Source organism: Myxocyprinus asiaticus, chromosome 23 (genome assembly GCF_019703515.2).
Source record: "Myxocyprinus asiaticus isolate MX2 ecotype Aquarium Trade chromosome 23, UBuf_Myxa_2, whole genome shotgun sequence".
Lineage (NCBI taxonomy): Eukaryota > Metazoa > Chordata > Actinopteri > Cypriniformes > Catostomidae > Myxocyprinus > Myxocyprinus asiaticus.
The window spans coordinates 38,749,586-38,893,764 of record NC_059366.1 but is presented as its reverse complement, the minus strand read 5'-3'; the positions used below and the strand labels follow the sequence as shown (position 1 = coordinate 38,893,764).

Genomic DNA, 144,179 nt, shown 5'->3' with positions numbered 1-144,179 from the left:
CAAATTAAGAATATTAGTGGTGGTCAGTAGGGGTGTAGGATATATACAGTATAAAAATTGCGGTATATTGCAACTGAACTTGCGGAATGATTTTAATGCATCCATTCATACAGTTGATAAAGATGCATAGAGCAGATAATACTGGGCACACTTCTGGTTTGTGTGTATTCTTTTTAGATTGCCGCCCAGCTTGTTAGCAATTTTTCATATTGCGTGACCATCAAATCAGTACTCTTGCAACAGTTTTTCATAGCTAAAATGGTCTAAACTGAATTCTCCCTGTCGCGAAAAATTCACCTTGGCACACTATACTCTTCAATTGTTTGTATAAACGTAGCCATTTCTTAATTTTTAGAAACCTTGTAACTCTTAACCTATACTTCAGGTGAAGTTTTCCTAACCTTAAGTAATACTTAGGAAAATGGCAGTTAAGGGGCTTTATGCAACATTAACTGTTTTTAAGGGCGAAATTACCTATAAAAACCCTTAAGTAAACACTTTAGGGTTATTTCCTGCAACACCCTTAGAATTAAGGGAAACTTTAGGGTGATCTTAAAGAAAAATTACACTTAAGGTGCTTTATGCAACCGGGCACAGATGTTTCTTGTCGGTGACATAAAAACACTGCCAATTCACCTGGAGACCTCAGGTTCACTGCTTTCTGTATCATCATCATCATCATCAATTTTATTTATAAAGCACAATTTAAAAACAACAACAGCTGACCAATGTGCTGTACAATGTGTTCGCAAGAACTTTTTAAATACAATAAAACCCACAATAAAACATAATAATATAGACCCAAAGACATAAAATAAAAACAACAGAGAACATCACAAGTTGGAGAGAAAAGATGCATTTTTAACTTAGATTTAAAAATATGTAGAGTTGGAGCAGTTCTAATGTAAGTCGGTAAGCTGTTCCAAAGTTTAGGTGCGGCTATGGCGAACGCTCGATCATCCCTAGATTTTAGCTTTGACTTAGGAACAGTTAATAAACTCTGGTTGGCAGACCTAAGAGCTCTTCCTGGACAGTGTTCACAAAAGATCGGAGAGGTAGGCTCTGCCATTTAAGGATTTAAATACAAGCAAAAGCACTTTAAAATCAATTCTAGAATGGACAGGAAGCCAATGTAAAGACACTAAAACAGAGTACATAAACAGGAGTAATATGTTCACGTTTACTGACACCCGTTAAAAGTCTCACAGCTGCATTTTGAACCATCTGTAATCTAGAAATGGAAGAAATGTTTATTCCCAAATATAGGGAATTACAATAGTCCAGTCTAGAGGTGATAAAAGTATCGCTGTTTCGAAGTGCTTGATGGACAGAAAGGACTTCACTTTAGCCAGTACTCAGTACTGATAAAAACTGGATTTTACAACTGAGTTAATTTGCTTGTCAGATTTAAGGGCACTATCAAAAAAGGCCCCCAAATGTTTCACACAAGTTTTAACTGAAGAGGATAAAACACCAAAATTTAAATTAGAAGTTTTAGGGGCTTCTGAAGAGCCAAACACGATGATCTCAGTTTTACTCTCATTTAAATTTAAGAAACTTAAAGACATCCAGGCCTTAACATCAGAAAGACAGGCAACGAGAGAGTCTAAGCCATTTTTATGCTCCAGGAGCAGATACATTTGTGTATCATCCACATAGCAGTGATAATACAAGCCATGTTTAAAATAAATGGAGCCTAAGGGAAGCATATAAAGAGAAAACAATATGGGGGCCAAAATAGAGCCTTGTGGGACCCCACAAGTCAGGGGAGCAACACTTGAATGGAATTTTCCTATGTTTACAGAGAAACTTCTATTTTTAAGATATGATTGGAACCAACTTAGGGCAGTTCCTCTAATGCCCACAAAATGCTCTAACCAAGAAAGAAGGATATCATGGTCAACTGTATTTAATGTAGCACTTAAATCTAAAAGAACCAGGACAACCGAGTCACCAGAATCAATGGCTATTAAGACATCATTTAAAACTTTTACAAGTGCCGTCTCTGTCGAATGAAGTTTTCTAAAACCTGATTGAAATATATCAAAGACCTTGTTATCAACCAAAAAGCTCTGCAATTGGTGAAGAACCACTTTCTCCATAACTTTGGATAAAAATGAAATATTAGAGATGGGGCTAAAATTAGATAATATTGTAGGATCCAGATTCAGATTTTTGAACAGTCAGGTACAATTCCTGGTTCCAGGCACCTATTGATAAAAACTAGAACATCAAAAACTTGTTTGAGAAAATGTGGGGGGATGACATCACATGGAGACCCTGTAGGCTTTAGTTGGTTAACAATCTCCCGTAAAAACAGAAAGGGAACCGAATTGAAATGGCTAAAAATACCAATACAGTTTGAACACACATGTAGGGCTTTACTGGTTGTTTAGATCAGTGTTACTATCAGAAATAATTAATAATTATTTCTTTAGTTATTAATTAATATTTAAATTAATCAATTGAATCTAACTCATTAAAACCTCATATGGGGCTCCAGTAAATGTAGTGTGCTACGTTTAGGAGCAAGTTTGGTTATTAGCAATAATTAATAATTATCAAAGATAATTATTAATTATTAAAATCAATAGAACATTGATGAGAATCAATGTTAGCTTTTTTTAATCCTTTAAATCAACAATTATCAAAGATAATCGTTAATTGTTAACATCGATGAAACATTAATTAAAATTAACACTAGCTTATTGATCATTCAAATTCAACAATCATCAAAGATAATTATCAATTATCAAAAATCAATAGAATATTAATAAGGATTAACATTGACGGGGCACCACCCTGAAATCAGGGACTAATAACCAGATAGTAAAACAGTCTCAATATTAGATTGTTTTCTTAGGAAAATCGGCATCCGAAGAATATTGCTTTTCGGGAAAAAAACAATGAATGAAGGTTTGAATCCGAGCACTGACATCCCGTCAGCATGACACAGGCATATGCAAAACAAACCAAAACACTTCTCTTTGTAATATAAACAAAGTATATTTATGCCGTAATATCAATTAATAATTAATACAATGCAGTCAATAAACTTCCGACTTACAACTACAAACTAAACAGTGATATGATTAGATATGGAAATAAAAATAATCCTATAACACATAAGGTGTGTGTGTGTGTGTGTGTGTGAGTGTGTGGTTAGTACGAGAGAGAGAGAGAGAGAGAGAATTAAATGACAGCCCTAAAGCCGATTTTGCAATAGTGGGAGAGAAAGCAGCTGTTAGTTTATCACTCAGAGACGCGGTGGACGGCTCGTAAAAGTCCCGTGTTCTTTGACTCTTTAATGGATGAACTCAGTTGCTGTCTCACCCGCGATGGCGAAATTGCACAACAATCCAATTTGGTTGGACCACAATACAGCAAAACAAATTTGTGATAATTAATACCCTGAGTATTAATAATGAGTGGACATGGCGGTCCGTAAACTGTACAAGCAAAAAAAAACCTTGAAACACAAGAATAACACACTATAATATTCTATCTCTGCCCAGACGTAAACCTCTTACTTGAATCGCATGAGGACACAGGTAGAATGTGTTTTACTCCGTCCTTTAACTCTGACCCGGTTCCTTGAGGCTCGGGTGATGATGGGAGGCCTTTCCTCGCTCTGTTGGCAGGCAGTATGGCTGTTGATTCTCGGCGGGCTGGCGGAGAACTCAGAAATGTCGACTTGATTGAAGATGGAAGAGAAATCTTTAATCTCTTCACTTCTGTAGGCAAACGGATGAAGATGCGAATTGCTCGGCGGTCTCCTTCGGATCCGTTAGAGTGTTCGGTTGAACACAGAGTAATCTCAACTCGTCCAGCGAGATGGAGATTGTATGGCTACAGTTTCAAGTCGGACGTTACTTCCTTGTGCCACGAGGTTGCACATGAGAGCAGCGATGAACTGCGTCCACACACTGCAAGCAAAGTTGCTGGAAGCAAATCCCGAAAGCATTTCAGGGTATTTCAACTCCTGATGATGTCATGGTTTGAGGTGCGTTCTGTTGTGTGCCTCATCCAATAGGAGTTGAGAGTTCGATCCTTTAGTGAGCAAGGCTTCATGGGATTTGTAGTCTGTTTTGGACTCCCTTTGTTTGATTTTGGTGCGATTTTTATCAGTATAATTTACGACTTGGAATGTGGGGGCCTGAGTTAGGTTTTTACGACTGTGTTAGGCCTGCCTTTGTCTTCTATCTGAATACATGAGGCCCAACACACAGCAGGATCATAGGAAGTTGGACTAATATTTTGTCTAATTTTCCTTATCTTATAAACAAAGAACTGACAGAAGCTTTCACACATATCTGTTGACTCAGAGGGATAATTACAAATAGGCGGATTCACAGAAGCATTTATAGTATTGAAAAGAGTTCTAGGTCTGTGACAATTTTTATCAATAAGATCAGATAAGTACACAGACTTAGCCGATCTGACTGCTTTCTGATACTAAGATAGGGAGTCCTTTAACATTTCATACGAGATCTGGAGCTTGTCTTTCTTCCATCTTCTTTCAGCCCTTCTACAAGCCTGTCTATGAGCGTGAGTGGTATCATTTAACCAAGGCATAAACTTAGGTTTATGGAGTTTAGGCTTTAGAGGAGCTACCAAGTCCAAGATGTTAGTGCAGACATCATTAATACAACCCAGGAGCTCTTCTGCACTTTGATCAGCTGGGAAGGAGAGCAAAGATTGAGAAGACTCCTTGAACATTGAAGAGAAAGTAGCACTGGTGGAAGAGAACAGTCTCCAAGTCAAACAGGCGGGTTTGTAGGATTTGACAGCAGGAGATGACACAGGAGCAGTAAATAATATAGGTTTATGATCTGAGAAGCTGTTATCACCCAACTCAATGTCCAGCACAGAAAAACCATGAGCCAACACAAGATCAAGTGTATGACCCTGTGTATGAGTAGGGTCTTTCACCAATTGGACTAAATCAAAAGAGTCAATAAGCCTAATGAAATCTTTCGCCAGAGGGTTGGATGGGCAACACACATGCACATTAAAATCCCCAAGAATTAAAAACCTATCAAACTTAGGCAAAATGCCACTTAATAAGACAGAGAATTCAGTGAGAAAGTCTTTGTGAGGTTTCGAGGGTCGATATACCAGCACAATCACCAAGGGATTGACAGAGCCCAGAACCAGGAGTTGTAATTCAAAACTGTTATATGCATCTGTCATTAAAAGCCAACAGGAAAAACTGTCTTTGAACATAGAGGCCAGCCCTCCACCCGTCTCGCAGCTCACGGGGAATTAAAAAATTTGCAGTAAGCAGGTAGTACTTCTGAAAAAGGGTTCAAATCCCCAGTAGTAAGCCACGTTTCAGTGGCAAACAGGAAGTCTAAGGCACATGAAGTGAAGTCATTGAGAATAAAACTTTTATTTACCATTGATCTCGCATTGATCAAAGCCATCCTTACCCGCACCGGGACATCAGTCGACTGTGAGGTCCGGTACAGCGAATGGAGAAGGCACGCACACACACCGCCATGGCGAAGATGAGGTGAGTGGTGCCAGGGTCGCTGATCAAAGGTAGGCAGAACAATGCGTATATTCCAAGAGCGTACAGGATCTGAGAAACGCCAGGTGATAAAACGTTTATAATCCACATCACGAGTAGGGAAGACCAAACAAGGATGGACCTCCTTGTTTGATAACACCAGGAGCTTGAGCTTAACAGCAGCACCTCCCTGTGTTCCCCATCTTTTGCGGCATCTTTTCCCAGGTAGAGAGCAAGGAGGGCGGCGCAAACATGCAGGTAGAGATGCCAGGAAGGGAGGAGGAAAGTATTGTTGGCCTCTCTGAACATGTTTAGGTGTCTCATCCGTACAAAATTGGAAATTTAATAGCGTTTGACAGTCATATACTATAAGCGGCGAGACATCTTGGAATAAAAAGAACCAAAGACACATTAAAATAGACAAAGAGACACATCAGGGAGCAGACGGAAGGCCACACACACCGCTGCCATCTTTTCATCAGAATTTTCCTATAATCCTGTATTGTCTGTTAGCGAGCCCAAGTAGGTAAAGGACTCAATGATCTCCAACTAGTTTCCGGCAATAGGCACAGATGAAGGGCAGGTATTTGATGGACCATGGTTTTATTCCAGTTGACTTCCAATCCCAGCTGGCATACCTCCTCGTCCAGAATCTCCAAGAACAGGTCAAAGACTTCTAGCATCTCTAAAAGGAGGGCAACATCGCCTGCAAATTCAGGTCAGAAAATGTTTCATTGTCAAGTGTTACTCCTGCACAACCATGGTGGACAGTTCTTTCCATGATATGATCCATTGGGAGGATCCTGCAGCCTTGCCTAACTCTGCCGTTGATGGGAAACCAGTCAGACTGTGGGCCCTTGTTCCGTACCGCACTCAACATGCCCATGTACAGTTCCCTCACCAAATCCACGATCTTTGAAGGGAGGCAGATGGACAACATCAGTTTCCACAGAGCAGCCCGGTCCACTAAGTCAAAAGCCCTTTTCAGATCCACATATGCAATCCATAATGGCTGTTGAAATTCTATCCTGGTCAGCAGATTCAGGGTAAAGATTCTGTCCAGTGTGGAGCGGCCTGGTGTAAAGCCACTTTGCTCTGTTCATTGTCTGCTCAGTAGATGGTTCTTGACACTTGACAAGAGTAAAAAGGTGAAGATTTTCCCTTGGACCAGGCGATTACTTTGCCTTTGTAGAATGGGAGTATAATGCCTCTTTTACAATCCTCAGGAATCTCCCCTCTAGTCCAAACCTTGCAGTGGATCTGAATCAGCCAGTCTATGCAGGAAGAACCGCCTGACTTCAGCATCTCCGCGGTGATGCAACATATGCCCGGAGTTTTCCCATTCTTTGTTAGCCGTATGGCAGCCATTACCTCCTCATGAGTAGGTACAGTACTGTGCAAAAGTTTTAGGCACTTATGAAAACTTTGAAAGTGAGGATTTCTTAAAAAAATAATGACATAAATAGTTTTCATTAATCAATCAATGTCATACAAAGTCCAGTAAATAGAAAAAGAGCTAAATCAATATTTGGTGTAAACACTTCTGCCTTCAAAACAGCACCAATTCTCCTACTTACACCTGGACACAGTTTTTCTTGGTTGTTGTCAGATAGGATGTTCCAAGCTTCTTGGAGAATTTGCCACAGTTCTTTTATTTATTTAGGCTCTCTCAACTACTTCTGTCTCTTCGTGTAATCCCAGACTGACCCCATGTTCAGTGGGGGGCTCTGTGAGAGCCATGCCATCTGTTGCAGGGCTCCCTGTTCTTATATTCTATTTGCAAAATAAATGTTTGGGAGTATAACATTTATATTTCCTATTGACACACTAAAGTAGTAGATATAAATAACCATCTTAAGACAAATGTTTTTGTGAAACATCTTATGTGCCTAAGACTTTTGCACAGTACTATAGGTCACAACTGATGGTGTTGCCAGCTCTAAATCAGAGTCGTTCTGCATGATGTTAAAATTTATAGTCGATTCATCAAGCACTGGAGTGCCCACAATCCAACATGGTTATCTTTTCTAACACTAACCATTAGGACCAGAGGACGCGATACTAGAATGTGATCTTTGGTGGCATTTTTGCCTTTAGGGTGGGCAATAGGTTCTCTCTTTATCTGACCAGAAGGGTCCCCCTTGGTCGTTTCGCTGTCCGACTGGGAGGGAACAAGGAAAATTTAGGGGGCCAATCTAGACTTTCTAATGTGTGGTGGATGTTCTGGTGCACTATGTCTGCTGTCGCATCATCCAGGTGAATGCTGCACACTGGTGGTGTTTGAGGAGATTCCTCCTACAGGCCTACTATGTAATGTACTTTGAGTGCCAAGAAAACACTCTTAAATGTAAGGAATAATTATATACAGTGAAGAAGGAGTTACATTTTGGTCTGTTCTCACCCAAAATCAGTTTGTTTGTGTTCAGCAGAAGAAAGAAAAGACACATCTGGGATAGCATGAGGGTGAGTAAATGATGAGAGAATTTACATTTTTGGGTGAACTATTTAAAAAAAGCCATAAAATAGCTTTGTGTGTATGTGTAACAGACCCAAATGTGAGTCATTACTCACTTGACAATTTTCCAAATCTTCCCCTGTACTGCTTGCTCTACAATATTCGCACTTGTGCCTTGTGTCCATGCAGTTCATTCACATATGGTGCCGTTGATGCCTTTTTTATTATTATTATTTTCTTTTTTTTATTACTAATGAGAATTTTTTTTACAACAACTTCAGGATCAATAATACAAGAAATATAAAACAGTTATTAAACCAGATTAGGATACAGGAGAATATTCAACAAAGGACAGTCTTTGCAAGGACATAAGAATTGTAAAAAAAAAAAAACAACAGCAACAACAACAACAGATTTCAGGAATTAAGGACAACAAGACAGAGAAAAATATACAGTATATTAAAGGAAAGCATCTAGTTACTTAGCGTTCCTTTAAAATATTATTTATAATATTTCAAAAACTTTTGTTTGTTTGTTTTTTTGTTTGTTTGTTTTCTTAACAAAACTGAGGGACGTTAAGAGAGATCTTAATTCAGTAATAATATGGGGAAAAGAAAGAGGGCAGCTTGCAAACTTTTGTTTATGTATAAAATATTTGGCTTGCAGGATAATGAAATTGACAATATATTCAAAGGGTTTGTTTGTGGAATTATTATAGTAAAAAATAATGTCTTTCATGCAAAAAGAATATGTAGTACTGGCAGGATCAAATAAGTGTGAGCCCAGATCCGACCAACATTTTTTAGTTATAGGGCACTCAAAAAACAGATGGGGAGATGTCTCATCAACATTTCTACAAAAAGAACACAAACTAACAATATTCACGAATTTGGAGATGTCGTAGTTGACAGGATATATTTTGTGTAGAATTTTGAAATGTATTTCTTTGACCTTGTTGGAGATACAATATTTCCCAGGTAAAAGCCAGGCCCTGTGCCAATCTATGTCCTCTACAAGAGAAGCCCAAAATAATTTTCCCCTTGGTATCATTTTCTTTCTTTGCTGAATTATCTGTCGGACATGTTTATTAGTACACTTCTTATCTAAAAGATCAATACCTTCCAAAAGCAAGGCAGACCGCATTATGTCAGTATTCCCAGGACAAAAATTAAAGTGATTTTTAATTAAGAGGGTTAATCCTGATGGAACTGCTCTAATTAAAGTATTAAATTATTTGAAGGGAACTGGGAAGTTATGGTAAGTCATAAATTGTTCGTAAGTTAACAAATTGCATCAAATATGGAAAAGATATTGTTAATATTATTCTGGAACCACCTAGAGAAAAAGAGAGATCTGTTTCTGACAGTAATGTCTGAGTTGTTCCTTAGAAATGTTTTGTGTGGCGAGAAACCATGGACAAAACAGAACTTCCAAGCTAGGATACACTGCTGATGAAATCTGGACAGAGCAAAAGGAAATTAAGGCCACCAACTTTATCAAATAAGGAATTAGGGATGAAGGATCAAATACACTTTGGGTTAGCTAGACATCTCTTGAGCCAATTAATTTTAAAAACCATTATTATATCAGAAAAATATATAACATCAAGACCCCTAACTGCTCTGCTGTTAGAAAGAACCTCCTTTTTTAACTTGTGAGATTTATTTTTCCAGATGAAATCTAAGAAGGTCCTATTAATTTCTTTAATAACCTTGTCATCAATGAATAAAGACAGGACTGGGTACACAAAATGAGATAGCCCTTCTGCCTTGGATAAAAGAACTCTACTATATAAGGAAAGGTCCCCCTGTAACCACACATTAAGGATGTTTTTAGATGTAATAATTTTGTCAGAAAAATTCAATTGCTGTCTCATTACAGGGTTTTTAGTTATGTAAATACCCAAGTATTTGACGGAAGATCTAACTGGGATATTTCCTAAGAGTCATGATCCAAGTCATGAAGTGACATTATCTCACATTTTGAAACATTCAATCTTGGACCTGAAGCAGAAGAAAATTGATTGACTAAATCTAAAGCCTTGGGCAATTGGTTTCTGTCCTGTAAGAACAATGTGGTGTCATCTGCTAATTGTGAAATTTTTATTTCCCTGCCAAACATAGAGATACCTTTCAAACTATAATCTTGTATAATACTTAGGGATAGTAACTCTGTTACAAATAAAACTAAAAAAGGTGAAACTGGGCAGCCCTGCCTGACGCTACACTATATATCAAATCTTGGGGGGGTATCAAAGTTAACAATAACAGAGCTGTTGATTCCTCTATAAATCATAGTGATAATATCAATAAAGGGCTCACCAAAACCAAACAATTTAAGAGACTGCAAAAGAAAATTGTGTTCAGTGGTGTCAAAAGCCTTGTAGAAGTCAAGAAAAAGAATGAGACTTTGAGAATGAACAGACTCGGCATAATCTAACAAATCCATAACTAAACTTATATTATTAGAAATATGTCGACCATTTATGAAGCCTGAAATAATAACAGAATTAAGATCAGTTTTTAACCTGTTGGCATACGCTGAAGCCAGAATTTTATAGTCAGTAGTCAAGAGCGTAATAGGGCGCCAGTTGTCAATTAAAATAATATATTTTCTGGGTTTAGGGATGAGAGTAATAATCCCTTGTTTCATGGTTGCTGTCATCTCACCTTGACTAATGCATTCTCTAAACATGTTAAGTATGGGGATTTTAATAAGTTCCCAAAAATGAATATACATTTCTACAGAGAGCCCATCGATGCCAGGAGATTTCCGTTTTTTTCATTGAAAAGGGTGATTTCCTAATTTTGTCAGCTGTTAGCTCAGCATCACATTGGGATTTGAAATCTTCATTAATAAAAGGGATATGATGTTGGATTTTATCAATAAATGTTTTACTGCTGTCTCCATTAAAGTTAGAAGTGTAAAGATCACCATAAAATTTGGCAATAAACTTGGAAATCTGATTAGACTCTTTTCAATTAACTCCACCAAAATTAAGAACAGTCAGAGCTTTCCTCTTTCCATTTCTTTTTTAAATTGCAAAAAAACAGCTAGAGATCCTTTCCCCTTCCTCTAGCCATTTAGCTTGAGACCTTATGAAAGCAACCTTAGCCAAGTCCAAAAAAGTTTCATTAATTTGTAAATTAAAATGCTTTAATTCTAGCTCCTCATATTCTGAAATGTTCTTTTTAGAATTTAGTAAATTTACTCGATTAATCAGTTCAGAATCAGCTTGACGTCTGGCAGCATTTATTTCTTTACATCTCTTTAAAGCAATGATTCTTGTTTTGTATTTAAAGTATTCCCAAGTATCTTTATAGCAATCATTTAAGTCTTTAAATAATTATTTTTCTTTAAAAAGTTATTTATACTATCGTTAAATATTTTATCTTTCAATAAAATATTATTAAATTTCCAATAACCCCTCTATCTGGAATTATGCTGCATACCACCCAATTTTGTAAAAATCTGTTTATGGTCTGTTAAAGGAGCAAAAGAATGAGAAACATAACCAGATGAAGAGTCAAAGAGGAAATTAGAAAAAGGTCAATTCTAGATTTGAGGGACAAATTCTTGTTAGACCACGTAAAATCCTGAGCAACTGGGTTGAAAAATGCCAGGCATCAGTCAAATGAGATCAGAGTACAAGGATAGAATTAAAGAATTTCTAACAGCATCAAGACACAATCTAGGGGGGAATCTGTCCAGAACATTATCCATGCACTCATTAAAGTCCCCACCTGAAATAATATAAGAACCACTCAATTTACTAAGTAATTATTTCACCTTAGCTGTAACCTGAGAAAGGAGTGTCTTATTGGAAAAGTGAGAATTAAAACCATAAACATTACATACAATAAAGGTTATTATTCTTGCTTGATAACAGAAATTATCCATCTGCCATCATCAGATTCTACCACCTTTAAAATCTCCCCTTTAAACTTGTGCAAAAAAATTTAGACCCCTGCAGAATGATTACTACCATGACTACAGTGAATTGTATTTCCCCATTGTGTCTTCCAAAATGTAACATCTGCTTCCCCTGAGTGCATCTCTTGAAGAAAAATCAGATCAGCATCACTTCTCTTACAGAATAAGAAAATTGCCTTCCTTTTAACCACATCACGTATTCCTCTAACATTCAAAGACAGGACAGATAAAGATGTAAACGTGATCCATTACACACCAGATAGAAAAATAAAAATTACAAAATGAAATTATAAATAAAAATAAATAAAAATAAATAAAAAATAAAAAGATTAGAAGAGTATTCCCCTAAACTTTCAGTGATTGTGAATAAACTTGGAAATTAACTTTAACTCTAACACAAAGGGAGAGGTGGCTTACAACCTCTAAAAATTTTAAACACACTGTGGTAGAACACCGCTATGGTTAAGGCAAACAAAATATTACATTGGCTCTTAGATTGTAAATACAATATTTCTCATAAAGGCAAACAAATCCAACAAACAGGATATTCCCTGTGAAAAAATAGTTGGACAATAGAGGGATTGAAAAAAAAAAAAAAGCAGTACAAGGTATGATCATGGTCCCAAGAGCACATAGTCTCCCAATGTTCTTCAGTTTTGTCATAGTATAATTCAGTGATGTGTAGGAATTCAAACTAAAATGTGTCTATCATGAACTAAGGAATGTCAGATATTAGGAGAGACAGTTTATAACCATGGAGATCAATGAAAGGGAACCATGGTCAAGTAAGTCTCAAAAGGAGGATTAATTAGTTGAACATATTAACTAGAATGAGTAAATTAGTTCTACACTAATATATATGTAGCTAAGTGTCCGGAGAGATCACAGACTACTATCAAAGCCATAGAGACAGTGGAAAAACAATGACAAGAGCCTAGAAAAATCTAGGCTACTTAACATCTGAGAAATTGTATTTCTTACCATCAGTTCAGGCAAAGGAGTTACGAAAGGATGCCTTCTTACCCTTATCCCTTGCTGCTTTAACAAGCAGCCAGAGTTTCTCTCTCGGAGCTCTGTCCTCCAGAGACAGAGCTGTCTTTTTGAAGGTTTCTTCGTGTTTAGCAGAAGCTCCCATATAGCAGATAGTATGTCCACATTTCCATCACTTTCTTCACGTTTAGTTTTTTTGGGTAACGGTTTCTGAGGCATATTGGGAAGAGGAAAGGCACTGGCTTGTGTTTCAAATTGTGGACTTGAATTATGCCACATTGGCGTTTCACTTTCTGTTGGAGCATCCATCTGTGTGAGGTCAGTGTCGCTGGAGCCAGCACCTGGAATTTCCCCTGCGGGAGCCTTCTGAGACATGCTGTCCAGAACTTGCCTTTCTCTCTTTTTTGTTCGACCCCTGCAATACTGATGCCAGTGTAGGCTGTATTATTAAGTGCCACAAGTGTGAATTAACTACAATCACCCAAAAATAGGTTGTTTCACCACATCACCTCAAATGACCTGACGAGCACACCAAAACGTGCCTACCTACTCTGTCGCCATCTTGGACCCCTGCGCCATTGATGCCAAACGCCATTAGTTCTTGCATGTCATGTCACAGATGTGACGAGACGCATTTGAAAATGTGACCACAAATGATGTTTTAAAGCAACAGCAGGTGGGATGATTTTCTTTGAAGCAAACATTTTGTTCCATACACAAAACTATCATAATATTTTAAAAGACGCAAAAATATAACACCAGTCATATGGACGTTTATGATACTTTATGGTGTTTTTTTCTTTTTTTTTTTTTTTTTTGTAGCTTAGAATTTGGAATCACTATCAATTTTGTAAAGAAAATAGATGCTTGGTGATTCTACTTTTGTGTTTTGGAATGCGTGGGGGTGAGTAAATGACCAAAATCATACTACTACTACTACTACTACTACTACTAATAATAATACATTTTGAGTGAAACATTCCTTTAACAATCCATTACATTTTATTTCCAAAACATGTGTGTGTGTGTGTGTGTGTGTGTGTGTGTTTCTGAGTTGAAGGACAGGGCAAAAATGACAAATAAAAAAATGGACATAAATAGCTAATTTTAGCCTACAACACATTCTGATTTTGTTATTTTCCCAAAGGCTGGTCACTGCATATTTCCCATAATAAAAGTTAAAATATTGATATATTGATAAGGCCAATTTAAGTGGAACAAAATTCCATACTGATAAAGATTACAAGAGAAACTTACTTCTATTTGAACCATGTGGTCACAAAGACTTTTATGATGTTACTCCAAATCAAAATATGATGACAGATAAATTAAACCATTATTTTTAAAGGTCAGAAATGTCACAACAAAAACAGAAAGCAAATAATTTGGTGAGGCAGACTTAACTGTTTTGAAGTTCTATATAATTTATAAAAATAAAATAGTGATGAATGGGACATGTAAATTGGCTGATGTTCTGATGAAAAAAACAATAATGTGACTAGGCTCAGTGTCATTTAATTATATTAGTATAAATCTTGGGGACACAAATCCAAGCACTGTTTCTTCCAATGAGCCTTCTACAAGGCCATTGTGTTTATATGCTGTATAGCCTATTTGGTACACAGCACTGAATAGAAGTAGATTGTAGATTGAAATTTTCTTTCTTTCTTTTTTTCCTTCAGGCCAACTGGCATAAGTCAGTCCGTTTCACCAGGACTGGTGACTTTCAACACTGTATTACCCCTGCAAAAGAGAAAGGAAAGAGTTCCTAGGTGTTCGTCAGAAAAGAGAGATGGATTGGAGAGGGGCGGTGTCAGCAGCTGGGAATGAAAACAAATGGAGCTGTGTGTGGGTCTGAAAGCAGATCTGTGAAGGAAAACTTGGTAAACACAAGAGCTTCCTTAAAGCCTGCAGGCCTGCCAGTTACTGCTGTCAAAACTGTGAGTGTGCCTTTCTGATTAATCATAAGCTTTTCACCATGACTGCTGAGTGGTGCCATAACTAAAAACAAGACTAGAGGGTTTTGTGGTCAATTAGTGCTTAAAAAAGAGGTAACAATTATCCCATTCCTACCTGACTGTCCTACCAGAAACACCACCCAACATAAAAAAAGGTTTTCATAGTAGTTATCATCATGACTACAAGTGAATACAGTATTGGAATCATTAGGCTTACAGTGGGCTCCATTTAACTTTTTTTCTCTAATTTAGTACACTTAGTAAGATTTTATTTATTACAAATTATAATATAGGCATAACAATTTTAGAATTAGAACCATTTCAGAATGTATTTTGCATGCCCACCTTTTGCTTTAATTACAGCATGCAATCGAGCTGCATGAACTCAAAACCTGATGACCCATGTTGTCCCAGCATGATTGGACACTGTCCCAAAGAGCATCTTGTGTGCTTCAGTGGCATGGAAAGCATGGAAATCTGACATTTGTACAAGGTCAATGTCACAAATTTGCTTACATTTGATTAGTGACCTGGAAATACAGTAGTACAGAAGAATATAAATATAATGCAGAATATAAATAAATTCTTCATTTTACATAGTAACCATTCTTTGTTTCAAATATTTCAAAATCCTACAATTTCCTGGTTTAGATAATAATAATAATTACAATAATAAAAATAAGAATAAATCTAGGTTCTCCCCATTGAACCCCACTATAGGCTCCTTTAATGCTAAAAATTATTTATTATCTGGAATAAGATAGCTCCAGCCTCCAAAGACCAGCCATTCTGTGCATTATATTGCTTACACCAAGAGAATTTCACTGCCAGACTAAATAGTTTAGATTAGGGAAGGTTGTGTGCGTTAACAGAGACACAGAGGAGGAGATCTCTTAGGAGCTGTCTACGTTAAAGTTCACAGTCAAGTGGTCTCGCAATCACGATCAGGTGTCAGGGGTCAACTAACGTACAAACATCCGTAATGGCACAGCACAAGACCAATTAGTATAAATCACGGCTGGAAAACCTTTCCTTGCTTTTGGTAAAGGTTGTTGCAATTGGAGTGGCTGCTGAGATCATTTAAATGGCACAGACAGCTTTGGTTGTTGTTTTGGAGACAGTTGCCAACTACAGTTGAAAAACTGGGAGAGTCAGCTTAATATCAGGCCCCATCTCAAGCCCATATATTAAAGAGTGCATGTGTAATTTTTATCTATGTTAAAATACTTTTATCCCAGCTTAATGTGCAGAGACAACTATAAGCCACTGATAGGTTGATTTCCTCAAAAAGAGTTAAAACCGTGGCTCTGTGGTGCTATCAAAAACATTGCTCTGTTTGTTTGAGCATCCCGACCAGCCTGACACAGCAACACTGGCACAACCGTTGGTGTAAGTTTGGGGCAGGATTACCTGTTACATAAAGTCTTTCTATTTAATATAGCATGCAGCAACAAACAGCATTTGGACACACTTGGGCCACATTTAAAAATACATTGCATTACATAACAAAATATAAAATCATGTGGCATTTATTTTAAAGATAGCACAAGCACACTTTTCAAGCAAAACATTTCAAAAATACATGTTTGTTAGGTTTTAAATAAAATAAAAAATAAATAAAAACAGTTACACTTTACAATACGGTTCCATTTGTTAACATTAATTAATGCATTGGGTATCATGAACAAACAATTAACAATATATTTTTTACAGCATATATTAATCTTTGTTAATGTTGGTTAATAAAAATACAATTGTTCAATGTTAGTTCATAGTGCATTAACTAATCAACTAATACAACTTTTGATTTTAAAAATGTATTAGTGTATGTTTTAATTAACATTAAGATTAATAAATGCTTAATAAGTATTGTTCATTGTTAATTCATTTTAACTAATGTTGTTAACTAATGTTAACAAATGGAACCTTATTGTAAAGTGTTACCGATGAAACAATAGGCATACTTATCCAACTGTAAAAAAAACATTAATGTTAAATTTACGGTTGAGGTTGCCAGAAGTTCACCGTAAAAATAAAAGTGTTTTGGGCATTACTGGATGTCATTTAGGTGCATGTATATTTTACAGTACACTACCGTTTATATGTTTAAATTAGATCAACTTAATATAGCCTACCAACCTTCTGGAACTACAAAAATCGGCTTTTCACTTTAAAATGTATTGTTGACCATTGCAGTAACAACAGAAGGCCACATGATGATGACTTGTGACACTAAATGCAATAAACATGAAATACACTGCATACAATATAACTTAGAACACCCCAATGTACATAACTGATATCATAAATAAGAAGAAACCTAACTATTTCCATAAAATATAATAAAATGTGATTGGTACCACAGGGACTTCTGGGAACCACAAATGATTGTTTTTCACCGTATTTTCAACAAAGGTTTACTACAAAAGTGCATGTATTCTCTTTTTAAACATAATTTTAATATTAATTTTTACTGATAATTATACGGTAAAATATACTTTTTACATCTAAAAATTTTTTCCCCCCAATATTTTACTGTAAAATTACATGTTTTGTCTTGTTAAGTATAATATATTTTTTTATATATTTTATAAAATGTTTATATATGTTAAGGTAACTTACCTGTTAACAAATTAACTGTTGTTTTTTTACAGTAGTATTTTTACATTATTTTCTGTAAAAATTATGGATTTTCTTTAACATTTGGACGCTTTGTGGTTGTCAACTTAGTATAATATGTCCATAGTTAATGTGATAAACTGCACCTCTAGTTGCTTGCTAAAACCTGTGATTAAAATTTTATTTTTAAAAATTATACATTGAATGAACTGTAAACTGCTTTGGACTAAGCATCAGCCAAATGCTTAAATGTCAGTGTAGACTTGAGGGAGAACTGACCTTATACATCTACTAAAAGGACCTTGGGTTAAATGACCAGTTGGTTAAAAATAATTGCAAAAATTGCTCAGAAAAGTGAGGTATAGTTCCAAGAAAAGGTCTAGCATCAGATGCCACTTGACTTGCTATTCATGTAATTCAATGACATTTATTTTAAATGAGGCCTAAGTGTCGACACAGCAACATTGGCTCAACCATGGGTGTGAGTTTGGGGCATGACAACCTGTTTATCCAACCAATGGAAAACGGGTGTTTAGGGAAACCTGTTCTAAAACGTCTCGTTTACGTACGTAACCTCGGTTCCCTGAGACATTGCCTGCTAACGCATATGGGGAAGTTGTCCTTCCACACAACCTAGTTGAAACCTCTCTACAATAACGCCAATATTCTAATATTGGCTATGGTGTTTGAGCCCCACCCTTTTAGGCGCGAAGCTGTCCGCTATAAAAGCAGGTGCACAAACACCATTCCTCAAAATTTTCTGACTGAGGAACAAGGAATGCATCGCTCGCACCTCAGAAGAACTCTGAGTCTTAAAGTGCGGCCAGCGTTCGCAATGTCTCGTTCCCTTCGTCTCAGGGAACCGAGGTTACATACGTAACCAAGATGTTCCCTTACAAATCAGTACACTTGACATTGCGTGCTAATGCATATGAGAACAGAATCCAATCATGCCGCACTACTCGACATAAACTTCTGGAGAGGAAACATGACACTGCAGTCCCATGGGACGGCGACCGACATGAGAATGCCGCAAATGAGTGACCCTCATGTTGGGCCAGGAGAGCAGCACTCAGAATGAATATGTTAACTATAGTGATATAATATGAATTAACCCCTTCACAAACCCAGTCGGGAAAGGAGTTTATTTATAATGAAAGTGCTTGTGACTTTATGGTAAATTACAACGGCCTGATGCAGGCGGTTTTGTAAAATGATGGGGAGCCCGTACTTAAGGGGAGGGGCATAAGTATATGTTTAGCAAACGAAATAGTAAGCGCTCGAAACAGAGAGGACTTGTGAAGAGAGAGACTTTATGTCTAGGTTTTAAAACCTTGCAAATGTGTTTTGAGAAGACCATCCTGCTGCAAAACATGTCTTTTAAAGACACACAATTCGTCCATGCCCATGAGGAGGCCATGCCTCTAGTTGAGTGTGCTTTAACACCAAATGAGCAGATCTTACTTTGCGACTCATAAGCCAGGGCAATCGCATCTACGGTCCAGTGAGAAAGTCTTTGCTTGAAGACGGACATTCCTTTTGTGCGTTCTCCATAGCACACAAAGAGCTGATCAGACAGTCTGAACTGGTGGGTGCGCTCAACGTCTGCATGTAGCGCCCGCACAAGGCATAACAAATGCAAGGATTGTTCCTAATCCAAAATAAATGGAGGGAAGAAAGCTTGAAGGTGAACCACCTGTGCTCTGAAGGGCGTGGTTAGAACCTTTGGCACATAGCCTTTTCTGGGTTTGACAATGGCTTTTGAAAGACCGGGGCCAAACTCCAGACATGAATTGTCAATTGATAGTGCATGTAAGTCACCGACCTGTTTTACTGAGGCCAGAGCCAGCAGTAGTGCAGTCTTAATGGAGAGCATGCACAAATCAACAGAGTCCAAAGGCTCGAAGGAGGACCCTGCAAGTGCTTTTAGGACTAAAGTTAGGTCCCAAGTCAGGACTGTAGCCGGCTTAGGTGGATTTAATTGTCATGCTCCTCTAAGGAACTTTATTATTAAATCATGCTTGCCTATAGTGGCACTGGCTTCAGGTGTGTGATATGCAGATATAGTCGCCACATAAACTTTAAGCGTTGACGGAGTGGGTCCTGTGCCTTATCGCTCTTAAAGGAATATGAGAATTTCATGTATAGGGCAGTTTCACATTCAATTTTAGCACATAGAGGCATCTCGTGGACGGTGCTCTGGCCTGTAAAATGGTGTTCATGACTGAATGCGTCAGTTTTGATGCATTTAGTGTACTCTGTTCAGGGGCCACACATGCTAGTTCCACATAGTGTTAATTTCGTTAACGAAAACTATGACGAAAAATGTTCATCATCGACCTTTTTGTTCCATGACTAACACGAGACGATGACGAGATGGCACCGACGTCATTAAACACTAACTGTGACTATATCAACATGCAATATTGTTGACGAAAAAGACGAGACTAAAATGTAGTTTAAAAAATAAAATCTTTACCAAAATCTCTCTTCATTTTCGTCAAAAAAAAAAAAAAAAAAAAGAGGAGACAAAATATTATAGTCTGTTTTTTTTCTTTCTAAATTACAATACAAATATCCTGTTCATTGGATGGCATGAGCAGCAGTTTCCTTTTCTGTGCTGCGTGCGGCATATCAGGACTAAGCAAACACTAAGAAAGTACCTTTCAAGTAGTTTACAGAAAGCTAACGTTCGTTAAATAATGACAGCAACAGTTGGACTTGGGAGAAAGAGAAGATGATATGAAGGCTAACCACAAAGAAACTGAGGTAGGTTAACGTCTTGGTGGTAATGATAGGTTGTTTTTTTAAAGCTATATTAAGACAACTAGTGACAACTATATTAGACGACTTAATAAGCAATATTAAGACAAGGCGGTGGTGTTACATTATGTAGGCTGTGTTTTATAGCTAAACCGAACTCATTAAGCTAATAGGCTAGCAAATTGTTGTGAAGGAGCTGAAAATGAGAGGCAAAGGTAACGTAGGATTGAGTATAGACCAATGACTTATGTATTTGGCATGTATTTGGTGACAGTGCTGTGTTTATTTGTCCTTCATGTCACCATCAAAATTAATTTGATTTGGCATCAAAATTTATTTGAATCTGTTATAAAAATGAATTGCCTACAAAAACATACCTCAAAAAAGGTGTCTGCAGTAATATGCCTGCATAACCTGCATAAAGTACTTACTTTGTGAGTATAATACCACCTAGTTCTGATTGTGTAGAGTTTTTTTTTTCTGGATACTCAGGGTTTGTGTTACTAAATTAAAATCAGCAGTGATTTACTTATAGTGCAACACTTGGATTTCTTGATGTTGCATCTGTCTAAAATACTACACTAAAATACTGAGGGTTTTCTTTGACTAAGATAAGACTAAAATGCCCAGACTTTTAGTCAACTAAAACTTGACAAAAAAAACAAAACAAAAAAAAAACAGGATAAGGTTGACTAAATATGATAAAAACTAACAAGGACATTTGACACAGGACTAAGACTAAGACTAAATAAAAAAATTGCTGACAAAATTAACACTAGTTCCACAGCTTGGGCTGGGGATGCCAAATTGTGCCTTGTGCCTGAGAAAGGAGATCCCTCCTCAGCGCTATTTCCCAAGGCGAGCTGTATAACATCTCTATTATTTCCAGAAACCATGGCTGATTGGGCCATTTCGGTGCAATTAACAGAACCGTTTCCATGTCCACTCGGACTTTGCTGATGACAGAATGAAGGAGGCGACCTGGGGGAAGCGCATACTTGCGTTTCGCCAGCCATATGTGGGCCAGCGTGTCATGGCAACATATATACGCCACTACTGTTGTGTTGTCCAAATGAATCAGAATGTGGTGATTCACAATATCGGAAAAGCTCTAAAAGCTAGAAAGGCAGCCAGTAACTCTAGGCGGTTGACATGTCACGGCTGTTTCGCACCTGTTTCCAGGTGTCGAAAGTCGGGCATCCATTACACACCGCGCCCCAACCTGTGTTGGATGCATTTGCGGTCAGCACTTTCTTTCTGAAAACTTGACCCAGCATAACACCTTGTTGGTAGAAGGCTGGAGTTGTCCATGGTGCTAGAGCAGCCAGACAGTGGAGAGTTAACGCGATGCATAGGAAAATTAAATGACTTCAGTGGTAATGTTTTTTTTTGTTTGTTTGTTTTTAATTTATAGTTTGAACTGAAACAGACACCGAATAATGGTCTGTACGCGCTCGTTCATCAGGTGTGCACGCATGAACTCCTAAAAAGGAGATTTACTGGCTGGAGAAAAGTGTGCTTTTCGCCAGTTGACATTAGACCAGATTTTTCATATGCAAAGCAGCAAGTCTCTGTGTTCGCTCAGTAGTGCCTCTGATTGGCTAGTAATAACCAATCACTGTGGTAATTCAAAACACATACACCGTTAATTCTCAATGGGGCGAGCGCCGCATTGATACATTTCATGAACGTGCGCGGAGCCAGAGACAGACTGAAATGAAGGACTTTAAATTGATACACAGTTCCCTCGAACACGAATCTAAAAAGCCGCCTGTAATGCAGTGTAATTGGTACATGAAGAACGCATCCTTCAGATCTATTGACGCAAATCAGTCCTGAGGATGGATGTGCGATAAGATCTGTTTCTGAGTTAACATTTTGAATGGGCGCTTCGCGAGTGCGCGATTCAAGCGTCTCAGAACTAGAATGGGCTGAAGCCCGCTGTCCTTCTCCAGAATGAGGAATTAACGGCTGTAAATCCCGGTGTGTGTGTCGCAGTCTGTGCTCGCAACACTTGTATATTGTGTGGTCAGACCACAGATTATTGCTTGATCGTTGTAAATACCAGCTCTGACGCATTTGCGCAGCGAGACAGCAGGCTTATTAATTCATATGTAACAACCTCTATCACTTTCTTTGCGAGAAGATTGTGTATTTCAGCTCGTACACTGGCGCGTCTTCGGACAGAACCGTGGAAGACAGAGCACCCAGTCTGAATGCCAGTAAAAGCTCACCACGTGTCCGCTTAACAGGACAGAGGGCAATTTGGTATGTTCATAACATGATATAATGCGCCGCTCACCATTGGGAAGCGGTTGTGCATAATGTGAGGCTTTGAAGTGGGAAAGCCCTTTATTGAAAAAGTGTGAGCGTCTTGTGTATGTGCAACGAGCGCTGTAATCTTTTTTCAATGTTTGTAATTCGTTATAAGATATAATGCGCCACTCACCATTGGGAAGCGGTTGTGCAAAATATGTGGGCTTTGAAGTGGGGAAGCCCTTTATTGAAAAAGTGTGAGTGTTTCGTGCGTGCGCTGTACTCTTTTACAATCTTTGTATGTTCATACATGATATAATGCGCCGCTCACCAATGGGAAGTGGTTGTGCATAATGTGCAAACTTTACTGCATGTGATTAATGTGAGACACAGAAAACAACATACTGAACAACGATATTCCTTTCCTGACAAAAGCTGGGAAGAGGGGAACAGTATTGTGTGTCAGGAGCGCTTTGCTGTGCGGGGGTGGGGGGGATTCCCCGTCGGCGCAGGGCTTGCGCTGAGGTGGCTGCCTTTGTTTGGGCCACGGCTTGCGGGGCTTTATCAGCGGCTCGGCGGCGGCACTGAGGCAGCTGGTGTGGGGTTTCTAGCTGGGCGCTGGACCGAGACAGAGCGGGAGTGAGTCAGTTGTGATAAAGTTCTGCTCCGTTTTGGCATAAAATGTCACATAGCCTGTGATTGTTGCTGAGTCGTGACGTAGCGCTCAGCAGTTCTATTCACAGAGCCTCAGAAAAGGCTGGCCGGAGACACCAGAGCATCAAATACAGCGGCTTTTCCTGTGTCATGCATTTCCGTGAGGGTCAGCCAGATGTGACGATCCAAAAACACCAGGGTGCTCATTGACTTGCCAATGGCATGTGCAGTGACTTTCGTGGCTCACAGTGCTTAGTCCGTAGCAGTGCGGAGCTCTTTGAATATCTCTGGATCGTAGTCTTGCTCGTCCATTTGTTTGAGGAGCTTAGCTCAGAAAATTTGGAGGGCTTCTAGATGAGGGATGAATCGCTGTCTTAAAGGAAGAAAATTCTGAGGAATGGTGTTTGTGCACCTGCTTTTATAACAGACAGCTTTGCACTTAAAAAGACGAGGCTCAAACATCATAGCCAATATTAGAATATTGGTGTTATTGTAGAGGTTTCAACTAGGTCGGGTGGAAGGACAACTTCCCCATATGTGTTAGCACGCAATGTCAAGTGTACTGAGTCGTAAGAGAACAGCTATTATTTAAGCAATTCCGTTTGGTGATGCTAGTAGCGCAGAAATTGCGCACCTCGGTTCTCAAGAGACTCGTCCTCCAGCAGACTGCGAGGGCCCTTATTAGAATAAGTACAAAAAGCAAACACTCAGCAGTCTGTCAGTGGTCCAACCACTAAAGCAACACACACTTTCTCACATTGTCTCACTTAGGAACTACTCTATGCCTATTTCTGACTCAGCTGATCAAACATCAGCCTGGGCACATGCTCTAAAACAACAATAACATCACCTAATTCTCCACAAATACCACATTTACCATCCCTGACTCCTTAAAGAACTGTGCAGGGCCGATCACACGGTGGCTCTGGAATTATAAACACCTCTCAATAATCCCTTGCAGAGGAAGCTCATCAGCACCATTGTGGGCAAGCTTGTACGAGCCACCCGCGACACGGATGGGAGGAGAGAAATAAACGAACGCCAGGGTGGGGTGAAACACCTCGTCACACACTCTCAGACAATCAAAGAGTGCTTATTGACACTCCCTGTTTGAACAGATGTACCTCTGTCTGTGTGTACTGGAAAACTGTATATAAATACTCTTGCACCTGCTGACTACAGACTTTAAAAGAAACTGATAACAAAATCCCCCAAGATCTCGACATTTTGTTGTGCTCGTTTACACTGAAACACAATGTACCAACTGATTCATTGCTTGCAATAAGCGTTAAATCCTGTATTACTTTAAAAGAAAGGAAAATAACAACAAATTTTGGTAGAAATATTGCAATGTTCTTTCCAAAGCAAACGATTCCACGTTCTGGAATGTTCTCTCCGGAATCCGTATTTTAAATACAATGTCAGTTGAAGGACATGAACCCACAAGGTAGGATTGACACTAGACCTGTGTGTCCACAGCGGCTCAAGGATTGAAAGGTGCACTCCAGACCTAATTTCCATGTCAGGTTTGTATTCAAATCGAATAAGTGCTCAGAAATGAGAGACTAAAGAAAACAACACCATGGCATTCTGAGCTTAGATACACAAGAGCACAAACAACACACAGTGCAAGAGCTGCAAGAACACCCTGTTTAATCCTCTTTGGTTTAGGGCTAAACTGAAGCGAGGAATGATATTGTATCTGTATTATCTCACTTTTTTCCTTTCTTGTCTAGCGCATTTGAATCAGGCCTCCTCTACTTACAGTGACGCCCATGAACGGCTCGATTACAGTCCAGCTCTTCCACCTGGCAGGCTGACAGTAAAGTTCATGTTCAGCTGGCTGAGCCTGCGGCTCTCAGGAGCAACACTAATGGTTCTTTATCTGTCATCTGCTCTCTCGCCTACCTTTGGAGAAAAGGGTGGAATTTCGGAACCAAATAATCAGCAGCATTCTGTTACATCATTATGACATAATTTTGGCACATGGGTTTGTGGGAAAAACAAAACAAAAACACAGTAGCATCTCTTCACATTTGAATACAGTGGCCCCAAAAAGTATTTGGACAATTAACAACACTTAAAAGTGCACTCAATTAATAAAATAATCGAACAAAGTGGCATTTATTTTGGATTTTTTAAATAGCAAAAGCACACCTCTCCAGCAAAACATTTCACAAAGACAAGTTTTTTTTTTTTTTTTAGGTTTTAAATTATAAAACAACATGCATACTGTTTGAAATTTGGAGAAAATGTGGATACTTCGTGGTTGTCTAGCTTAGTGGAACATATCCATAGTTCTTCATAATTCTGATGAATGTGGAGGGTCAGCAAAAATGGCTAAGAAAAGTGAAGTTAATTCTGAGTAAACAGGTCTAGCATCACTTGTTTACAAATGCCACTTAGTTTGATATTTAGTTATCCAATGCAAGGACATTCATGCATTGTAAATGTGGCCTAAGTGTCCAGATACTTTCTGGGGCCACTTTATAGACTGCTCACATATGGTTTTGGTTTTATTTAAAACAACAATTAAAAGAAAAACATTTAACCCTCTCGTCAAGACCTTTTCAGACAGGTAAAGTGAGAGCTCCACCATGCACACCCCTGGCAACTGTTCGGAAACTTCAAGTCAAAGGTCACGTGTGCACCTGTGTCTTAGACCAAACACTGAACTTGCCACCAACAGAGATCTTTCAACTCTCGCAGCTTAGAGGTGCTGCTCCTTCATTCCCCAGGACACTGGCAGAGGAATTCCAACATCGACAGTCAAAATCATGCATCTACAGAGCTGGATCGTTTTTCAAATGGTATATGTGACTGTATGAGAATCCCAGGAAGAATGAGACTAAAATAACATTTAGAAAAGCCTTGAAGGAACTTTCAGGGTTCAAAACATGTGCCGTTCTATATTACTGAAAAATATAATTTCGACTTATCCCTCAGTTTGCAAAAAACAAACAAAAATCAGGTTTACAGTAATGCACGCACAATGGAAGTCTATAGGGCAAGGCATTATAAAGGGTTTAAAAGCAGAAATGTGCAATTTGCATTTTTGATAAACCAATTATACACATTTTTCAGTACGTTTTTTTTTTTTTTTTTTAACCTGAAAAGTTGTCTAAATCTTGATCTCTCTAGTGGTGGGACTACTCTTCCAGGTGGATGAACTTCTGGTTATGTGTTAGCATAATTCCTGTCGGTAGATTTTTCACAGCTACTTTCTTGTATCCTTGTGCTTATGGAAAAGTTACCAGGTTTACTGGCTTTAAACAGTCATGACAGGAATTGAAAGATTGCAAGAAGCCATTTTATACTTGTTGTTTATATTACATGTGTAATGTTTAAGTCTTGTGGCCATCTTTCGACTGATTTCAGACTTAAGTCAAGAGCAAACCGAAATAAATCCTAGTGTGCATCAATAAATTGCTCAAATCAAATCAAATTCATTTAATTACATCTCTTAGTAGGACCTCAGTGTAAGAAACAGAAAAGGGGAAATCTAAATTAAATGACAGCCAGGTCATGTGATCTGCATGTCTAAGGCATTATTTTCTGGATAACACTATGGGAACTGATATTGGCCATAAAGGACTGAGTCTACTTCCAAAGCAGTTCTCTAGATCAATGTGTCATCCTCTACGAGACCTCAAGACTAATTCTAGCAGTTGAAGAGGGGCAATCGCCTCACAACAGACTTTGGATTAAATGCAGGATAATTTTCCATCGGTGCTGACGAAATGCCACCACCAAATAATACAAAAATACCTCTATTATAGATATCTTTCATATCTCTTTAGTGCTTTTCAGCCAGAGATGGAAATAAATTACTGTACAGGTCTACATTCTATCAATTATTTTAATGTTGTTCAAAATCCCAATTGCTAATGATATGACAAAATTTTTAATCTCCAAAATCCACATAAAGGGAGCATAAAAGTAATCCATATGGCTCCAGTCATTAGATCCATGTGTCCAGACACAATATGATAGGTGTGGGTGAGAAACAGATCAATATTTAAGTAATTTCTTTAAATTCTCCTCCCTGCCCAGTAAGGGGCAACATACATGAAGAATGTGGATCACAAAAAACAGAAGGAGAAAATGAAGGAAAAAGGACTTAAACATTGATCTGTTTCTCACCCACACCTATCATATAGCTTCAAAAAATATGGATTTAACCACCAGAGTGATCTGGAGTACTTTTATGTTTCCTTTATGTGGATTTTGGACCTACAGAGCTGAGATATTCCTCTAAAAATCTTTGTTTTGTGTTCAGCAGATGAAAGAAAGTCATACACATCTAGGATGGCATGAGGATGAGTAAATGATGAGATAATTTTACTTTTTGGGTGAACTCCCTTTAATGCATTAAGGACTAATATTAACTAACAATTAAACAATCGTTTATTTGTAAATTAAAGCAGTAACAAAAACATTTTTCACTGTTAGTTTGTGATGGATTAATTTATTTTAACACATTTTTGTAACTTATTGTAAAGTGTTACCATGTCTTCAATTATGCGTATGTATTTTGGCTGGCAATTAGAAAAATAAAAGTCTGATTTGCTCTTATGTATGGTTCAGATATTAATATGAAGGGAGAGTTTCTAGAAGTCTAGAGACTATAAACTCCAACCCAGATATTTACTGGACCTCTCCCTCATTAACATATTTTCACTTCACTCACTGATGAGGCCTCTGACGCCCCCTTGTGGGATTTAAAGAATCACAAACGTGTATTGTGGGCTGACTGATAAAAGAGTGCAATGTACTTTTCGTCTTTGATGATGCCATGAACAAAAATCTCAGCTGTCACAGTGAGAACTTGGGTCACGATTATTAGCTGATTTACAAATGGAAGCATCAGTTTTATAAAGGGATAGTTCGGCCAAAAATGAAAACTGTTATAATTCACTTGCGCTCAAGTCATTCCAAATCCACGTGACTTTTCTTCTTCCATGGACCACAAAAGAAGATGTTAGGTAGAATGTCAGCTTCAGTCACTTTCATTTAATCTTTTTTCCATACAATGCAAGTGAATGATAACTGAGGATATCATTTTCTTTTTAGTTCCATGGAAGAAAGAGTAATATGGATTGGGAAAAACATGAGTTAATTATTTTTAGGTGATCTATCCCTTTAAATGCTCACTGAAAGGAAGTAAACAGACATGCGTGATTGGACTCAATATGTGCGTATCGTTATACAGTAATCAATCCTTTTGCAGCTTGAGTGCTTGTGTGGTGGTTCTGCGAGCAACGGAGACGAGAGAGAAAGTCAAGGTCAGGGCAGCTGCTGCCTGTTCGTGGGTGGCTACTTCTCTCCATCCCTCTGGGTCCTGCGCTTCTCGTGCTGGTGTTTGGTTATAACGTACTTGAAGAACTCATAGACGGACCAGCTGATGGCAGTGGAGGGCATCTGGTATATGACCCTCGCCTGCACGCCTTTGAAATAAGCAGGCAGGCCGCCAAGCCTGTAGACAGTCCGGAAGGCATGGCCAAGGCCCGAGATTTGACTTCCGCTCTGGCTGACAGGGTTAAGTGCCAGAGACTCCTGTGTGTTCAGCAGCGTCTTGCAAACGTCCAGTGGTGTGGTCGCGGCGGCGGCGATGGCCCCCGCCAGCGCGCCGGACACCATGTGGGAGGAGGGTTTGTAATGTCTTTGGGGGTTGAGCAGCTCTTGCAGGTATTCGTAGGTCATGAAGTGCAGTGCCTGGAATGGCACGTTCATGGTGAGCTGAGTGGTGTAACTGCGATAAAAGGCCAACGCCCCCTCCCGCTGCCACACACAGCGTACACAGTCCAGAACGCCATGGTATGGCGAGTTGTACATCTGCATCCTCTGCTTCACCACTGAAGGGTCACCCAGGAAACAAACACAGTGGTGGAGGAAGGTCATTGCAGTTGGAAAGGAAACAAAAGGGAAGAGGAGGGAGAACATTAACCCTCTGAGACCCACTGTAGCAGAATTGCAACATTTATTTGAAGCAATTAGAAATATATATATTTTTTTTATAAAACATTTGTAAAAAAGTAGTGATAGACCAATATATCAGCCTAGCAGATTAAAGGGATAGTTCACCTAAAAATGAAAATTCTCTTATCATTTACTCACATTCATGCCATCCCAGATGTGTATGACTTTCTTTCTTCTGCAGAACACAAATTATTAATTTTAGAAGAATACTTCAGCTCTTTTGGTCCATGCAATGCAAGAGAATGGGTGCCAACATTTTTCATAAAAGTAATCCATATGACTCCAGTAGTTAAATCCATATCTTCAGAAGTGAAATGATAGGTGTGGGTGAGAAACAGACCAATATTCAAGTCCTTTTTTTTTGGCTTGAAATTCTTCTCCCTGCACAGTAGAGGGCAGAATGCATGAAGAATGTGAATCACCAAATACACAAGAAGAATGTGAAAGTGATCTGTTTCTCACCCACACTTATCATATTGCTTCTGAAGATACTGTTTATTCTGTGATTTTTGGAGATTCAAAATTTTGGCACCCATTCATTTGCATTGTCTGGACCAAAAGAGCTGAGAAATTCTTCTAAAAATCTTCATTTGTGTTCAGCTGATGAAAGAAAGTCATACACATCTGGGATGGAATAAGGGTGAGTAAATGATGAGAGAATTTTCATTTTCAGGTGTACTATTCCTTTAATGGGCCAATATTAGACCATTTTGGGATGATCATAGACGATAATTGCACCAGCTAGCTGATGGATAGTGCACATTCTCTGTATTTAAATACTTTTTTTTCATGATTTTGAGTAAATATTGTGTAAAATAAGTTGATTAAATTTCTGCAATTTTGTGTACATTTTAAATTATATATTGCAGATCTTGCTTTCTAGATAGACCATAAAAAAAAAAAAAAAACCTGTATCAGTTGACCTCTTGTTGACAAATAAGGCTGTCCAATGTGATAAAAATGAGAAATCTTTTTAAAATCTTGTTAAAAACAAGTGTGTCAAGTTCGTAGTAATCTTTGTCTCCGTGTTGGCATCATACATTTTTTTATTAAGCATTTTCTAAAAAATAAATAAATAATAAAAAATAAAAATTTTATGACTTTTAAAATGTCAAGTGGTGTAACCATCAAGTAAAATGTATTAAAATAATTTCCTTGCACCAGGATTTCACGAGTGTACACAAGTAAATCATTAATCTCAAAAAAGCTTTTTTAATTTTAAACGTATTTTTTTCCTTTACAAATATAATACATTTTTGAGTCTTGAAAATCAAGATTTTTTTTTCAAGGAAAATGTCTATTTTATTTTCGTAAAAATGTCAAAATATTTGAGATCTTGTCAAAAGTTAACACAGACATGAGGGTCTAAAGGGGACCTCCGTTTTATATATATATATATATATATATATATATATACACACACACACACACATATACATATACATATACACACACACACACACACAGAGCTGAAGTCAGAAGTTTACATACACTTAGATTGAAGTCACTGAAAGTCATTTAACCACTCCACAGATTTCATATTAGAAAACTATAGTTTTGGCAAGTCGTTTAGGACATCTACTTTGTGCATGACAAGTTATTTTTCCAACAATTGTTTACAGACAGATTGTTTCACTTTTAATTGACTAGAACACAATTCCAGTGGGTCAGAAGTTTACATACACTAAGTTAACTTTGCCTTTAAGCAGCTTAGATTTAGACAATTAGCTTCTGATAGGAGGTGTACTGAACTGGAGGTGTACCTGTGGATGTATTTTAAGGCCTACCTTCAAACTCAATGCCTCTTCGCATGACATCATGGGAAAATCAAAAGAAATCAGCCGAGACCTCAGAAAAAAACTGTGGAGCTCCACAAGTCTGGTTCATCCTTGGGAGCAATTTCCAAAGCCTGAAGGTACCACGTTCATCTGTACAAACAATAGTATGCAAGTATAAACACCATGGGACCACGCAGCCATCATACCGTTCAGGAAGGAGACGCATTCTGTCTCCTAGAGATGAACGTAGTTTGGTGCGAAAAGTGCAAATCAATCACAGAACAACAGCAAAGGACCTTGTGAAGATGCTGGAGGAAACAGGTAGACAAGTATCTGTATCCACAGTAAAACGAGTCCTATATCGACATAACCTGAAAGGCTGCTCAGCAAGGAAATGCCACTGCTCCAAAACCACCATAAAAAAGCCAGACTACAGTTTGCAAGTGCACATGGGGACAAAGATCTTACATTCTGGAGAAATTTCCTCTGGTCTGATGAAACAAATATGGAACTTTTTGGCCATAATGACCATTGTTATGTTTGGAGGAAAAAGGGTGAGGCTTGCAAGCCGAAGAACACCATCCTAACCGTGAAGCATGGGGGTGGCAGCATCATATTGTGGGGGTGCTTTGCTGCAGGAGGGACTGGTGCACTTCACAAAATAGATGGCATCATGAGGAAAGAAAATTATGTGGATTTATTGAAGCAACATCTCAAGACATCAGCCAGGAAGTTAAAGCTTGGTAGCAAATGGGTCTTCCAAATGGACAATGACCCCAAGCATACCTACAAAGTTGGGGCAAAATGGCTTAAGGACAACAAAGTCAAGGTATTGGAGTGGCATCACAAAGCCCTGACCTCAGTCTGACAGAAAATTTGTGGGCAGAACTGAAAAAGAGTGTGCGAGCAAGGGGGTCTACAAACCTGACTCAGTTACACCAGTTCTGTCTGGAGGAATGGGCCAAAATTCCAGCAACTTATAGTGAGAAGCTTGTGGAAGGCTACAAAACATGTTTGACCCAAGTTAAACAATTTAGAGGCAATGCTACCAATTACTTTCAAATTGTATGTAAACTTCTGACCCAATGGGAATGTGATGAGAAAAATAAAAGCTGAAATAAATCATTATCTCTACTATTATTCTGACATTTCACACACTTAAATAAAGTAGTGATCCTAACTGACCTAAGACAGGGAATGTTTTCTAAAATTAGATGTCAGGAATTGTGAAAAACTGAGTTTAAATGTATTTGGCTAAGGTGTATGTAAACTTCTGACTTCAACTGTAATACATATATATATACACAGTATATATCACATGACACCAGAATGGCTCCCTGCATGTTGGTTACACCACCTGACTTTGCTTCAGTGGCCAAACATTATTCAAACATTAATACTATTTTAAAACAAGATGCTTTTTTTTTTTTTTTTTTTTTAAATCATAATAAAATATTATTTCAAACTACTTATGCTAACAATTCCTTCTTCAGCAAGTTCAGCTTTTAATGGGAGTTTTATGATTTACTTGTACTGTCTCCAAACTTAATCTCCATTAATAAAATAAACATTTGAACTCAGAAATGGAAAATGTGTTTATCATAGCAGAGGTGTAAATAATGTTAAATATTTGAAATATTCCGTGTTCAGTACGAGTTAAGCTCAATCAACAGCATTTGTGGCATAATGTTAAATACCACAAAAATAAATTGACTTGACACTCGCTTTCTTTAAAAAAGGTGAAAATCAGGTTTACAGTGAGGCAGTTAAATGGAAGTGAATGGGGGACAATCCGTAAATGCTAAAATACTCACGGTTACAAAAGTATAGCTACGAGACATAAACAGAATGTGTTAACATGATTTTAATATGATAAAAATCACTTAACCTTTTCTGTGTAAAGTTATTGCCATGACGATGTCAACAAACCCTAAGACCCTAAAACAACTGTAAAAATGACAATTCGAACAACTTTACAGCTCAAATAATACAGGAGTTTTAACAGAAGAATTAATGTAAATGCTTTTATAAAATTATAAGCTTCACATTTCTGCTTATAAACCCTCCAACATTGGACCCATACACTTCCATTGTAGGTGCCTCACTGTTACCTCAATTTTTGCTTTTTTGTTTTTAAAGAAAAGGTGGGAAGAGACAAAATTAATTAAATGCTGTCGACTGAGCTTAACTAGTATTGAACAGGGAATATTCCTTTAAGTATCTGTTGTGGGTGAATAGCACTTTTGTAACTTCATAGTTCAGAGAAAAAAAATAAAAAGAATATATTATAATATATATATATATATGTATATATATATATATATATATATATATATATATATATATATATATATATATATATATATATATATATGAGCGAATGAGCCTCACATCACTGGCCACCGTAACAGAAGCTGACACTCTGAATTTTATCACTAGTTTTGATGGGGAAAAAATATTGCATATTGAATACCACAGCTTGCTAAATACAAAACTCAGCCGAAAACTAAATATGCTTAAAATCTATTTTTTTTTTTTTTTTTTATAATCAGTGGCTTCCTTAAAAAACATCTGAGGAGGGAAAAAGGATTTTGCAGGTGGCAAACACACTGACCAAGGCATCAGGTCATGACTGAAACACAGTATGCCCATCAAAGCAGAAATGTTTAAGACTGTGTTGGCTCATTCATCCGGACATAACTAGATCAAATAAGCCTCCAGTCTGACCTACAGTCAAGCAGTCAACGGGGAATAGACATGACAGGTGTCCTTACAAGGCCTCAGTCTGGCACCTGCACTGATTAACCATGAACCTCAAGAGTGCAGAAACGAACACTACAGTCAGATCAAGACTCAGGCCATAGGGATTTTCCACTAATACTACTGTTTCAACACTGCACAGCTGTTAAGTAAAGCAAGGCTAACTGCTTCCACAAGGCTGTCTTATGGGAAATATGTTCTTTTGAGGATTTTGCGATGAACTGGAAATAAATTGGACAACTCTTTGCTGCCACCTCTTGGCTGGAAGTGCACAGTGAACTGTCCAGCGTGCAACTGGATAGTGTTTGTGGCAGTGGTTGAAACTGGCAACCTTGAGCTGAAACCCCCAATACAAAAAGAAAAGAAAAAAAGATAAGACTTCCATATTCACATACTCTTGAGTATTTACATGGTACTCAGATGTTCTTAAAAGAAAAACATGGTCTACCACAGTACATATCCAAAAACTAAAAACATTTTATTTTTTTTTTGTCTGACTTTTCTGTCTGTCATGGTTGTGCACCATTCAAAATTGATTAAAGAACTTTCAAATGCAAAATAAATTCCTAAATTTAAATTTAATGTGAAACGGAGTAATCAGGATGCAGAACTGTAATTACATTATACAACTTCTGTCTTTTTTATAGATCTTACATTTATATACATTTTTCACTCTATTTAAAGGGATAGTTCACCCAAAAATGACAATTCTCCCATCATTTACTCACCCTCATGCCATCCCAGATGTGTATGTCTTTCTTCAGAAAAACACACAACATTTTTTTTTGAGGAATATCTCAGATCTGTAGGTCCATACAATGCAAATGAATGGTGATCAGGCCTTTGTAGCTCCAACAGAAGTAATCCATAAGACTCCAGTGTTTAAATCCATATCTTCAGAAGCAATATGGTGGGTGTGGTTGAAAAACAGATCATAATTTAAGTCTTTTTTTTTTTTACTATAAATCTCCACTTTCACTTTCCCATCTGAAAGTGAGCGTTAAAGTGGAGATTTAGAGTAAAAAAAGATTTAAATATTGTTCTGTTTCTCACCCACACCTATTCTATTGCTTCTGAAGATATGGATTTAAATTCTGGTGTCATATGTATTACTTTTATCTTTCCTTTATGTGCTTTTTGAAGCTACAAAAGGTCTGATCACCATTCACTTGCATTGTATGGAACAAATGATTGGAGATATTTGTCTAAAAAAACTTTGTGTTCTGCTGAAGAAAGTAAAAGTCATACACATCTGGGGTGGCATGAGGGTGAGGAAATTATGACAGCATTTTAATTTTTGAGTGATCTATCCCTTTAAAAAATTAAGTTTCATTTTATGAACATTGTGGTGGAAATTCTCAGAATACTCTAATTTTACCCATATTTGAATGCTCTGAAACAATGTGGTGGACATTTTTTCGATCTACAGTATATGGCAAAATTAAAATGTGGTTTGATCAATTTAACCATTTTGACATTATCGAACTTGAACTATAATTATTTAACATTAATGATGTAATTATATGTTTCGTTGGAACTATTTTAACTCATGGAATTCCTCCATTTTGTGACTGTATGTAAATTCTTTGAATTGCTAACCCATTAATTCCTTTTTTTTGTCATTCCAATTCAACATCATGTGGGGCGTGGCCAATTCAATTCAAATTTCAACTCATGAATTAAAATTCAGAAATTTGAAATTCTGAATATTTCTCAACACTGCTGTCTCTATGCCAAAGAAAAGAATTCCTAAGTATCCATGTATTTCATGTTTACAGGAAGTGAGAGTAAGGCAGATATACCTTCAGCTGGATTCATGGCAGCATCATGAAGCAATGTAGCAACACATCCAGCGGCCCCTGTAACACAGACCCTCAAAAATTAACACCAAAAACAGGGTGCACACACACACACAGAGAGGAGAGTCAATGGACGCAAAACACAACATTCGGATACAAACAGCCTTGGGCCAGAGCAGCAGTGGAGACAGTAACCAAATTTCCCATTTGATTTAACAGAGAGATTAGGGATTGACTGTGTTAACTGGTATTAACTAAGTGGAATGTACAGTGAAGAGAGAAAGAGTCTTTTGTTCAGAAAACTGGCATTTACTTTGCTCATGTCATTGTGTTTTACAGTAAGTTGCACAAACTGCTGTTGTTTCTGGATCTTCAATGTTTTCCTAAAAGAAAATAAATGGGCCTAATTGATTTATGTTGGTCCAAGCCATGTGATATTCTTGTTCAACAATATGAACATTACTGGTAACAGTTAATATACCAGCAATCACTTACCCCCTTTTCACCCTGACCTGGAGAAAACAGAAAGAAAAGAGACACTGCAAAGCAACACCAACAATCACTTTCACCATAAGTTCAGTCAAACCCTACCCACCCTTACAGCATGATATGACATGTGCATTTAACAAATTATACATACCTAATACTGCATGTGATTGTGCGCTTGACTCCGTTTCAGACCACACAAAACTCTCTTGTATAATACACAACTTATGACTTAAAACTACTACCAAGAACTCTAGTTTCTAACAGGAGTTATTTAAGGAATATCTTTGTTCACACTGCAGGAAAAATCTGACTTTTTTCTCAAATCCAAACGGAAGAGGTGGCATATGCAATGCTGTTGCTGCTAGGGTTTATAACGGCCTTGATTTAGCTGGGACATCAAGTATTTTTGTCTGAAATTATTCCATACGGGATGACTATTGTCCTGTATTTTAGCATGCAGAGAAACGTCTAGTTCTGGAGGCTTTGTGTCCCATACAAAAGCATAAAAGGGTCGGACAGCGAGACTCTTGAAGAGGACCCGCATCCTCCATTGAAGCACTCAAAATGCTCCAGCGTCCCAAATTCTCATGAGACATTCAATACCTTTTCGCGTTGTGGTGGCTCGCAGCTGGTGTGTTACTGCACCTTAGCACATCACTTTGGGTAGATAAAGCCAATGTCTGTGTTATTGTAAAATAGGTTTATGCTGCTTTGGCTGCCCTGTAACATATACATGATGGGTGCGTTCCATTTAATGATGATCATCCGTGTGTGGCATAGGGATACGCTGTTGTCTGCGGTCTTAGGGCAGTTCACGATGCCGCCGGGTTCTGGTCAGTAGGACTTTGGGTTCGGGTTTGTAATTTATGAGAAAATATACAGGCCTTCCGAACTCATTTCACCCATGCACTTTCACTCGCATAGATACGTGTGAACGGATGAGTTGGGGGCCGTTCACACCGAAAGTGTTTTTGCGTGCATCTGCTCTGTTTTCCATTGTTTTTCTATGTAAACACGCCGGACGAACGTCCCTGTACCATGTCAAGCAGTTTCTTCAGTGTCTCACGCTGGACGGGCACATTTTTAGACACTGTGTCTGGCTTGTTTTTAACGCAGGTGTCACAAATATTTAACGTTCTGGACAAGTTCAGGTTGCAAAGAGATGACTGTTACAATGTTTAACATTATTCCAGATTATTCTCACCAAGCAAAGTTATCAGCGCTGAAAACGGCAATGTTGTTTTCCTTCTGCTATAGTGTGCTGAGGGGCCGCCGCGCCTTCTATATTTACTGTTACAGTTACGAATGTTGCCTACAATGCTTACATAAAATACAGCCTTTTGCAACATGGTGAACAATACACTGCAGCATCAGAATATAAGCTCCAGATGAAAGTAAAGTAAATAAGACAGAAATATATAGTATTACTATTGTATACAACAAGTCATCAAAGTAATATTAATAATAATGTATCATATTATTATGACAAACTGGACAACAATAAATAATTGTTGGGTTAAAATATTAATATATACTCTAACAATGGAATTTAAATTTCATTAAATATTTTAAATGTACTTTGTTAAAACAGCTGATAGGATGAATTAAAAAGTATGATTTAAAATCTATTTTATGTGTTTTTTTTTTTTTAAGCGAACTTTTTTTAAATGGGGCCCCGGGTTGGTCGGTCGCTTGGGTCACAGAAATCAAACTTGCCCCTGCATTTATGGCATTTGGAAAGCAGTACGTCTTCTCGTCGCAACACCTGATGAAACAACCCCCATAATGAATGGCGAAAAAACGCATTAAATCCGAAAAATATTTATTTTATTCGGATTCCAAACCACCTATAAATGTGGTTTAGATCAGGCTTGTAAAAATCTGATTTTATGTGTTTTTGTCCTGTTCAGACCTACTAACAACCTAAACGGATCTGAGTCAGATTCAGAAACTCTGATTTTTTTATTGCCTGTGTGAACATAGCCTAGTCAACATCCCAAAAGTCACACTTCTATTAAAATAAGAACTTATTTTCATTCAAACAGCTTATTTTTCTCACTAGCAGCTTTTTAATATCTGTGCAAATCAATTTGTTCTTATTCTAAAACAATTTTAGCAGTTTTTTCAATCCATCTCTTTTCAAAGATGAAACATGATCTCTCTTATTCATAGCTCATATTCATAGCTGCTATCGTGACACAGGAGAGGGGAATTGTTTAGTTATTTTGGGACTTCCACAGAAGGCTGTTTTAAAGGAGTCAGTCGAGAAGACATGGGCCTATGTTTGAGTAATACATATTGCTTACAAATAACTGAATTGAAATAACCACTGCCAAATAACTTGTTCTGAAATGTGGACAGCCACAAACTATGGCTTAACTTCAGAAACTTTTAAAACCGAGTTCAGAATTTTTTTTTTAAGTCATTTTAAAATATATAAAAAAAGAAATCTCAGCTTAAAAACACATGACTGCTGACTGTCCTCTGTAGAAATTCATTCCTGTTTTGAACTTTCACTCCAACACTGCAAATGAATTGCGTGTGTGTGCCTGTGAGAAGATTTAGCTTTGCTGATGGCAGGAAAACTGGTACCGTTCGCCAAATGACTGTTTGCTCCTGGATGGATGACATCGCTGAGGACCTTTTTCAACCTTTCATAGCAGGCAAAGTAAAGTGCATGGGCTGGCCCTGCCCCTACAGCTGTCACATTCAGGCCTCTGATTGGCCTCCAGATGCCCTCTGTCCTCACGATGCGCCGCAGAGCGTCCATCACATTACGGTAGCGAGCGGCCGGGTCAGGCTGCAGGCTCTGCATGCGGGTCTGAAACAAAAAACAAATGCATTAATCAGGGTTAGAAATTAACTTCTATATTAAGGGGCAATATTTCCCCTCTGGATTAGATTTTCAGAGGCATTTTTACCTTTATGAGGGCATATTTTTTTCTAACCATTTAAAACAAACTTTGTCTCATCCATTTGTGTCAAATACTTCATTCATCAATACAAATTCTCAAGATTGAGAATGTATACCTCTTAGCCTAAGACTATTAAGAAAAATAATTTGCACTTTAATAGAATATTAAGAGCTATAGTAGATCATAAATCATTATGAGGGCATTTAAATGGGTAGTTGACATAGAATACTTTGGAGGACTAAACTTTGGAAAGCTAAACTATCAAAAAGTATTTTAAAGAACATTTTGTTAATTGTTTTGTAATCATTGTGCATGCATTTATTGTTACTTCATATTAACTGAGAGACTAAATGGAATGTTAATAGTTTTAAAAATTTATTTGTCACTGCAGTACCATTTAAAATGAACTAGTGAAGGCAAAAAATGGTTAAATTAAATAAATAAAATTTTTAAACTTAAAAAAAAAAATATATATATATATATATATATATATATATATATATATATATATATATATATATATATATATATATATATATATATATATATATATATATATAACCTATACATTTTAAACAAAAACTGTGATGTTGATGAACAAGTTAGTGTCCATGTAACATATCAACTACCCAAATCACAGTGCAGAGGAAAGCTGCATTTCACATAGGGCCACACGACTGATGAAAACCATAACTGCAGATTATTTTCTTTGATACTGTTATTGCGATTATTCATTTTGATTAATAGAATTTACATTAAATTACTTATTTTGTGTGGGGCAGCTGCATGCCATAATATTTATGTAGTTATGTATCAAAATAGGCTGAAAACAGTGTTCCTGAATTGCTTTATTATTTGAATTGCTTGAAAAATAGTTTTATTCACATTTTGAATAAATTATACACAGTATAAATCATTACTGATATGCCAATTTAAACGCCTCTGATTTGCTTTTGCATTCATGCACACAACGGCCCAAAAAATACGTTGTAAATTGAAAATGTTCACGCAATGGCCCAGAAACACACTGGCATGTTGAAAAGATATGGCATCTTGGATCTATATTTTGCAACTATCAGATCAAATTCAAATAGCACTTTTGTGGATGCAAATCAATATGTGCAGCACACTCCCACATGCATGCCAGAAACACTGACATTCAATGAGGAAAAATGTAGCCTGTATTGTATTTACACTGTGGCCTTAAACCTAATCAAGATCGTCGTAAAAGCCATATTTAAATTGATAAGGTTATCTACATGAAGTTGAAAATATTGGTTTAGAATAATTTCAGAACAACAACAGCTGTAATGTGGTTACACTTAAGCTGCCAGCTATGGCTGCTTGATTAAAATGATTCCTTTAAGGAGACTGTATTTCTTTATTATGCATGACGAAAGAATGAGATTTGCCAATAAATGTGCGTAAATTGGGTCTAAAGCCAGTTCCTCATGACAGGGTAGTGAGGAACTAAAATATCTAACAGGAAGAGGTTTGTAAAATAAAACAGAGAACTAGTCTTTTCTGTTTCTATTAGAATGAAATGATTTGATTTGAAATAAAATATTTAATTTCTATTGAGAAATAACAGACTGGTAAAATTACTGTTTTTGACCTTTAGTGCATCATCACTTAGACAACGATTTCAAGAACTGTGAAAACATGTTTTAGGACATGAGCTAAACATACAGTACAGTTTGTATAAAATAGAAAAAAATAAATAAATCATCATTTCCCAGACAGAAGTTACATGTAATAGAGGGTTCTCCCAGTTTTTGATCACTGATTTTCCATATCTTTTCCAGTTGTTTTTAAATACGGAATAAGGATTTTTAAAATAATTTAATAGAGATCACACTCAAAGCATAATTAGAATATATATATATTTTTACTTAAGTTTTTTTTTTTTTTTTTATTAAGTTTGCAGGTCTGAAAATCATAATTTTAAAATTTCCTGACAATGACTGTGGGAACCCTGATGTAAGACGGTCTGGGAACACTTAAATTATGACATCTCTTCTAATTATGGACAGCATTATGCCGCTGAACAGGTGCTGTTACTTCAATATTCTGCATTTCATTGTCATTCTGCATAAATTAGTTCTCATCAGGAGCAATGTGCTGTGTGCCACACTGTGTGCTTGTTAATTTTAACTTAACCTTTGACTAAAGTGTAAACATAATCCTCTACAATTATATTTACCTTACCTAATCACTCATACGGTCATGATGCAACCCCTGCAGTTGATTTTCCATGTTTTCCAAAAATAAAAATAAAAAAAGACCAAAACATTACCTGACATGACAATTTAAGGGAAAAGGCCCTGCTTAAACTTCTAATCTTTATAGCAACTATTCAAGGGTTTAAGAGAAACCATTTACAAGACTCTGTGACCTCCACACTGACAGTCCACACGGAGTTTGTTTAAATTAATTACAGTTCAAGGCCTATTAGTGTTGTCAGATGGGCCTGTGTTTTCAAAAGATCTACAGAAGATGGAGCCATTTAAATGGAAACAGCTGTGAAAGACAAAAAAAAAAAAAAAAAAAAAATGTTTTTATCTCACAAGAACCCTCCAATTCACATCCTGACATGAACAGCTGAACACTCACAGCAATACTTCCTTAGAGTTTAGTTTCCCAATGGCATCCCAATCTGTGCATCCACAAACTCAGTCATTTCGCAGTTTATATTCAAGTAAGCAACTTCCAGTGCACCACCTGCACTGGCAGTCCCACAGTGGTGATGGGTTAGAAATGCAATCCGATTACTCTCCAGTGTTAGCAACCCATATTACTGACCATTAAGATTCGGTATACCACGGTATAGTGATTGTATCAGATGGACATCCATTCATAGTTTATGGTACTTGGTATACCATGCAGGGCTACGAGGGACATGACGAATGATAATGTAATCTAATTGTCTAACACTGATGAGGTTTTGTTTCAGTTATGAAAATAACTTGTAATAGTCTACGATTCATTAAACAAATCATTAATGTTTTGCACTATCTGTCATTGTTTCTCCCCCAAAAATGTATGAATTCATGGCTTTCATTGCGTTACATTATAGCTAACTAACTAATCAAAGTATAGTTTCCAGCTATTATTGTAAATTAAAAACATAAGAAATCATGTACAGTATTTTATTAAACAACATTACTTTAAAAATATAAATATATTTTTCTAATGCATACACAAATATTAGTGGTCGATCGATATATCACCCAATATTTTTCTCGTTAGTTTCGCAAGTAGCAAAGGCGCCGAGAACCGCCTGCTTGCACGTGGAGAAGCCATCTGAGACGTGGGATGTGACGGCATCAAATTTTCATATCATGATAATTGCTGAAGCATTTATCACGATCTACGGTTTTGTCACTGTATTGTACTGAATTACAAAAACAGCATGAACTTTATTGTTGTTCTTAATTACAAGATTTAGGTACTTGTTTTGTACTTTTTAAATTAAAAGATCACAAAGAAAACATGTCTTTCAAAAGTCTGAGTCCAATGCTTCTATTTTGCATTTAACTAATTTATTACGGTTTATTTTCATTGCAAATGAACATGTAACAACAATGGTAATGTTTTGAAGGAAAAGTTTAATTGAAAAAGAAACATGAATTTTAGAGTTGAGTTATCTGGTATGTCTTCCTATTACTGTAAGAGTTGTAAGAGTGTTGGGAATGTTGATTTATTGATGGAAATAAATCCAAATTATTTCCATCAAATTTATTGATAAACAATTTGGTTTATAGGTTATCTAGAAATGTTCACTGTATTTTGAATTGCTCACGATAACAATATTGTGCATGTTAATTATCACGGTATACCTTATTATTGAATATCAGCAAATGTCTATCTGAGCCACGTGAATGACTGGCTGAGTTCGGAATTGCATACTGATGCAAGTCTACTATAGACTGATATGGCAGAAGTAGTAAGAATAGCAAGAGTAGCATGCCATTCCGAACTCAGCCACTGTATTTTTTGCTGTTAAGTGCCATCGTGTTACCACAATAATAGACCGGTGTGCAACAAAGTCTCATTCAAGCAGTCCCATGACTGAGAAGACGTGCATAAGCTCATGATGTGTAGGGAGAATTAAATGCTCAAGCTCTTCATCTCTCTTCAACACTTCCCTGTAACTATTAACTGTCTTGTCTAATGACAGCAATACAACTTCTATCATATATCGTCTGCAAATAGCAGGCATTTCGTTTACAGAAAATGACTGCATTTCTTTCAAAGATTTAATGCACTAACTACACAAAACATGCGCAAATCCAGCGATTTCTTCTTGTGAAACACGTATTCCTGTGGAGCGCTCATATTTCTTCCTGTAAAGTGTTTATTATAGATATAGCAATATGTGTATCTAAATAGACATAGAAGGCTATCCCAGTGCGCTAATATTAAACCCGCCCTGACAGCATTTAGAGTGGTTCCTGTGCATTGTGAAAGCAAATTGCAGCAGGTTCACTCCTTCATGCAATTCCAAACATCTGTACCGCTACAATTTATTATACAAATCTAAAAACTCCACAGAGTAAGTCTTTTTATATTCTAACAACATTCAACTGGGTTCCAAAATGTGAGTGAAGTTGAAGTATTTGCACACCCTGTTCATTCACAAAACATTTTTTAGTAAATAATTTGTGTAGCCATAATCGCCCAGCCCTAGATTACTAAACAAACCAGATGAAGCTGCTTTCTACCATCTAACTAAATAATAAATATAAATATTTATTTTCCATTTTTACAAAAGGCAAAGCTTTAAGAGAAATTTTGAGTAAAAATAGGGATGCGCAATATATCGGCAGACATATAGGTGTTGGACAATAAATGTGAATTTTTAAAGTTATCGTTATTGGTCCGATTCGAAAATTAGGCTGATATATTAAGCCGATAAAATCATAGCCGGAGGCCTGGGTAGCTCAGCGAGTAAAGACGCTGACTACCACCCTGGAGTCGCGAGTTTGAATCCAGGGCGTGCTGAGTGACTCCAGCCAGGTCTCCTAAGCAACCAAATTGGCCTGGTTGCTAGGGAGGGTAGAGTCACATGGGGTTACCTCCTCGTGGTCACTATAATGTGGTTCTCGCTCTCGGTGGGGTGTGTGGTGAGTTGTGCGTGGATGCCACAAAGAATAGCGTGAAGCCTCCACGCGCACTATGTCTCCGAGATTCGTCCTCTGCCACCTGGATTGAGGCGGGTCACTACGCCACCACAAGGACTTCGAGCACATTGGGAACTGGGCATTCCAAATTGGGGAGAAAAGGGGTGAGAGAAAAAAGGCACACGCTACTCACCATGAGGGTTTTGATTGGTGCTTTGCGCATGACGTGACACGTCAACAAGCAGCAGACTTTTCTTTAGAAGACCATTCTGGATCTGAGTAAGCACTCCATTTTATCTATCCATGCCACACAAGCGTTTTGTTTCTTTATTCTTTATGTATGTAAAGTCATGTTATCCATGTTTACAATGAGTTTGAGACATGTTTGCATTCCTTATTGTGATCTTTTGACTGGTTTGAATTAAGTGTAATGCACTATGCAAGCTCACTCATCAACTTATAAATTGCAGTGTCAACAGACTTTTTTTTTATTTTTATATATATATATATATATATATATATATATATATATATATATATATATATATATATATAAAAAAGTATGTTGGCCACAGGAATGTAAAATGTATTTATTAAACTGTTTCAAAGTAGGCTACATTTGGTAAATGATTATGGGAAAAGAAAGATTTAGATGGTTCCTTGTTTTCTGCAGTTGTTTTTTTTTTTTTAATAAAAGTAGTTATCCACTGAACATGTTTGATTTCATTTGAAGTTCACTGGAGGTGGCTTTTTAAGGTAACCCTTTTCTTTTTGTAATCAGGCACCCACACACAGTATAGATTCATATCTAAATTTAGATTTATTGACATATGTATTGATTATCAGCCTCAAAATACTGTAAATTATCGGTCATTGTATTGGCCAAAATTTCTATATCTGTGAATCCCAAAGTAAAAATAATGATAAATTAAATCTAGTTTAATTTTTAGCAAATTCCTGTACATGTCATTTACTATCAAATTGTGATATCATATTTATCACCATTACATCGGCCACCCTGTTGTCAATATATCGGCATTGGCCATTAAAAACGCATATCGGTCGATCACTACAAAATATGTTAAAGATAACTATATTCATAAACCACAATCTTTACATGGTACTCCAAGGTACTTAAAATAATAACATGGTACTGCCATAGTACATGCCCAAAAACATGGCACTACTACAGTACCATGTTTAACAAGCAAATGGTAGTACCACTGTGCCTTCTGGTACTGTTTAGTGTACTCTTTTGAAGCCCACAATTTGAAAGAAACAAAGAAATGTATAGCTTATAAAAGGAGACTAAATTTCTCAAACAGAAACATATGTAGACAGAAAACAAAACTATCTACGCTATAATAAACATGTTCTAATCTGTCAGAGTAAAGATTGCATGAAAACTACAGTGCCCTCCACACGCATGCGCACTATCCCTGGAGCTTCAAAAAGGTCACGTGGTTTCGTAGCAGAGGAAGCCACATGTGACCTTCCATTCTCGTACCCGTGTATCACAATGACACCTGAGGTTCACAGATAGCAGGTACTGCAAACAGAATACACTCAGGCCCGAAGGATACAATCACATCACAACATAAATACATAAACTAACAAGCAGTTCCAGAACCCAAAAGTGTGGCAGACTATGGAATTGCATGTCTGTGACATTAGTTATTACTTAGACCAGACAGATCTGGATGAGTGAGAGATTACAGGACAGCTACAAAGTACTATCAGCATTAATAACTGCAATAAAGGTGCACCAGTGTATCTTTCATAAATGTCTAAGAATAGACTAGGCACAAAATTATATAGTCTTGAGTTCACACACACATGGGAAACAACTCGACCTTGCCAGCTTGTTGGATCTCCAAGCTCGCCTGCTTGTCTGATCGCTCATGTTATAAGAATTGTGAATTATTACTAAACTTTGGATGTGTTGCATTTAGTTACCTTGACACAATCAATAGGAAACATCAGGCAATGCTCCATAATTCCTGCGACTGCCCCAGCTAACATGTGAGTGCTGGTGGAGGCGCCCTGAGGGAGACCCTCATAGTCCGGTTCCGAGATATCATTGGCCTCCTGGGGGCCATAGAAATGTCCAACGTGTAGCTCCGGTTCTGCTGCTATCCGAGGTGCCAACGTCCCTACGCGACCATCCGAAACTCCCCAGAATCTCCCGCCGAGCCAGTGGATCTCCGCGCCCGCAGAAGCGCCAGCCACTGTGGCTTCCCCGCCCGATGTGTCCGCTGTCATCCGCCGCCTGAGCACAAAACCATCCGCTTCCATTAGCAGCCGAACACTCGTGCTCAGTCCTCTAATATCATGCGTTCCACGCTCAATGTTGACTAGTTCAGCGCGGGCCTCTCCCGTCTGCGCAACGGGGAGAGGACGAGTCTTGTTCAGCTAGAACTACGCAGCAGGAGGTGACAGACAGAGCAGGCCGCAGCCCGCGAGGGATACGAAAACGCCCTCTAGCTCTGATCAGCTCGCTGATTGGACGAAGCTCGTGTCGATCAAACCAGAACGCGCGCAGTCGTTATTTATTTGGGAAACGTGACATTCAATTCTGATATAAGCAGCCGCACCCAGCTTCAATAATACGCACAGGTGTCTGCTTAGTTGTTGACAGGGTTGGGGAGTAACGGAATATATGTAACGGGATTACGCATTTAAAATACAAAATATAAGTAACTGTATTCCACTACAGTTACAGTTTAAATCACTGGTAATTAGAATACAGTTACATTCAAAAAGTATTTTGATTACTGAAGAGATTACTTTGTATTTTATTGTCATTTGTTTCATTTAATATTTAGTCCTTTCAGATGGAAAACATTTATTCATATAAATGATGTGATCCAAAGTGCATTTGAACAGCAGTAAAACACTTTCTTATGATGTGTTACGTTCATACGAACAGACAGAGAAGTAAGTTCGGAGCAGAAGAAATAGAAATAAATCTTGTGTAAATTGTCAGCTTTACGCTAAGATAAAATGCTATACGTCACCAGGCACGATCATATTTTTTTATCAAGAAAATTCACATTGGATCATAATTTAATTTTTTCTAGTAAGACCTTTGATATTAGGGCAAAAATTGTATTCTTGATAATAATTTTTGTGTTGTTTTCCTGTAAAAATATCTAAAAATCCTTAGAAACAACACTGCATAAGATATTTAGGTTTTTCAGAGAATGTATTTTTAACATGTGTATTTTGTCTTACTGTACTGGCAGAGTTTTTATAGTCAAAACAAGTGAAAAAATCTAGCAGTGCTGAAGAAGTAATCCAAAGTATTTAGAATACGTTACTGACCTTGAGTAATCTAATGGAATACATTACAAATGACATTTTACAGCATGTATTCTGTAATCTGTAGTGGAATACATGCCAAAAGTAACCCTCCCAACCCTGGTTGTTGATAACTAGGGAGTATGGACTAGGTAAATAGTTTATCAGGGCAGTGGTGGCCATTGCTTTAGGATTGAAGGTCAAATGCTAATATTATGCTGTGTTCTATTCAAGTCGGATGTCGGATATTCCTGCTTGATATCTCCTCTCCAACCATAAATGCATTTCATTGCCAGATGCTCGGAAGATGACGTTTAAGGAAACAAAACTGCAATGCTCCCGTTAGCTTAGCAGGTGTTTGATTGTCACCAGAAATCTCTCCTAGCAACCAACTGATAAACAATGCTGCAACTCTAGCATTTGTGCTACAGGTGTATGATTATCATTGTATGAGGTATAATTTACCATGTTTTGAACACCCGCTACTCTGCTATCATTTGTTAAACACACTGTAATATCATGTAATGTAGGAACTTCGACTCATTTATCAATATTATTTAATACAAGTGAATGTTTATCACTTATTTTGTATATCTTCCTGGATGCCGACATGACTGTGACGTCACGCAGCTGCATCGCGGCGAAATCGGAGTTTAAAATTTCCACACGACTGGAATTAAGACTTCAAGTGGCGTTCCACTGCACTTTTCCCAGTAGGAAGTTGGAAAATCCGACTTGAATACGAGTTGAATGGAATGCAGCATTAGTTTAATTCATTACTGGCCTATAAGTAAAAAGTTTGGACACACTTGATTAACCCTTGTTTGACCTTCGGGACATTTTTGTCTTTTTCATTTTTGTTTTTTCAGTAATTTTGGCTGTGTTAATGCCAACGGCATAAATTTTGCCAAAGGTGTGTATTTTTGGGGGAATTTTGATATTTCAACCTCAGTTCCTATAATACATATTTCATACATTGTGTACACAAAATAGTTACTCTCAGGACCTTAAGGACAAAAATGCCTCCATTGAAATGGCAGTATTTAATCCCAGTGCCATTAAAGCATAAAATCATGAATTCTATGATATTATGTTTTCATTCCGGAGCCCTGGCTTCAAAATGTAATTTTTTTTAGCCTATGGAACAAATACATGCTTTTTTCCTATTTTCTGATTGCTGTATTATAGAGCACTGCAGGTCAGTTGAATAAATGATGCAGCTAAAATTGCGTGGGTGTGTTGGTATGTGTGTACTGAGAAATGTGTGTGTGTGTAAAAAAAAAACAACAGAGGCATTATGTAAACAAACTGGCATTTAAAGGGTTAAAATCTTGAAAATGAATGAATATTTGGTAGTTATGATAAGGACTGATGTTGGTTAAAAAAATTAACTCACTGAAAGTGGAAAATAATATTAATATATAATATTAATATGGCAGTTGTTCAACAAGAAAAACAATTTCCTCCAAGGACCTCTGAGTAATTTTTTTTTTATTGATGCACAAGGGTTAAATATGCGTTTTTCGTGATTTTACAAACCTACTGATCTAAAGGCTCATTCTAAAATGCTTGAAATTAGTTTTGTAGACAAATAAAGATACATTATTTAGATATATATTTGAAAACTGTATTTTGTGTTTACTCAGGTTGCCTTTGTTTTATGTTATATCTCGTTTGAAGATCTAAAACAAAACAGTATGAAAAATACACAAAAATAGAAGAAATCAGTGATTTTTCACAGCACTGTATATATATATTTTTATTGAAGCAAAAAAGTTATCCAACACCTATGTCACCCATGTGAAAAACTAACTGCCCCCTTAAATTTAATAGCTGGTTGTACCACCTTTAGTAGCTGCAACCAAATGCTTCCAATAACTGGAGATCAGTCTTTGACAACGCTGTGGTGGAATTGTGGCCCACTCTTCTTTGCAGAACTGCTTTAGGTCAGCCACATTGGAGGGTTTTTGACCATGAACTGCCCGTTTAAGGTCCTGCCACAGCATCTCCATCGGGTTCAAGTCAGGACTTTGACTAGGCCACTCCAAAACTTTAATTTAGCTTCATTTGAGCCATTCAGAGGTGGACTTAGTCCTATGCTTTGGATCATTGTCTTGCTGCATAATCTAGTTGTGCTTGAGCTTCAACTCACAGACCGGACATTCTCCTTTAGGATTTTCTAGTAGAGAGCAGAATTAATGTTTCCTTCAATTATTTCAAGTCGCCCTGGCCCTGAAGCAGCAAAGCATCCCCACACCATCACATTACCACCACCATGCTTGACCGTAGGTATGATGTTCTTTTTGTGGAATTCTGTGTTTGATTTACGCCAGATGCAACAGGACACCTGTCTTCCAAACAGTTCCACTTATTGACTCATCAGTCCACAGAACATTCTCCCAAAAGGTTTGAGAATCATCAAGGTGTGTTTTGGCAAAATTCAGACAAGCCTTAATGTTCTTCTGGGTTAGCAGTGGTTTTCGCCTAGCCACTCTTCCATGAATGGCATTTTTGGCCAGTGTCTTTCTGATAGTGGAGTCATGAACAGTGACCTTTATTGATGCAAGAGAGGCCTGCAGTTCCTTGGATGCTGTCCTTGGCTTTTTTGTGACTTCCTGGATGAGTCATCGCTATTCTCTTGGAGGAATTTTGGAAGGTCGGCCACTTCTGGGAAGGTTCACTACTGTGCCAAGTTTTCTCCATTTGAAGATAATGGCTCTCACTGTGGTTCTTTGGAGTCCCAGAGCCTTTGAAATTGCTTTGTAACCCTTCCCAAACCTTTTTCCTCATCATTTCTGGAATTTCTTTCGACCTTGGCATAGTGTGCTACTGGGTGAGAACTTGTAGCCAACTTCATGCTGCTGAAAAATGTATATTTAGGCATTGATTTGATTGAACAGGGCTGGCAGTAATCAGGCCTGGGTGTGTCTAGTCCAGCTGAACCCCATTATGAATGCAGTTTCATAGACTTTGGGATTGAGGGTACGTTACACTAAAAACGGAAAAGTTTTCCTTTGCGTTTTTGAAAAGATTCGCGTACAGACGACAACGTTGTCAAAACGATCCCCGTTCACACAGATCCGCGAAAATGACTAAAAACGCTGTATTATGCATGCCAGGCCAGTAGTTGGCGATGTCACTTTGTACAGAAATACTACACGCCTGCGCACATAAGCATTCTTCCACAGAGCGTTGAATACAAACAATGAAGATGGCGATCGCTGGTCGTAGTAGTAGTAGTGATGCAGTAAATCTACACTTTGCTGGAGAAGCTTCAACAAACTCAAAATCTTGAGCAGCTCAAACACAGTCCTGTAGTCCGCCATTGTAGTTTTGAATGTCTCACGCATTGTTTTGAAGTACTCGCGTGCATGCCTATAGACTGAACACGTAATACGCATGTGCATGATGTCATCGTTTTCACAAATTTGCGTTTTTGTATGTTTACACGGAGATGATAACGGCATCGTTTTCAAAAACTTGCACTTTGAAACCCGTTTTCAAAAGTTTGCGTTTTCAGGCCCCAAAACGCCGTTGTCATGTAAACGAACAGCCAAAACGCATAAAAAGTTTTCAGTCTTTAGTTGAAAACGTTGTCGTGTAAACGGCCCCTAAGGGCAAATACTTTTTTCACACAAGCCCAGTTGGCATTGGATAACTTTTTTGCTTAAATATATAACATTATCATTTAAAAGCTGTATTTTGTGTTTTACTCAGATTGCCTTTGTTTTATGTTAGATTTAGTTTGAATTTTTGAAAAAAATTCAGTATGAGATATAGCCTACATATAGGGGGGGGGGGGGGGGGGGGGGCAAATACTTTTTTTCACAACATTGTATGTAATAATAATTATAATATATACGATTTACTCAATTCAACAGATGGAATTTTGTTATTAAATTGTATATAACTGCGTAAACATTAAAATAACTAAATAACTAAAAGTGGATTCTTTAAAGATCAGCTTTATTGTTTATCTTTACCCAAGTTTAAATCTTCTTTTTGAAAGAAAATTAACTAGGTTGCTCAATAATGAACAACAGTAATTATCCTTTAAGCAGGACCATTTTCAGATAATTTCATTTTTGCTTTCTGCTGCCAGTTTAGGCCAGGCTGCGAGACCATGGTGTAGAATTTCTGCCGACGAAGGGAAAGAAGTGTTAATTTTCGCTTACAAGAACAAAATTCCCTGGCCTTGATCAAATTAACGTTGACTGCGTGTTGTCCAGATGTGTTCTTTCAAGGAAAGCCAAATTGGCGTGCCTTTATAGTGATCTTTCTCTTCTGACTATAATTGACGACATGCCTTGATAGAAGTGTCGGGAAACCCTAGATTGTCTAATAGGAAGCTTCTTTATATCTTTCCTATTGAGTTTTTCAATCAATAGGAGTTGTTTTTCACAGCATAAGCAAAACAAATAGACGTTAAAGGATATTGTATACTGTGTCACAGCAATTACACATTACGTAGACTGAAATTGAGTTTGTAATTCATTTAAGGCCTAAGGTTTGCTTGTCTTCTGTTACTTGAGTGAAATCCATAAAGCCACAAACCCCCTGTTTTTAGAATGTGACTCTAAAAGCTGTCTGCAGTCCCATCAGCATGACATTGATGCATCATCTCTTATCATATTTAGCATTGAGAGAGAAGCACTTATGAGCTCTTAAGATAGGCTCTTCAGTCAAGATGGTTTCTCTTAGCAGAAGAGACATTTCTTAAGTATTCTTTTGATGCCAGTGCTTTGAAGCAACTTTATTTGATGTGTCTTATAATGGAAAGAGGCGTTATTCTAACGGCTTTGAATTACCGCAGGTCACTTTTTCAAACAGTCAGTGGTTCGTGAATTGTTACGTTTGAAATTGAAATTTTGAATCTCACTCAGGGTATCAATCCCATCAACAGTGGCTTTAATGTGACTAAAAACAACTGTAAAAATGGCCATACATTAAATCTTTAATGAATACGTTAATACACATTTGCATCACAAAGATAAATTTAGGTCATATATGATTAGGCTTATCTTAGTAAATTGAATTAAATCTAAATCAGATTTGTTTAGTTTAGCAAGTTGATTTTTTCATGATAGCCTACTGGTAAGTTCATTGTGGACTATGATGCTAAATCATTATTATAGTGGTGGCAGTTACTGTAATAGAAAAAATGTTTGTTTGTGAAAATGTACCGTTTCAAAACTAAACTTCAGATATCCAAAACCATAACCTTTTACATGTTTAAGGATAGCCTGTGCTTAATTTAAGGATGAGATCTCTATTATAATAACCAGAAGTCTCTGCTGCTACTTGCTGGAATAAAAGAATGGCTTCAGTAAAAACTACGGTGCATGTTTTCTTAAACTACTACGCCTCTTAGTGGTCGAAGTCAGAATGACATGCAGAAATAAATAAATAAACAAATAAATAAATAATGTAAAAAAATATAAAAAATAAAATAAAATAAAAATAGTAATTATTATTGTGATTACAGATTAAAAAAGTATTTTAACCTAGAAATACAATACAATATAGAAATAAAATGCATAAAATAACTGTATGCAACCACATTTGACTATTTAAGATTTTCCTCAAATTTGGAATGTCTTTTACATGTTTGAGAATCCATTCCCTGTTAAATCCAAATTAATGCAATAACTCAAATCAAATTGATTGTGACAGTGACACATGGCCCTACATAAGAGGGAAATCATTGAGCTCACAAACCAAATGGATTTTAAATGACCTCTCTCATCTCATCCTTTCTTTGCAGTTCAACAGATTCTTGAGTAATGAAATATTCTGTTTGCATTTCAATTCTTAGTTACTCAAGCAAAGCTCTGGCTTTTATTGAGACTAAATATTTATTTGTCAGGGAACAAGACAAGAATTCTACAATGTAGGGAATGGAAATATCCACAAATATTGAGGATAAAGTAAACAACTTGTGCAAAGCACAGACAGGTCACATCTGTTTCACTCTATCTTAGGTCTTCATCATGTTCAGTTTTCTTTTTTACATTAGCATGTGGTCACGTAAAATCAAGCATCTCTTAAAAACAACGAGGCTTCTGTGGCTTTAGTGTGAGATCATTTGTCTTGTGATTTTTTCTTTGTGCACCTAGCACCAGAGTAAGAATGAACAAATCATTTTCAAATAAATGTGTTTTATCTTTATGTGCCTTTACTTAAGAACAAAAATACCAGGAGTTATTACTGAACTTAAGTGTTTATCATTAGCTATAGTTATCTTATACGCTCAGATTTCTAGACTAAACACTTGAGGATCAGAAAGTCATTGATGGGAGATGCTTCCTAAGAAACTTCAATTATTGACTTTGTACCTAAAATGTAATGTAGAATTGGAGTCTTGTCATATATCAAACTTTGTAGTTGAAAACTTACCTTTTGATCTAACACTCTCAACAAGTTTGTTATCCAGTGTCACTGTGACAGTGTCACTAGCCAAGCGCAACAACAGGCAGTGAACAGTTTCTAAAGATTTACCAATATGGTTGAAATTACATCCATTCCACCTGACCTTTAAAGCACACAGTGTTTGTTACTCTCTGCTGTCTTGCCTAAAAACTACTGATTAGTAAATATATAAAAATGCTCTTGAACCCGTTCTACACATTATCAGACCCCTTAACAAATTAAGTCACTGGAACACAGCTAATAAAGCGTCTGGCAAAAATTGTTTATGTGTACCAAAATGAAGCATTTTGTCATTTTTATGATAGTGGAATTTTTCAAATATTTCAAATATCAAATGATGATATCAAATATCAAATATTTCTTGATAAAATTCCAAAAATAAAAATCTGCTGCAGCTCCCATAAATCAAAAGCATAGGAATATTTTTAATAGGAAGAACTTGTCTTCTAAACTCAACCAGTTTAAACCTTTATAGGGTAATCGTTATTCTATATGAGGCTCACAACTTCAGTATGTGCATACTAACATGTTTTGAAATAATGAGAATGATTGTGTTTATTCAACAATTTAAACACTGTCTGCAGTTGTATTTCGTGCAAAGACTGAAAGGGCTTTTCCAGTCGTTTGTGATTACTATGATTTTAAACATAATTTTATAGAGATTGAACAAAGAGCATTTTCTAGTCTCATTTTTTTTTTTTTTTTTTTTTTTTTATTGGCTGAGTGTAACTATAGACAAATTTATCCCCCTTGGCCATTAATATTTTATTAATTTCCATGACTTTTCCAAGCCTGGAAATCACAATTAGCTTATAAAATGCCATGATATTTCCAGGTTTTCAATGAATGTGGTAAAAACATGCACTCAAAAGAATATTTTAGCCTATTTTTAAGATTAGCACATTTCAATTTCATAGCCAAATTCCATTAAATTGAAGTGTTTAATGTTTAACTAAATGAAATTAAAAAAACTTAAAATATTTCGGTTTTTTATTTTATTAAAGGTACTCATTTCAGTTTTATGGAATATTGTTATGAAATTAAAATGTGTAAATCTTTTGCTTATTATTATTATTTTTGAGTGGTACCATGCTACTTTATTGCTAGTGTAATTACATAGCCTACATTAAGGCCACATTTTCAACACTCAAATAATAATAATAATAATAATTTTAAGATTTATGCATTTCAATTTCATAAAATTCCTTCAAATTGAATTGAGTACAATTTTATATATATATATATATATATATATATATATATATATATATATATATATATATATATATATATATATATATTAAGCTTTAAGTTTGTTAAACATTACATAATTCAATCTGATGGAATTTTGTTATGAAATTGAAATGCCTAAATCTTAAAAATAGACTATAATATTTTTTTTATAGTAAGGAACAAAAACAAACAAACAAATAACACTTGAATAGTACAGTAATAGTGTTTTCATTTGTGGGGGAGGGGAATTTTTCACAGGGGGGAAAGGAACTTGGACTTGGGAGCTCTGTTCAAGGGAGCGTGGAGGAGTTGTGAAGTTTGAGCTTTGAGTTTGCGGGCTGTCTGGACTCGTCATGGCTGCGGCTGTTCGGGCAGTTCGAGCGCACAGAGGGTTTATCTCATTGACACGGCGCTGCAGCCACAGCACTGCTCTCAAACCTCAATATGACGCCGTTATTATCGGTGCAGGTAGGTTACATACAACATACACGGCCTGAATCAAACAGAGTAGAACCGTTTCAAGAAGCAAGCCCATGCACTTTAATGGGTAGGGCTTAGGGGCCCAAACTTTTTTCTGATTGATCAGGTACGGCGGGTCTAAATAGTAATTGTCATATTTTAATTCCGCACTGCGTTTACTCTGTTAAAGTTTCGTATTAGTTTTATTTAGGTGTAAATTATTGACCAGACCGCTTCTGAAGCCGTACGGTGTTGTCATGTGGTAACTGTAACTTTTCTCAGCGCTGCTGTGAATGGACTAATCACGTTTGTGATTATTGGTTAATGATTTAATCTTTTTAAATAGTATCATAGAGACTGGGGTGAATTTGTACTTGTATGTCAGGTGTCAATCATTGTATCAAATATATTTAAGCGATTACAATTTTATGTGTACAAATGTAAAAAATAAAAATAAAAAACATCCCAGATTTGATTGGGGCTCAAAGGGGGAGTCAGCTTTCTGAGCCACCGCGCGCCCTCTGGAGGAATACATTTGTGTCGCATAGGGTTGTGTTTGTCTTTTCACTCTAGGAAAATTAGGAATGTTGAGTAACTGCCCACAAAGCATACAGATTGTTACACTTTTTGTGTGTGTGAGCATTCAGTATCTATTATATTATTTCTAAAAATGTTGTTGCAAACTTCTGCATGCTTTGATTTGTCACACTCTGTGCCTACTGTATTATGTTTCAGGATCAGATAAATAATATCCATCAGTTGTTAACCAGTTATTCAACATCTAATAAATCATTGTATCATTTTGACTCCTGGGCATCCTAAATAAACACATTTTGTACTCCTTTCCTTTCATTAAGGTCACAATGGTCTTATTGCTGTAAGTACACACCAAACAAGTTCTCAGTTAATGTGGTTGGCCAATATTTGCACAACAGTTTTTTCATGTAAAGAAACTTTCTGGTGTGATTCATACAGTCAGCATATCTGCAGAAGGGCGGGTTGAAAACGGCAGTACTGGAACGCAGACATGTGCTTGGAGGAGCAGCTGTATCTGAACAGATTGTTCCAGGTGCGAGTTTATCACACAGACCAGGATTACTTTACATTTACATTGATTTACATTTATATTTATGCATTTAGCCGTAATTTTTATCCAAAGCGACTTGCAGTGCATTGCATTCAGTGCATACATTTTATCAGTTTGTGTGTTCCCTGGGTGGGACTCAAACCCATGATTTTGGTGTTACTAATGCCATGTTCTACAAGTTGAGCTGCAGGAATTTTAATGCCTTAAAGACCAGCCAAAGATTAGTTTCTCATAGTACATTTGGGGGCATCTAAACAAGCCCAAGGCGGTTTGCTGGTCTTAGCTGGTCTAGCTGGATTCCGTGGCATGCTTGACAAGCTGACAAGTACAAACTGACCAGCCTATAACACCTCTAAAACCACCGAACCACACTTGAACTGACCAGGCTGGGAGACCAGCTATGGCTAGGAAACTAGCATGGCAAGTTTAAGCAATTTTTTTATTACTGTTATTTCAGCAGGGATTTTTCTAAACTTCTCTAAACATTTTAGGTATTCTGTGGTTAGCTTGTAGATTGATCTTTAAGTTAAATTATAAAAACTCTACTGTGAATCACTGAAGTTTGCATGACATCGGAAATACATTTATGTTTATGTTTGTTTGGTCCAGGGTTCCACTTTTCCAGGGCCTCCTATCTGCTCAGTTTACTGCGTCCACACATCTACCAGGACCTGGAGCTCAGGGTGCGTAGATATATTACGAAAATATTTAGGATCAACTTTAATCTTTATATTGAATTTAGCACACTTCACTTTAAATCAAACAGCTCAGACGATGTTTTTTTTTTTTTAGACAGAACTGACAAGGATACAAGTGGCGGGATGATTCATTGATTTTTTTTTTTCTCTCAAGCTAAGATGATAGCAGTTTCTCTGGTGTTTCTGTGCAGAAACATGGCCTGAAGGTGTACATGAGGGACCCCTATTCATTTACCCCCATATTGGAGGAGGGTGTGGGAGGGGGGCCACCACGCTCTTTACTGCTTGGAGCTGACATGGCAAAGAACCAGCAAGAGATCGGCAAATTCTCAGAGAAAGATGCCAAGGTTCTATGTCGATGTCAAGAGGACTTTGATTTTTGCAAAGTTACATTCATGAACATGCATGTTACACTGGAGGCAAACTACTGTAGAACCTGCTCACACATCCCTCAACTTCCACCTCTGATAATGAATTAGAGATGGATATGTTATTTTTATTCATCTACACTACTTGTCAAAGCTTGTACACACCCACAGATTCTTTATTTTTAGTATTTTCCACATTTTAGAATTGTAGTAAAGTCACCAAAGCTATTAAATAACACAAATGGAAGTGTGGATATTATGAAGTGACCAAATATGTAAAATTTTAGATCCTTCAAAGTAACTACCATTTGCCTAGATTACAGCTTTACACACTCATTCGCTGAACCAACTTTATGAGATGTATCCTTGGAGTTCCAGTGTATGCTGGACACTTCTTGGTGGCTTTTCCTTTACTGTCTGGTCCAATTCAACATTAACATCATTTAAGCATAAGCTTATATATCAAAAGGTTTGCAATACCATGAGAAACATAAATTATGTTGTGTGTCCAAATGTTTGACTGCTAGTGTATTTTCTGTCATGTCTCTAAAGGTCTATCCTGATTTTCTAAACCATTTGGAAAGACTGGCCTGTGCCATCCACCCTCTTTTAGATGCTCCACCCGTAGACATTCCAGGAGTGACTCAGGGCTCTTTGAGAAAGAGAATATCTGCCCTGAAGAGCTTAAAACCTTTGGTGAAGTCTGGTAATGATGATTTATTGTTATATAAGAGACAATAAACCAGATTTGCCTCAACTTTTCAGCTGCTGAAATGCTGTATTAAGCCAGAGAGCCTTATAAAACTAGGAATTTTAATAAGTCTGATGGGTTATAGGAAAATCCATGTGTTTCTGTGTTTAAAGGGATGAAGTTGGGAAAGAATATACCAGACTTCTATGAACTTATTACGGCTCCAGTTATGAAGGTGGGTTATGCATCCTTGCATTGACGGAACAAAAATAAATGAAATTCTTTAAATGTGTTTATTTGAAGTCAATTTCACTTCAGTTTATTGCCATTTCCATTCCATTTATGGATATTAAAACGGGAAATTTGGCACACACAAAGAGGGTTTCAACTTACTGTAGATCATGGAAAACTTTTGGTGCTGAGCTTGTGCTTCTACCTGCGTCTGTCGCTACTCCAGTCCCAAGCAGTAGTTTAGTGTTAGTCAGCTTGCGTAAGATAATGGGATAATGCTGAAGCTGTTAGTTTAACTGTATTTCCCAGCTGTAGATGTGTTGAAGTTGTCCGTTCGATCATGGAGTGAGTGACAATGGCGATGACTTTAAAGAAACTGCTCACTGACTGACGTGCACTCACTCAATGCACGTCAAACTTAACTGGTTCATAACACAAAAAAAATTGTCTTTTGTCGCCACCTGCTGGCTCAAATCTTTAAAGTCACAGGGAAAAATTAAAAGACACACATACTGTAGCTCTTTTACACATCCATGCTGCTCTTATACTTTAGTTTAGAATGGCACAAACACAAGTGGAGTGATACAAACGATGAAGTGTCCGAGTGCTGATGTTCTGAGACATCAGTACTCATGGAACCAGTCTTGTCCAGTCAGATTCGAGGACCGAAACTAACTATTGTATAATTATAAATAAACCATTGTTTTTTTCATATCAGCATTTTCATGTTTAAGATTGACATGCCAATGGTTTCAATAATTGGCTGATAAATATCAGTGGCTGATACATCGGTGCATCCCTAGTTATAAAGTTACACCATGTGGCCTTGAAAGAAAATGAATTAGTCATCCCGAGTTTAAAGATGTTGTTGCTTTTAATTTGTGACCATGTTGCTCAAAAGTAACACACCAACAAATCTGACAGCGAGGATGCCAGAAAATAAGACTTGCTTAATCAAATGAAACGAACCATGCTCATGACACGAATACAGCAGTAGAACATTAACTGTAGTCTATGTCAAAACCTCTGTTTGAAAATCATTGTTTTCCCTGCAGGTTCTCAATCGCTGGTTTGAATCAGAGCCATTGAGAGCAACGCTAGCCACTGACTCTGTGATTGGGGCAAACACAAGCCCTAATAACCCTGGAAGTGGGTGAGGGTACTTTGACATTAATATGGCCTAAATATTTGTATTTATTCAGAATATGGCAATTGTTGTTATGGATATGTTAAATGGTGCTTTATACCCAATAGATATGTCCTTCTGCATCATGTCATGGGTGAGCTGGAGAAGGAGAAAGGAGCCTGGGGTTACGTGGAGGGCGGAATGGGCGGTGTTTCTCAATCAATTGCCTGCTCTGCACGCTCTCTTGGAGCAGATATCTTTACAGAGAGAGTTAGTACTCATTGGTTCCATGTTTATCACATTCATTGCAAAGAACAGGTTGTGCCACATTGTGTAATCTGTTGACTTCCTGCGTGCTTTTAGGATGTTGGACAAGTTCTTATTGATCAGGATGGATCTGTCAGGGGTATTGTGCTGAAAGATGGAACTGAAGTCCGTAGTAAAGTGGTTCTGTCCAATGCCACTCCTTATGTCACCTTCAAACAGCTCACCCCACAGGTACGCCCATACAGTATGTGTCAGATACGCTCAGTTCTAGAATTTTTTTTAATGTTCAGGGCATTAAGTGCATTTACTTTAAAGCAGTAAGTTTAGATGGTTGTGACCTCATGATTAGACTAATGGGTACATTTCTATGTCATTCAGTGCTGTCAGTTAATGCCATCGTATTCCAAACTGCTATTGTGGTCTTGAGTCATATAATCTGTGTTTACTCAAGGAGGGACCCAATTCTTTAACTGCACGCACTGTCTGTGTATAAATGTGTTATGCGCTTCCATATGCTAGTCAAATAAATGGGTTCAGTTTTGACAAATGGACAACATTTATTTAACATTTATTTATATGGTACCTTAATAACAAAAAAAAAGGTGGAAATATTAATGAGCGATATGCTTATAGGAATGTTCCGGGTTCAATACAAGTTAAGCTCAATCATGAGTATTTATGGCATAATGTTGATTACCACAAAAATTAATTTCGACTCGTCCCTCCTTTTCTTTAAAAAAACTCAAAAACCAAGATTACAGTTAGAGGCACTAACAATGGAAGTGAATGGGGCCAATATTTGGAGGGTTTAAACACAGAAATGTGAAGCTTATAATTTTCTAAAAGCACATCTGTTAAAACTCATGTATTATTTGAGCAGTAAAGTTGTTTAAATTGTCATTTTTACAGTCATTTTAGGGTTTAAGGTTTGTTGACATTACATTGTCATGGCAACGAAGTTGTCAAATTGGCAATAACTTTACACAGAAAAGGTTATTAAGCAATTGTATTATACTAAAATCTTGTTTACACAAATTTCCTTTATGTCTTGTAGCTATACTTTTGAAACAGTGAGGATTTTATGGTTTAACGATTGGCTCCCATTCACTTCCATTGTAAGTGTCTCACTGTAACCCAGATTTTTGCTTTTTTTAAAGAAAAAGAGGGACGAGTCAAAATAAATTTTTGTGGTAATCAATATTATGCCACAAATGCTATCGATTGAGCTTAACTGGTATTGAACCTGGAATATTCCTTTAAATGTTAATGACATTTTTGAATAATTTATGTCTGTGGTGTAGGATGCCCTGTCAGAGTCATTCATCAGAGCTGTAGATCAGATTGATTACACTTCTCCTGTTACCAAGATTAACGGTATGATTACAGATCATTTAATACTTCATTTAATTGAACTTGTATTCTGATGGAAATACCAGTGCTTGCAAAGCAACAAAAGAATAGCATTAAAGTTTCAAATAAGCTTAGGTTTTAGATTTTGGTTCGGTGTAAACGAAATGCTGCATCAGAGCATTGCTGTTGGCAAAGTTGGTCGGTTGTGTACTAGATTCAAAACAAAACTTATTTAAATGCATCACTGTCAGTTATGTTTTGAATGGCAAACATTCTATGGGGCCATTCAAACAGGAAGCATTGTTGCATCCCTCTGCGCTAATTAACATGCTAGACAGATGGTTTAAGCCATTACGACATGTCTAGCACCATGAGTGCTGCATTTTTAAGACGTGTCAAGTTAAAAATAAGTTTCTTTTAAAAACACATCCATATTCGTTATGCTTCATTACTGTTTATTGGATTCAAGAATGCATGTAAGTTAATGGGAGATTTTTAAACTTTAATCTCAAATTTCTTAAAAACTATAAAGTTTGCAAAAACAAAATTAGATTGGGAAATTGTAAGATACGGTACGACTTGAAGGAAAAGGTATGACTTTTAGACCAACCAATCAACAAATAGAATTTCAAATTGATACAATACAGGCATCACATTTTTAGCTAGCCTTCTATTCAGTACTTTATTTTAAGAAAGGAAATGTCTGTGAACCAATATGGTTACACATTCCATATTTATTTATGCAATACAAATGACTGATAAATGTCGCCTCACTCATCTCGTTCCAAACCTTAATATATTCTTTCTTTCCTGGTACACAAAAGTAATTTTCCTATTAAAATCATGGTTTAGATTTAGGGTCTGGGTAAGGGTTTAGTCTTGATGGTTAGGTTTGGGTTAGAGGTTAATTTTAGGAAAAATCATTATAACATTGTTCATTGGCTGTTTTTTTTACTCTTTGGGAGTTCTATTTTTCCTCTATTTTTGTACGACCCAACTCATACGATTTCCCCATCTTGTACTAGTATTTTGATTTGCCATGAGACCGGTCAGGCAGACCAAAGGCTGAAATGATCTACAAAACTATGTTTGAATGGAGTCTGTACATTAAACAGTTAAGTTACACTTAACAGTTAACTCAATGTTGCTTTGCAAGCACTATATTTCATGTTCGATTGGTCTCTTTCCTCTAGTTATTGATTGGTTTTGATAATGTCTGTCTATGTCCTATGCAAACGAACAGTGGCTGTTGACAAGCTGCCTAATTTCTTGGCCGCTCCGAACAGTGCGGATGGAAAACCGGGTCCACATCATCAATGTTCGATCCATCTGAACTGTGAGAGTGTGGAGCTACTAGAAGAAGCCTATAGGGAAGGCCAGCAGGGACGCCCATCCTCCAGGTTTGCAGAACCTGCAGTGTTGCTCATAGTGGAACAGCTAATATTTGCACATTACACACATCAAAGCATCAGGACATCTGCATTTACAAATCATGACCAGAGTTTTACAGGTGGCACATCTGTTGCTCAGTGACAGGGTTTATGTGATGGTTATAGATTATCTCTTCATTCACAGCACTAAACCACACCAATTTATATGAAATCCTGATTCATCTTCTGACCATTTGTGACTAGAATACAGGTAGTTGACATGAAATGCTTTTGGAAAGTTGACATTTCCTATGGTGTGACATGCTCAATCCCAAGTAACCATTTTGTTCGGGTCAAAAAAGACCCAGTAGCATACAGTAGATATACAACACACCTCCCTTTTGATTATAAATACGAACATTGCCATAGACCTTATTCACAGCAATATTTTATTTTTGATGGGAATGACAATGAGACTATGAGGGATAGACAAACAGTCTCTTCAATTGGATGTACTGTTGTTTAAAGTGTTTTTGGATCATTCCGCTGACAAAAAATTGAAAAATATCTTTCCAAGAACATTTAGTAGACAGAAAATTCCAGACAACATGAGTTATGGAAAATCAGATGAGATCTAGAAGCTTTATACAGCTTTGTTTGTATGAGCCATTAATGAGATTGTCAGTCTATCCCTCACTGACTTGTTTTCATCCCTGTTCTGAGATGGCGCTACTGTGAGTAAGGTCTATTGGCTTGTTTTTCACACTAAACACAAGCTTTTTTCAAACAGCTGGAAGTGTGCCACCTATATTTCAATCATGGTACTATTCTTTTGCATTAGATATACAATAAACCCTTTATTTTGAGGAAAAACAGATGATAATTAGAATACTTACAAATTGTATCTGTTTGAAACAAAAACAGATTCATGTTTTTTTTTAAAAACAAAAAAAAAAAAAACAGCATATTTATTTCAGAATATAAGTGTTTGCCTGGCAGATGGAAAATGAGTGAAAAATCCCATAGATTTCCATTAAAAAGGTCCAAGTCCTAGACAACCATTTAGTAATGCCCTAGCAACACCCAAGTAATCACCCAAAAAAACACTGACATTGCTTAAATATAAACTATATAAAGTATCATAAACATGTAATACAATTCATTTACTTATTAATTTATTCATTGTTGTTTATTTAATAGGCATTTTGACCAAATACAACATTAATATTTGTTTTTGGCCCATTTAAAGTTAGAGTCAAAAGTTACCAGAACATAGCAGGAGGTTTAAACTGCATTTTGCTAATTCTTTTATAATTATAATGCATTACCTGAAACTAGATGAGAGACTACATGGAATGTTTGTACTTTTCTTAAAAATTCAGTTGTCATACTGCAGGACCATTTAAAATGAACTAGTAAAAGTAAAAAGGTGATAAAAAATGCCAGTAAAACTGAGACTTGTATCTCTGCAGAATAAACATGGGCGTTTTCCAATCAGTAGGCATTTTCAAACCGCTTTACAGGATTTGTCTACTACATTGAGATTCCCTACTTTCATTGGATAGTTGAAAAACACCCATCCCAGTTTGAAAACGGCCACAGATTGGGAAACATCCATTAATGTTCTGCAGAAACCTATACTTCGAAAAACTAGACCACTTACAGGACCTAAGATATGCACTATTATTTATATATGTAAAGAAGAGAATATTGTTGCATTCAAACTTTTGTCAAACTTGTATTGCTTCAGGAGCGTGAAGCCAAAGAACTTATCAAAACCACAATTTTTGAATTTGGATGGTTTCTTCGAAAAAACAGTTTCTGTGCTTTGTGCTGAAAAGTCTGATCTTTTTGGTCTGGCTTTTAATTCACTTGCACTTTGCACAGTTTCACCGTGCATATTCAAAAATAAATAAATAATGCATTTTGCAAGACCTTTTCTCTTATTCATATATGTACATTTGAACCTAAATGGACATGTTATGCATCTGCTATCCATATATGGATTTTTTCAGGCCTATGTTGGAAATGACTATTCCCTCTGTGCTGGATCCGACTCTAGCACCCCCAGGCTGCCATGTGGTGTCTCTCTTCACCCAGTTTACCCCGTTTTTGCTGGAGGGAGGCCGAGCTTGGAATAATAAGGACAGGGAGAGTTTTGCAGACACAGGTATGCAGTCTATATATAGTACCTCATTTGTATGTTGTTGGCAGACAAAGGTACTACAAGGCAGGAATGTATGTAAAAGGTCTCAGGTAGCTTTTTTAAGGGCTGTTTGGAATGGAATACTAGCTTACTACTTACTGGATACTGCATAGTATATACTAAATGTACTTAAAAACTATGCTTTATGAAATTATAAATGTTTCAATGGAAAGTTGGCATCCAGTTATCATCTTGGAAATAAAATGGTAGTACATGCCTTGTAGTAATAAGCTTGTTGTTGAAATTGATTCTTTGTTTTCTGTCTTGCAGTATTCAATTGGATTGAGCAATACGCACCTGGATTTAAAAAGTCTATAGTGGGCAAAGATATCTTGACCCCTCCTGATCTTGAGAAGATCTTCGGTCTTACTGGAGGGGTATGAACATTTAGCTTTATTTAATCTGTATAAATATATATATATATATATAAAAGCCATTTAAAAAAAATATTTTTTCTAACGGACATAGACTAAAAGCCACTTTAAACTTTAATATTAATTTAATGTATTCTTTAATGGTAAACCCTTTTGTTCATCAATAAAAAATATGACCTTCCTGTAAATTAATTCATCACTGTGTTTTGTAGAAATTAGTAGTTGTCAATTTAACAATCAGACATAATCAAATAAATAGTCATATCTTTAAATTGTGTATTCGGAAGTTAATTGTTGTTTATTTGTTGTCAGATCATTCCATATATTAATTACATGTTTGTTTGTTTTTGCCACAGAATATATTTCATGGCTCAATGTCTTTGGATCAGCTTTACCTGGTGAGACCTTTGCCCTCTGTCGCAGATTATCGTTCACCAGTCAAAGGACTGTACTTATGTGGCAGTGGCAGCCATCCAGGTGTGTGCCTAAATAAATAAAAGCTTGGTTGCCTTTTCATCTAACAGTGTGTATTGGCCATCGATGCGATATTACGTTTCATGAATCCAGGTCTGGTGAACGCTGAGTTTGAAGTGCATGATGTTCTCTGTGTTCTCCCGTGTTTATATGAGTTTGTCTTGCAGGTGGAGGTGTTATGGGTGCAGCAGGCTGGAATGCAGCTCTCACGGTCCTGGCAGATTTAAAGCGACGGTGATCTTACTTGTCCACATGTTTATGGCCTTCAGCTGGGAATGTTACTTTTCTGTGTCAAAAAGAGATTGATTGAGAGAGTGATTGTTTTGTCTCACTAAGCCTTTGAAACACTCCCAAAATGTTGTGCTGAATTCCCTATTTTTTCACTGCCATTACAAAGTGTTTGTAAAATTTGGAATATAAAAACATGAAAAAAGTCATATTGATTGAATCCATCGTCTGCTTGTTGTGTAACCTGCAGCCACACTGAACGTTCTCACAAAACACTCTGACATTGTTTTGCTATCAAATAACTAAATACATTTTTGTTCTATCAAAGTAGTTCTATTAGGTTGTTGGTTATTAAATACTGTTGTGCTGTTTCCCCCTTTTGTAAGACCCTTTAGATAAAAGCATCATTAAAGCGTTAATCATTACTTTTAAATGTAGAATTCAAATGGAGTTCATTATTCTTATTAAGATTTTATTTGGAGTATACTGAATTTTTTTATACACTTTCAACTTTGGAAAACATTTACCATCTACAAATCAATACAGTCTGGATAATTACTGCAGTTACATTTAGCCTAAATTATAAACCTGCATTTGCATAATATCTTTAATACATGTAAAAAATAATGATAATTTTTATTTAAGGATTCAATCAAAATTGCATAAAATAATAATAAATGACTTATATCATGCATATATTCTTCAATGTATAGCCAATATCAACTCTCAAGAAACTCAACTCAAATTATTATACAGCAAAACATAGAATTCATTCATGCCTTGGATATAAATCTATAAATTAATGATTTATAGAATAATTTTAAATTGGTCAGACTCTATGCCTAGAGAGAGAAGTAGGCCTATGTCTCCGCGCTAGGGCTCCTGCTGCCACCGAAGGGGCCGTTACACCGAAAACGTACTTTCGCGGTAGAAAGCTTGACACAGAAACAATAATAGAGCAAAATGCAGGTGCCTCAAGATGCGTTTTTAACATTTAAAGTTATTTTTAACTTGACATGTCGTATAGCGGCACTCCTGTGCAAGTCGCTTTAAAAAAAATAAAAAAAAACGTGACCCACTGAACGCGTTTTGTGTCCATGTGTGCTTTTACAACTGTTATTTTTTTTAATTTTTTTTTTTTAGAGTCTCATGTTTTTCAGACGTCGTGTTAAGTTAACCATCCTGTTGTCTAGAAACTGCACCCTCATTTTGTACTTCGGGTTATTGTAGTCCTGTTTTGAAAACCATGCAAAATGCACAAATAATTAATTAGTGTAGGCTATTTTGTAGGTTTTGATGGTCTTAATAAAGTCACATCGTTGTGTTCCAGTAGCCTACCAAAAACTAGGCTTATGCGAAATTTTATAGCCTAATCTTTACCTGTCCTGGTCAAAATGAACCAAGACAATTCGATGGTTAAAAAGAACTTCAACCGATAAAAACACGTCTCGAGGCACCTGCGTTCTGCTCTGTTTTTTTTTTTTTTTTTTTTTTTTTTTTTTTTAACGCAAGACCATTTTCGGTGTGAACAGCCCCTTAGACGTTCGTTCAGGGAGGCGCTTGATTGCAGCTCCACTCCACACACCCGCCTGCCCGACGCGACGCCCAGGAAGAGAAACGGCACTCATCTATCTCCATAAGTTTTGAAAATGAAGGTTCATTCGGTATTTTAACGCTATTTACGCGCATATGTTTCTGGAGTGGTGTTGAGAGAAATAATGCTGGATGGTCGGACTGATGAAGTTCAGTTTGGATTTTTGCCGGTTTCTGGGGCTCAGCGGTGAGTTTAACTGCATGGAAACTTTGTTTCTCTCTCTCTCTCTCTCTCTCTCCGAGTTACAAAGTTATTTTTCCATGAATCAGGGCCGTAAAACACATCAAGAAATCAGCATTTCAGTTATGCAAATGCTGGTTTTATAATATGGTTTATAATATAGGCTACATGTAACTGTTGTTTTCATTCGGATAGCACTAATTTGTAGATGGTAAATGCGTTTGTGTAGCCAAAGTTTTATACATTTCTATAGTCAACATAAAGTTTGAATAAAAGAAGAGTTATGAACTCCAGCTGTTTGCCACACTGTATCAGATTCCAGATTAATTCTGCATTAAAAAAGTTTTAAATGTATGTAAAAGAGTAAAAGGAACACATACACTAACCAGACGCTTTTAGTTGTAGTTTATTATTTAAGAACAAATTAGTTTAACTTTACTATTTGAAACTGATCCAAACACTGAAGAATCACAGCAGCAGACCTGGAAATCACTGAGGCACTTAAAATGTGGATGTAACAGCTATTGATCTCCAGTGTAAGTTTGTTAGAATATAGTTTTTAAGCCAAACCTTTTCAGAATTATCCTTAAGTAATATCAGGATTCAACAGGATTATACATTTAAAGGGATAGTTCACCCAAAAATGAAAATTCTCTCATCATTTACTCTCCTTTATGCCATCCCAGATGTGTATTAGTTCTTTCTTCTGCAGAACACAAAGGAAGATTTTTAGAAGAATATTTCAGCTCTGTAGGTCCATACAATGCAAGTAAACGGTGGACAGGCTTTTGAAGCTCCAAAACGCAGATCAAGTCAGCATAATCTATCAAACTCCAGTGGTTAGATCAGTGTCTTCTGAAGTGATCCAGTTTGTCTTGGGTGAGAACAGACCAAAATGTAACTCCTTTTTCACTGTACATATTGACAGCAGTCTCCTTGGCGATCGTGATTTCAAGTTTGATTACACTTCCTATAGTGCCATCTAGCGCTCTGCATCGGCTTACAGGCTCCATTTGGTTTGGATTAGGGTGAGGGTGGGGTTAGGACATGTGCTGCCTCCCAGGAACAAACTGTGGCACCTTTGTACAAAGGGCATGCGTCAAGCACTAGGAAGTGTAATCGAGCTTAAAATCATGATTGTGCCTAGAGACTGCAATGCAAGATGTACAGTGAAGAAGGTGGTATATTTTGGTCTGTTCTCACCCAAAACCAACTAGATCGCTTCAAAAGATATGGATCAAACCACTGGAGTTATATGGATTACTTTTATGTTGAATTTGTCTCCTTTTTGGAGCTTCAAAGTTCTGTCCCCCATTCTCTTGCAATGTATGGACCTGCAGAGCTGATATGTTTTTCTAAAAATCTTTGTTCAGAAGAAAGAAAGTCTTACACTTCTGGAATGGCATGAGGGTGAGTAAATGATGAGAGAATTTTCATTTTTGGGTGAACTATCCCTTTAAAGCTCTCTTTTCTTTTGGGGGAAACATTTTCTCTTAAGTCTCTTGGCAGATGTTGCCATTTTCATACACCCACAAAAATAAAGTTTCTTCAGTGATTCTTTGCTGCATCTTATGTTATGTTAGGCATAGAACACTTTTCTTGCCAAAAACCCTTTTTGATAAAAAAAAAAAATGCTGATGATATTCTTCATATCAACATATTAGTTTCTGGGATCTTTAAAGGTGCACTTAGTAACTTTTGTCTTTGTGTCATCTTGGACTGACACTGACACCTAGCAGCTTGGATGCAGCATCATTTAAAATCAATAGTTTTCAGTTGTAGAAATGTAGTATTCACAATCAGCCATGATTACTTTAATCAATGAGTGAAAGTGTCAAATAACAGGACAGTTACTGAGATTAAGCGAGTAGTATTCAGCTGGTCATGTGATTCTAACATGGCAGCCCCCATGTGCGGACCCTCTCCATGAAAAATAAAACAGCTTTTATAAGGTTACTGATATGACTGGAGTCTTCATTTTAATGTGAGTGGTAATGATTTCCTACATGTATTGCAACATTACAATTCATGTCTTTAGGAGATAAACTTTTTAATGAAGAAAACAATTACTGAGTGCACCTTTAAAGCTCCAGCACATAGATGATTTTCTGCAGAACTAGAAAAGATTAAGTTCTTTATGGAACTTTAAAAGGCTCATATGACTTTGGAACCTTTATTTTGAAGAGTGTACCATTGATTGACATCTTTTTTGGTGCATTGTCAATTTTTTTTTTTTTTAGTTTATGTTGTTTATAATGTTGGGTTGTACTGTGGTAGAAATTTAAATATACACAAGAACAGTATCCATCATCGTAAAATGCTGAAGTGCAGCTGTGCATAATTGTTTTCCTGTTTGTGTACACAATTCCCATGGCCATGTTAAACTGGGAAATATCAGTGATTTTGAAAGTGTGATTTTCATGCCTGGAAAAGTCATGGAGGTTAATAAAATCTTAAAGTTATGAAAATATGTGTAATATATATATATATATATATATATAAAATCTAGTTTTGCTCTTCTCTAAAATGTTTCATTGGATAGAAATGGATCTTTTTGATCTTTAAAAGTCCTTATCCAGCAATCACAAATGACTCATGTGAACTCATGGAAATTCATTGGTCAAAAAGAGTGGGAGCCCTGTTTAAATCTTTGCCTATCTACAGTCATGCTAAAGCTTTCAGAGATCTATTTTTCATATGGGAGGTTGACTGGCTACTAGATATTCAATTTTGTTTACATTGTAACATTCCCCTAAAATGCACAATTGTTTTCTGCTGTTGCATTCTGTTACTCAAGTATGTGCTTTGTGTAATCTGTATTATGAAACGAGATTGTCGGCTACTGTTTTAACCAAATGGATACCACATACTGACCTGATGGATTGAAAATACTAGCAGTTGGGATCATTTGCATGGAACAGTTTGCATTATCAGAGGAAGACATGACTTGCCTTGGGCCCCTGGCTATGTCTGTATGTTACCAAGAGAAATCAGTTTTTGCGGACTGCCATTGTCACAAGATAACTACATTGTGAGACGAGACATTTAAAGGGAAGTGTGCTGGCTAGTGCATCACTTCCCTGTAACCACAAGACTAACTCTCATCTCAGATCACAGTCTGCTTTCTTAGACAAAACAAAGTGTAGATTTTGCTCTTATCTACATATGGTTGAGATTCATGGTGTTAGTTTGGCTATGATTTATGACTGAAGGTGAACTGTTCATCTATGTGGTGTATTTGAACTCTTGTGGGTTATTAATAATGTTATAATGGTTCATGGGAGTGGTTGAAGAGGGAAACTGGTTTTCAGAGCATCTAATGCATCTTCCTTTCTGGAACAAGCAATCATATAACAACCTCCTAAAGAGTCATAAAGTCCATTGTCTTTCTGAATCAGGAATGTCAATGTTTGGCTTAGCAGTGCTGGAAAAAAAAACCCATTTCTGCAGAATTTAGACATGCATCAAATCACAAAGTTCTACACATTTCTCATCCATTGCATGTTCACTTAAGTATTTTGGCTAATTTGATGATACTTTTGCTGCCAATAAGAGTGTAGTACTCTCAGCTTAATGTAACAAATTTTACTGTTTAAAGGAATATTCCGGGTTCAGTCAACAGCATTTGTGGCTTAATGTTGATTACCACAAAAAATAATTGTTACTCTTCCCTCCTTTTCTTTAAAAAAAAGCAAAAGTCAAGGATACAGTGAGGCACTTACAATGGAAGTGAATGGGGGGGGGGCTAGTCAGCATAAACGTCATCTGTACGACTCCAGCGGTTAAATTAATGTCTTCTAAAGCTATACAATTTTGTAACTATTTAACTTGTAATTTTTTTAACTTCCGGTAAGCTTCACAAGAGGGAGTTCATGTGGTTTCTTGTGTGACGTATTCGTGTTGCCATGATTCGGATGGAACGTCAGAACGTCTTCAAATGTGTTCAGATGAAGAAAGAAAGTCATACACACACCTGGAATATCATGAGCGTGAGTAAATGATGAAAGAATTTTCATTTTTGGGTGAACTATCCCTTTAAAATACTCACTATTTCAAAAGTATTGTCACAAGACATAAATAATATGCACGTAAGCATGATTTTAGTGTGATAAAATCGCTGTGACGATCGCATACTAACCTTAACTGTGTAAAGTTATAACCAATGTTATGACTTCGTTGCCATGACGATGTAATGTCAACAACCCCTAAAACCCTAAAATGACTGTAAAAATGACAATTTACAGTTCAAATAATGCATGAGTTTTAACAGAAGAATTAATGTACGTGCTTTTGTAAAATGATAAGCTTCAAATTACTGCCTTTAAACCCTCCAAAAATTTGCCCCATTCACTTCCATTATAAGTGCCTCACTGTAACCTCGATTTTTGCTTTTTTGAGAGAAAATAATTTTTTGTAGTGATCAACATTAAGCCATAAATGCTGTCGATTGAGCTTAACGTGTATCGAACCCGGAACATTCCTTTAAATCCATTCTATAGAATTCTACAGATTTTCCTTTCAAATAGACCTTTTTCACAGACTGTGATGCGTTTCTACCTTATTTAGCAACGTAAATCTCGCAATTTTTTTTAGATTATACATTTTTTAAATATTGTGTAAATTTATAACATTATGCTTGTTGTTGTATTACCCTGGAATTTGTTTTAAAAATGAATTGCCACAGCTACGAGGGGGTTTCTATTACAGCTGAGAGAGTTACAGTAAATTTGGTATCTTCTCCCATCTGACTGTCTTAATCCACCACTCTCTATTTTACTTTTTTCCTCTTCTGGAAAGTCATTCAAATGTAATAGTGGTTTTTTTTTTGTTTTTTTTGTTTTTTTGGTCTTGGAGCAAATAGGTATGTGAAAATAAGATTTGCTGTGATCTCCCATTCACCGCTGTCGAAGTTTACCCTGCAAACCTTTACTTCCGCGTTCCAAAACCCGGAGTGTGAAAAAGGTCTATTAGGACAGAAAATGTATCCTCAAATGGAAACATTTTGACATGCTGCAGATTTTGATGCTTAAGGATGCAGATTGTGAAGTGTATTCATCAAAGGCCTGGGCTTAATTAAGGATAAAACTATCACTGAGCTGTGAGTAATCAAATAGAAGAAAATAAAGGTAGTCTAGCTGATGGCAGATTCCAAAATCATCGCTGTTGGATGATCTTCACAGAAAGTATTGCTTTACCAGGCTCATTTCTTGCAGAATGTTTTGTGTTGTTGAGTTTATGTGCGGCCCTGAAGCTTAGAGAAATGTCAGCAAGGTCTAATTTTATCATTACAAGGGAAATTTGGGCTAACTGACAATTTAATTGCAGCCATGTATGGCTTTAGTTCCCATGTTTGCTGATTATTGGGGGAGTGTGTTTTTCTTTTTGGCGAGTAACTCATGTTATCCAGGCTTTGATTGGCACAAGGCTTTTGGAGTTTCTTGCACCCTGATTGAAAATCTGTCCATTTTGATGTTTATAAGAATTAATGGGTGCATTCCATTTTGAAGTGTTCATCTGCATATGCCTTTATTTATTTTAAAGACTTAATAGATGTGGGGCTTAAAATTAATGGCCATTCAGATCTCACTTTTATGTCCTCTTTATTGGAAATTATACTGTATGGCTTCCATGATTGTTCCCTAGGAAGGCATCATTTATATTGTTTGGAATGTTGGAAAGTCACAAAAAGTTGTGGCATTTTATTTTTGTGTGGAACATCAAATAATGAAGTATGGTAAATTAGAAATTTTGGGATTTGTCCACTTGAATGGTTGTCCACTGCTGGACTGCTTTAGTTAGCTTGAACTGGACTTTTATGGAGTGTGTTTCTTAGGCTTGGGATCCATGCCTATTTCACGCTTCGAAAAGAAGAAAAATTTCCTGATGATTATTGATTTACAGTATATTGGCATTTTTTCAGATATAAATAGGGCTTGCACAATATTCTCTTCAAATAGTCTCTTCAAACATACAGTATTTCTCATCACAACTTTGGTAAAGTTTGAGCAAAAGGGTGAATTAAAGGGGTCAAACACTAGACGCATCTGGCGGATGACATGACATGTTATAAAATTTGAAACAATGATTTTCTATGAAGGTACGCACAGTGCCGCCCAGCTATGACCCAAGGCCGCTCAAAATTCTGAAGCGCCACAAAGCATTACTCGCATAGTTTTCCATTTAATTCTTAAATCTCCACCATTTCTAATCGTTCAGTTTGCACAGCTGCACCAGTTTAATACATTAACCTATTAACTCATCATCGTCACTTTGTTCATTCTAGAAGGACAAAAACCTTGGTAACTTTTGTGTGGATGGTGACTAGATTGACAACTTTGGATTGCCACCTGCACTGCATCGCCGCACCCTTCAGTATCAAGTACAGAAAATGTTATATCACCCCCTAAGCTATGATTACGCCAGACTACATGAAACAGAAGGCCAACTGACAATGAATTGGAAAGCACACAATTAGGCTTCTAATTTAAATATAGGCTCATGTAAATACAGTATATCGATGCCTCAAAAATGTATAGAGAAAATAACATGCCGAACAATAATCTGTATTTTATGATATTCCTAGTGTTTCTCCATCCTTTCCACAGGCTCCAATGATGAGATGCCAGAGGAGATGGACACAGGTGCCCTCCCTGAGCAGAATGAAGACACACTCTCACAGGTAAAAGATCAGTTGCCATTTACCTCCATCAGCCTAAGATATCAGCAAAATCCTGATATACAGTTAGGAGAGGTTGAAATATCTTTAGAAAATCTGTTCCTATGTCTAACTGATGGAACATTGTCAATTTTTGTAAGAAAATGTACACAAGGATGTGATTCAGGTCATTTAGCTGCTATGGCTTATTGGAAGAACTGCAGGCAAACCAACTTGGCTATTCCTGCTTCTGCTGATCTGACCCGCCACACAAAAAGAAATTGTTGAGTGTAAAATAATGAAAAAAGATTAAGACAAAGGTTGTCAAAATTAAAGCAAAGTATTTGGACACTTTCTGGTTGTCAAACTATGGAGCATGTCTATAGGTAATGTGATTCATTATACCTGTGGTTACTCTACTAGGACACCTGTGTGAACTAAGGGGGACTAAGTTCATACATACACTTAAAATGAGCTTAGGACAATTTGGTTAAACGTAATTGCATAAATGGCAAAGAAAAGGGGGCCACTGTAGGTATCTTGGCTATTTTTTCTTTACAAAATCACTTCAGGTGTTTGATGTGATTTACAGGTGTTTTCTGTTGTTGCATGAAGCCATGAACTGTATTTTCTGGTCATACCTTAAGATATTTGTTGGGTCAGGGTCAGATTGCTGTGCCCCAAACAGAGATAGTCCCAGCTTGTTCTTTGCAGTTGCTTTTTTGTTCAAAGGAACACAGTGTTTTATTTTCTGTGTGAATGTTTCTCAATCATGCAGAAAGTTTGAAATTTTGTCTTATCTCTCCATGATAGTGTTCACTCTTCCAGCAATATTTTACATTAGTCAGTGTAAGAAAGACATGTGGTAACCCTGTGGTTCTTTGTGTCCTTTTTAAGAATGTGGGCCTTGATTTAGATTTTAGTGCTCATAGGAAGAGTTACACTGGTGTGTTTGCTTTGATCCATTCATACATTATCAATCTGCCTATGAATTTATAGAGGCCAAAGTCCTCTGCAATGGTTTTGTAACTCTTTTCAGCCTGAATTTAGCACCCACAGCTAAAGCAAGCTTTTTCAAACAAGTACAATTCACTTCTTAAATGTTTAGTTCAGCCAAAAAGGAAATTTCAGTCATGATTTACTTAACCTCATGCCATTACAAACCTGTACTTCCTTGAAACATAAAAGGAGAAGTTTTAAAGAATGTACTGGTTGCTCTATTCAATGCATTTACAATAAATGGGGACTGTAGCTTTCAAGCTTCGAAAAGGATGCAAAAGTACTGTTAACGTATCATAAAAATGGCCCATATGACTTGTCCACTGTAGTTCAAGCAAATTTGATGCACACAAAATTGTTGAGATTAAATGAACAATTATTTTAAACAGTATTTACTCAAAATCGCTTAAAACCCATGTTTCATTTGTGCTTGTGTATGTGTGTGTTTGTGGTACAGGATGTGTTAATCGGTGAGGAGGGTCTCAGCGAGGAGGAGAAGGCCAGACGGAAAGCTGAGAGGCGAAAAGCCAAGAGGAAGGTAAGTGGAGCTCTTTGACATGCAGAGATAAGCTTTAACACACTAAACACAAGAATCAACCACCTTTAACCCACATTTTACATTAAGGGCAAACTATTGTTGTTTGTTCTTGTTGTGCTTTGTAGTGTACAGAGTCCTAAAGAAGCCAGACTTTATTAAATACATAAGTTACTGCAAAAAACATTAATTTTATATTTACTTATTATTTCAGCGTCAACGGCAGCGTAAGAAACTGGAGCGGGTTAAAAAGGATGAATGCACTGAGCAGGTACATTTAAACTGGTTGTGAAACTGGTTTTCCACTGAGGATGGAATAAGCGGTAGACAGGATGTGTTTCATCTTTGCTGTTTTTAACATTTTTGTTTCAAACTTCTTTAAACTTGCTGTTTTTCAGTGATTCATGTGTTTTTAAGAAGGCAGATGATACACCACATCACATCAATATCAGTTTTAAAGCAATGGACTAATCAGAAGAAGACATTTTTAAATAGATTGTACTAGGGATGGAATTTCGAGTTATTTTATAGCTGAGTACTCAGACAAATAAAAAAGCGATTAATCGATTAGTTGAAATTTCGAATTTCAAATTTTATTGTTGCCCATGGCAGACAAAGGCACAAAGGAAAGTCAAATCACAATGTACGAGTAGTGTTTGTACTAGTCGCATACTTAAAGCTGAACGAGTACTCGATTAATGGATTACTCGTGCACATCTCTAGATTACACTAATGCTATTCGGTATTGAAATATTCAAAAGTAAGTTTATAATCAACGTTTCTCTATGTAGGTGACTCTCTACATTTTGAAACAGAGCCATTTTGGATTTTTACTTTCTTTTCCTCCATCTCATCCTCTGTGTTTTGTTAGCTGTTTTATTTTGTTGCATAATAACTCAAGAATTTTGTAGCTTGGCCAAACACTCTTTTAAAAAGGTGATTTGTCTTTCAGGGGGAGGAGAATGCCGGAGCTGAATCTGAACTCGAGGAGTCGGAGGATTCTGACCCAGAGGAGGTGGAAGAGATCAGCCTTTCAAAGGTGGAAGAGAAGCCAGTGGCTCCTCGGAGTAGAAGTCATGCCGGACCTACACTGGCTTCAGGGAACAATAGCAACCGGCAGCCGGTGACTCGCTCTACTGAGGAGGTACAGAAACCCGCACAGCCAAACTGTGAGAGCTGAAGGACTTCCACTGTTTGCTTCTTGGATGTTTTATTTCTTAAAAGGAACAGTTGACTGAGAAATACAAATTCTATCATTATTTACTTATCCTCATGCCTCATGTCATCTTGAAAATTGCACAAAAAAAAAAAAAACACCAGAAAAGTAGGCTATATGACTACTATATGCTGTATTTCAAGTCTTCTGAAGCCAAACAATAGTTTTGTGTGACAAAATTCAAAATCATAAATAGACTCTGTGCCACATGTTGGATGTTAATGATGTCAAACGTCAGCAAACGGTTCTTGTGTGTCTCGTAACCAAACTGTGCCATATTTGAGGAATATTTATATGATTTCTATGGACTACTTTTATTGTGTTTTTATTTTATTTTATTATTGTCCTGTTTGGAGCTTGACAGCCCCTGGTCGCAATGAAAATTTAATGGATGTGTAGCTACATGGAGATTATTAATAAATTCTCCTTTTGTGTTCCATAGAAAAAAGATAACTGCATACAGGTTTGGAACGACATGAGGGTGAGCAAATAATTACTTTTTGGTGAAAATTTCCTTTATATAGCTAACATTTAAATTCACTCTGTTTGCTTATTTTTTTCAGGAACCAGAGTGGGATGTAAACAGTGCTTTTGTTGCCAATGCTGTCAGTCACATCCGACCTAAAGCCAAGAGTAAAGGAGCTCAAAAGTCAAAAGAGAACAAAGAAAACGAGAGCAGGACTGGAGAAGTGAGTGTTTATTCTGTGGTCTGCAGTTTGTTGTTACCTATGAGAGGCTTGCTTTCTTGTGTTGTAAAGGTAGAGTCTATAACTGCTGAAACTGGGCGTTGGGATTCTTAGGTATTAATTTGTTCATAAATCTAGAGGTGGAGTCACTTTATTCGTGTATGGCAGCTTTTGTTCCTTCAATTTGTATTATCACCACAGTCATGATAAATTGCCTGTTTGCTTTCACCCAGTTCCTGACCAGAGATATAACAATAAAAATATACATATGGTGGTAGCATGCACTTGAAAGGATAGTTGACCCAACTCTGGTCACCCTCAGTCACCATTTACTTTCATTGCACAGAAAAAATAACACACTGCAGAACATCTCTTATTGTGTTGATTGCCAATTCTGGTTGAACTATTCCTTTAAGGTTTAAAGTTCAGTGTATAGTTGCAGACCCTGGGACCTTATTTCTGGGTACTCAGTTTTTGTGCACACAGATTTTGAGCCAATCATCTGAGCCATAAATGACATGTGACTGATCGCTCTGGAGCCGCAGGAAATGTGATGCCCTGACAAAGTTGATTGGCCGATGGCACAACAAGAATGTGCACAGTCCCAAGTTCTTTGTTAGCAACGTGTAAATTTGAAGTGGTATGGTTTCGAAACGGTGTGATTGCATATGTGAAATGTTTATTCATGGTGTTGCTTCAAATGTGTTTTCCATTCGCTGTTACAAACTAAAGAATGGTTAAAATAATATAATTGGTATACAACAGCATGCTACAGATGCGGTACTTAAAGATTACTGTTTGTTGAAAATAACAAATAATATCATTAAAATCAATAATATATAATTTTTTTTAGCAGGACATTGGTTTAGCAGATGCTGTAACTAAAAGAAGTGCTTTACTAGTAGGTGTGTAAATCTCTATCTCTCTGACACACACACACACACACACACACACACACCATTGTGTTTCTAGTCAGACTAGACAGTTTTTAGTTTTAGTATTTAAAGGGATAGTTTACTAAAAAATTTACATTTTCTCACTCTCATGTTGTTCCAAATTTAAAAAAATATCCTGGCCGGTCATTCCCAAATAATGAAAGTGAACTGGGCCAATAGCGTTTGATTAGTTTTTCACCTTTGTGCAAAACTTGCATTTTTATTGTTATTTTAGTACAGATATATATTTTTTGGACGCTCGAAAATGATAATTACCTTGATAACTGCACCTATACTAAAACTGCAAAAAAAAATGGATGTAAAGTTTTTTAAATGGCCAGCCAAATTTTTTGTACATACACGTAGTAATGCATTGATTAGATATGTACATATATCTGAGCGTAGTTGTGCCAAACCCATCTATCACAGGAGAGATCATAGTCCCGATTAAGAGACACGATTTTGGTCATAACTCAGTTTTGACAAAATATGTAGTTAGTTCTAGTAATAGACGAATATATCAGCCAGGCCAATTAATCAACCGATATTTTTCGATTATCTGCATCGGCCAAAAACAGTGTTCTGGCCGTTTAACAGAACTGTTAACTTTCCCTTGTGTCAGTTCCAAAAGATTTGTCAATGGTTAGTCAACACTTTCTGTTTTCAAGGATTTTCTTTTCAAGTTTATGCACACTTGAGTAACTTTTGCAAAAAAAAGTCTTTGTTTCACTTCAAAAATTGCGTGTACATCTGATTTGCTGTTGTTAAATAGTATTATGTTTATCAGCATTTATATCGGCCATCCTGCTCTCTAGATATCGGTATCCGCATCGGCCATTGAAAAAACCATAGCGACCAACCATCAGTTACTTCGTTTTGTCTTTGCATGGCAGTATTTCTTTAACTGACTTTACAAAGTTTTACAGTAAAATGCATGCTTTTCCACTTTAACACAGTATCACATCATTTCATGGGTTTAGTCAAACACTTATGCTGTTCTGCAACATTATTCTGTACACATGCAGTCCTCTAAATTGGTCTCCTCCATATCTGAGTCTTTCTTTCTCTTCACGCCAGAAAAAGGGATCCGATTTGTTCAGGAGGGCCAGTACTCGCTTGCTCTTAGTCTGTTTACAGAAGCCATCAAATGTGATCCAAAAGACCACAGGTGACTCTTCCATTAATGTTTGATTTGAATGAAACCTGATACATTTGGGCTGTTTTGCTTTTTGTTTTACTAATTCTCTTTGAATTGGGCATGGAAGGTTTTTTGGAAATCGCTCCTACTGTTACTGTTGTTTGGAGCAGTACCCTTTGGCCTTAGCGGATGCTGAGATGTCCATCCAGATGGCTCCTGATTGGCCCAAAGGCTATTACCGTAGGGGAAGTGCACTTATGGGGCTTAAGGTAAGACCCAATTAATCAGTTTTTTTTTCTTCTATTCCTTTCTGTGTATTGAATGGTTATGCATTCACTGGTGTGTATAGAGGTGGGCGATATAGCTTAATTTATAGTTTCTCAATATTTTTGAGCTTTTTTGACAATATTCAGTATGTATTTTGATATTTATGAATTTTCTCTGAAATGGCATAACGCTGAGTTCTCTTTTTTTTTTTTTTTTTTTTTTTTTTTTTTGAACCGACTCAGAGGAACCATTATTTTAACCAGACAGCCATTTTTGCCAAGTAGATTCAATTTGATTAATGCAAGTAAAATACAGCAAATAAATCTAGTTAAAAACAAGGCATGCTTTCAACTTTTTTACTAATTGAACACAAGAATAGTATTTTATCTTTTTTTATTTAAATGCACCTTATAATGTACTGTTTTACTAAAACAAATGAAAAATTAAATTTTTGATTTCTGCGAATGAATAATTGAATGTGTTTATATTCAATTCACAGCACTGATTCGCAAAAATGAATCACACTTACCAACTCTTACAATTTGTTGCTACTGAAGTTTTAATTAGATACACTATCAAAACATCTTTGTCTTAACACTATCATACATGCAAGTCAAGGAAGGATCACAAAACTATTTTAATATCAAGAGTTCAACCGATAGTGGATTTTGCGATACCTATATCTAAAGTGGTGAAAAGGGCAGATAACCGATTAATTGGCCGATTGTTTTTAAAATCGATTTATAGAATGTTTTTGTTTTTTTTCCTCCCCTTTTCACCCCAATTTGGAATGCCCAATTCCCAATACGCTCTAAGTCCTCGTGGTGGCGTAGTGACTTGCCTCAATCCGGATGGCGGTGGACGAATCTCAGTTGCCTCCGAGTCTGAGACCGTAAATCCGCGCATCTTATCACGTGGCTTGTTGAGCGCTTTACTGTGGAGACCTAGCACGTGTGGAGGCTCACGCTATTCTCCGCGGCATCCACGCACAACTCGCCATGCGCCCCACCGAGAGCGAGAACCACATTATGGCGACCACGAGGAGGTTAACCCAACGTGACTCTACCCACCCTAGCAAACGGGCCAATTGGTTGCTTAGGAAGCCTGACTGGAGTCACTCAGCACACCCTGGATTCGAACTTGCGACTCCAGGTGTGGTAGTCAGCGTCTTTACTTGCTGAGCTACCCAGGGATTTATAGAATGTTAAACAAAATTTCTTAGTCTTTTCTTATTATGACAGGCATAGACATAGAGGCTACCAAAGTCCAAAATCCCCCCCCCCCCAAAAAAAACAAACAAATGCATAATGTGCATAACTCAACTTTTAACTAATAACAAGCCTGAAATACAGCAGGGACTCTTATTTTGAAATGTAGACTTGGCTCCTTACATTGCTCTAAGTATTTACCAAATTAAGCTTTTTATAGCTTTTATAGTGCTGTGTACAGCATATACAGTGTGTGTGTGTGCGTATATATATATATATATATATATATATATATATATATATATATATATATATATATATATATTAGGGATGTACCGCTATGAAAAGTTTTGACCTATACCGATTTTAACAAAAAACTATTTGCCGTTAGCTATATTTTGGCAGTTACTTTAGTTTGTCATCAGATCACAGTTTTGCTCAGAAATTATGTTTTAAAAATGTAAAAAGAGGTACAAAAGCTTTTTATTGTTCTAAAAATAAATTATTTCCATTGAACATAGATTAGATCTGTTGAACTCATGACAGGCAAAAATTTTAAAGAGCGCCACAATGAAAGATAAATACAAGATAAAAAAGATATATATTATATATATTATTATATTATATACACTACTGGTCAAAAGTTTTGAAACACTCATTCTTTATTATAATTTTTTTTCACATTTTAGAATAATAGTAAAGTCATCAAAACTATGGAATAATATAAATGGAATTATGTTGTGACTAAACAAAATTCAAAAATAAATCAAAACTGTGTTATATTTTAGCATCTTCAAAGTAGTCACCCTTTGCCTAGAATTTGCAGAAATGTACTCTTGACATTTTCTCAACCAACTTCTTGAGGTATCACCCTGGGATGCTTTTTAAACAGTATTGAAGGAGTTCCCATCTATTTTCGGCACTTATTGGCTGCTTTTCTTTATTATTTGGTCCAAGTCATCAATTTCAAAAACTTTTTTATTATTATTACATTTTAGTTTTATAATGAAATAAATTAATATGGTGGCACAATTATATTTTTGTCTACAAAAATCTTATTGTCTAATAAGGATTATTAATATTCACAAGATATGAATTTATGTATGTGCTGACAGGACATGTTTCCATATGGTAGCCACATTTTTCTTTGCATGTCCTCGCTTTTTCAGTATTGAGCACCCTGTTATGTAATCAAAATAACTAGATATGCTTTGAAGTGAGGATAAAAATGTGGATGAATATTGTCAATGATGAAAGATTTAGTTACAGGAAATCCTCACATGATTTGTAATTATTTCACCTCTAAAAGCCACTGTTGTACTATACAACCAAGCCCTTCTAACAGTACAATTCTTCAGTGCCAGACACAGAGGAATTCACTGTCGGCAACCATCGGCATAGATTTTTGCAGATAACTGATAGTCCCAAAAAGCAACTGTCGGCACGATTAATCAGAAAAACAATGATATATCGGTCTATCTCTAGTCATAACTCTCTCTTTAGGAAATTTTATGGCCAAATAAAAGGTACATTAAAATCATTGCGGTATTTACACTGTTGCTTAATTTTGTATCGGCAGCAGAATCATCATGAATATTTAAAATATTGCCCAACCCTAAGTGTGTTTTTATGAATTCTTGTGTGTGTTTGTGTGACAGAGGTACAGTGAAGCTGAGAAAGCCATGGAGCAGGTGCTAAAGCTGGACAGAGATTGCGAAGAAGCTGTCAATGATCTCCTTTACTGTAAAGTGCAACAACTTACGGTAAATGAAAGAACAGGATCTCTCATGCAAAAAAAGAACATGTCTGAGACAAAGGCTAAAAATAGAGTCAGGACAGTACTGCACATTCAGCCGATATCTTCAATTTCACTTTCATCATTTTAAGTGACCTTCCTAAGAAGCAAAAAGGTTTTTCCTCATTTAAAGATCATGATCCCACATATAATGTAAATAAAGCAAAAGACAAGTTTAAACGGCGCATTTTCAGGCCTGTAATTGATAAAGGTTTTTCTTTGTTTCCATTATTGCTATATTAGGATTTAGGATATGATGAGGAACAGAGTATCCAATTGCTGGAAAAATACAAGACAGTGCAGGCTGTTGTTGCAGCCAGGGGTAACTTCTTTTTCATTTCATCTCCTGTTTTATTAATGTCAGCCACTTGAGGGCACTATTGCTTAATTCCCATCTCCTTGTTTAGAGACATGAAAGAATTTTGATAGATATAATTACCAGATTATTTTAATTCTCATCTCTAATTTGTCATTGTCATTGTTATGTTTAAATGGTTATCTTTCAGCATCAAATCAGGACTGTGCATTACTTCAGCTAGGGTGAGACATTTTATAGCTAATTTACATTTCAGGCTTTGCATTTTGTGAAGTGTCTCTGAGAACAGTCTCTTGTCTCCCTCTCATTCTATCTCTGTCTTTCTCTTGCTCTTCCTCAGAAGTCCTTGCAATTCCCTCTGGGTGGGTAACGTAACCACAGAACTGACAGAGAAGCATCTGCAGGACCTTTTCAAAATGTGAGATCTGATGTACAAGCCATGTCAGCATACAATAAAACAGTCGGAATGTTTTTCCTGTACTTTTCATGTTCTTGTGCTAACATTTAAAAATTTTTCACCAGTTATGGAGAAATTGACAGCATTCGGGTTCTGCACGAACGTTTCTGTGCCTTTGTAAACTTTAAGAACGCTGACATGGCCTCCCGTGCAATGGAGAAACTCAACGTGAGTGATCTGTCTGTCTGTCTGTCATAATTAGTATTATATAATTTACCAAATTTATAATACTTTGTTCTCAGGGACATCTTATTGAGAATACCCGTCTAGTGGTTCGATATCCAGATAGACGGATTCAGAGAGCCCTGCCAACACCTGCCATTCAACAACCAGCAGGAGCTGCTGGGTAATTTAATTTCTGTGCTTTTAATAAAGAACTGGGAAATAACTAATTAATGGTGCTTGCTAATACAAGCATTACTATTGTTCATACTTTACTTTAGGGGTTTGTTCTAATCCCTAATCCTATGTATTAAACTTTGGCAAAAAAAAAAACATTACGCAGATAATCATGACTCCGAATGTTCCTACCAGTGGACCAATTCAAGCTTGATGTTCCTCCTTGTTGTGGCAGTAGGGGGCAGTCAGCTCCAGCTGTGCAGGCAACATGCCTTGTCAAATCAAGGAGAGAAACAGGCAGCACAGCTTTCCACAGTTGCACGTTTGCGTTCAAAGAATGCTGGACCGAGCACAACAGAATGCAGGGATTCTGAGACGCGCGTTTCAAACTACTATATTTATTTGGGGGCCTTTCTCAGTGAATATTGATAAATTTGATAATTTATCGGCACATCATGTAATTAATTTGATTAAACATTTTTAATCAATTGACATGCCTAATGTACATGCTTTAGTTTTTGCATGATTTACATGCATAATTTTTGCAATGTCAGACTAACAGATCTTGATAATGCGACTGTAGCTCGGCTTCATCCAGCATGTATTCACATTAATCGGACCACAACTGGGCTGCTTCGAAAAACAGTGATGCCAGGGTGTATTTAACATGGACATTAAAAATTACACAAAAGGTACAGGTATATTATAGCTCGACTATGCAAAAACCCACTGTAGCTCATTTATAATTAATTTAATTAATTTTAATTAATTAATTTAGTTAATTTTTTTTATTTTTTTTTATTTTTAATTATTGGGGCAGTGGTGGCTCAGCGGTTAAGGCTCTGGGTTACTGATCAGAAGGTCAGGGGTTCAAGTCCCAGTACTGCCAAGATGCCACTGTTGGGCCCTTGAGCAAGGCCCTTGACCCAATCTGCTCCAGGGGCACTGTATAATGGCTGACCCTGCACTCTGCACTGTGACATAACTGTGCATGTAAACATACATGTTCCAGAAAAAGGGACTCCACCACATTAAGTGACTGCATATCAGCGACTATAAACTAAGCAAACCAATTTGTTAGCTTCTTGGCCTGTGGCAAATCAATTTATAATTTTTTCCTAGGCTCCAAAAAGCTTCCACAATTGTAGCTTTTACCTTTTTGTTGCCTTTCACTGCACATACTGCATGATATCTGTTCATATGGGATACTGGCCCGCTCCATCAACCCAGAATCCAAAATGGCTTTGCTTCTTTTGCCCTTTCCCCTAAACTCTCCAATTGATTTATCCGCCATAACATAACCCACAACAAATCACTCTGCAAAACTTCACCTGCACAAATATAGGGGTGACAGAGGTGATGATAACTTGGTATTAAGGACAGTAAATGTTATATCACCCCCTTGTGGTCTCCCAAAGCTATAACGCCAGACTACATTAAAAGAAAGGTCAACTGACTGTAAAAATGTTGGCCGATGTTAAAGGAATAGTTCACCCAAAAATGAAAATTCTCTCATTATTTATGCACCCTTATGATATCCCAGGTGTGTATGACTTTCTTTCTTCACCAGAACACTTTTGAAGAAAAATAGAAAAATATCTTAGCTCAGCAGGTCCTTAAAATGCAAGTGAATGGAGATTTCTCTTTTGAAGCTCCAAAAATCACAGACAGTCAGCATAAACATCACTGATACGACTCCAGCAGTTAAATTAATGTCTTCTAAAGCTTTATGATCACTTTTGGTGGGAAAAAAGGTGAATATTTAACCATAAACTATATTTAACTATAAACCATTGCTTCCATTAGGCTTCAGGAGAGGGTGGAGTCCAAGCGGTCTTTCGTGTGATGTATTCGCATTGCCATGATACTGATGTAATCTCATGTTCTCCTCTCGGTTGAGACATCCAGGATAAGCACACAAACACACCATTGCGAGTAAAGAAACGGATAAATACAGATCTAAACCAAAACCAACCAAGCTACTGTACAGCGTTCCTCCTCACTTGTAAACAGCACTGCTCTTCCAGCTGTGATGCATGTGCGTCAGTTCTCGCTTGTTTCAAATGCCAATGAGATTACGTCACACGTGCGTACCTCTCCTGACCAGAAGCGTGACTTAGAGTTAAAAACGAAGTGCTTGCATACTGATCTTTTTCACACTAAAAGCTATCGTGTCACTTTAGAAGACTTTAACCACTAGAGTCGTTTCAATGCTGACTGTTTGTGATTTTTGGAGCTGCAAAAGAGAAATCTCCATTCACTTGCATTTTAAGGACCTACTGAGCTAAGATATTTTTTCTATTTTTCTTCAAATGTGTTCTAGTGAAGAAACAAAGTCATGCACACTAGGGATATCATGATGGTGAGTAAATAATGAGAAAATTGATTTAATTTTTGGGTGAAATATCCCTTTAATATATAGATGCCTCAAAAACGAAAATAACGTGCCATCAATAATCGAGGTATTGATATTGAATGACATTCATAATATTTAGACAAATGTACTTTTTTTTTTAAATATAACTTTGGATTACTTTCAGGCCTAGACGCAGAGGTCCTGTCAATGGAGATGAGTGTTATTTCTGGAGGACCACTGGCTGTCATTTTGGAGATAGGTGTCGCTACAAGCACATTCCTGACCACAGAGGCAAAGACTGGCAACCTTGAGTCAACACTAGCCTCCCCTTGTGTCTCCCTCTGAACTCTGGGAGATGCCTGCATGACTGTAGGGGACTGTTATCTTCACTTTGATATTCTGTAGGTCAGGACCAGGATTGTGGATCAGAGTCTTGTGACAGTTCTTTCTTGCAGCGTTATGAGTTTACTGTCAGACTCTGAATCTCACGGTGGCGGGGCGGGGCGGGGTGGGTGGGGGGGGAAGGGGGGGGGGGGTTCAAAGCAAATCAGATGGGGTTTCATCCTGGGAAAAGTGTCTCTTATGAGGTAAGGTTTGGGTGGTGCAGAGTGCCAGAGCATCTGAGGTTTGTGGCCTCTCTTATTGTATGTTCTCTTCTCTTTTCCCGTGCCAACACTATCAAGCCAAAGAAGAGTCTGGTCTGACATTTGAGTTTCGATCTGAATGAATTAATTTAATTCTGCATCCTGATGTTAAAAACTCAAAATGGATCAGAGGAATCATACCAAAGAATATTACTGTGCCATCTGTGGATTTTATGTTAAGAGAGAGAGTTTAAGAAAGTATTGAACTTCAATCAGGGAAAGTTAAATCAAGCTGTGTGTTTTTAGCTCAAATTCCACCATCTCACACACACTCCAGCTTTTCATTCTGCAGGTTTGTTATCATTTTTAATTGAACTTCAGCTGTGATCCTAAATTCTCTTAAACTGCCCCAACTGCAAGACCTTTGAGGGCATATCAGTATTGCAAAGTTAGAGCTATTGTTTGAACCTTTCAAATAATTTAAGTCCCTCTTGAGAAGTTATTTTCACTTTTCCTTTGGTTTTTCACAATCTTGCACTTTACCACAACATCAGATGATGAACTTGGGTAAATGAAACTCAAACTACAGGTAGTGTTCCTCGGCAGAAGAACGCAGCATTTCTTGGGACAAGAGCTTGGTGTTCCTCTGCAAAAGAATGCTCCGTTTCTTGGCTGAACAACATGTGTATGTTTTGTCATAGAAGTTTTCTTTCATTTATTACAGCCAATCAGAATCATGTTGCAGCAGGTATTAATGAGCTACATCATCGGTGGTATTTTTCTTATAGCTTTAAGGATATTCTATTTTGTATGTTAAAGGTATTTTCTAATGGTATGTCAGCGCCATTTAAATATTATTAACATTTTTTTTTTTTTTTTCTAAGTACGAAAATAGTTTTTTCACAAACAGATTTCAGCCATAAAAGTTGTCATGCTGCTCCAAAAAATGCAGAAATTTGTGTTTCTATATTATGCAGGAGGAAGCTACTGAAACTCATTTTCAAAAGCACAAAATTGAACTAGGTGGTTTGCATCATTTCCTCCTTGTAATTTACATGCCTGTTGGGGGTTTTAACGGAAGAGAGGGAAATTGATTAAGACTGGCCTTTAGTCTTCCACTTCATGCCATCAATATGTGATCTTTCTTGTAAAACAGTGTGCAAATCTTTGTTTCTATTAGTACAGTCAAGATAATGATGAGGATTTTGGCAAACAATGCTCTTTTGTTTAAAATCTTAGATGACCTCAGTATGTGGAGAAAGTTGGTTTCTGTTAAACTGTTTTATGGCACTAAACACTAATGTAATCTAGTGTACCACAGACAAACATATCTGCTATTTTTTACAAATGAACAATACACTTTTTTGGACATGTCCCATCAGTTTTAGATACAACTGCTTTGGTTTTGTGCAGTCGATAGTCACACTTGTGCTTTTAGTTGTATTGCTCCACATTTAGGGCATTGAAGGTGATTTCTTTTGGCTTTTTGTGACAGTCCAGAGTGCCCTAGAAACAATAATTTACCTGGCTACCCTTACCCTATCAGACAAGTTGTTTTAAGCATTAATATTTGACACTTTCATGTATGCATTTGGTAGGTGATTTTATCCAAAGCGATTTGCAGTGCATCAAGTTAGACATTTTATTAGTTCGTGGGAAGTGAACCTATGACCTTGGTTTGATTCCCACATGTTGATAAGATATGTACCTTGAATGCACTGTAAGTTGCTTTGGATAAATGCATCTGCCAAATGCATACATGTAATATTTAAACTGAGATTTCCCGTTAACGAGGTGGCATTTATTTTAGGCTATGAATTAGGGGATAAACTAAATAATACTGCTAAAGTATTTTACTTTAAAAGAAGAATTCCTCACTGTTGTGCTGCAGAAAAAGCACTTACTCCAACCATGCATTAAATTACATTTATTGCTCATGGAGGACCCTTCGTGTAATTTTTTTTTAATGTGTTAAATTCTTATTTTTGCATTTTGGAATATGGATTGAAGCAAACTGTACTCCGTGCTCTCTTCCGTATTTTGTTAAACTTTTGCAATTCTTTTTTAGCACTGCCTTGGAAAAAAAACTTAATTGTAATAAATGTTTGAAAGCTCAATTTTAATGTGCTTTTGTCACCTTGGGGGTGTGAATCTTTATTTGTATTTATTTATTTTATATAGAGCATCACAGTTCTGGGAGCACTATGTGTGTGCGTTCCTCCATCCTTATGACTTTACCGTGCGGATCTGTTAGATATTGGTAACACTTTACAATAAGGTTTAATTCGTTAACATTAGTTAATGCATTAGGTGTCATGAACAAACCATTAAAAAAAAAAAAAAGTATTTTTTTTTTTTTTTTTTAACAGGACTTATCCTTTGTTAGCGTTAATAAAAATATAATTGTTCATGTTTGTTCATAGTGCATTAACAAATGTTAACATACTAATACATTTTTTAAATAAAAAATTGTATAAGTATAATTTAATATTAACTAAGATTAAATGCTTTAAAAGTATTGTTTATTGTTAATTTTAACTAATGTATTTAACAATGTTAACAAATGGAACCTTATTGTAAAGTAATTACTAAGATATTTTTCAAAAGTGACAATAAACCTGTTCTTTGGCAGTTTGTATTTGACTTATTTGCCCTGCAAATACTTTGCAGGCTTTGGATTTTCAGAACACTGTTATTTCAGGATGACCAGAGCAACATTTCAGATGCGACGATTGGTCCGCTGGTTAGTCCAGTTATGAAGGACTTATTCAGTCACAGGAGTATTTTTTTTATGCGTATCTTGTATTTGAAATAAGTTAAATAGGAGTTTATTCTGTAATTGTGTTTCCATCATAGTTCATGTGCATTTCTTCTACAGTTTAAGAGCATCATTTGTTCCCTCTGCCCTCAAGATAACTGGTGATGATCTATATATGTTGAAAGTTCTTCTCTGTCATCAATGACACATGAAAGTGATCTGTGGTTGGTGCATAAAGCGTGCCATATGAACAGAATGAGGCGCACTGAGTATGTGAGTTAGGGATGGGTGGGAAATTATGCTGTATCAAAGAGCAACCATCCATTTTGACTGGAGAAAGGACTTATGCCACCTACAGCATGTATGGCCACCAGCCTGCTATTATGGCCAAGAGCCAGTGGTTTGTGGCCTCTATGTATTGTTTATAAAAGTCTATTGATAACACAGTAGAAGCAACCATGACTCCAGTCAGGCTGTTCCAGTAAATACTATACTGTATGTGTGGGGTTTCTTACTGAAATGGGCTTGTGGGTTTATGCACTCAACTTGACACTTTATTCATATAAAGCAATAAATAATTAAAATGTTAAGTCACAAACTCTTTGCTCTTTCATAGCTCAAGAGTTTTCTTGTTTAAAGTTAACATGAAATCCAACATTGACTCTATTAGCTATATTACTTATTGACCCTATAACCTTTTACTAAAATTCACCCTATTTATTAAAATGCATGTTGCTGGTCTTATTATGCATGTTTCATCAGTGCACATTTTTCCACAAAAAAAAAAAAAAAAAAGTCTTGGTACTCTTTTATCCAAACATAACCTGCTGTACCCCTAAAATAACTTATTTCCGGCTTACTTCAGAAATGTTTTTCAGCCCCTCCCCTCCAACCACTGTTATATAGAGACCACTTTTCACAATCAAATCAATCCTCTATTGATAAAATCAAGTCTCACCCTACAATTTTTTCTTGTTGAATTCCCATTTTTAGAAAATATGTCAGATTGTTGAAGTAAAATGGACTGTGGATGGTTTCATCACAACTTTAACCCTAAAAAGGTTAATAAAATGTGCATTCCTCTTCACTGTATTAGAGCCTGTACAGCTGAAAACAACTTTCTTCATAACTCGCTGTTGGCGCCCCTCCGTGGACATTTCACTTGGAAACTGGAGCTCACACGGGCCCATAAGCCCAACAACAGTTATTGCTTTGGCCACTAGGGGGAAGTGTTTCTCATTTCAGTAAGCACACACAGATTTTAGCTATAGAAGTCAACCTACTGTTTCTGATTTGACTGTGAGGTCAGTCTGACAAAACAATAGTCTTTGCCTTTTCAACAATTTTCTCAGAAATTTGGCCTACTCACTCATTGCTCCTCACCCCAGCCTTTAAAATGTTTGTTTCCCCCAGAAAACAGAACACCTTTTTAGGGTTAAGTTACTTTAAACCTAAATCCCTAAAACTTAAAACAACTTAGGTTAAGTAACATTTGTCATGGATGTTTCTCCTAAAATTCCTTGACAACAAATAAAACAATTGAAATAGCTGACATTTCATTACGGACTTTTCTTAGATGCGTTATAGTACATTTAAAGTAACATAAATTCAGTGATTTATGTTGCTCTTTGTGAAACCCATAGCAGTATTTTCTCAGAATGTGGTGCCCTTCTTGGATGTGTGAGGCTGTTCCATAATGGCCTGCGTTATGAAACTTGCAACGAGAGTGAAAACAGGTGGTGACGGTGGGGGTAAACCGGAGGAGGTGCTATAATTTGAAAAGGCAGTTGTTTATTGTTGAAGAGCATGTATTTATTTCATGGCACCGCAAATTTTGGCTAAGGGCAGAACCGGGTCTCGTGGGTAATTACAGAGCTGGAGGCAGCACCACACCACCACAGCAGCGTCTGTTAAGAGCCAGTGCTTTCCCTACACACACACACACACACACACACACACATGTTGGTGTGGCTATCCTTATGAGGACTCTCCATAGACATAATGATTTTTATACTGTACGAACTATAAATTCTATCCCCTAAACCTAACCCTCACAAAAAAATGTCTGCATTTTTACATTTTCAAAAAAACATGGTTTATTATGTTTTTAAAGCTATTTGAATTATGGGGACACTGTCCTCATAAACCACATTTATAGCATAAGTACCCTTGTAATTACCTGTTTGTAACCTAAAAAAAAGTCCTCGTAAACCACCCAAACCTGTACACACACACACAGTGTATCAGTGAAAGCACATGACACACTTGCTGAGGAACCATCATAAGTTTCTAAGTGTTTCTCTTATATATTCAACGATAATCTAGTGATTCTAGATTGTATTTGTTTTGCCTATGCTACAGATGAAGTCTGCACACATTTATCAGTTTGGTCATTCTTTACTAAATGTATTTCACATGATCTTAAAAACCTTTAGATCTAAAGGCTTTTGCTTAATTTTTTTAAAAAGTATTTTTGTAGGCAAATATATATTGTACAATATATATATATATATATATATATATATATATATATATACACACACACACACACACACACACATATATATATACAGTATAGATAGATAGTGAAATCTAGTTGTAATAAAGATGTGAATAAGGTGTGTCCAAACCTGTACCATATGCCACCCACGAGTCTCATATGTAACCATTGCAATCTTGTTGTTTTGGGGTGCTGGATGTATATTTCTGGCTTTTTCTCTTCCGGTCATCTGGCAAGATATATTAGCTAACTCTAACAGGTCACCCTCTTTCCTGTCTTGGTTTACCCAACCGGAGGGATCTGCATTGAACAGCACCCTTGGCACAAAAACAACTAAATTGCTAGTTTTCAATTGAAAGCAAAACTTCAACAGGTTAGGCAATTAAGGAAATTGTTAAATATCTTCTCAAGCTGGTAGGACATTTTATTCCCCCAACAAATTTATAATTGTTCACTTGTTTGTTCCTAAATTGGTGCATTTGAGTTACGATAATTGTTGAGGTGCACATAGTGATGGGATGTGATTGCTAAATATGTCTGTGCTTCTAAAACGGTTCTTTTGAGGTTTGTTAAATATGAAAAGCACTATCAACAGAATGTGCTAATTCTGTAACAAACTTTCTCTCATAAAGCGCACAGACATGCAAACATTTAAAAAATGTACAAATAAAAACAAGGAGCTATTCAGTTCTGTTTGTTTTATCAGAATAACCAAAACCAATGAAGATTTCTATATTAGACTATAGATGAGGTGAAATGTATTGAGATGTTTAAGACAATCCTTACTGTGGTTAAAGGAGAAGGATGTCTTGCTTTTTTGGAAGTGAGGTTTGTGGTCGCTTCACTGAAGACACATCTACTATGTGGTTATGCAGCTTCTTTTAGTTACTTGGAATTCGGACAAATGGAGTTATTCAGGACACAAGATCTTCCTGCAGGTGTTAGGAAAAATTAAGATGCACTGTCAAACAATAATTGCAACAAATAAACAATTTGCCATTTTGATTACAACATCTTATTTTACTGTATAAAAAAACATTTGTTATTAAAAAAATTAAAATGCTTTGGCTTTCTTTTATGAAAATATAAATGAACAAACCATAATTACATTTGATGAGTCTCCTTTACCCAAGAACAATGCACAGGCACACCTGGTAGGATCTGTAAATTCATCAAAACTAGTTTATTATGTTGTTAAATATTTAAAAAGGTTAAATTATCATTAGGCCTAATATTGGTTCTAGCAGTGACAGTGTAAATCTTTGTCCATAAGCAACTTGTTTTGTTACTCATACAGGAGCAAATAGATTTGTTAAACAAGAACAACATTTTTAAATGAGTAAAGTTCTTACTTTTAAATAACATTAATTAGCTCCTGTTTTCGTATGTTTTTTGTCCCTTTTCTGAACATTTACTGAAAAACTTTTTGTCTCAATATTAACTGATTTTATTTAACAGTTATGTTGAAAAGGCATAGATGGGAAACACTTTGAGATAATGACATCTGTGGGAGGGATATAGAAGTGATGGAGTAAAGGAGGGAGAGAGGGGGAGAGGGACATGTATGTTCAACTCTTTCCTGCATTCATTTTCCTCCAGTCTGTGACTGACGTGACTTACTTGTGGCTGCCAGGTAAGTGAAATTTGGACTTTTAACACTTTGGTGCATCTGCTTGGGTTTCTCACCATGTGAACGAATATGAACACTCTCTCCTTTTTTCACCCGGGGGTTGTAGTGTTTTTTGTTTTGTTTTTTAGTGGGTTTTAATAATTGATTTATAAATTAAACTTGAGGTGAAATACTATGTTACTTTTGCAAGATGTATCATATATGATAAATAGGTTTTGCATACGATCTGTTGGTAAATCTAATATTATATGTACACAGTGTTGCTGTAATTATAGTTCTTAGTTTGTTGTTTGGATTCTTATAATACTATTAAAAATCTCTTTCTTGTTGCTTTTTATGTCCAGATAGACCCTAGTCTATCTTAATTGCCATTGCCTTATTTAAAGTTAACTTTTAATCAAAACTTAAAATATTCCATGCATCCATCACATTTCTCGAACACCTCCAAAAAAAAAAAAAAAAAAAAATATTTTTATTTTATTTTATTTTTTTTTTAATGGAGACATTGTGGTCATTTGCAGCTGCAATTGTTCTTCTATTTGAATCCATAACAATGGTCTGTATGAAATAGTGCACATATATCCTGATCTGTTTTCAACAGATTTGTATAAATCTATATTGGATTAAATGTTTTTATCCACTTTTAACTGAGCTGTTTACTGTTCTGCTCAAATTTCTCACGTTTTTCTTAAAGTTATGGACATTAAAAATCCCACGTTTGACTGTTCAGTTGAGTTTGTACCATCTGTTTATAGTGGAAGAAAGTTTAAGTATTAGGCCTACCACGAAAATGTTGACTAAATCTGCACCCACCTATTCCTTAGTTCTTTTGGTAACAGGTGTCCCTCTTGTTTTATGTTCCAGAAGCCTGACCTATGCGCAGTGATGATTCGGGCCGTCTGTCTCGGGTGCGCTGTTCTCTTCTTTCTTTGCGCGGACGCGCGTCCCGAATCACCCCGCCGGTCAGCGCGCGCTCCCGCTGCAAAGGTGCGCCTGGCAGGTATCGGCCACAGAGAGAACGAGGGACGCGTTGAAGTCCTGCACAACGGGACGTGGGGAACCGTATGCGACGACCATGTCGACATTAAACTCGCTAATGTGGTTTGCAGGGAACTGGGTTTCCAAAGTGGCATAACATGGGCGCACAGTGCGATGTATGGAGAGGGAGAGGGTGAGTGAATTTCTCCGTTACAAGTGAGGTAATTCACCCAAGGGAAAGTCCACCCAAATTGTTTTTTTTTTTTTTTTTAACACAAAAATCGTAATTATGTGGCATTATTGTATTTAATGTGTCATTATTTACACATTGAAACACAAAAAGGAGATTTTATTTTATTTTTTAAGAGAATTTACATGGCCATACAGTGACAGTTCACAGTGACCATAGCTTTCAAGCTCCAAAAAGGACAAAACCCCCCTAAAGGATCACAAAAGTAGCCCATTTTACTTGTGTGTGGTTGTATTCTAAGTTTTGTGCAAGGAACAGACTGAAATTTAAGTTGTCATTCACTGATAATCTTCCCCATTGCCACATTTAGCTATATTTAGCATCCAGAAAATGTGTACAGGCATTACATGTAAAGACGAATTACACATACATCATTCGGCAATAGTTGCTATGTGAGAACCAGTGCTGTTTTTGCGTCAATGACATTAATGTGTAATTTTTTAATCTGGATGAAGGTTATACTAGTGCAGGAGAAGATTATCAATGTTTAACGACATTGTGGAATAAATGTGGAATATACTGTAGCACCTGGACTACTTTTATGATGCTTTTATAGATGGTTTTATTTTTGTCCTTTTTGGAACTTGACAGATGTGGTCACTATGAACAGCTAGTGAATGGCAAGAGCTGCACATTTCTTAAAATAATCTACTTTTGTGTTCTATGGAAAACAGTTACTGCATACTGGACTTGCAATTATATGAGAGTAAGTAATAACCGAATTTGAATTTTTGGGTAAACTAATCCTTTAAGTGTTTTAAACTGATTGCTGTCTGTACAGCTGGGGTTCAAGGGTGTCTATTATTTTCACATTTAACTGTGGATTATGTGAAAGGCTTGAGTGCACTTGTGTCTAAAGAAGACTGCTGTATAAATAACTGTTTCTCAGCAGTGCAAGTGCACTGAGCTACTGTTCTTTACATTGCCCAAATCCCTCCCTGTATTTTCCCTTTAAGATGGCTATAAAGAAACCCACTAAACCGAAGCATGTGTAACAGTTAGTTGGCAAGACAATGCTGACATTAAAACTAAAACAACCCCTTCAGACAACTTCACGAGAGCTATACTGTAATCTTTTGATTGTGATGCTTCTTTCCCATGTCCCTATTAACTTGTATAATATATATAAAGTCTGCAGACTTCGTCTTTATGTCTATGTATTATGTATAATTTATTGGAAAGATGTGTATTTATGGTGCTGGTGGTAACTGTTTTGATTTTATTTCCCTCAGCACACATATACATAACTGTTTTACATAAACATTTCATCATTTTCAGGAATGGTTCAACCAAAAAGGAAAATCTATCATCATTCACTCACCCTCGTATCATTTTAAACCTGTGTGACTTTCTTTCTTCTCTAGAACACAGCAGAAAATGTTATGCAGAATGTTAGCCTCATTCACCATTCACTTTCATTGTATGGAGAAAGAAAATGCAATGCAAGTATACTAACATTCTCTCCAAGATCCTTTTTTGTGTTCCACAGCAGATAGTAAGTCATACTGGTTTGTAAAAACATAAGGGTCAGTAAATGATGACAGTATTTTCATTTTTGAGTAAACTATCCTTTTAAGTGCATTTGTAAAGTACAACATCTGTCACAGGCCAAATTTGGATGGATAATGTGAGGTGTGAGGGAACAGAGAAAACCCTAAAAGACTGTAAGTCGAACGGGTGGGGCATTCATGACTGCAAGCATTCCGAGGACCTGGGGGTGGTCTGCAGTCCAGAGAGAAGGTTGGACCAAGTGCATCCTGGAGTCTCCAGAAGAGGGCACACTATCGCTCTCAGAACAAACGCTGTCACCTCGAACCATTGGCAGGACATTTATTCCAGTTCAAGGTCACCTGCACATCTCAGACAAGGCAATGGGCATTCACAGGATCAAACAAGATGGGATCAGTTCTCCAGACAGCAGTTTCATGATCCGGTAAGCAGTGGATGGGAGTGCAGTAAACTTAACCCTATGCTTACGACTAATCCATGTTGCATTGTATTTTATGTTATGTTACAAATAATATTACAGATTATAACCCTGTGTTTGTGGCCAACCCTAACCAACAACCTTTAATCTTAAAACCCCAACTCTAATCCCTATTTTCTAAACCTGATCTCTGAGCCCCAACCCCTGACACTAACCCTTTCAAATAACCCTAATCCTGAACACTGGTCTTAATTTCTACTCCCTAATCTCAGTCCTCAACTTCTAAATCAAAACCCCTATCCCTATATCTAACCCTAACCTAACCTGAGCTACCCTAACAATGAACCCACAACTCCCAATCTGACCCTGCTCCCAACTCTTGGCATTTTTTCCCAATCCAATTTCTAAATCCAAATCCTAATTTTTATTTTGTGGAGGAAAACCAGTACCAATCCTGGTGTAATCTGTTGATTAGGGCCCTCAGTGTTAAAAACCTAATCCATACAGTCAGATTTAATTATTAAGAAATCCTGTCTTCAGGTCCATCTAGAAATACTCTTATGTCCCTCTCGGATGTGTATTTTATAAAAATGTAGTTAACAGTACAATTGGTCAATGGATGGTTGATCCTGACATTTAGAATCATTATTTTGTTAACATACATTTCTGGCATTCTTATTCTGATCCTCTAGTCTGCCAGTAAGGTGAGAATTGAAGAAGTCCGTCTCCGACCGATCTTGATGGTTACAAAGAGGCGCACCCTTGTCACAGAAGGTGTGGTGGAAGTTAAGCATGCTGGGAGATGGAGGCAGGTGTGTGATAAAGGCTGGAGTTTGAACAGCAGCAGAGTCATATGTGGGATGCTTGGCTTTCCTGATGCAGAGCAGCCCAACACGAACACCTACAAGTGAGTCTTGCTCTTCTACTGAACATTGCAATGTGTACCTTGGGATTGGTTTCTCTTGTTTAGTCCTGAAATATTATCTTGAAACACAACATTTTGCACTAATTGCCTGTTATTGGCTAACATTTGAAGTATTTTTTTGTGTTAGTACAGGGTGTCCTATTCTCATTTAAGCTGTGTCCCAAATAACACATTATACACTATGCATTTACAAAACATACTATGCACTTAACCACGCAGTGTATGAATTTGTGTATGAAGTGTTGTATTGTCCCAAATTAAACATTTTCGCCGTTTAACAGCTGACACAGGTGACGTTTCAAGCGCATGTGATGTGTTGCCGCTAGCTTTAGCGCATTAGCGGACCTCAGTTCAACACTTGTATCTCAAACAACATACATATTCACACAGTGTGGTGTGATGGTAAAGCATTCAATTTACATATGCAAGGTGCTGTCTTTGCAGAATTTTCTCTAGCTGCTACATTCTTCATTATTTACAACTGTTTTGTCAGACCAGCAATGCAGCCAGGTAACTCCACCCCTTCCGCTATGTACGGCAAACCGCAAGCTCTGAGTGCACGAACATTCCTCACTCCGTTTTAACAGTTGAAAAAGTGCATCATCTGAGTATGTAACAAGGTAATTGGGAAAGGAGGAGGCGAGAACCAGCTTGACAATATAAATAAAGTTTAATGATGAACTTAAACAAAAAGACAAACACATGCCGGGCAGCTGCCCGTAACTCTCTCTCTGTCGAACTGCCATCTCCAGTCTCATTTATCCCTCTCGGGCTTGATCAGCCTGATTAGGGGCCGGGTGTGCAGAATCACGGCCCAGCCCTGACCCGCCCTCCGCCCTGCCACAGAGTACTTACAGTACACTTCTTTTTGTTGCATTTTCAGGGTAAATATACTATTCACACTACTTTCACTACAAAATGACATAGAATAGTGCAGAAGTGTACGGTTTGGGACACACCTGTAGATAGACTTTTGACTTGTGCCATAAAGTTTGGTCCACTCTGCAGCTTATTCTGGCCAAGAACTGCCCACTTAGACTAAAAGTGTCTGCAATTCCATTGCAAATATATTTGTTTGTTTTTACGTGCTGTTTAGGGATGAATAAAACTGAAACAGATGATACAACAATACAAGACATGGGTATAGGCATATCATCATTCCAAAATATGGTGCTGCAATCCCTACAAACACTAGCTATTCCTTTACAATTGCTAGAGGGATGTTTAAACAGATGACCATTAATTATATTTTCATGACAGTGATGAAAATACCACTCCATACTCATTGTTTTTAATTGAAATTATTGTGGAAATATAAAGAACAGTACCTGTTCTTCAGTGACTCATCTCATTCTTAGACTTTTTTTGGAGATTGTTTGTTGACCACACCAGATTTTATGAGCATGACATTCACCGGAATCATATCTTCAGTACAGTGTATGTAAAAGTTAATATCTAAGAACAGAAAGATATTTTTCTCTGTATGAGGGAGAAAGTGAAAGATTGACCTACTCTATTTGCTGGAATAGCACTTCTGTTTCCCATATCTCTGTTCTTCAGGCACCTTTCACAAACCTGAGCACTTAAGCAATGATTAAAAGATCTTTCAAACCTACTGATGCTATCTGGACCACAGCTTTACCAAAATGAACAGTTTATTCTCACACGGTTAGGTCTAAGTGAAAAGTCTAATATCTCTGCTGATTGTTATTGTAGAGAGACATCAGTTTAAAACTTTCAAAGTTTCTGTTGTTGGAGAGAGTTTCAGCTTGTTAAATGGTTTTATTGCCATTACCACCCTTGACATTGTTCTGCCACCTCACAGAATATTTTCCCTAAAAAATAGTATTCCAAACCAACTTGTAATGTTATCTTGGCCAACTAAGCAGCACAGTCAACAACTGCATGATACGTACATGTATATGTATTTTAAATAGGTAAAGAGCAGATTGCTATCTGTCTACGTACCTACCTACCTATCTACCTACCGTAAGCGAGTACGTTACATATGACAGCTTCAAATTTGGTGCGGGCAGAAGAAAATTTCGGATCATACAATTTCTTGATCAATTTCGCATTGCAGTCAGCCAACCGAAAACTATGGCCGTGCACAACAGAATGATAAGCAAAAAGTCCTTCACTTGCGTGCACCTTGTCAGATTCTGAACTTGCTTCACAAAAAAATCGCTAACACTTGTTGTGGCACACTTACTTTTAGCAGCATCCACATGCTTTTTTGAATGAACATGCTGTGCGATGTCGGTGCGACCTCCATGTGTGATGGAAAAGCGAGCTCCACAAATCTCACCCCTGACTTTACCAGAGGTGTATAGTAACAATGTACAAATACTTAGTAACTGTACTTAAGTACAGTTTTTTAATATTTGTACTTTACTTGAGTATAAATATTTCTTTGGACTTTTACTTTCACTTCACTACGTTCTGAAGAGAAAATTGATACTTTTACTCCAATAAATTTCTCCAGAGCCTTTCGTTACTTTTGCGACTGAACACCACAAAAAAAAAAAAAAAAAGAATTAAAGCAATAACGGCTGTACGTGCAAAAATACATGCAGATCAGCAATAGTGATGTGTGATTCGTTGAAAGAATAATTTGAGTCGAATCTTTTAAATTTGATTCCTTTGAACTGAACAAAAAAGATTCAAAAAGTGGTCTTAATGATTCATTTGAGAATCACGAATCTGAATCTAAATCACAAGCTAAGCGCGCGCAAGATTACGGATTCTGTCGTCTGTCTCCTCTGGGGAAGACAAGAAACTGCTCAAGGTAGTTTAAAATTGTGTTCTTTTTGACTAATTATTTTGATAAGTTTAGGCTTAAACATTATAAAATCTTTTGAATAATGAAGTTATTTGCGATCAGTCTCCCGCCTTTCCAGGAGACCTGTTCATATAAAAGTCAATCACATGCGTTCACATTTTACATTTAAACAAGGTATGATGTGTATGAATAATAACCAGCGCTCATGAAAATGTCCAGCAATATTTATTTTTATATTTTATGAAGATGTGAATGGTCTTTGCCTAAGCAAAACTAGTTTTCTGGTGGTTGCTAAAGTGTTATATTTGCTTTGTAGCACATTTATGCTACAGTATGTGGTAACTAGGGTTTTCTGGATGGTTGCTAGGGCATGCTATGCAGTTGTCAAGGTGATATCTTTTGGCGCATTGCTACAGTATGTGGTTGCCAGGTTGTTACTATGCTGTTGCTAAGTTATTTTCTGTGTTTTTTGCACATTGCTCTGCAGTTGACAGAGTGTTCTAGGTGGTTGTTAGGTTGCTATGCTGTTGTTAAGTTGTTTTAACTGTTTTTCAGCACATTTCTATGCAGTTGCCAGGGTGTTCTGGGTGGTTGCTTATTGGCCCAAATGAAAAGGGCCCACCCTCACAAGTCTCTGTTCTGGTCACTAATATGACTCAACTGCCTCCTTCAATGTTCCAGTTTTTATGGACTGTGGCATTCATTTACACTCATCCCATAAATGTGATAATTCTGATGTGACTTGAATGCTCCATTAAAGGGATAGTTCATCTAAAAATGAAAACTCTCTCATCATTTTCTCACCCTCATTCGATCCAAGATGTGTATGACTTTCATTTTTTTCTGCAGAACACAAACAAGAAAAGATTATCAGAAGAATATTGCTGTTATGTAGGTCAATTCAATGGAAGTGAATGGTGGCCAGACCTTTGAAGCTCCAAAAAGCACATAAATGCAGCACATGAGTAATCCATAAGACTCCAGTGGTTTCACCAGTAGCCTAGTTTCCGTCCACTTTTCGCGCTATTTTGTTATCGACAAAGTAAAAATTGCGAAATTTGGCGTCTTCTGCCTGTTTCCATTCAAATGGCCTTTTATCGATAAAAATGGTGTGCGTGATGACATCATGCCTAAAAAAAAACACTTTGTCGCATAAGTTTTGGTTTAGCGCAAAATAAATCTGCCCTTAAGCCGTTTCCATTCAGAAATGTGTGTTTATCACTAATTTGCCTCCCAGATGTCCCTAATTTTTTCCTCAGAAGTTTTGGTAAAATGGGGAGAGTATTGAGACAATTCATTAAAATTAACCAGCTAACTGTTATTTTAATTTCACAAATGAATGCAATCAGAAGACGAGGATTTGCAATCAAAAGGGAACAGTTGCTCTTCTGATAGGACTGTAATATTGGTCCTGATGTTGCGCCTGTCGCAGGTTGCCATCAGTTCCGACCCGAAATCGAATCGTCATGGCCCTGTTCAAGCTGGCAACCTGCAGCAAGTAATGGGGGAAACTTTCGGTCTTAGTATAAGGACCATCCATCGATGTGTATATGCTGTGTGCACAGCTATGAAAGAAAAACTGATGCTGTGTAATATCAGGGTTTACATATGATACATTCCTGATATTCAATAGGCTATTTTGAACAATCATCTAATCTAAAGCATTGCCATCACAACTGCATTATGTCCCGCATATTTGTCCAGCAACTTTTAACGACCAACTGAACTTGATTATCATCTCAAATTAATTTTAGCGTCATAATGCAATTTACATTTTCTGAAGAAGCTCAGCAAATGCGATCCGAGGTAAAGAGGGTTAGATTTAAAATATTTTAAAGTTTTAAAAGGTTCAAAATCTGGTTTTCTGAAAGTGAACTCATTGGACAAATAGTTCTGATAGTTTATAGTCTTGAAGTGTAGAAAATGACTTTATTCATCTACAGAACAGGGTATGGCTAATTTAAATTTGTGTAAAAAAAAAGGCATATATAGGTCTAAAAATAGAATTTTTTTCGTTTGGTAATTTATTTTTTTAATTGAATGCATTTTTCGTTTGGTAATTTATTAAATTTAATACAGGGAATTTTGCTGGCATTTTTTCAAAAGTAAGCTAAACAATAATTTGATAGAATTGGGTTATAAGTTATTGTTCCAAAAAAGTACACTGATGTTTTCCTCCTAGTATTGTGTATTTATTTTTAATTTAAAACATCTTTGTGCACAGAAATGATATGTTTTTTGTATTGTGGACTAATTCCATGACTGCCGTCTACTATTCTGAATGGTGTGAAAAAGCAACTTTAATTAATAAACGGATGTCTACCGCGATTAATCACAAACAGTGGCCATTAATTTGTTCTCCATGCACTTGTCCATGTGCATGATATGAGATATTTGTGTTGGCACTCTTGGAAGTGTCATGACGCAGATGTGTTTGCAGCATTGGATCTATATGCCATTAAGATCAATCCATAATCACGTACAATAAATTGGCTTTCAGGGATGTATATCGTCATGATTAACACTTCATAAATTCTGTCATGTGACACTATATTTTTGCGTTAATGCCAATTTTCTAGATAAAAAGTTTTTCCAAACCAGTTTTTCGCGACATTTGAAGTATCGACATAGAGTTTATGCGCTAGAGTTAAATGGAAAAATATTATGTCGACACTTGTGAAATTTAAGCGATAATTTGTGTTTCTATCAGCTTTATTTTGATGCGCTAAAACTTTTTTCGCAAAAAAATCCTTGGATGGAAACGTAGTTAATGTCTTCTGAATGGATTCAATTGGTTTTGGGTGAGAATAGACCAAAATATAACTCCTTTTTTGACTATAAATCTTGACATTAGCAGTCTCCTTTGCGATCAGGATTTGAAGCTCGATTACACTTCCTATAGCGCCATCTAGGGCTCTGTGCATGCGTCAAGCACTAGAAAGTGAAATCAAGCTTGAAATCATGATCGTGCCTAGAAATTGCAATGGCAAGATATACAGTGAAAATGAGGTTTGTTCTCACCCAAAACCAACTGAATCGCTTCAGAGGACATGGATTTAACCACTGTAGTAGTATGGATAACTTTATGCTCCCTTAGGAGTTTTCAACTAAAAACGGAATACTTTTTATGCGTTTTGGCTGTTCGTTTACACAACAATGGCGTTTTGGGGCTTGAAAACGCAAACTTTTGAAAACGAGTTTCAAAGTGCAAGTTTTTGAAAACAATGCCGTTATCATCTCCGTGTAAACATACAAAAATGCGAATTTGTGAAAACGATGACGTCATGTGCACGCGTATTAGTGTTCAGTCTATAGGCATGCGCGCGAGCACTTCAAAACAACGTGCGAGACATTCAAAATTACAATGGTGGACTACAGAACTGTGTTTGTGCTGCTCAAGATTTTGAGTTTATTGGTGCTTCTCCAGCAAAGTAGTTGTAGTAATAAAGCAACCTCATCGTCCATCCAGACAAAATTGCTCGATGCTTTCGCCATCTTCATTGTTTGTATTCAAGGCTTATGTGCGCAGGTGCATAGCATTTCTTTACAAAGTGACATCACCAACTACTGGCCTGGCATGCATAATACAGCGTTTTTAGTCTTTTTCACGGATCCGTGTGAACGGGGATCGTTTTGACAACGTTGTCATCTGTACGTGAAACTTTTCAAAAACGCAAAGGAAAAACTTTTCCGAGTAAACGTACCCTTAATGTGCTTTTTATAGCTTGAAATGTTTGGCCACCATTCACTTGCATTGAATTGACTTATAGAGCTGAAATATTCTTCTAAAAATCATTTTTTATGTGTTCTGCAGATGAAAGAATGTCATACACATCTGGGATGTGTATGGATTTGATAAATAGTATATTTGCCCTATGTAAATAACAATATTATAGGAACTGTATCTAAAATAAATGAGTGGTGATAAATAAATACTAATACAACAGGCTGGAAAAACAGACATTTATTCATTTTAATATCCTATATATATTTTGAATTTGTTGAAAATTGACACTGGGTGACACCCTGAAAACTGCACCGTTAGACTGGTTTCATGCTGAAGAGCCGCTTAAAAGTAAATTTTTTTTCTCTCTCTCTCTCTCTCTCTCTCTCTCTCTCACTCTCTCTCTCTTGTAAATGTCAACATCATAATGTATGTCGAAATGATTGACGCCTGTCAGCCAAATGGTGCAACGCTCAAATATTTAGTAGTGCGTAAATTGTGACTTAGTGCCCATTTACACCACAGCTAGTCTATGTTTTTTTTGTTGTTGATTTTTTCCCCTTTTTCTCCCAATTTGGAATGCCCAATTCCCAGTGCTCTTTTAAGTCCTCATGGTCATGTAGTGATTCGCCTCAATCCGGGTGGCAGATGATGAATCCCAGTTGCCTCGGAGACATAGCGCGTGTGGAGGCTTCATGCGCCCCACCGCGGCATCCACGCTCAACTCACCACACGCCCCGCCAAGAACGAACCACATTATAGCGACCACGAGGAGGTTACCCCATGTGACTCTACCCTCCCTAGCAACCGGGCCAATTTGGTTGCTTAAGAGACCTGGCTGGAGTCACTTAGCATGCCCTGGGATTTGAACTAGCGAACTCCAGGGGTGGTAGCTAGCGTCTTTTACCACTGAGCTACCCAAACCCCCCCCCCCCCACCCCAGCTAGGCTAAGTTTTAACTTACGCAGAGCTGGTGCAACCGGTCCCTGTTCTGTATTTTTAGCAATTTACTTGTACTTTTGATACTTAAGTTAATTTAATATCAGTTACTTTAATACTTTTACTTAAGTCGTTTTCTCATGAGCTACTTTAACTTTTACTTGAGTCAATTTCCATGAAGGTATCTTTACTTTTACTCAAGTATGACAGATGGATACTTTATACAACACTGCACTTTACTAGGCTCTGCCTGTGACTCCTTTTTCAGAAATGTGAAATCTTTTTGAAGATCCTCATTAAATGTACATGCACGCTTCCTTGACATTCATCTGTGTGCTCTTTCAAACATACTCAATCAGTTCACTAACTGGACATCTATTGATAGGGGATTAAGATTGGATAGTTTAATCCAGTCATGTACTTCAAATAACACGGTGTAATTTTATTGGTTTTACAAGCCTTATCCTTGGCTACATTTGATTAGAATACTCACGTGACTGAGAAAGCCGCATAGGCGATAGAGAAATGTTAGGAGAGGGGAAATACGGGACAAAACACGATTTTTTTCAGAATAAGTCTGGACACTAGAAAAAGTGCTTAAATATGGGACTGTCCTGGGAAAAACGGGATGTCTGGCCACCCTAGATATAGTAAATAAATATAATTGGGCTACTACTTGCTTTTCTGTTTCATTTGTCACTTCCTTTTCATCTTTGCCTTATTTTGCTCCTCTTAGTGGAGGTCGCTGCGGTTCAGAGGTATTTTTGAGTAACCACACTCACAGCACAACTATTTTATTCCCACCATTTGAATAAGTTTAGGGTATGTTGGCATGTTGAACCATGTGCTTGTTATAAAAAGCACCACCTTAATCTTATGGGTCTGCGGTCCTCAAGCTTTTTTAGTTGTAGGTTTGTTTTGGAGCGTGCGCTATACGTGTTATATGTGGCTCTTGCTCATTATTCTCTGCTCTGTGATATGTGTCTACCATACCAGAATTGTGTGTCCGGGTAAATGTGCTTGAGCCTTGAGCAACTATTTTTTGTGGCCGTTTGATTTCTGGCAGGATTCTAGCTTTTTAAAAAAAAACATTTTTCACCCAGCAGATAAGACTGATGACAGGTTAATGTTATCTGAGGGTTTCTACTCTAATTTTGAGGTCACAGGAGCAGCTACGCGAGCTTTTACTTATGCATGATCCAAAGACATGCCACAAACAGCGACATGAAGATGATGTTTGAACTTAAATGAGAGCTTATAAAGCTGGCCGCGGCTTTTGTGGCTTACTATCCAGGGAATCTCCATTTGGCTCCTTCTCATCAGTGAGCTCGCCCAGCACCTGACCTCACCATGTCGTACGTGCATTTTGTAAAGGCTCCACAGAGCATCAGACTTGGCAGATGTACATAAGAGCGATTCCTCATGCGCCCACTCAGCGTCTCGGAGATCACGAGCTGTCCCGCCCGCACACGCTCTCTGCTGGATCCTGCACTGGAGACGCTTTAATTAAATGTTGGGCCGCTCAGAAGATTTCCACATTTCTGGCGAATAAGGGAAGGAAAGATTACAATTATAGCTGCACCCTTTGGCTGCTGTGTCAGCAGGACACACTCTGTCTGTGTCACCAAGGAAATTTAAAGATTTAAGCCACAATCAGGCTCAATTCTCCTAAGACTTATGTCTTAAAAATGTGGTATAGTAATTTAACTTCTTAGAATCTGTTTGCACAAAGCAGTGCTTCAATCAGACTACCAATAGAAAGAAAAATCACCCTCCATATTTATGGATTTTGTGCTGTGATATTTGCAAACCACAATGCCATTTATTGGCAGGGTTTAAACTTCTTATTTTTAGTCCAATGAAAGTGGAGCACCTTAATCAACAAATCTGATCAAGTTTAAGTTGTTGGAGCAAAACTTACTGACATGTTTTGTGTGGTCTGGTCTGGTGTGAGAGATTTTGTTTCACATAAATTGCACAAGAGCAGACAAAATAGTTTTTCTTCTAATCAAAGACAGATTCGGCTATAATCCAAGTATATGACGAGCATAAAATATAGGAAATAGTCATAATAATGATTACATTTAAAATACATTTTATATATAATGTTATAAAAAAATTTTTTTTAATGAATAGTTCCGTTCCTCACTGCTAATGGGTCAATACAGCGTTCCAGCAATGATAAAAACATAATAATAAGTAACATATGATGTGAAATGCTAATCGTGATTTTGCCAAGGAAGACGTTATTCTTGGATCAACATCCTTGTTGGTCCCCTCGTTGCTTAAATAAATGCTTAAACAGTATGTTGACTGAGATCTACTGAGAGAGAAAAAGACTGTGGATATTTGTGTAATGACTAATGCTTAAAACAGTGGCATGATTGTTGTCTCCAAACAAACCAGCCTTCTCTATCATTACGTTTTCTTGGTTCAGCAGAAAACTAAGAGTGGAACTCTAAGACTAATTACATGAGCACGTGGGTATTTTAGTATTTTCAGATACTGTCAGAAGAAACGTAAAAAAAACAAAAAACAACAACAGTTATTGTCTGAGGGACACTTCAACTTTATCTTTCTGACCATTTCTTCAAGCCATCTGTATAAAAGTGTATAAAACGGATACAAATATTCAAAATGTTAGCTTGTTTTAAGGATGTTTAGATATTTTTACTGAAAAAAAAAGAAAAGAAAATAATTCCAAATTAAGATTTTTATTTTTATTTTTTACAGCGAAAAATTCATTCATTTATGAAACAAAGATAACAAAGGATCAGAGGTCCTATATCATTCCCCTAAGCTTTATGGAATATATTTACTGAATTATAGTCTGGATATTTACACAGATACACTGCAAAAAATATTTTCTTACTGAGTATTTTTTCTCTAATAAAACTATCTAAACATCCTTTAAAAAAGACACATTTACTTAAGAAGCAAAATCACAAAAGATGTTTTGTCTACTAACAAAATTTAGGGGGGGGGGGGGGATATGCTGATAACAAGGAAAAACTCTTTGCCAATTGGGTAGGGAAAAAAAGACAAGTAGTTTTTTTCTTTATGGATAAACCCTACTTAATTATCTTTATCTTTAAAAACAAACAAACAAAAAAAAAAAAACGTATTATATTAATATAATTCTGATTCTCAATAAAAAAAAAAATTTCTTGTTTTAAGGATGTTTAGATACCAAAAAATAAGACAAAAATACTGAAGTTCTGAAGTGGTAGAGAGTTACTAGAGAGGAACAGAGTGTCATATGGTAGAAACATTGTGAATATTGTATGAGGCAATTAAACTGGAAAACCCACACAACATTTGGTTTTGGTTTCTTTTCTGTTGACTGATATACTTCCTTGAATTTCATTCCTTTAGACAAATCAGGAGAGAAGAAAATGTTGATTCTGTTTTATAAATTTAATTTACACTTTCAATTTTGTATTTTATTTAGTCCTTATTTAAAGGTGAAGCATGTGGCACTAATGGCACCAAATGCAATTGCAAAAATAAGAACTGTTTTCAAACAGGTTTCCTGAACCCTCCCCAGTCTTCCATTGGTTGAGCAAACAGATAGTCCCACCCCCAGCTCAAGTAATTGGATGAGCCAGTATTGTTGTGCTGGGCAACTGGGCTCAAACAAAAAATACAATGTTTTGATATCAGAGCAACAGTTACACCTTTTGGGAAATCATCCTACCAATGGCTTACTTAGTTGTCTATCAACATTAAAGTTATTTAGCATCAAAACAAATTACACACCCTTACTTAAATATAATGTGTCACTGTGTTTACAAGTGCATTAGCTGTAGATGCTCTCATGGACGGATGGATCTCTCTCCCTCTCTTTCTTTCTCTTGCTTTCCTCAGTGCTCCAGTCAGCTGGAGCTCTTGTGAGTTCACTCATGCCAGTGGAAAAATCTGTTTATAGAATCAACATTTCTGAAAGCCATTTAGTGGTAGATTAAAGTTAAAACATTTGTGTACAGTATGTGCTTAGATGTTTATGTCTGTGTGCAATCAGTTTTTATTATAGCATAATAGCAATACTATTTTTTTAACTATGTCATATTTAAACTCAATCAAGCCTCACAATAAATATTTTCAGAGTGTATACATAAAGGTTTTAACTGTTGATTTATCCTGAAATAAAGATGTTAATGAGCCGCTCAAGACCTGGAACAACAAGTTTTTATTCTCACAACTTGCTTAAGACAAGACCTTATGTGGTCTATGACTTGTTTTATGTAAATTTATATTAATACCATTACCATTACCAATGTAATATTATTGGGGGCCTGGGTAGCTCAGTGATAAAAGACGCTGGTTACCACCCCTGGAGTTCGCTAGCTCGAATCCCAGGGCGTGCTGAGTGACTCCAGCCAGGTCTCCTAAGCAACCAAATTGGCCCGGTTGCTAGGGAGGGTAGAGTCACATGGGATAACCTCCTCGTGGTCGCTATAATGTGATTCGTTCTCGGTGGGGCACGTGGTGAGTTGAGCGTGGATGCCGCGGTGGATGGCATGAAGCCTCCACAGATGCTATGTCTCCCTGGCAACGCACTCAACAAGCCACGTGATAAGATGCATGGGTTGGCGGTCTCAGACACAAGGCAGCTGGGATTTGTCCTCCGTCACCTGGATTGAGGCGAATTACTACGCGACCACGAGGACTTAAAAGCGCATTCCAAATTGGGTGAAAAAAAACAAAAAAACCATGTAATATTATTTTTATTTTATTATTTTTGCAAGTTTGTCTGGGTGAATAGCATAATAAAGTGTATTTTTTTCAACTTTTTAAAAATGCTGTTCACTTCTTTCTTTTACAGAAAAATATGGGATAAAAAAGTCAAGGATTCAACAACCAGGTAAAATCAGTTCCCCTTTCTTTCAGTTCCTTTATGTAATAAGAAAAACTACGGAATAGGTGACACTCATTTTCTGATCGATGGGCCACTCATGTATATTTCTCCTTCCATACTTATATGTAGCCAATGGAGAAACTGCATGTAATTTAACTAGTCATAAATTGGATGTAGCCCCTTTAATAACCAGAGTTTTGCGAAACCTGCTTTCCGGTACTCTCACGTGTTACACACGTATGTGCGTTTTATATATAAAATTATATATATATATATATATATATATATATATATATATATATATATATATATATATATATATATAAAATCAACATTTAAACCCCACAACCTCCCCTCCCCCTCCCCAACCCTGACCCCCCCAAAAAACAACCCTGTGGTCAAACATAAGTAAATATATAGAAATAAAAATCAAACAGACACACATATGTACATATATAAAAAATATATATATATGCATATATATATAATAATTCCTTTTCCTGAAATCATTTTGATATAATAGAAAAATAAATTATGTGCCAAAAACAAAATTATGAAGACCACATTTCAACATTAATGCAACAATAAACCCTGAACTTCCTCCCGAACAAAACAGAAAAAAAAAAACGTGCACATTAACCCCGCGCACGAAAGCGCCAACCGACGTCAATCCCTCTAAACTCAAAGAGTCCATGTACGCCTACGAGAGCCCCCGCTACAACTTTGCCATCGGATTACTCAATTTTGCCTCACAAATTTGTAAGCCAAAATTACATAACATCAAATATTTTGTAAAACAAACCCCAGCCAATAGGCAGAATAAACACAAAGAATATTTAGACACATTCACAGAACTGTCTTGAAAGTGTGTTCCTTAACAAAACCAATTCCAGCCGATATAAAGCCATTCAGTTTCCTCGGTCAGACAAGCGAATCTTCAGTGAGCCAGCTGATGAGTGCAGCAGATGACATAATCATTCCAATGTCCCACAAAAATACTCCACAAATCATACTCCAGCCAACAGGAGGCATAAGCACAAGGAACTGACAGATTAATCCATAACTGTCCCGAAGTAATGTTATTTAACAAAACAAACTCCAGCCGCTCTGCGGAGCCAACGCAAAAAGAAACAAAAGTGGCGCCCAGCTTTCTCCGAAAGCCAGAGTATGTACAGTGAGTCAATCCACTCACAAGAAAAACACCCAATGGTTACTCACCCATTGTTTCAATAAAAGACATTGCCTGATTGGGACATGTAAATACTTTGCTGCCGTCCTTGGTGTTTATTCTCAGTTTCTTGCATTCCTTAAACCGATCGCGTTTCTCTCTTGTCGAGTTCGCAAAGTCCGGGAACAAGAAAATATTGTAATTCTTCCAAGAAAGCTTTCCTTTGCTCTTGGCCTGGCGCAACACGAGACCTTTATTGGATGATCTCAAAAATTTGGCCAAAATCGATCGGGGCCTTTCTCCCTCAGCAGATCTCTGAGCTGGGACTCTGTGAGCTCGCTCGATTTCCAGCTTGTGGCCTGTTATGTCAAGCAGACTCGGGAAGAGCTCATCAAGGAATTTCACAATATCTCTGCCCTCTTCATGCTAAGGAATTCCAACAATTTGAATGTTATTCCTACGGGTTCTATTCTCAAGATCTTCAAGCTTTTCAAGAACACGTTCCAAATCAACTTTGGTCGTGGGCGGATTAGCGGCTAATTCCCTCTCTGATAACTCCAAATAATCGATTCGTTTTTCAACATCTGTCACTCTTGTGACTAGCTCAGAGAATTTTTTGCCCATCGCCGTAATCGATCGACGTATTACAGCGAGATCCTCCAAGTCCGCAAGTACCTTTGTCAACATCACTGACATGTTGGACAGTTGACGCTGGATTCCTTCTCCTGCCGCACCACCCAAATCGAGTCCCCGGTCCACAGGCTTGTCTGGGCTTTCATCTTGAACCCATGAGTGTCTTTTAATGTCTCCAGAGCCTGAGGATTTTGACTTCTTTGCCATGTTTACTTCAAACAGTAAATGTGTAACTGGGTGTATCGAATTTCTCCGGATTATATCATGAAAATAATAAACAAAATTAGCAAAGTGTGCAGAGCTGTCTCTCACACGTCTGCCCTTCGCATGGCGTCACGTGGCTCTCCATATTTCATTTTTTGTATTTTCTTTATTCTTTTTTTATATATATATATATATATATATATATACGGCCCCATCGACCGCTGTTTTTTTCCTTTTTTAGAAACAGCCATCAGAATAAAACCCCAAAAGATATTTTTGTATCCTGTGTTGATTCTTTACAACCCATCGGCTACATATACATTAGTGTTTATGTTACATATATGCTATATACATATATCTTAAAGGTGCGACCTACAACTCTGACTCTTGCTGACTCTCTTTGTCTCCTAGATTGAGTCAAGTGTCTAAAAAGAAGGGATTCTGGGTTGAAAAAATACATTGTCTGGGCACAGAGCCCAGCCTGGCTGAGTGTCATGCCCAGCTGTCAATCCACCGAAGCCCCACCCCCTGTATGAATGGCCGTCATGCTGTGGCCCGCTGTGTACCAGGACCCCAGTTTGCTCGTATGTCCTCTGGGCAACCCCAGGCCCCTCACCCTGTCAAGGTAACACTTAAAACACAAAAAAAGAGAATCATTTATTTATTTTAGATTTTTTTTAGACAGTTTTCCACCCCGGTGTAAATAGCCAGGGTTCGTACAAGGTGCTTGAAGTGCTTGAAGTACTTGAATTTGGCTTTTTCAAATTTAAGTCCTGGAAAACCCTTGAAAATAGCTATTTTTACCAAGAGGTGCTTAAACAGTTCTTGAATTATAGAAAATCTTAAAATACGTTGCTTAAATCATTTAATAAATGAAATGTATTTATTTATTTTCGGAAAAACACGACGACAGACCACTAGACCACTGCTGAAGCAGGCAGCGCATAGACGGTACAGTCACGTGGCACCTGCTACTTTTGGCAGCGCTGTTCAGAGTGGGCCAATCACAATCAAGTGTTACTGGAGGATTTAAAAAATATATATTTTATAGATACTGCTGTTGTGGATTTAACACATATGAATTCTTGCAACTATCAGTTTTAATTACAATTTACTCTCCAGAGTGAAAAAAATTATATGAGATGTAAAACGTTTTGAATGATTTGAATGCAGATCAGTGGAGGATTCAGTGTTGTGAGCCGTCTAGTGCCCCCTTCTGTAAAGAAAGCTTTGTGTCTCACAAAATAGGTTATTTCTGACAACATTTGGGTCAATATATATATAATTTTATAACCTAACCTTTAATGATATGAAATGGCTTGACTCTGCTTTGCAAATTTTTTTGAAAATGTATTTGAAATTGTTAATTGCCTGAAAAAAATCCTTGTTCCCTTCATCTGGTACACCACTTCTATGACATGTAAAGTTATTTGTGTATTTATTTTGTACATATTTTAATAAAAGCATTAGTGCAAGGCCGAACATGTGCAAAAAAGCAAAACAAAATTTTTATTAATAATTTTAATAATTTAAAAATAATGTTTGTCCCTTGATTTCATGTTATTGAAAATCAATAACATGAAATAAAAAAAAGGGACATTGTTGTTTTTTTGGGGGGTTTTTTATGTTTAAAAAAAAAAATTAAATACAAAAAGTTGTAGAAAATAATTTTTAAGGTTTAAGTTCAGAGGCTGCTTAAATATGCATGTAGTGATTCTAGCATGTTAAAAAGTTATTCACATTTTAACTAATATTTTCACACAAACATATTTGGTGTTGTACCCCATTGAACCCTTAAAATGTGGTGTTGTAACCCACTTAACCCTCGTTAGTGTTAACTTAGTGTTAACTTGCTTAGTTCGTGAAACAAAATTAAATAATAAAATAAAGAGCAACAGCCAAGTTGTCCTTTATAAATAAAAATTAATGTCAACATGTTACAGAATGTTTACCCTCGGCGTTTATAGGCAAAAACTGAACTAAATGGAAAATTTCAATGTTTTGTAAGTTGGAAAGTCAAATTTTTTAAAGAATGACCCATTTGCAATTTCGGTCAGTTCTTCATATAAATCTGTTTTGTGACTTTAGAAAACATGGAACACAGCACGAGTCATATGGACTACTGTTTACGGACCCAGTTATTCACTTTTGTTGGAAAGCGAAGTGCGTTTTAAGGGAGCACACTACAACTGCACATCAATTTCGTCATGAATGAACCAAGAATTGTTACTGTGAAAATATGTAGTTAAAGATGCTCATTGTTGTACTTGTAATAAGTGGTGATTTATAAAAATAAATGAACTGAATGGTTAAAATATTTTTATTTAAAATGAACAAAAATAATTTGTTTTAATGACATCTCGAGCATAGTCCTTGAAAACTAATAAAAATGTGCTTTAAAGACCTTGAATTTAACTTTGAAGCATCTGTACGAAACCTGTAGCATTAGTGTATAGCACTGTCAGCTATTTGCACCCCAATAGTCTGGTGGAACCACAAATATATACAACAAACTAAACAATAGGTGTCATGGTGTGTAAAGACAGTGTGCGAATGTGTACTGTTGTACTTGCAACCTCGGTTCGACTCCGCGTTTATCCCACTCTTTTCCCCATCCGATTTCCTGTTTCCACTCTTAATATTTCCTTTAATACTACTTAAAATAATAGATAAAAATGAATATAAATGTTGATTTCATCGCAGTGATTTGGTCACGGTGAATGTCGAGGAATGCAGAGAAGAGTTTGATCTGGAGGCGGGGTCTGTCGATCGCATTCGTTCCTGAAGCTCAGCATCGCTTGTGTGTGGATTGCATCACTGTATTAGCCTACTAATATTGTAGTAACAATGTTTTTTGGCAGAAACCATAGTTTTTATGCAATTAACCATGCACAGTAATATGGTGGTAATATAGTAACCATGGTTAATTTAGTAACAAAGTAGTAAAACCAAGGTTGTTTTTTTCTGAGGTAAGGTTAAGGTTAAGTTTAGGGGTAGGGGTTAATGTACTGTGTCTGTGGGACTCTAAATAAACACAATAAACACACTGCAGTGATGCCCATATACTATATGTTAGTATTTAAATATGGGTGCAAATAGTATCTGACACTATTAGCACCAGGGTTGGGGTGCAAATAATTTCTGCCACTATTTGCTCAGGGGTGTAAATAGCATATACCATTATTTGCACCAGGGTGCAAATAGCATCTGCCTATTAATAAAGATTCAGTCTAATATATACATTTTATCCAAAAAACACACTTTTTTCATACTAAGCTTGCTATTCAGACCCAGTACTTAGCAACAGTCTCATGCCAGACAGTTTCTTTGAAACATATTTAGGACTGCAAATTTAAGTTGGCAAGCCATGAAGTGCAGAGATGAAATCATTTTAACCTTTAAAACTTGCCTATTTGTGTTTTTTGTCTTCTCTCATAGCTACCAGTGCGTTTGAAGGCAGGGCCACGTCTAGGGGAAGGCAGAGTCGAGGTTCTGCGTGAGGGAAAGTGGGGAACTGTGGTTGACCACCTGTGGGACCGTATCTCAGCCAGCGTGCTCTGTAGAGAGCTGGGATTTGGCACTGCCAAAGAGGCTCTTACTGGGGCGTACATGGGTCAAGGTGAGAGATAGTTTGAACTTAAAGGAATAGTTCACCCAAAAATGTATATTCTTTGATTATTTTCTCACAGTTATGTTGCTCCAAACCCGGATACTGTTATTTATTCCACTAAATATTCCACTGCTGTTATGCAACAAAAGGACAAACAACACCATTACATTTCAATAAAAGCATTTTCATTTCATTTTTGATAAGAAGGTGACTCATAACAATTCAGATGATTAAGTTCTTGCTGAGTTTGCCACACTGAAGATATCTAGGAGATTCCAGAGAAGCATTTGTAAGCCATGCTTATCTGTTGGATATGCCTGTCTGCAGCTGAATACACAAGCTGACTATGGGGCGACACAGAGACGAAGATGTTTTAAATACTTTTATCCAAGGGCGTAGGAACAGCCTCTCTTTACAATATGACAGTTTTAAATAATTTTTTTAGAACAAGTTTTATGTTTTTAAGAATATGTCAAATAATTTGAAAGAAAGCATATCAGCTGAACTTTTAAGAAACATCAGCATTTTTTTATGACAGAACTTTCATAATTACAACTACAATGTAGAAACAATGTATGAATGAAAATGTTCATATTAAACAAAATAATTATCATATAATTTGATGACTGTCAAACATTTCAAACATTGTTCCAATCAGCCAGAACCAAAGAATTAAAAAAATTAAATAAAAATCCTTAATGATGGTATCAAATATGATCTTTACTTAACAATTTCAGAAGCTTGTGTCACATATGCCATAAAAATAACCATTACAATTAATCTAAATTCAATATAATAGCCAAACAAAAAACATGGAAAATTTAAAGAACAATATCATTGTTTATATGCATAGCAGGTCTATGGAATTAGATCTTTTTCATGTTATTATAGACAGATCTACCATACACAAATATACTACAGTATATACATAGTTGGTAGTGAAATTTGACAATTCTCTATGCCTATTTTGATACCACAACAAATAATAATACTTATTTTTTAATGATGTAAGCAATAAAAATAAAACCAATACATACAAACAAATAAAAAACAACAGAACAACAAAAGAAATTCAAAGAAAACAATGCTTTTTAGCAGCTTTAAAAATGTTTATAGCAATAGCCTATCAAGTGTTGAAGTAAACATTCAGAATGAAATTAAATGTAACATAAAACTACTAGCTACTTGTCTTTTCTGATTTATTATATTCCATTAATACTTTTTAAAGCTACTCGATTTATCAAGCCAAGAGCAGTGAGTGGTTTATTTGTTTTCTTGTTTGATTAATATTAACAACATACTTATCAGCAGCAGGTCTATTAGGCAAAATTTTTAGGCTACTTCAAAGTCTGACATTTTGATATAAATACGTTTTTTGTCCCACTGTTAACGTTGGGCATTTTTGGCAGTATTTTTACAAGTATTTGACCGTTTAGGCACATATCTGCTTTACCACGAGCTCTCTCGGAGCCAAAGCTCGTAAAAGCGAGGGAATCAACACAACTATTTCCCTTTTGACCTGTTATCGAGATCGATCAATAGTTCTCTTGCGATCGATGTAATGAGCACCTCTGTTGTAGAGTATAGTATGTATAGATTTGGTGGCATTTAAGTCCCCAGTACAAGTGGTATTTATATTGATTTATTTCACCCGATTACAAGTTTGATAGGGTTGCTAAAAAGAATAAAGACTATTTATGATGTTATACAGTTCTGTTGGCTTAAAAGTTAAATTTTGAATAACTGAAATCCTTTTCAACTATTGCATTGTGTCATTTCCTCATGTCCCCAAAACTGCACGTCAAACATCTTTGACAAAAATAAGTGCAAAATCATTGGATTTCTTTTGTAGGAATGACCCTGGAGACAAATGTAGTTGTTTCTAAAAGTGTGGGGACATGTCCCCCTCAGTTATAATGGTTTCTACGCCCCTGCTTTTGTCATATGTTTATATTTATCACACTGTCCAGGTGCAAAACATGCATTCTGTGGCTGTGACAATGCTTTAAGCAGAGGAACTTTCCCTGAACTTTCTGTGGTTCCCAGTTCAGTTCAAATACACACTGCATGTGAGTTTACTTTGGCTGAGAATGACAGGCTCTCCACTGATCAGTATTCAGAGCTGCACCTGCCCACTCTGACAGTTTGGGATAATTACACTGCCAAAGAGAAACAATGACTATAGCAGTTTATTGAAGACTTCCCGATCTTGCTCTGATGAAACATAGCTACTATATTGCAAGGTATACTTTATAGTGCAGATGAGATGTAATTCATAGATGGTGTTTTATAAGGTTAAAAAAAATATTGATGCAAAAAAAGTGAAAGGATTTATGGCTAATGATGATTTAAGGGGTCCGTTTTGACTTCTCTGGGATGTTCTGAACTGATCTGTGGTCCGTTGTTGCTCCAGTGAAGCAGGTCATGGTGGGGCCAAAGACTTTTAAGCATTTACATTGTTATTGCAGACTGATACTTTGAAAAATGGGCTGTACTGCACCACCGAATGAGAATATAACGACTTGAAATTCAGGAGCTGCATTTTACACATTAGGTGTCAAATGCATATGCAGGAGTTCAGTTTCTCTCAACTAGGTTTGCTTCAGGACTAGTTTTATCATATTCAGGTAAACGTCCTTAAAACCAAAAATTAAAATGTATTACTATTACCATGAACTGTATAGGCCCAACAATAAGCCAAATTATTAATATTACATGTGCCGAATAGGAAAATTGACTCTTTAGTTATACATTGTCTTTATAGTTTGAGTGTTCGGTTTCCAAATGTCTCTTGAATTTAATGGATTCATGCTCTCTGCAGTCAATAACTCTCTGCACAAAACACATTGTGTTCAACAACACCAACCTCCGATAATTTTCTTAATCACTGATGTGGACATAAATGTGGTCAATTTTAAAAGACGAATAGACGAGCTCCGATGGGAAATCATCACTTCAGGTCAGGAATTTAACATCGCGAGGTTTAGGCTATACGTGAATACATGGGAATTACGTATGAAACGTGTGATACATTAACAAAGAAATTTCAAGAAGTGGAAAGTGTATATAATGTCGTATCTTAGTTATACACTTGATAAGCTCCAGATGCGCACAATTAACAGAGACCACAAAAGGAGTTAAGACCACGCCCATCCGATCTGAAATCACAACGTGCGCATTTTCATTCATAAGGCTTACGCTTTAGAAATATTGGCTGCACAGATTCATAAATCTTTGTAATTTTGTATATGTTTATTTAAAATGTCACTTTATCCTTGTGCCTCTTGGATAATCAGTCATGCATATATTTTTTATATAATTCGGATTAATCCATTATTCGTTTTGAAGTCATTATTCATGCCTTTCCAAATAAGGTATTCGGCTTCGGGCACATCCCTAGTAATTACTAAAGTTGTTGTAATTATATAGTAAGAAAATGTAGAACAGTACTGTAAAATAAAGTGCTACCAGGTTTTTTTTTAAAGGCAGATACCGATACCAATATCTAGAGAGCAAGATGGCTGAAATAAATGCCAGTAACGTTATACAGTTTAACAATAGCAAATCGAATGCACACAAAATTTCAACAGTGAAAAAAAACCCCACTTGTTTTATGTAGTATTTACTCAAATTTGCATAAAGTTGAAATGAAAAAAAAATAAGCTATAAAAGCTAAACTATCCATTGATAAATCTATTGGTAGGTTTTGGAACTGACACAAGGAAAAGTAAACGCTTCTGTTAATCTACCAAGCAAATGTAACCGGCCCTGCTCTACCCGCTTCGAGTGGCATCAGCCGGCATGGGAGGCGGGGCACTAACGAGAAGGCCTCTAGCATCAGTCAATAGTGCGCCTCTTGAGGCCAGGGGAGTGAGGTTTACACATACTGCACAGCTATCATGTATCAGCTGGCTCCCTTTACACTCACCCCCTTAAACCTCACTCCCATCCGGGTCACGGCACCACTGTAACCGTTCCTGCTCAACCCGCACCGAGCGGGATCCCAGCTGGCTCCCTTTACGCAAACACGTTTCCTTTTCGTGGGAACTCGAGCTGTGTAATCGCATTGGGACACGCCCTGATTGCGAGCCTCGAAATGCACAGCTGTCCCCTTGTAATGTTTGGAAAACAACACATTCAAATTGCTCTGGAATTTACGCTGTATAAATGATTTCCTTATGTGTTCGCCAGTCAAAAGCAAGGATTAATAATCCTCGCTTCGACATGAATCGCTGGAACAAAAATGGGCTTAGACAAAATCGTTCATCGAAGAACAGAAAATCTGACTTGATTTTGCGAAAGCGAGCACCTTTATGGAGCCCATGACGTAGCTCCTTAGGGGCATCGCTTAAGCACCATCAGCCAATAAATTGCCGTGATTGTGTAACACACTGGCTTCAGACCATGTGACACTCAGGGTGTGTCCCAATGTGATAACGTAGCATCTCATTCCCACTCAGGGAACCAGGGTTGCGCTTCATGTAACCGAGAAGTTATCAGCCAATGCCAAAACTTGCAAAATGGCAAAATATCAGCCGATTAACCCTTTCATATGTACCGACACTTAATAACTGGGCTCTGCAGTGTAGTGTCCCATATATGTATTTCTGCAACAGCCAGTTACATTACAAGCTGTTCAAACAGTTACTCATACAGTCTTTTAAACCACAGAATAAGTTTATTTTATATAAATTCATCCAACTTGTCACCAAAGTACCACGATAACAGTTCACAGCTTGTATATGCACAGCCATCATATCAAAATGCGATCTTCCCATGCACACAGCCATGTCTGCTTATTAAGTGCAGATGTGGTTTTCATTCACACAAACAGCAACTCAAACAGTCTTTTCAGGCATATAATATGTTTGTTTCCTGAAACAGACAGCCAAACTATCACAATAGCACCACGATAACAGTTTAAAACCAGTATACTCACAGTGAAAACATGCTGATCAAGCATGATTATCCGATGCATGCAGCCAGGTGCAGTGCATATAGGGAAACCGGACTGCTGATATTATTTGTTCATTTGTTTTTTACAGCTATAAAAACAAAATAAATAAAACAAATACAGTACAGCAGACATAACATATTTGTTCACATGTTTACTATATTACACACAGTATTTTATTTTTACTAAACAAGACAAGAAATCAAAAATTAAATTAAATAAATAAAAAAAATACTCCCCTACACTCTGCCCACCTCTACCGGCTGTGCAGTGTCACGTGCAAAAATAACTCACTCCAGAGGGCACTGAGGGGAATTTAGACCCTACTCTTGAAAAGGTTAATTATTGATAATTAGTCTGATATTCTGTATCTGTCTATCATTAGTAGCAATCCACCAGTTGAGAACCACTATTGAAGTTGTCTTTTGAGGTTAAAAAACTTTTGATGTGCTGCCAAAATAAGTTCTTCTATTGAACAAAATCTGGTTCATATTTCAGTGTTCATATTTTTGGAGACAGCAGCTGTCAAATATAAGGTGCCTACTTTCATCATCTGAAATTACCATCCAGTTTATTAGCGAATACTGTGTAAAGTGATTCCACTAGTTGTTTTTTAGATCCAGTAGTTTGGTTGTAGAAGTGGTAGGAATACTTAAGATCAAAGCTTATGATTTCCACCCTTCCATAATGTAGCAGTCTTTAGGCATTTTATTGTTGTGTATAATTTTCCTGGTACAGCCAAGGCCACAAAAACATATTTTGAGTGGGAAAAGGCATAAATTAGCATTTCTTTGACAAAAAAGAGCTGGGCTGTTTCAGACAGAAAGTTAAAATAGGAAGTCTGTTGACATGCACCCGTCTTTGGTCACCACATTTAGAAGTGATCCTAATTAATGGTGTCTGAACAGCATTCATTGCATTGCCATTAAAAACATATGAATTCACAAGCCAGTTTAATGAGACAATATTTACATAAATATGCTTTCTAGTGAAAAGCATCCTCTGTGAATTTCCTGTAAAGAAAATGCTCCATGTGCGAATATGCATACTTCCCTTTTACACTGCGTGCAAAAAGCAGTATATAAAATAAGCAGGGTGTCCAAAAACTTAGTATTCATGATACAGTTGGCAAACAATACCCGGATGACCTACTGCATCTGCTGAGATTCCTTTGCTATCCCTTAAAGCCACGGAACCAGAGGAATCCTCAAAATCAATAAAGTGGCACAGAACTATGGTTTGGGCATCTCTTTCAAAGTTTAGGTGCTAAAGAAACCAAAAAAGTTGTTTATTGTGGTTCAATTTTGTTTCACAAATTAAATACAGTTATTTTCGCAGTTGTTGGTAGTATGTCATAGGTCAAAGAATATATGGGTCAAATGACACCTGTGTACCTAAGGAAGGTAATTCATTAATGGAGAACTAAGTTCTTTATGAAATTCAGTACATACTCTAAAAGTATGTGAATTCAGAAGCAGCTATGGTTTATCTAATCTGATCATGTATTTAGCGCGTGCTCTGTATCACAATGCAGATCATTTTTGAGGGTCAATACAGTGTAAAGCAACACATTCTTTTGAAGAATGCTCTAAGCCTGACCTCCGAGTAAGTCCCTAGATGACTTGATGTGCTTAAATGCTGTATCAGCGAGGAAAATCTGGCTTTACCTCAGTGAAGCTCAATAGACAAGGCATTTCAAGCCACCCTCTTTGAGAATGTATATACGCATTCTGCATTAAGCATATTTCTACCAACATATAATATAAAGAGGCAGAGTGCGGACTCTGTTTCCAAAGTTTGTCCTCTGGCTTCAAACTTATGCTGACATTTGCACTTGGCTGAATGAAATATTACATATATAGTCATTTAATTTGCTCCTAAAATAGGGATTATAGCCATCCCATGAAAGAAAAACACTATTAATGCAGGATATACAGTATATGTTGTTTAATTTTAGAGAGAAGAAAATGTCCATTTTCCAAAAACCACAGTCTAGTGAAACTGTTCAGTGCAGTCCATCACAAAACCACTCCCTTTCCATTAGCCACTTTTGGACTACTTAAACTTCAATTTCTCTGTTACTTACTTGCCTTTTAAACTTGTGATAGTCATATACTCTTTTCTACTTGATTTCTTCTGATTGTACTTGATTAAGATTTGACATGATTAAGATTTTCATACGGAAGCAAATGGCACAATGATTAAAAGTTTTGATTTTTGATTATCATATCGTCAATGTCAGTTGGTGGAATTAAAGGAACAATAGTTACGTTTTTCTTTTCTGTCTCAAACAAATGTGTATTTCCATTTTATTTATAAAAATATATAATATATAGTCTAAATATAATATTATTTATTTATTTTATTCTATGTAACAACCATAGACATTGAGGGGGACACATTTACATTTATGCATTTGGCAGATGCTTTTATCCAAAGCAACTTACAGTGCCCTTATTACAGGGACAGTCTCCCCGGAGCAACCTGGAGTTAAGTGCCTTGCTTAAGGACACAATGGTGGTTGTTGTGGGGATTGAACCAACAACCTTTTTGCTTACCAGTTCAGTGCTTTAGTCCACTACACTACCACCACTCCATATTTAGATCAGTGGCCGATCAATAGGTTTTCTAATGACTGATTCTTAAAATTGTAATTTTGGTCCCCCCTAATCTTCTGCTTACATCCTTGATTGTATGTAATTTTCTCTATGAGGAGGAAACGTATGCACATTAACTCTCTGGGTTTTAGCCAATCTTTAGCAATCTGCTTCCCAGAACTGGGGCCAAAAAGGTTGCTGTGTTTGTCTGCAGTGGCTAACATTTTTGTTTTAGAAACTAAACAGTTGGTCTAGGTTTCAGTGGTAGAAAATGGTCTTTTTGATCAGTAAGACTTAATGCATCAAAACATTGTTTTTACAGTACAAATAAACAAAGAGGAAAATGAACTGTGACAGCTGTTAGAAAGTTGTGCTTTCCTTATCTCCACTGAACTCCAAGACAGTGATGACAGTGATTTCATGCACACACTGCACACCTCTGATTCTGATCAGACTCATGTGTGGCCCACATAGGTGTCTGACCATAAGAGGAGAGGAATTCTGCTTTCACATTAAACACCAGAGTGATTTATGTAGAAAACACTTTCACCTTTCTCTGATAATATGCTGGACAGGCAAAATGATCACACGGGAAGTTAACGTGATGCTACCGAATGTGACGGTGACAAGTGACATTTCCCATCACACATTATTGCATCAATACCAAATGCAATTACCTTTTCCTGTGAGGCAACTGATAGCATGTTGCGCAAGCACAGGCTTTTTGTCCCATGGAAGCCAGTAAGTAATCTCGTTCACCTAATCAGTGATGAGCACGATAAGGTTGCCACCTTCAAAGTTGAAAAATATGGGATAGCCCTCCAGGGGTGTAATTTACAGGATGGGTGGCAACCCTAAGTGCTATTCGATGACAGTCCACTGATAGTTAGGGTTAGGGTTTGGGTTTGGTTAGGGAGTACGGTTGACAAAATATGCCTTCCTGTTGACTGCATTACATAATTTACAACTTGCTTAAGAACTTGCTTTTGGCACACCTCTGAGGACATTACACCTGGAAACTGCAGCTCGTACATCCCCGTAAGTTCAACAACTTTGGAAACTTTGGACCAACTGTCGCCGAATTCACAGTGCAATCAGTCAGGAACAGTTGCTAAATTTGGATCAGTCAGAAACATTTTCAAGGGTCTAGTAAGCTCAGGGTCATTTAAAAAGTGTCTAGTGTATTTTATGGTACCCAAAAAGTAAAGTACCCAAACAGGCAGAGTATTTTTTGTTTTTGTTTCGAAGACTTTTAACTTGGGAAGCCCCTTTGACATTGTCTTTATGTTTGTTTTACAGGTACAGGGCCAATCCATATGAACTCAGTGCAGTGCACAGGCACAGAGCGTTCCATTTTAGATTGTTTTTTCCAGGAAGTCCCTCCCTGGACATTCAAACACAACAGGGATGCTTCTGTCAAATGCAATGTCCCTAAGACAGGCTTGGAGACCACGGTGAGCAAAAGACCACCTTCTATTCTGGTGTAATTCTAAATGCAGTGACAAATACACATGCACTTTCCAGTGTTGGGTAAGCTACTTTGAAACTGTTGCTTTCAAAGCTACAAGCTACTCATAACAAAGTAGTTAGCTACACTAAAAGCTACTAACCTTAAGTAACTGACTACATTGAAGCTACTTGAATAATAATAATAATAATGATTTTATATATATATATATATATATATATATATATATATATATATATATATATATATATATATATACTGTAGATGCACAACAATTAGACTTGATCATTTCTGATTGTAGATTTCATTAGGGTGGCATTCCCTTACGAAAAGTAGCATTGTTTTTTACTACAGTGAGCATAGTTTAACCATGGTACGGTAATTGCAGTAAAACTATTGTAATAAAAAAATTAACCATGGTTACAACAGTTATATTTACTACAATATTTCTACAGTAAAACCATGTTTTTTTTTTTATTATTATTATTTAAATTTTGTTATCCCCTTTTCTCCCCAATTTTGGAATGCCCAATTCCCACTACTTACCAGGTCCTCGTGGTGGCATGGTTACTCACCTCAATCCGGGTGGCAGAGGACAAGTCTTGGTTGCCTTCGTTTCTGAGACAGTCAATCCGCGCATTTTATCATGTGGCTCCCTGTGCATGACACCGCGGAGACTCACAGCATGTGGAGGCTCGTGCTACTCTCCACGATCCACGCACAACTTACCACGCACCCCATTGAGAGCGAGAACCACTTAATCGCGTCCACGAGGAGGTTATCCCATGGTGACTCTACCTTCCCTAGCAACTGTGCCAATTTGGGTGCTTAGGAGACCTAGCTGGAGTCACTCAACACACCCTGGATTCGAACTCGCGACTCCAGGGGTGGTAGTCAGTGTCAATACTTGCTGAGCTACCCAGGCCCCCCCAGTAAAACCATTGTTAATTTTCGTAAGGGTTTAACAAATAGGGTGACAACATTAAACTGAGCATACATTTATAAATATACACTAATAAACTAGAAAACACCCTATTTTCTAAAACTGAATAGAAATGTAGTGATAAACAGCAGCAATGCACTAAATACTTCACTTAAAAAAAGAAAGCAAAGTCCCTTTAAGGCTGTGCATGGCCAGCCTGATCTCACAGTGACTCCAGGGGTGGTAGTCAGTGTCAATACTTGCTGAGCTACCCAGGCCCCCCCAGTAAAACCATTGTTAATTTTCGTAAGGGTTTAACAAATAGGGTGACAACATTAAACTGAGCATACATTTATAAATATACACTAATAAACTAGAAAACACCCTATTTTCTAAAACTGAATAGAAATGTAGTGATAAACAGCAGCAATGCACTAAATACTTCACTTAAAAAAAGAAAGCAAAGTCCCTTTAAGGCTGTGCATGGCCAGCCTGATCTCACAGTGAAATCGGAAAGAGTAGACTGACTTTACGTTCGGTAAAATCGGTATACGTTGACCGAAATTTTGAAACACTACCCCCAGTGGCCAAAGCGGTAAGTGCTGTAGGGCATATGGGCACGTGTGAGCTCCATTTATGTCCAGGGGAGGTCGCCAAAAGCTAGTAGTGAAGCAAGTTGATTTCAGTTTTACAGGACGTTATACAATGAAGAGAAAAGCATATATTTATAGATTCTATTCCCAAACCTTACCTTAACCATTAGTGGAGTAAAAAAGTAATGTTAGAGGGAAAAGTGAAACCTCAGAATCATGCTCGTCATTCATTATTCAAATGTTGTTACTGCCTGGCTGTGAACCCTAGTCTCCCACGCAGCTGATGCAACGTGCTGCCAATTGCGCCAGGTGGAAAGGTAAACCCATTGAAACCATTGCAAACATGTCTGATAAGAATGCTACATGTCAGCGCGTCGGCATACAGTCGCCGAATCTAGGGTACCGAAACTATCGGAAACATCATGCCGACTTCACGTGTGATCATGTTGGCACGGCTCAAGTAAATCAGTTAATCATTTAGGTGAACTAGTTCATTTACCTAAACCATCCAAAAGAACTGACTCACTTAAATGAATTAGAGTTCCAAACACTAAATAAAAGGAAATTCTTTATTTTAATCTGGTTCATTTACATGAACTGTCCAAAATAACTGATTTACTTAAATTATTTGGTTTTCCCAGCGCTACATATGAGAGAGTGGACAATTTAGTTGATTGTTTGATTACTCCCTTGGCTCCATTGCTACGTTTGCAATACAATGTGACAAATGTAGCATTTAGTGACACTACAGCTCTAAACTATTGAAAATGCAGCTTGTTACTGGAAAAGCTGCACTATTGTTAAAATAGCTTAACTACTGTCAAGCTTCTGAAAAATGTAGTTAAGCAAGTAGTGTTGTTACTTCTTGTTAACTACTCCCCAACACTTTACTTTCAACAACCCCTACAGATCCAGCATAATTCCTATAGAATAGCTCTAATCAGTCAGTCACAGACTGTATACAGGCCCCAAAAGTTCTTGGAGACTTAAGACACACTTTAAAATGTATGAATGTCATTGGATTTTATAACCAAATATTAAAACAAGTGGAATTTAGAATTATAAAATATTTGGTCTATTAGTATTATGCTCTGTATATTCATTGCAAAAGGTCTAGCATCATTTGTTTGCAGATACCACTTGATTGTCACCATATTTAGCTATCTAATTCAATGACATTCAGACTTAAGTGTCCAAAGGAGACCAAATACATTTTGGGGCCATTGTATGTTTGGTTTTCTCTTCTGTAACAGTGTTTGTGTTTCAGGTGCGGTTGGCAGGGGGCAGGGATCCAGGCGAGGGTCGTGTGGAGGTGCTTATGGAGGTGGGGGGCAGAAAGCGATGGGGGACGGTTTGCAGTGAGAACTGGGGAATAAATGAAGCCATGGTCTTGTGCAGGCAGCTGGGCTTTGGGTTTGCCGCTCGTGCCCATCAGGTGAGACTTCTGAAGAATGTTGTGTTTTCCAGGAACATCGCCTGAATATGTCTCTTGTTTTATTTGCTTTGGTTGCCTCCGTCTGAGTGTGTTTGAGAGCTTATTTCTGGGCAACATTAGTTTTATACAGTAGTTGTTTTGTAGAGGTGAAGGGGTGGGATAGGTTAACGGTAAACTGTGTATTTTCAGACAGAATGACAGGTAACTTTGGTATTTGTTGTGCACATTTTTGAACTAAAAAAAATGTAGACAACAAATTCAAAATGTTAATAGTTGAATACTTAAAAAAAATTAAAAAAAAAATAATAATTAAAAAATAATTATAAAAAAAGAAAAAACACTTTGCATAAAGAAAATGACATCTATTTTAGGACCAATAAGAATTTGTACATTATTTTCATGACAATTAAGCATATTTCTCCATAATTCTCATTACTGTAATGTAAAGAAATCTCATTATCATTACTACAATGTACAGTAGTAATTAAAAAAATCCTGTTTGTACACAAACTAACACAAGCTACCTGTTATAATCATAAAAATCTGATCTGGACATTATGGCTCATTGCAGTGTGCAAATGTGAGCGCTTATTACATATGCTTGGCCTGTGTATAGGACACATATTATTGGCAAGGGGACCCTGCAGCAGAGGAAGTGTTGTTGAGTGGGACTCACTGTGTTGGAACAGAAATCTCCATCCAGCAGTGTCGTCGTAATAGTTACGTCCACTGTCCTCGTGGAGGCGGGGCTAAAGCAGCTGGTGTCACCTGTTCGGAAAGTATGTAATTTGAACGATTACATCTGATGCACATTAAAGTTTTATCTGCATTAAAGGATCAACATGAATAAATCAACATTCTATCTTTAGCGGCACCTGACCTGGTATTGGATGCTCAGCTCGTGCAAGAGAGCGCTTACCTGGAAGACAGACCTCTGCATTTACTCACCTGTGCGCATGAGGAGAACTGTCTCTCCTCTTCTGCCAGCCGTATGAACTGGCCGTATGGTCACCGTCGTCTTCTACGTTTCTCCTCCCGTATCATGAACCTGGGCAGAGCCGACTTCCGTCCCCATGCATCAAGAGAGTCCTGGACCTGGCACCAGTGCCACAGGTGAGATTTTTCTTTATTTTTCTTTTTTCTTTTATTTTTGCCATGAAGACGTTTGAACAGAATAGAAATGTATGAATGTTGCTGGAAAAAAAAGGTCATCGTACCTTGTGAAAATGTCCCATTGTTGAGTATTTGATGATATAAAAGCCCTCTGTACTGTATACTGTATACTGTATATTGTTCATAAGTATATTGATTGAAATATTAAAGTTACCATTTTACAGATTTACAGGAATTCATTTTTTTTTTTTTTTTTTTTTTTAACTGGAATATTACAATTAAGTAAATGTAGGGGTGAATTTTAAAATAAATTCACTTCTTTGGTTTGAGCAGATGTTGCCATTTTTGCCATGTTCCTTGCCTTTTAAAAAGAAAAACCGGCAGTTTATTAGGAACTATTACTGGCGTTTCTTAATTTTTCCTTTCTCTAATCTAAATAGTTCAAAGAAAATTAAACTAAAATGGGGTACTGTTTTTGGTTATCCATTTACTCACCCTGATGCCTCCCAGATGTGTGTGACTTTCTTTCTTCAGAAGAACACAAATTAAGATTTTTAGAAGAATTTCTGAGCTCTTTTGGTCCATACAATGCAAGTGAATGGGTGCAAAAATGTTGAATTTCCAAATAACACAAGTCAGCATACAAGTAATCCATATGATTCTAGTGGTTAAATCAATCTTTCCAGAAGCGTTTGTATAGGTGTGGGTGAGAAACAGATCATTATTTAAGTCCAATTTTAATATAAATTATAATCCCTGCTCAGTCAGCCTCCACTTTAACTTTCACATTCTTCTTGTGTTTTTATGCATACGCCCCCTACTGGGCAGGAAGAATAATTTCTAGCAAAAATTGTTTCTCACCCAAACCTTTCATATTGCTTCAGAAAATATGGATTTTTTTTCCAATTAACATTTTTTATTGATTAAAAAAAATATACAACAGAGAAAAAAACAACACATACACATCGAATCAACATTTAACTTTTAGCCCCCACTAATATCCCTCCCCAATCACCAACCCCACGAACACCCCTGTGGTCACAAATAATAATACACACACACACACAAAATATATATATATATATATATATATATATATATATATATATATATATATATATATATATATATATATATATATATATATATATATATATATAATAAACATACATAATTAAACTAAACTTCTCTCTCCCCATCCCCTCCCTAAGAGCCCCCAAAAACGCTAAATAATGACCCCATTTCTTAACAAACAAGTCCCCAAAACACAGCATTCTACTTGCCTCCTCCTCGAAAGCTGCCACCCTCCCCATTTCCGCACACCACTCCGGAAATGATGGCGCGCCGTCCGACTTCCATCCCCTTAAAATAATTTGTCTGCCGATCATGATTCTGGTCAGAACCCAATTTTTTATATGCCTGTCCCCCAAATCTATGACCGCCCCATCACCCAAAACACAGAGTCTGGGGCAAAGCAAAATCAGAGCACCCAAAACGTCACACACACAACTCTGAACCTTCAAGCAAAATTACTGAATCCCAACACACCCCCAAAAAACATGGCCTGTATCTCCATCCTCCGACCGGCATCGCCAGCAGGTGGGCGCATCTCCAAGACCAAGCCCACACAATCCACAGGGGGTCCAACAGAATCCATGTAAAATCTCAAATTGCACAAGGCAAACCCCTGCATCTCCAGACACAGACCTGACATTATTTTAGAATCCTAGCCCACACTCCCTCCTCCAACACCAAATCCAAATCCCCCTCCCATAATCTCTTGAGAGAAGTCGAAGCTCCATCCCCCAGACTCCGAACCAGCAGGGGGCAACACACCGATGTCTCACGACCCCTTTCAAAAGCAGCAATCACCTCTCCCAGAGCATTCGCCACCCCAGGGGGGTGCGTGCCACCCCCAAAAACAATACAGAGCAGGCGGCGCAGCTGCAAATACCCACAGAACTGAGATCCGGGAATCCCAAAATGCTGAACCAAATTCCCCAAAAATCTCAATACAGGCCACCGATGGCAGCAAACCCCCCACAATCCACTCCGACCAGCAGAAAGGGACTTATTATACATAATTTAGGGTTCAGCCATATGCTCGAGGCAACATCCAAATAAATGTCTGAACCAAACACTCCGGATACTCCTGTCCACAACGGGGTGCAACCCAACCTCTCTGAATAGCCCGACAGAAATGCCCTGCAACAGCAAAACAGGGGCAAGAACATTCCGCTCAACACAAAACCAGGGAGGGGCTCCCCCAGGCGGAAGCGACCAATGAGCCAAACGTCCGAGACCGAATGCATAATAATAAAATAAAATCTCGGGTAGGCCTAGCCCACCCCCACCAATCGGCCTATGCAACCCACTAAAATGCAATCTAGGACGCCCACCGCACCAAATGAAGGACCTCGCCATGCCACCAAATCGCTTGAAACAAGAGAGGGGGACATCCACAGAGAGAGACCGCAACAGGCAGCCAAATTCTGGAATATAACCCATTTCAACAACATTAACCTTCCCAATCATAGACAAATGCAATGAAGCCCACCTGCCCACATCACCCAAAAAAAACCCCATCAATGGGTCAAAATCAACTCCCAACCAAACCAGACAATTTCACTTGGAACAAAATGCCCAAACACCCAATGCCCTGTTTGGGCCACTGGAAGGCGCCTGGCTGAAAAGCCGCCACTAGGCAGCACACTGCCAGAGCCAAAGCCCCGGACCCATACCAACTGACTCTGCACCCCGAGGACCCAGAAAAGGAATCAACAATTCTGTGGAGACAAGGCATAAATCCAATGGGGTCAGTGACGAACAACAAAAAAAGCCCACGTGCCACACTTCCCGCCACCACCCCTGGTATATCCTCTTCCCTTGGCTTGCCCTGGAGCCAATGGCTCCAGGGCAAGATAGAATAACAATGGGGAAAGAGGGCAACCCTGCCGGGCGTCCCCATCCAGAGCAAAACAATCTGAAACCAATCCACTAGTCTGCACCCCCGCCAACTGGCGTCCAAAAAGCAACCCAATCCATCCAACAAAAGTATCCCCGAATCCACACATCTCCAAAATCCCAAAAACACAATCCCATTCCACCACACCCAACACCTCTCCGGCGCCAAGTGAGATGGCAGTGACCGGAGCCCAACCACCCGCCACCAACCACACGACACAGACGAAATGCCCAATGCCACCAGAAGAGCTGCAAACCTGAACAAACCCCACCTGATCCACACATACATGAGATGTCACATCTCCACCCAGTCGGCCAGCCAGAATTCCCAACAATATTCCTATGTCTAGCTGGATCAGGGAAACCAGACGGCAACTCCCACACTCGCCCGGATCCTCGTCCCCCTCAAGAATCAGACCGATCCGGGCCCACACCACAGCCAGCGGAAGCCCTCCACTCTTCAATGACTCTCCAACAAAACTGGAGCCAGCTCTGCAGCACAATATCCAAAAAACCCAGCGGCAAATCCATCTGGCCCCAGAGCCCCTTCTGCAGGCAAGGCCCCAACCACCCCACCAAGCTCCCCCAAGGCCATCCCAGAACTAAGAGAACTCTCCCGATCATTTGTCAATCCAGGGAGCTCCAACAGCTCCACAAAGCCTCCAATGTCCTCACCAGCAGACGAAGACGTGGAACCACAGAGAACAAGACAGAACTCTTCAAAAGCACCATTAATATCAATGGCCGAGGCAAACATCCCACCACCAGCAGATTTCACAGAGGGAACGGCAGAAAAAGACTCCCCCCGCTCCACACATCCAGCCAAAAGCTTCTCCGCCCCATCCACCGACCCAAAACACGACCATCTTGCCCTGAACAGCCAAAACTCCACCCTCCATGACAAAACAGCACCACATCTGCATTTCAATCAGGTCAACTCTCCGAGGACACCAGGCGACACCTGGCGCCCCATCTCCTCCCCGGCACCCCAACACTCCCCTCCAACTCCACAAGCTCTCGCGCCCTGGATCCTCCAGTGAATGAGGCACACTGCATGATCCGACCCCCAAGAACCACCACAAGTGCCCCACAAGCCACGCCACAGAGGATTCCGAGGATACCGAGGTCCACCATACAGACATCGACCCCAGCCTCCAGCACCTTCTGGAATTCAGGACCCTGCAAAAGGGATGCATCAAAGTGCCAACCACATGACCTCCCCCCTCCACACGTGGCAACACCTCCAAACTCACCAGGGCACGATCAGAGACTAAAATACCTCCAACCAAGCAATCAACAACAGATGAAATGAGGGAAAGAAAACACGTCCACCCCACATCCTTCCAAATCCCTCAGCCTCCCGCGGGGAAAGATGCACCCCCCGCAGAAACACCACCTCACACCTCCCACGTTTAAGAAAAGAAACAATCTTCCTACTTTTCATGGGCGCCTCAACCCATCCACACTCCACTTAAAGAGAGACAACCCACCCACCCCGACATGTAAAAAAAACAGACTGTGTGTCAAAAACAAAACCACAAAAGACCACATTCCATCACCAGAGCAACAAACAAACCCTGAACCTCCCCAAGAATATAAAAAAAAACAGAAAAACAGAAAAAAGAAACGGCAACCGGCATCCATCCCTCCTCCAAACCCAAACAGTCCATGCACGCCCACGAGAGCCCCCACGACAACCCCACCACCAGACCGCACAAGTCTGGCGAATCTACACAAATCCTGAGAGACAGAACCATACAACAGTAAACAATCTATAGAACAAACTCCAGCCAATATGAAGCACAATATGTGGCTTCTCCAAGAAAGCCCTCCTCCACTCCCAGCCCCGTGTGACACAAGATCTCCATCGGATGATCCCAGAAATCTGGCCAGAATTGATCGGGGCCCGTCCCCCCCAGCGGATCCCCGAGCTGGAACCTGCTTGCCACAATGAGCAGACCCTGGAAGAGCCCGTCCAGGAACCCCACCACATCTCGGCCCTCCCCGCTCCCAGGAACCCCAACAACTCGGACGCTGCCCCGCCGGCCACGACTCCCAAGATCCTCCAAAACCACCCCCCCAAACACGCTCCAAGTCCACCCCGGCCACCAGCGGACCAGCAGCCAACTGCCCCTCTGACATTTCTGCAACCAACTCAGTGAACTCCGTCTCCATGGCAGCGATTGATCGACGCACCACAGCAAGATCCCCCAAGTCCACAACGACCGCCGCAATCATGCCTGGCAGTCGACGCCGAATCTCTCCTGCTGCACCGCCCAAACCAAGTCCCTGGTCTGCGGGGCCACAGGCCAAAGAACGCAAGCGTCTCCCAACATCTCCAGAGCCCAAGGACCTCGAACTCCTCGACACACCACCCCCACTGAACAGACATGGAACAGGGTGCACCGAATCCCGCCGCCCACACGCCCGACCCCCGCACGGCGCCACGCGACCCTCCAGAAAATATCGATTTAACCACTGGAGTCATATGGATTACTTTTAAACTGCCTGTATGTGATTTTTGGAGCTTCAAAATTTTGCCACCCATTCACTTGCATTGTATGGACCTACAGAGCTGAAATATTCTTCTAAAAATCTTAATTTGTGTTCTGCAGAAGAAAGAAAGTCATACACATCTGGGATGGCATGAGGGTAAGTAAATAATGAGAGAATTTTCATTTTTGGGTGAACTATTCCTTTAAGTGTCTGAGCTTCCCCAGCATATTAATTTTGTTTTAATTCAAAAGGTACTACATAACAGGCATGACCCAGACATTCCACCTCCATTCCAAACTGTTAGGAATAAACCTGACATATGTCACTCTTTTTTTTTTTTTTTTTGTCTAAAAGAATATTTGTGGAATTAGTCCTTAAATTTCTTTAGACCCATTCACTCCAGTCAGTCATTTCATTATGCAAAAAATGGAACAAGACCCCTGTTTATGAAACAGGTCATGGCTTGTCAGAAATCTTGCTTTCGTCTCTCTAAATTAATTAGATGCTTTGACCACCTCCACTACCTTTACATGTTTTCTGAATATAATTGCAAAGCCATTCTGTGGGAACAAGGCAAGCAGTTGTGGAGAAGTGTGGGCTCTGCGTGTTCAGGGGCCAAACCTGTTTTATTAATCTCTTAAAACAACACCAACGAGGTTGGCGTTTGAAAGCCGTCCATTCAGACGAGCTAAGTAAACAGGTCTGCAAGCGTAACCTCGTCAGCATAACAACAACTTCCTGTACAGGGCGTCACCGTGGCAGCCAACACCTTCATGTAGGAGCAGTGAGGTCATTAGGCAGCAGTCCATAGTGATCTTCTGTTCTCCACATTTTCACCAGCCAGCATGAAATATGACATCTCTGAACTAAATTATTACTTATTCCTTAGAAAATGTAAGTGGTGTTTGCCTGTGCAAAACTCGCCACTATATTGCCAAGGTGTTGCTATGTGGTTGCAAAGGTATTCTGAGTGGTTTTTAGCATGTTGCTTGCTATGCAGTTGCTAGCATGCTCTTGGTGGTTGCTTAATGGCCCAAGTCAAAAGAGTCCACCCTCAATCACAATGATATTGTGATCCCTATATATGGCTCGAGTCTAAGTATAGGATCAGGTTGAGTCTAGCAATAGACTATAAAGGATGTTTTCCCCCGTTTTACCATCCACCATGTGGAAATCATAAGTCTAAAAGCACGTCTCCTATACAAGCCACAATGTGAGGCATAATTTATATCAGTTGCACGAACGGTGCGGTGAGTTACACACAATATTAATAGTGATGCTTGCCTTAGCAATCACTAATGAATTATATGACTTTATCTGAATTATGAACATTAATTGATTGTAATATTGTTTATTCAGGCATTATCACAGCATTGAAGTGTTTACACATTATGATCTCCTGACCCTCAACGGAAGTCGGGTGGCTGAAGGACATAAAGCCAGTTTCTGTCTAGAGGACACTTACTGCCCTGATGGTAAATGACCAGTTACAATATGTAAAATCTTAGACATCCATGATTTGAGTTCAAATACACTGAACCGTTTGTCTTTTTTATCAGGACTTCACAAACGCTTTTCATGTTACAATTATGGAGATCAAGGGATCTCGGTGGGTTGCTGGGACACATACCGCCATGATATCGATTGCCAGTGGATAGACATCACTGATGTGAGACCTGGAGATTACATCATGCAGGTGTTTTTTTTTAAATTTATTTTTCTTTTATGTGGTGATTTGAAATACACTATATAGCCAAAACTATGGCATACTGTTGGTTTGGCTTTTTCACTTACTAACAGGTGCATAAAATCAAGCATAATACCATGCAATCTCCTTAGACAAACATTTTCAGTAGAATGGGGCATAAAAACCTTTAATGCAACACTGTCTTGTGTGGAAGAACTTGCCTGCACAAACCCAGAGCTAAACTCCACTGAAAAACTTTTTAGATGAATTGGAACTTCGACTAAATAGGAGCAAAATTCCACAATCCCCAAACATTCCAACATCTAGTGGAAAGCCTTCCTAGAAAAGTGAAAGCTGTTATACTGTACCGACTTCCTAATAATTAACTTGAAGTTAAATGCTTAAATGAAAATTCTGGGTTCAATACAAGTTAAGCTTAATCAGCAATAATGTTGATTACCAGAAAAACGTATTTAGTAAAATTGAGGTTACAGTGAGGTACTTACAATGAAAGTCAATGGGGCCAATTTTTGGAGGGTTTAAAGGCAGCGATATGAAGTTTTTAATTTTATAAAAGCACTTACATTAAAGTTGTTTAAATTGTCATTTTCACAGTAATTTTAAGGTTTTAGGGTTTGCTGACATTACATCGTCATGGCAACGAAATCGTAAAATTGGCTATTACTTTACATAGAAAACGTTAGTAAGTGAGTTTGTCACACTAAAATCATGTTTACATGCATATTTGTTTACGTCTTGTGACTATACTTTTGTAACAGAGTATTTTAACAGTCCAAAATTGGCCCCCATTCACTTCCATCATAGATGCCTCACTGCAACCAAGATTGTTGCTTTTTTTAAAGAAAAGGCGAGTCAAAATAATTTTTTTGTGGTAACATTATGCCACAAATGCTGTTGATTGAGCTTAATTTGTATTGAACCCAGAATATTCCTTTAGCCATCACATATGGGTGTGTAGAGTTCAGTTGTCCACATACTTTTAACCATGTAGAGTGTCTGAACTATAGAAGATGTCTATTTTGCCACTCTCATGGTAGTCACAGCACAAAGCATTTTTCGCAATTCCTTAAATAACATCTAATAATGCTGGGACTCTCCTAAAGAGTAAATTTTCCTTTCAGGATGCAGTTTAGTCATTTTTTTCTCTGTCATTAACTTTGGAACGTGTTAATCTTCCAAATCACTTTGGGCACTGCAATCTCAAGGGGCACTTCCGCAGCTGCGTTTCACATGCTAAAGCAGCCTATCAAAGAGCCACTTTAAGGGCCAATCAAGAGGCCATTTATACACCCCAGTTGTAAATATAGGCTGATGTGAAGCTTTGTTTTAATTACAGTGTACCTACGTGCCTTGACCATTTTCAAGATTTATTTGCTCGACATGATAGATTTGCATGTATTTTAGGCATGCTTGGCAGATGCAAATTACAAAGCGGCATCAGGCTGCAGCTATGTATGGCACAGCAGGGAGCCATGGCGATACTTAAAGGTCAGAGTTCCCAACTGATCCTCTATGTCTCCATATAGTGCAATGTCAACATGCCAGCTATCTCATGCCAACCTGTCCGAGCAATGACACAGTGCTATCATCCAGCGCTGGGGCAGATTTCTGTGTAAATGATCCATCTTCAATGGCCCCAAAAAAGTGTTTGGGATTTTAAGCTTAAATAAATAGCACTTGAAAATTATTACAAACGATCAAACTAAGTGACAGACCAATTTGCAAGGCAACATAGAGTCCAAGTCAAGTCTCAAATCCTTCAATTATAGTCCAAGTAAGGGTTGCCAACTGACCTTTATTAACCAGGATGTCCCGTATTTTGGTCCCGTATTCCCTTATGGGAAACCTCTAAACAGTAAATCTAACATTTGTCATTTTAAACATAATTTTTGGGGCCATTAAATGGGCTACTTCATAATCCAGGAGAATATGTTGCCCTTTGCTTGAGCTATTTCAATTACCAAAAATAACCCAATGCAAGCATTTCCTGCTGGAAGAGTACAGCATGCTATATCCCCCACTATTAGATATGGTCAATTAGTTTCAGAGGAATTCACTCCCAACAGGCACTTTCTCGCTTAAACATATGGACAGACCCAGAACTCCACAGTCCAGAGGTAAAGTTGCACACTGTCATTAAAAATGCAAAAACAAAAAAAACAAACATAAGTTATACTGACGCACACTCACATTTTAATGTGCTCACAAAATAATTAACTTCAGTGTAGCTACTAATAAAAATGTTACCATCAGTGTTGCTATCAGCGTTTAAATAGTTTGTACAGGCATAATCACATCTGCTCCAGTGATTTTATTTTTTTAATTTCCATAGAATAAGCTCTTAAAGACAACCTTTTGACCCCATATCCTGCATTAACAGCAACTTTTCATACTAATAAATGATTATATTGCTATTACATAACTTTAACATGGGAGGCTTGTTAGGTGGACCCAATTTGTAAAATAGCAAAATGAGCGAAATGATTGCATAACATTTCCTTATAAGCTCCACATCCTTGTTGGTTCTGCATGTCTGCATCTATGAAAGTTTTACAATGCTGTGATGAAATGACCACGATTTTTGCAATTCTGTTTGTTGACACTATTGGCATGATAATTACACCCTTTAGCTTTAACTTGATTTGTTAAATAAACCAAAGCTCTCTCTGTGTGGATGGTGCATTAGCTTAGATTAGATCTTATTTTATGGACCACTAGAATTGCACATATACATTTTTGTGTATTTTGTCAGGTTGAGGTAAATCCGTCCCTGGACATGGCTGAATCAGACTTTATGAACAACGCCATGCGTTGCCGGTGCAGATATGATGGACACAGAGTTTTTATGTATGGCTGCCATGCAGGTATGATCCTCATAACAATAAATCAACCACAACAAGCATACATGCTCAAGCATGCCAGTACTCTACATTCCCTGTCTGATACACACTGCCTTCACAGGTGACTCCTATAGCGCTGAAACTGAAGATTTGTTTGAGCATCAGCATCAAATCAGCAACAACTTTATTTGAGCCTAGTAAAAAGAGGTGAGAGGATCTTCTTAAAGTGATAGTTTACATAAAAATGAAATTTCTGTCATCATTTACTCACTCTCATCTTGTTCCAAATATTTACTGTATGATTTTTTTTTTTTCCTTTCAAAAGGAGATGTTAGGCATTGACAACCTCAGTCACCATTCACTTTCATTGTATCTTTTGTCAGTACTATGTCAGTGAATGCTGACTGAGTTTGAACAATATGAGGGTGAGTAAATAACAGAATTTTCATTTTTGTGTGAATGAACCCTTTAAATGGTTCCAGAAATGCAGCTTATTGGACAATAATCTGGTTGAAAAAGAAAGATTTTCCTAACTGATCTCAGAACGGTCTACCAGCAGCACCACTGTGGAAGAGATCTTCAACCTGCTGGTTGGCTCTACGGCATTGAATTACATGTGTCCTAACCAGGCAACAAAATGTCTGGTAAGCTAATGAGAGATAAAAGCTTTCTCTTCCATGTAAATCTTAGTTTTTGTCCTAACCAGCCATGACCACAAGTCTTATGGTAATCGTTTTTCAGTCATGTGGTCTGCAGCATCACACTGGGTAGCCCCGCCCACGGTGAAATCTGATTGGTCCGTAATCAAGTTCCGCTCCTCATAACTTTGAAACAGTTTTGTGTTCATCGTGGACAGAAATTTGCCTGGCGTTTCACGCTTGGTTATGACATGGTGTTAGTCTAACAGCTTTTTGGAAATCAACTGAAATAATATAATGTATTATCTGCTGATTAAATGTTAGGGACATTGTTTTATTTTTTACTAAATTATGTTGTTGTTGAAAGGGAATTGTTGAGAGTTTATCATGTAATTGAAAATTTTTAGTTCTGAGCACCGTGAAAGTAGCAATAGAAAATAACACATTTTTCATACTTGTACCCATATATTTATTTCATGACATGTTGTTATATAACTAATGCCTCAGTATAAATATAGAATTTTTAACTCATTTGAACTATACTTTACCAAAGGATATTACAGATTGGTGTGTTCTGAGTGCAAAACACTTTGATATTACCAATGTGATTATAGTAAGATCTACGACATCCAAATGCAATTTGTTTGTTTGTTTTTTCTGTTAATTTTTGAGTTTTATATCTAATTTCAGTTCTTTTATTTGAGTTAAGCACTTTATTGATGGACCGTCAGTATTCTGGTATAAATAAGTGAGTCACTACCATGTATGAACACTTGTGTGTGTTTGTTTGTTTACTGACATGTTCAGGTATTTGTACTTGCTTGCCTTTTTCGATAGACCTTTTCTTAATTTGTCAGTGATTTTCCTAAATCCTAAAGGATAACAAAGGATGTTGTATATGCTGAAGATTAATTTATTTAATACATTGTTCAACACATTTTCTGGGTGAGCGATTTATTAGTTTCATAACTGGTAGTATTAATAAACGCTTTCTAAATGGTTTACTGTTTGTATATTAATTAAACGTATTGCCGATTTGATTTGTGGTTGAATGGAACTTGTTGCGCAGTCTAGCTTGTACTTATTATTATAATTATTATATAAAGGTTATTACAATGTTGCAAAAAGTGTCCTGAAAATATAATTAGATTATTTTTATTTTTTTTACTGGATGCTGGGAAAACTATATGATGGCTGGCATTTTAATACCAATCACCATATACAATATTTACTACAGCATTTGAAGATGAACTAAAATCTAACTCTAACTCAAGAGACAATGTTTGGTTTGCCAGAGTATTGAATATATTCTAAAATTAGTGTACACTTGTTGCATTCTTTACCTATAAATAGTGAAAATAACACTATCATTTTCGTACTGTGTTTTTAGGAATTATGTATGTAATTATTTGCACAGTAAATGACATATATAACAGAAGTTATTGTGCATGTTATGAACTGATCCATAATTTGTTCCTGTACTGTTTATCCCAAATTCTCATGTTAGAGTATATTTCTTCATCAATCTGTTTAAATAGTAATCTGTTGATTTTGATGCCCTTTCCCTTTCCTTTAATTTCAACACTACTTTTTTAATGCCATTTTTAAGATCACAGTAACCCATCCCTACATTGTGTACAGTTACTCCCACCACATTACTCTTGTGTACCCTTGAACCATTTACAAGTGCTTCTATTTATGACTTACATCATATCACTGTATGCTTTTATTATTCATGGTGCATAAATTGATTTTACTTCATAGTTCTAAGTTTATAAACTTTTGGTGCTATTATGAATTTTTCTTATGGAGCAGTTGAGAGTTTAAGCTCTTATATGTAATTTCTGTACCCTCAGGGATGAAATATGTGTCTTCTCCAGTTTGTCCAACATATTGTTTAAAATCACTTGGCCAGCCAGGATAGATATAACTGGAAATGTGATACTAAAATCATTCCAGCTACTGCAACATGATGTAAAACTCTTGTTACTGTTTTGTAGTGGATGTTACAGTAATGTTATGTCAATGTCAACAACTGGTGTCAAATGTGAATAAATATCCCTTTTCAGGTCTCAGTCAGCTGCCTGTACTCTTGTATACAATGATCCATTGTATAGTGACTTGTCTCCATTATCAGTAAATGTTTTTGTGAAAGATTTTTGTCCATGTTTCATTATTTCTGTAACAAACAGCGCAGAATGGGGAAAAAAGTCTGTATGTTCCGGCTGGGCCTGTTGATGACAGCTAAAAATGATGTGACCTTTGTAAAAGTTTTACTTTGACAGCGAGAAACACAAAATATAAATTCCAAAGTTAGCAAAATGGTATTGGAAACTATAAAGATGACTGCTAAGAAATCACATAAGGGTTGTAGTTTTTTTATTTTTTTTTATTAATACAGCTTTACATGAATCAGCAGACTCAAGGGCACATCCTGTCATAGCATTTGTTTTTCGTTGGCTATGCCAAATTCTCTCTATCTTGTTTATACTCAGTGGTGAATTCTCAGGGTCAGCAAAGCCTTCTCTGCTGGCCTGACATGCCAAATAAATAAATATTTTTCATCATTTCATTCTCAATCATCTTTTTGCCTATGTATTTGTTATCACTTTCAACTCTTAATTAATCTACAAACAAATAGAGAAAAACAAAGTTTATCCAGTCAGAATTTATTCCCTGATGCTTATAAGCAAAGTGTGACAACTGTTTCACAAATCACATGCCCAAAGCCGAGCTCGTTAGCCGAAGCAGCGTGTGAATCTGAGCTCCACCCCCTCAGCCCTTCAGAATTTCTACAGAATCCCTCAACAGTGTAAATGAATGGGCAACTAAAGTCAGATTGTCAGATTCATCAGCCAATCAGATTGATTTATTTGTTCTTGGTGGGTGTGATCTTTAGTATATGTTCCGGTCGAGGCCTTCTAGCTGGCCTTGAGTGATGCAATCACACTTTAAGTGATGTAATTTGAAAGCGAAGAGCACGAGATCTTGCTGAAGAGTCGACTGTCATTACTGCCGCTATCACCATTGAGAAAGAGATCCTTATGGATTTAAAAACAGATGTTCTGCATGATCGTGCGATTGATTAATTAAACAGGAAAGGAGGACTGATTTTCACTTCAAGTAAATTGTTAGTGCTTTTGCGTGCTTTTCTAAGTGTAAATTAGGCTACTTGAGCATTCAGTGTTGGATCAAGTTGTGAAAAGTAGTGCTGCATTCCATTCAACTCGGAAAGTTGGATTTTAAAATTTCCTACTAGGAAAAGTGCAATGGAATGCATCTTTAAATCACAATTACAACTTGTAGGCTCATGCAGAAATTCTCAACACCGATTTCGCCGAGATACAGGGGCATGATGTCACACAAACATGTCGACACTCAGGGAGATATACAAAGTAAGTGATAAACATTCACTTTATTAAGTAATATCGATAAATTAGTTTGTTTCCACAATACATGATATTATAGCTTGTTTAACAAACGCCTGCAGAAACAGGTGTATAAAACATCTTTTTGATATAAAATTATCTTTTGATAATCGTACATCTGTAGCACAAATTCTAGCACTGCAGCATTGTTTATCAGTTGGGTTGCTAGGAGACATCTCTAATGAGAGTCAAAATTCTGCTAAGCTAACGGGAGCATTGCAGTTCTGAATATCAGGGAATGGAATGCATTTATGGTCGGAGATATCAAGTAGGAATATCCCTCATCCAACTTGAATGGAACGCAGCATAACCGTGTACCCTGACGAAACGAAATTTATTGCAAGCAACATTTAAATCGCAAATATATTAGATCGATTTTGCCAGGTATTATAGACCTCCTTGGTAGATTCATATAAAAAATTATGATTTTTGAATGTCTGTTCGGGAGACGTTCATTTCACAAAACAGTAATGCTGCAGTTAAAATTAGGCTTGCTTGAGCATTAAGTGTCGTTTCAAGTTCTGGCTTTTGTGCGTGGACGTGTTTTTAAGATGTCAATTGGTATTATTAGTTAGCTGCGAAATAATGTATGATGCCCAAAGGCATAGGGTGTCTTATTCATTGTGAAACTGTGTTTTCTTAATGGCATGAATCACACTGAAGGCCTAGACTTTTAATGCACGGCCCGCCACTGTTTATACTTAATGCCAAAACAGTGAGCACCACACATGCAATGGCACCAAACAGACAGGTACATATTTTCATACATTCATAAAGTAAATAGTGATGCAAAAGGGCATTTTCCACTTTGAATGTATGAACGTACGTTACGTTTATATAGCACTTTTCTGACACTACACTCAAAGCGCTTTACACAGTGAACAGGGGACTCTCCTCAACCAACACCAGTGTGCAGCAGCCACCTGGATGATGCGACGGCAGCCATAGTGCACCAGTACGCTCACCACACAACAGCTATTGATGGAGAGGAGAGAGAGTAGAG

The 144,179-nt window shown here is 37.4% G+C and overlaps 4 protein-coding genes across 10 annotated transcripts; 3 read left to right on the top strand and 1 right to left on the bottom strand.

The window, feature by feature from the left end:
* Positions 1-27,479: 27,479 nt before the first annotated feature.
* Positions 27,480-46,462, bottom strand: LOC127413860 (mitoferrin-2). The gene is made up of 4 exons (XM_051651352.1): positions 45,940-46,462; positions 38,538-38,766; positions 35,460-35,516; positions 27,480-28,995 (listed from the first exon to the last, which is right to left on the bottom strand). Exons 1-4 carry the CDS (start codon positions 46,276-46,278, stop codon positions 28,457-28,459), a joined length of 1,164 nt encoding a protein of 387 aa, XP_051507312.1. The 5' UTR covers positions 46,279-46,462; the 3' UTR covers positions 27,480-28,456.
* Positions 46,463-55,196: 8,734 nt separating this feature from the next.
* On the top strand, positions 55,197-66,094 carry pyroxd2 (pyridine nucleotide-disulphide oxidoreductase domain 2). Its single transcript, XM_051651351.1, has 16 exons — positions 55,197-55,413; positions 56,262-56,281; positions 56,380-56,473; positions 57,101-57,174; positions 57,381-57,536; positions 58,110-58,263; positions 58,422-58,483; positions 59,535-59,632; positions 59,734-59,875; positions 59,969-60,103; positions 61,174-61,246; positions 62,466-62,622; positions 64,608-64,762; positions 65,069-65,175; positions 65,529-65,649; positions 65,814-66,094. Exons 1-16 carry the CDS (start codon positions 55,299-55,301, stop codon positions 65,882-65,884), a joined length of 1,734 nt encoding a protein of 577 aa, XP_051507311.1. The 5' UTR covers positions 55,197-55,298; the 3' UTR covers positions 65,885-66,094.
* Positions 66,095-67,446: 1,352 nt separating this feature from the next.
* On the top strand, positions 67,447-87,044 carry LOC127414067 (uncharacterized). 6 transcript variants are annotated; one of them, XM_051651781.1, is made up of 18 exons: positions 67,448-67,654; positions 73,932-74,027; positions 74,254-74,327; positions 75,760-75,840; positions 76,052-76,108; positions 76,790-76,981; positions 77,496-77,534; positions 77,617-77,742; positions 78,593-78,644; positions 79,752-79,842; positions 79,940-80,081; positions 82,946-83,050; positions 83,326-83,404; positions 83,589-83,622; positions 83,739-83,816; positions 83,921-84,023; positions 84,098-84,201; positions 86,735-87,044. In XM_051651781.1, the coding sequence occupies exons 3-18, from the start codon at positions 74,268-74,270 to the stop codon at positions 86,859-86,861; spliced, it is 1,470 nt and encodes a 489-aa protein (XP_051507741.1). In that variant the 5' UTR covers positions 67,448-67,654; positions 73,932-74,027; positions 74,254-74,267; the 3' UTR covers positions 86,862-87,044. The 6 variants fall into 6 exon arrangements, with proteins under 6 accessions (XP_051507736.1, XP_051507740.1, XP_051507741.1 ...); XM_051651776.1 differs by lacking the exon at positions 73,932-74,027 and having other exon boundaries at positions 67,447-67,654; positions 78,596-78,644; XM_051651775.1 differs by lacking the exon at positions 73,932-74,027.
* A 6,965-nt stretch (positions 87,045-94,009) lies between these two features.
* On the top strand, positions 94,010-141,879 carry LOC127414062 (lysyl oxidase homolog 4-like). 2 transcript variants are annotated; one of them, XM_051651768.1, is made up of 15 exons: positions 94,010-94,025; positions 94,887-95,193; positions 96,858-97,183; positions 97,870-98,084; positions 110,373-110,411; positions 112,822-113,035; positions 115,849-116,029; positions 124,871-125,025; positions 127,822-127,989; positions 128,606-128,768; positions 128,859-129,102; positions 135,922-136,037; positions 136,122-136,258; positions 139,023-139,134; positions 139,232-141,879. In XM_051651768.1, the coding sequence occupies exons 2-15, from the start codon at positions 94,908-94,910 to the stop codon at positions 139,300-139,302; spliced, it is 2,427 nt and encodes an 808-aa protein (XP_051507728.1). In that variant the 5' UTR covers positions 94,010-94,025; positions 94,887-94,907; the 3' UTR covers positions 139,303-141,879. The 2 variants fall into 2 exon arrangements, with proteins under 2 accessions (XP_051507728.1, XP_051507727.1); XM_051651767.1 differs by lacking the exon at positions 94,010-94,025 and having other exon boundaries at positions 94,658-95,193.
* Positions 141,880-144,179: the final 2,300 nt, after the last annotated feature.

Excerpts from the sequence above, each read along its gene's own strand:
- LOC127413860 (XM_051651352.1), bottom strand. The coding sequence starts at position 46,278 with ATGGAAGCGGATGGTTTTGTGCTCAGGCGGCGGATGACAGCGGACACA. Across the intron at positions 38,767-45,939 it reads TTCCTATTGATTGTGTCAAG|ACCCGCATGCAGAGCCTGCA; the intron begins GTAACTAAATGC and ends TTTTTGTTTCAG. Across the intron at positions 28,996-35,459 it reads TGCCATGAATCCAGCTGAAG|TGGTGAAGCAGAGGATGCAG; the intron begins GTATATCTGCCT and ends GTGACCCTTCAG.
- pyroxd2 (XM_051651351.1), top strand. The coding sequence starts at position 55,299 with ATGGCTGCGGCTGTTCGGGCAGTTCGAGCGCACAGAGGGTTTATCTCA. Across the intron at positions 56,282-56,379 it reads GTCACAATGGTCTTATTGCT|TCAGCATATCTGCAGAAGGG; the intron begins GTAAGTACACAC and ends TGATTCATACAG. Across the intron at positions 62,623-64,607 it reads CAGGGACGCCCATCCTCCAG|GCCTATGTTGGAAATGACTA; the intron begins GTTTGCAGAACC and ends GGATTTTTTCAG.
- LOC127414067 (XM_051651775.1), top strand. The coding sequence starts at position 67,600 with ATGGTCGGACTGATGAAGTTCAGTTTGGATTTTTGCCGGTTTCTGGGG. Across the intron at positions 76,982-77,495 it reads TGACTCGCTCTACTGAGGAG|AAAAAAGATAACTGCATACA; the intron begins GTACAGAAACCC and ends TGTGTTCCATAG. Across the intron at positions 78,645-79,751 it reads AAGAAGTGCTTTACTAGTAG|AAAAAGGGATCCGATTTGTT; the intron begins GTGTGTAAATCT and ends TCTTCACGCCAG.
- LOC127414062 (XM_051651767.1), top strand. The coding sequence starts at position 94,878 with ATGTTCCAGAAGCCTGACCTATGCGCAGTGATGATTCGGGCCGTCTGT. Across the intron at positions 116,030-124,870 it reads TGGGGCGTACATGGGTCAAG|GTACAGGGCCAATCCATATG; the intron begins GTGAGAGATAGT and ends TTTGTTTTACAG. Across the intron at positions 139,135-139,231 it reads TATGTATGGCTGCCATGCAG|GTGACTCCTATAGCGCTGAA; the intron begins GTATGATCCTCA and ends CTGCCTTCACAG.